This window comes from Argiope bruennichi, chromosome 8, assembly GCF_947563725.1.
Source record: "Argiope bruennichi chromosome 8, qqArgBrue1.1, whole genome shotgun sequence".
NCBI classification, from domain to species: domain Eukaryota; kingdom Metazoa; phylum Arthropoda; class Arachnida; order Araneae; family Araneidae; genus Argiope; species Argiope bruennichi.
Window position 1 is genome coordinate 125,260,041 of NC_079158.1, and position 144,179 is coordinate 125,404,219.

A 144,179-nucleotide genomic window follows, 5' to 3' on the forward strand; every position below is an offset into this window, starting at 1 on the left:
GTTTTCATTTTTGTGGTGATTTCTTGAGCTTGTGCCTTGTTTAGTCTTCTTTCTGCAGTTTTCGGTTACTGTTCAGTTTCTATAGTGTTTCCTTTTCGTAATCACCAAGGAAATCAAATTGCATTTGTATTTATTTGAAAATGACTCACTTTAGGATTTTGCGAAACTTCTGTTCAATTGCATACAAGAACTGCTGTTTTCACATAGTAACCAAACACATAGTTGCTAATATGCTTTATTAATCAAAAAGATAATTCTTTACCACCTGGAGCGTTTTCATTGTATTTATAACAATATTTGCCCTTTTGCTTCGAAGTCTTCGACAGTAGACACCGATGTTACCTTAAATACGATAATAAATAACATTGAAATTTCAATGCAAAAAAAAACAAAAAAACCCTCATTTAAAAAAAAGTTTATTTCAGTTTTATGCAAATAATTATATGTCTCGACTATAAAATGAGGCATATCAGTCATTAACCAATACATGAGACTGGCAACGCTGTATTTTTTTTACACTGCATAATCAGTCATCTTCTTTATATCATCATAAATACATCTGTGTATTTCTGACTAACTGGTTCATCGGGAATATTGGTTATATTTAATTTCAGACAAATCTTTAAGTTCATGCCGATGATTAAACCTAATTATCTGACATTAAAAGCAATGTAATGTCGAATCTGTTTATTATGTACATGCACATTTCTAATGGAAACAAGTTCCATGACGTCATAACGTGATTTAAAAGTAAATACATCGTTCATTTGTCTTCTGAGTTTCACTGCAACAAAATGCTTTTTTTATTCGTTTTGTAAACTATTCAGATATTAAACGAAATCGGTCTTTTTTATGCCTTTAAATATTTGCCGTCAAGCTAAAATGACTGCATTAAATATTTGATGAAATGATAAAAACGGTTTGGATTTCAGAGCAATAATGTAATCTATTGTTAAAATAATAGACCAAAAATAATATTTGTGCAATAATTTTTTTCGTAAGCGATCGCAAAAAGGCGATAAGATTCAACTGAATTTTTAAATAATTAAAATTATTATTAAAATTTGATTCCTTTTCATTTTATCTTTGAAAGATATTTTCGATCCTCCAAGAATTTTTTTAAACCTGGCCTCATTTTCCTGAAGAAAATTATTTTTAAAATCTTAATCTTTAAATCTTATAATAAAAAATCTTAAATATTTAAAAAAAGGGGGGGCCTATACAGAGTAAACATGTCTGATGAAATAGATTAAGGCATAATTTCTAGAGGAACATGATTGTGCTTCAATCTGTATACCATTATCTAAATAATTTCCTTACTTACACTTCAGTAAAAAAGTTAAAATTTGCATTACAAATTTGAAATACAACTTTTTTTGTGTAATGCAGAAAGAGCGCAATCTACCTCTAGCATGATAAGAAACTAGTAGCAAAACTAGAAACCAAATTACAAGAACCAAACGTATAAATGAGAAAATGCAAATAATTACTGTTCAACAATCTATTTTGCTTTTTATTGACGCAACACAACACTAAATTTATGACTTACGAGTATTTATTTTTATCGAATCACCCATGCAGTTAAACAATTTCATTTGAAAAATAATAAAGAAAAGGGGAGGAAATGGCAGAAATAATATTATACACTGTGAAAACTTTTGCCATGTTGAAGAATAAAGATTTAATTATACTTCACGAGTCATTATGTTTCTAAGGAGAAACATAACGTCTGAGATGTAAAGTACTATCTGTAGATGGATCGATCGTTTTCCTTAAATTATTAATGCTGTTGTATTTCAAACAAAAGGGACTTCTTTAGAATAGCAGAATTTTTGAAAAATGCCACCGAAATCTTTGTATGCATACTGTTAGACTTGTGTAAGACAGAAACTGGCACGCAACTTAAACTGGGAAACAATGTATGAAAACCATTCTTGAGAAAATTATGTGGTAGTTGTTCATAAATTGTATATACAGCTAAGATTTAAATCACAATAAAAATGTTTGAGGCAGAAAGAACATGAATCATTAAAGTTTTCATGACGAAATGAAAAATAAATAATAAAAATCAGAAAATCCGCCATTTGCAGTAAAGGAAGAAAACGAATAAATCATTTTAAATAACTTGTGGTGGATGAGCTGAAAGTGATTTGCATTCTTTTTCTTTTACTTGGATGTTTTGGATCATTCTAAAATTATTTTTTTAAAACGCAGTCGTGAGAAAATAAAAAAACAGAGAATAATAACTAGTTTGAGAAGTTGCCCAAAATATTTCGTTCTGGTTGTGTTCATTTCGAAAATTTCTGCTACGCTGATGGGATTCAAATTCGAAAAAGAAAAAAAGAGTGCTGTAGCTCGCTCCTTACTGGCGATGGTAATAATAACGCTTTATATTGCAGTGTACAGAAACAGACGAGTGATCCTCCAGATGAAGAAGAAACTCAAAGAAACAACGACCAATGAATTATCCATTTATTGCATTCGTTGTTTTTATAAAATTAGTAAATTTCTACCAAGGCAGCGACAATTATTTGAAAGAAATCGTGGATAGGAAGAAAGAAATGAGAATTTCCTCGAAAATAAATGCAACCTACTTGTTCTTCATCTCTTCAGGATTAGTACTACTTCTTGGCTTTTAAATCTATTGGATTTCTATTCCACATCACAGCGTGTTTCTTTCTTGCTATTTTCGCTGCTTTTTACTGTCTGGTTTGCCTATTTCTTCGAAATTTACCTTTACCTTTTCCGAGTACCTTTCTAGAGTAATGTATGACATGGAAAATTTCTTCTCATTTTCTGTCTTTCTCATGCTCCTGATCACCATGATTAGATTGTTACAGACTAGCATTAGAGCCAAAGAAATTTCACAACCATTTCTTAGCTCTACTCTTTTCTGCAATTTTCAACTTGTTATTACGATTGATGATAATGATATCAGTTTTAATCGCAAATGAAGAAGCTTTCAAAGTTGAGAAGTTTTTGCCTTATTGGATACCGAGAATGGAGACGAACTTAAAGTGGAATTTGAAAACGAATTCCGACTGCACAAAAACCTGAGTTTGTGAAAGATTTACATTTTTGACAGGTCACTTCTTGTAACAAGCCTTGGAACTTTACTTACTTACGGAGTTTTAATCGGAACTGTTGGGTAATTGAGGCCATAAAGAAAAACCTGTGAATATTACAACTTGGGAATATATAATATGACTTTTATCACATAATTTTTGAACGATTGTGTCGTTATTTAATATTATGAAAAAAATTTAAGTAATTGAACTATTTCCTATATAGGTTATAGTTTTATCTTTTTGTAATCAATATAGTATAATCTGAATCAAAATGTAAATAAATTATCAAAATTTTAAAAAAAATATTTCCTTACATTTTTATATTTTTTTTCAGTTCAATTTAACATAATGACACTGTAAATGTTCGTTCTATTTTTAAAAACTGTTTTATGAGAAAATTGGTTAAGGCAAAAGTAAATGAATTTATATTTGAGATTTGGTGAAAAAAATTTTAAACAACTCATATGATATGATAATCAAAATCATATTTATCTGTTATGATAATCTAAAACCTTCTTTATTTCTTTTTTTTAAATTTGCCGTTCAATAGAGAAAATGAGGCTTTACATATCAAAATATATTATAACATAGTTTTCCGAATATTTATCAATGATCAATAACATCATAATAAGATAAATAATCATTTCCTTATTTTAAACAGTTCTTTTTAATTTAAATATTTTATTTTATTATTAAAATTTAACTTACTATAAGAAAATCTTCATCATAAAATGATTAAACCATGCATTACTTCATTCACTTCTTTTCTCATATTCAAATCTCAAAATCAATCTTCAAAATCAAAATTCATTTTCGAAGGACAGAAAAATAAATGCATCATAATAAAAAAATGAAAAATCATCGAAAAATATTTTTTCAAAGCTGAATTTGAAATAAATAAATGTTCTCTTCTTAAATTAGAGTACAATGATTAGAAAAGTATTCAATACAGAACAACAACAACAACAAAAAAAGCCTTATAGAAGAAGATATAGTTGAAAAAATACTTTATTTATTATTTACTAGCCACCTTTGACGACCAGCCGGTTCGCCAATCTTAATGTTCATTAAAATTTTATAATTAAATGTTTCATACAATTCCCATTTTAATAGCTTCTTCATCAAAATATTTTAAAACTTCAAATTTTAATAGTCACATAATTCACTCATAATATTATAAAGGCCTTCAGCCATAAAGTAATATATATCTCTCTAATTTTCTGATAGCTCCCGTAGAATCCATGCCTTAAATTAAAGTGGAAATGATTAAACTGCAATAAATATAATTTTTTTTTTTTTTTTTTTTTTTTTTTTTACTGAAACGAAGCATTTTTTTTAAATATGAGTGCTGAAAACAGAGTCGCTGAGTATTTAAACCTTATGGGCACTAAAGAATATTTTTCTTAATTTATATAATATCTCAAGAAGTTTTCAACAAAATTTCCTCTGATTCATCATGAACAGATCGATTAATTAACAATGTTTAGTTTTAAATGCATCAAACATTAAAAAAATAAACAGAATCGTCTGAAATAATCTGTCGAAAACAAACTAAACCTTCAATATCCGTTGAAAATAGTTGTCAACAATCAGAACACAATGCGCATGCGCGAATTTTCAACGCTAATTATGGTAACGCAAATGCGTGAATTTTCTGCTCCAGTTGGGGTAGCGCTATGCAGATTAGAAATTTTTAATTTCCTTTATTCTGTTTTATTTTAATCCAAAAGTACTTCAGAATGAATCTGAAAGATCGATTAATTAACAATGTTTAATTTAAATGCATCAAACAGTAAGAAAATAATCAGAATCTTTTAAAATAATCGGCCGAAAATTTCTTAAGCCTATCCTCTTTAGCGTGGGAAAAAACTGAAGCTTTACTCATTTGGCGGTGGGGAAATGAAACGATTTTTTGCCGGGAAAGTTAGCTTTTAATTAATAATTAAAATTCTAATTAAAAATTAAAAAAAAGGAACCCTAATGTGCACATTTCCGGCCTCGCAGGTATGCATGTGCCAAATTTGGTAGCTGTAGGTTGAACGGTCTGGGCTGCTGAGCGCCAACACACACACACACACACATTGAGCTTTATATAAGTATAGATTATTTTTTCCTGATCGTTCAAATCTCAGTATCCTAACAACAATATTTACTTCAATTTCTGTCATTATTTTCTTATAACAAATACATCTTTATAAAAAAAGAAACTCTTAAAGACAATTGGGAGACAATAAGTAGAATTTTTTTCCGAAACCCTGTAATGTGGAATAAATAAGTTTTTCACTAATTTTCATTAAAGTGCAATTATTTGATATGTGTTCGTTTCCTTATACTTCAGATAACATAAAAGCCAACAAAATGTTGAAAAACATGATTTTATATTAGTAAGATACATCAGTTTACACTCTACGTATCATTGTTTATTACGTGTAGACGATAAAATAAAAAAATCTGAAACTTTTTTGGGAGGGGGGGAGAAATTATATTCTCACTTTAAAGTTTCTCTATTGCTTTCGAAGTAAAGTAATAATTATTATAAATAAAAATATTTCAGTTAAACATTTTAGTTTAGTTATTATTTAGTACTGTTGCAAAATTACATCAAAATGAAATAATAATAATAATTAAAAATTATGAACTATTAAGTCTTACATGATTAATTTATGATATGATATACTCTGAGAATTTAGTGCAATCCATCATTCAAATGATGGAAATCCAAGGACAAAATATTTTGTAACTCTTATTTAACTTTATTTATTTAACTTTAGCTATTTCACTTTAAATTCATCTTAAAAAAAAAATTGAAAGAAATATTTCAATAAGAAAACAAATGATTTTTTTTTTGATCGATGAGCAGCATCTGACAAATAAATCAACTACAAAAAGAAAAAGGATGATTTTGGATGAAGAATAAGACCAAACCAACTCACTAATCCGAACAGAATGATTTTTAATTCATTTTATTTCTTTGTCATTTATTTTGAAAAGTAGGATTCCACCATTCTAAAGGAACCGTTCTGAAAAGTAAGCAAGAAAAAATATAAAAAGCAGAAAATATTAACTTCCTCCCAAAGTTTTCACAAATACATTGCTTTCATTATTTTCTCTTTTGACGTTTCAGCTGCATTATTACAATTGATAATATTACAAGACAAAATGAATGCGGTGGCTCGCACTTTTTGAGCATCTTAATAGTGACTCTTTAAACATCAGTTTACAGAAAACGACGAGCGATGTCGAGAATTGCAAAGAAACTGGCCAAAGCTCATAAATATTGCTCAGATTTTAATTTAGATCGAATGAAATACTCATCCAGTGCACTCTTTATTTTCGTAATGTTACTAACAGCCTACAAAGTCCAAGTGATGGTCTCCTGGATATAAACAATCGGAACAAAAGTTTCTGGAAAGCCACGCCTAATCACCAGTTCATATATCTTGAATATAATTATTTCTTTCTGGCTTTCAAATGCATTTCGTTTGTTTCTTTTTTATTACAGCAAATTTGTTTCTTTGGAATATCTTATTGCTTGATTGCATATTCTTCAGACATATTTTCACTCATTTGCTTCGCCAGATTAAGATAGATCATAGGTTCCCAAAGTGGTCCAGGTGGACCCCCAGGGGTCCATAGGAGACCACACGGGGGTCCACGTAGACGTGAAAAGAAAACGGGCGTTCACAAGTTGTAAGTGGGAGTCCACGAAAAATTTTCTGGTTTTCATAATAAAGAACAAAAATTTTGGCTTGGATTTACCTATCAACGTAGGCAGGTAGCATCATTCACTAGGTAGGTACAGTACACTCCCGATTATCCGCGGAATTGGGTGGCGCGGCCGCCGCGGATAATCCGAAAAAAGCTAAAAACGGGTATAGCAAAAGAGAAAACAGTCATTCCAACTTTGAAAAATCGTTTTATGTACAATAAAACGTAAAATAAACAGCAGGAAATGTTTCACTAACGCTTAATATTTTAGTATATCACTCAAAACTAACCCAAAATACATTTTGTTAATGAAAACAGAAAAGTGCTTTGTACTTACGAGAGGCGTCAAGGATACACTAAAAAATTAATACATATGTACTGTTTTAATACTATAATGTATTATGTAATTACAAAAGCATAACTGTAAAACTACACCTTTTTGAAGAAATCAGTCATTTGTGTTTGCTTCTTGCTTTGGAAGCATTTTCTCTTTGCTTGGAAGCAAAAAAAAACAACAACAACAAAAAAAAAAACTTAGTGCTGCAGGCGCGGATAACCCGCCCGCGGATAATCGGGAGTCTACTGTACTCAAAAATATTCGGGACTCAGTTCAAACACAGAATTGAATAGAACAATAGATAATAGTACAAGTGTACACCACATGTCGAGACTTGCAAAGTGCCGCCTGTGCGCCCGCTCGTTCGGGATGCTTGTTTAGACCTGCAAAGGGATGAAATGCGACTTGCGCTATGTTTGCAATCTACATTAGTATAAATACGAATGCCAAGAACAAAACGTTACTCATTTGTTTCCGGGATTTTGAACATAAAAGTGTGACTGTGAGTGAATCGATGTCAGTGTTTGCAGTGCCGGAAAAAGTAAGTATCTGTCTATTTGTTATACATATTTTTATTGTATATTGTAATTTATCAATTATATTTGTTTTACTATTTGAGTGTAGGAGGTAGTTATGTAGTAAAAATTAAGTACTGGAGATTATTCAAAACTTTTATAAAAGAACAAAAAGCCAGGGAAGATTAAACTTTAGGTACCTAAGTACTTTTTTATTTCAAAATATTTATTTACGCGACGACGGCGATTAATTAAAAGAGCGGTGTTTCCGCGGGCATTTTTTATTGCAATAATTCTATTCTGTTGTGTTATAATAGCCATATTCTGGTAAAATCGCCTCAAAAACAAACATTTTTTTACAGTTCACACCTGATACTGAAAATGGCTGAATCTAAGAAGAAATGTCGACAGTACAGTGTTGATTATTTGAAATTAGGTTTTCTTCCATCAACGGCAGACAAACGATTGCCCATGTGTCTTTTATGCAACAAAGTTCCGTGCAATGACTCTATGAAACCATCGAAGCTCGAAGACCATCTAAGAAGGTGCCATCCTGAAAAAATAGGTAAATATCTAAAATACTTTCAAACATTGAAAGAAAAATATGATAGAGACCTACCGTAAATAGTATGTTTGCTTCAACGTCTCAAAGTAACAATGATGGCTTGCGGGCATCTTACAATATTTCGTTGCTTATAGCGAAATCTGGAAAACCGCACACGATCGGAGAAGAGTTAATTTTACCCGCTATTGAAGAGGTTTTAAAAACTGTTCTGCACAAACCTCCATTTGACGTACTCAAAAGAATTGCTTTAAGTAACAACACTGTACAAAGACGTATTGATGAAATGAGTTCTGATATAGAAAGCTTCTTGTGTAATTATCTGCAAATCACTCATTTTTCTATTCAATTGGATGAGTCTTCTTTGCCTGGTAATGAAGCATTATTATTGGTATATGTTTGATTTGTTATGGATGAAGAAATCCACGAAGAGCAACTTTGAAGTCGGACACTAAAGGCGAATCGATATTTAATGTCCTGAGTGATTTTTTTACAGAAAAATCTATTCCATTTATAAACATTATTACGGTGGCAGCAGATGGAGCTCCTGCCATGTTCGGGCGATATCGTGGGTTTATAAGCCATCTTAAAAGAATAATACCAGTACTAATTGCAATTCACTGTGTCATCCACCGACAACACCTTGTAGCGAAAAATTTGAGTGATAGATTGCACCAATCGCTTCAATTTGTGATTAACGCAGTTAATAAAATAAGAAGCAATGCTTTGAATACCAGTTTATTTGCACTATTGTGCGATGAAAATAATGAAGTTTTCCAACGACTGCTCTTACATACTGAAGTACGCTGGTTGTCGAAAGGCGCATGCTTATCGAGATTTTACTCACTTTTCGAATCAGTGATAGAGTGCCTGGAAACTAAAGCGCCAGATTTAAAAGAAAATCTGATAAAATATAAAGCGGACATTGCGTACTTAACAGATTTGTTCATAAAATTCAATGACGTTAACTTGCAGTTACAAGGGGATAGCCTTAATTTAATAAAAACAAAGGGTGTAATATCGGCTTTTCTTGGTAAATTGAAATTAATGAAGCAAAATATTAGTCGGCGCGAATTCTCCCAGATTCCGCACTTCTCACAGATAGAATGTCTTGATGAGGATATTCAGACATACGCTCAATATTTAAATACCCTGCATGATGACTTCAAAAATAGATTTGAAGATATTCTGACGATGAAAATACCATCATGGATCATAACCCCATTTGATGAAACGGAAGAGGCGAATGTGGTATTACAAGATGAGCTACTTGAGCTCAGCACCAACGAGGAACTGAAGGTGAAATTTAAAAAAGGCTATCAAACATTTTGGCTGCAGGCAGAAATCCCCGAAAAATATCCTGGGCTGTGGGAAATTGCGAGAAAATTTTTGATAGCGTTTCCTCGTCTTATCCCGTCAAATGAAATTTTAGTGCCATTACCAAACTGTTAACAAAAAAAAGGAGCAGATTGAATATCACAGAACGGGGAGATTTGAGATTACTTTTTACAAAACTGAAGCCAAATACTGATAATTTGCTGTCAATTCATCAAGTAAATCCGTCTCATTAAAAGTATGACTATTTTTTTATTGTTGATTTACATTTCAGAGTTCATTGTTGATTTTTTTGTCAATTGTTGATTGTTTGTAAAAATAAATGTTTATAATTTTTGTATAACCACAAGTATTATTTTAATAAATAGAACACAAGAAAATGTGCTATATTTTTTTTCTTCTTAACATCCCCAATTTAGGGTGATATTTTTTAGGAGTTTTGAGAATACAGTAGAAATGTAGCAGCAGGGGTCTACCGAAAATAGTAAAACTTTGAAAGTGGTCTACGAGAAAAAAAAAAGTTTGGGAACCTCTGAGATAGATGTTCCAGTACGCAATTTTTGGAAATATCTTCACTTTCATAGATATATTTGTGAAACAAGGAGTGGAGTGGAAAATTCCATTTAATTGAATATTTTTTTTGTTTTTTTGTTTTTTTTGCGCTGTTTTATAGAATGATTGGATTATTCAAGAATGGATACAGATTGGCATTTGAACGCAGTATATCCCAAGAGTATTTCGTAACCTTGCTCATTTCTTCAATCTTTTGTCTTTTACTTCAGATACTGATCATGATCCCAACCTGTATTGCAAACGAAAAGGCCAAGCATGTTGTACAAATTTCGTCTTTTTGGAAACACGATTCACGATTTGAAGACAGAATTCAAAAAAGTGTTTCGGCAACAAAAATATTTAAGCTTGTAGTACATTTACTTTTTTTTATAGATCATCCGTGATAACAAACTTTGGAACTTTGCTAACATATGCAATTTTAATCGCGAGTATTGGAAAAGTCAACTGACGGCATATCGAAATTCCGATTTATCTTATTTTACGATTATTAAATCTGTTTTTGTAACGATTGTATAGAAGAGTAGTGTTATGAATCAGTGAAATAGCAATTGAATCATTGATCGTAAATGCTGGTTATTTGTTTTATTATCTTCAGAATAATAAAAATAAGAGCTTTTGAAACATTTGCAAGAATTTTTATTGGTTATAGTCCGATAGTGGACAAGTTTCGCTTGTTGGTGACACAAATATAAAAAAATCGAGTTCGAAAGTGTATTTTGTTTTTGTTTGTTTGTTTCTTTTTCCCCTGAAAATTTGTTAAAAAAACCTTTAACAGGTCAAAAAGACATAATATATATTGTATAAATATTCAGTCTAAGACCATACATCCAATTTGTGTCGAATAAATTGGACCCATTCTGTTCTTTTCATTATGCATCTCTCTAATTTCCTATCAGTTTATTTGCCTTACGTTGAAACGGAAATGATTAAATGTCATTTAAAACAAAAATATATTTGTTAAAATCAACCATGTTATTTTTTAAAACTGAATATAGAATAGAAGATCTATTTGTTCAGATTCGTAGTTTTATGCGCAATACAGAATATTATTATTTTTTAATATAATTTGCACAATACCTTAAATAATTATTTGATGAAAATTTCTCTGATTCATCATAAAATCCAGTTTTAAATGTTACTTTCAAAAGGATTTAAATAATGTAAATAACAACATTTTTTGTTTCAGTCAACAAATTTTTCTTTCGAAAAAATTATGAAGTCTAAATTTTATACAGTCTATGGAGTCTAAGAAATTATAATCAGTGACATATTACTGACATTCCAATTTTTAAATAAATATTAATAAACTTTTTGCTCTTCTGTGATGAAATCTGACCGAGTTACGGAGTTTTGATCTCTATTTTAGGACAATTAACATATTTATAATTTTAGGTTAAACAGCCCGTGGGAAACTCCTGCCGCTAATTGGCTCATTTTCTTCCATCTTTGGATTGAAGATGATCATTGGAGTGATCTAAAATGGCGCGTTTTTATAAGAAAGTAAAATTCAAATTTTTCATAACTCGCTCAATTTTAATTTCAAAAGAATGAACCATTATTTTATTTAAAATGTTAGTATCTGAAAAATATTTTATTAAATATTTTTAATGTGACTCATAATACCGCAAATCTGTATAAAAATAAAAGATTCGTAATTCATAATAACAATTATTGACTCAAACTGTATTAAATAATATTCTTTACAATAATTAGGCCATTTTTCTTACAAGATATATGTGCTTAACAATACTAAGTGTTTAGAAATCAAGTGCTCCTTTATATAATATAATTTGCCTTAAATATTGCAGAATTATTGAATTAATAATAATATAGATATTTTAATAGTTCACGGAAACCGGGTTATTTTTTCGCATTCATATTTTTAGGAAATATCATATTTATTTCATTTCTTAAAGACACTTGTTGTTGAAAATTATACTTTACTTCGCAGTGAGACTTAACTTAATCTTTTAATTTGAGCTTTTGCCCCCAATAAGACAGATAACACGTTTATAAGAGATAGTATTTTCTTGTGAACGCTTAACATGCTTGAGCAGTTTTTTTTTAATTATTATCTGAGAAAAAAACTGTCAAAAAAAAAAAAGCTTAAAATATTTTTTTAAATAAAATAAAAATTCAAACTTAGTTTAAATATGAACTCAATAATATCAGCAAAAAGATAATTTTTTGAATTTGAAGATCATTTTAAAATAATTTTTGTACTGTAATGTTTACGAAAGTTGTCTCTGAAAAAATCTAAAATTTTGCTTCATTTGGAACTAAATGCATTTCGAATTATTATTTCAAATAAATAAATAAAATAAAAGTCCTCCTAGTAACAAATTCCCACCTTCCAAAGTATATATGTAAGAAGTTTGGCAACTCTAAGTAAAATGGTCTAGTTAACGTGTAGAACACACACAAGCTCACATTCATCTTTATGATAAGTGAAGATAAAGATATTTTTTATTCTTGTATCTTAACACACACACACACACACACACACACACACACACACACACACACACACACACACACACACACACACACACACACACACACACACACACACACACACACACAAGCGCACATTCATCTTTATGATAAGTGAAGATAAAGATATTTATTATTCTTGTATCTTAACACACACACACACACACACACACACACACACACACACACAAGCTCACATTCATCTTTATGATAAGTGAAGATAAAGATATTTATTATTCTTGTATCTTAACACACACACACACACACACACACACACACACACACACACACACACACACACACACACACACACACACACACACACACACACACACACACACAAGCTTACATTCCTCTTTATAATAATTGAAGCTAGACATATTTAGTATTCTTGTAACATTTTGATATCTGAAATTTCTATTTTCCTTATGCGAATAATCGTTACTCAAGGATATGGATGTATCATAAATTTTAGTTCAGTTGATTTTACACTCTGACCATCAGACTTTTCAGACGTTATTACTCGCAAGAGGGTCTTTCTTGCCCACTCTCTTTTGTTTAGAAATTCTAGGAATTTATAAAAGTTTTTACCTGTTGCCTTCTATACTCTCATGGAGCAGCTAGAAGAATAAGAAGATAAATCAATGAAACAATTTATATCATTTTTTACTGAAGGCTGGGGATCAAACTGACTTTTGCGTGCACTAGCGATTCAGATTCTTTGATTTGATTTGATTTAGTGGAGTTTTATGGCGCAAAAACCATTATTGATTATGCTGCGCCAAACGTATGGTATTGATTAAAACATTGTTTATAAACTGAAATATAATCATAAGCTAATCATAATAATAATATATAATCATAAACAACTTAGTATTTTTCATAATTTGTCAATGTTTATGTGATTAAAAAAAAACCTTATAATTGAACTATTTGTAATTAGATCAAATGGTAAAAACCGATCATTCAGATTCTTTGAATAATACGGCTAAAGTAGGGTATGAACGCAGGAGGCAGAGATTCAGAAATCTCCAGCAAAGTGTTTTTACAATAATGAATATGATAGCCCAGATTCGTCAGATGTTAAGAAATTTCGGAAAATTGTCATCAGACAGAATCGGAACAAAACGCAAACTGTAAATACTCTAGAATATTTGATCGAAAATCATCTCCTGATCTCGAAAAAGCAGTAAACTCGAATGAAGATGCATTCTCTAATGATATAAATAATTTATCTTGAAATTTGCGTGAAAGATTCATTTTATTTTGAATGAGGAATGATGAAAATGTTTTTTGAGTATTATATAAAAAATATAAAAATTAGAACAAAAAATAAGAATTTTCAAATTTGTATGTTCAAGCTTTTTTTTTTTTTTTTTTTTTTTCTTCCCTTTTTGTAGAAAACTTCGATTGTAAACTATATGTAAAATATAAATTTTCTTTTTCTCTTGTTATTTTTATGCAGAAAAAAAACTATTTATTTTAAAAATAGTAAATATATTATGAATGGAATGAAAAAAAAGGAAATGAATATAAAAAAGGTGTGGAAAAAAGAATTTAAACTCAATTTTGATTCTCTCCTTAAAAATCCACTTTTGCTTTAAATGGAACATATTTGCCGGAAAAAAATATTCATGTACTCTGACCATGTTTTATTTTTATACAAATAGCTAATAAGGTAAAAAATAAGTCCCAGACAATTTTGAGTCAAAATGATTTAAAGTTCAAAAAATAAAAAAGTGCATATACTGAAGGGTTAAGTTCTTTTCTTCAAAATCAGCTGCACAAGTATTTGGCTGCTTTTGGCTCGCATATTTTGTAACAAACCAACAAAAGCCAGCCAAATCATCCCTTTACTGTTTTGACCCAGCAACCCTGTTCTCTACCTCCCCCTAAATCTGTCTACTCACTTCGAACAATGTTAGTGCCAACACCCAAAGGCATACCAAGACCCTCCAGAAATTCGCGCAGAAGATTATTGATTTGCTTTCGTAAGTATTTTTGTCTGTCTCTACTTTGATGCTTGAAACCATTGTTATAAATTAAAACATTAATGTTTTTATTTATGTAACCTGTGCAGCATTATTCATTCTTGATCGTTTATTGCTTTTGACGATAGCAAATATCGTCAAATTCTGCTAACAGGAATAGAAACAGATGGGTTGCAAAATGTTCCCAACATGGAGAATTTCTTATCGCTGTATTTTCTTGCTTATCTATTTGTGAACTATTATTTCATTTACAAAATCCAAATACTAAAGAACTAGGAAGAGTACCTTATAAAAGTAACAATAAAACAGTATTCAAATTTTTTTTTCTTACATTCAAATCCGATAACTGATCAATGTAGCCCAATTATTTTCGGAACTGCTTGACAACTCACTAGTCAAGAGCTCTAGTAAATTCTGCATTGATTTCGGTTTTGTTCAGCTTCATTCTTTGAAGAAACAGACGTCGTAGCAAAAATATCGCCAAGTCTGCACTATTTGACTTTAAAGATGACTCAAGAACTGAAAAAATGTCAACATGATAAATATTTTGTAAAATTTTTTTATTCACAATTTCACTCGTTCATTCACAATGTTAGAGTGGCAAAACTAAACATATATATATATATATATATATATATATATATATATATATATATTAACCTTGAGAATATATTTAATAATAAATGTAATAAAATTTGCATTTTAAATGTTTATCCATTGCAATCTTTTTACTATTCCGCAGTTCGGAATTTTCTATTTACTGTATGAAGTTGAAAATGAAAAAGCATTGCTTTATTTGTATTTGTCAAGACATTTGCCTGTTCTTTAAAATGTATAGATCAGAAAGATAATTATATATGCATTCATTTTCAAATATGGTCCTTTTCTTATAAATAGAATGTTAAATTTGCACAATAAATTCTTGTTCCTTCTATGAAAATTGTTAAAGTTAGCTATTTGCCAGCATATAACCCACAAATATATTCAGTATCTATAAATGAACGCATAAATTGTTTATCGTGTTCTATAAAATGAGTGTTTATATTTAATACCATTCTTGTTTGAATCTTTTTAAAGTGTCAGTTAAATTATTATTCCTTATACTTCCAAGTAAAAGGATGTTACTTCAAAGACTTTTCAGATAAATACCGTCAAATTGAATGAAATATTTACAATCAATTAAATACAGATATATTTGTAGTCCATAAATTCATTGAGTTCTATCAATATCTAAATATTATTGCGTAAATCATTTCTATATTTAATGATTTAACAATTTTGTACCATACCTATTATTCGTAGTTTGTGTTAAGATAAATAGTATTTTTTTACTGCCAATTGTTATGTAAATTAAATAGAAAACCTTTTCATGTTATATTCTTAAAAATTCTAACTTGTTTAATGTAAAACTTTTCCAGCAATTCTTTATGAACTACCTAACAAAGAAAAAAAAATTATCATTTTTATAAAATAATGTATATTTACTGCTTGAGCTCTACATAGTAACATCGATGTATTTTCATATATTGGTGTGGTGAAAATAATTAATGATTTCTCCTATTGAACATTGTTCTTGTCTAATGCATCTGATTTTTTTCGGGAACTTGATTATTCTCCAATTTTGGTGCTTGTTAGTAACATCGATAACTCTAAATTCTGTTTCTTCTCCAGGCGGATGACCACTAGCAAAAACTTTTGCTAATTTTTCAATTATTTAATTTTTTTAAACTATTAAATTAATTGCCTTCCATATGCATGGATGCTTTGGATATTTACTCATTCTTTTCTTCCGGGTTGAATTTATTTAGATAGTGCACTTATTTGCATTTACGATATTCATTACTTAAGTTTCGTCCACTCTTAGATTATTACTTCTTATCTGCTTCTAGAAATAGGATGATTATGCGAAGACATCCGAGTCGTTTCAAATGCAGGATTTCATGTCACACTACATTGATTAACTACAATGAAGACTCAATTCTATTCAAATACATCATTTACTTTCAAAACAACTTGAGATCAAATTGAATACTGTTTAAACTGGCGTATTTTTTAATGAACATAATTCATGTACTGTCATTTTAACTTATCACTAAAATTAAATTTTTCAATTTTATTTTAGTAAATGAATTTTTATTATTTACTAAAATATTATTTTAGTAAATAAATTTTTCAATTTTTTTTCTTTAAATTTGGAGAAATATTTGGGGGAGGGAGAAGCGGTATATAGTTTGCTTCCTTGTAAATTGTTTTGAATTAATACTTGCGCATTTATTCTTCTGACAATTAACCTTATATGAAAATGCTGATGCTTCCAAAATTTGTTTCTTTTTAAGAGAGCTCGGTACCTTGAGAATTTCAGAAAATCGACAAATATATCGACTTTCCAATTTTGAGTGAAAAATGATCCTTGAATCTTTGACTTATTAAACTGAAAATTTCAAAACAATTGGACAAGTATTCAGTGTGATATGGAATTATTTTGTCTAACGTGATATCAGGTGCCAAGCCCACTTCCAGTATTTACATCGAGGATATTTCATGTGCAAGTGGCCAAGCCGTTTAATTTTTTCTCCATGAAATAAAAAGCAGGACCGTTGGTGATACTGTAATGGTTAAAACATTGTTTATTTATAGTTTTATGGTTTTTGCTTTTCTTTTCGATTGAATTTCTCATTTATTATAATCATCTTCAAAATGACTCATTTCATTTGAATTTAAATCGAATGGTCTAGAATTTCCGCAGTGTATTAATAGATATTTGATAAAACAGCAGATCTTTTAAAAATTATTTTGACGAAAAAAAAATTATTGAATAAAGAAGGTAAAACTTTTCTAATAATACCTATGTATGATAATGGTCATTAAAAAATAGGATAATAATATATATTAATAAAATATATGTTATTATCATATCTTCAGATTTACGAATGCCACATTATTGCTCTGAGGAAAACAAGCTTGATATGAACTGTTTTTATTACAGTTTTATTGTGTTGAAAATTTTAAAGGTGTTTCTCTCAGTTTGCTTTTTTCCAAAATTCTGTCTGCTGCAAGATATTAAAAGTCAATCACATTTTATTGTATTGCATGACATTTTTTCTGCTCATTCTTAAATGCATGTTTAATAGAATTAGAGATGGATTGGTAAAAATTTTGATTAGAATTTTTTCTAAAAATAGTTCAAAGTGAAAAATCTTATATTTCCTATGCAATTTCAAAAAAATTCGAACAACTTTTTTTGGCCTAACCAATACCTAATTCTTTTAAATACATCGTAAGATCCCTTTGAAAAAAATTTGAGGAAAAAATATTGAAAATATTTCAAAAAGAATCATTAAAAATAAAGGTTAATATTTTTTAAAAATTTAAATTTATAACTTTTTAATTAAAAAATCCTTTAGAAATTTAAGTTTCTGCACAATTCACATGTATCTATCCCAAATTTTGAAAAATGAGTCGGAAACTGTGGGAAAAAATTTGGGGGTATCGAATCTCTTTAAATTAGAAAAAATGCGAAAAGGGTATATTTAATAAAGTGCCACGTAACTGCATTTGCAACTTAATGAAATAATAGTGACCTATATTTCTATACAGTGTAGCGAAATGCAGCAGTTGGCAAAGTTTTCCCAATACTGGGGGGAAAAAATGACAAAATTCCTTTTAGTTCAGCATAAATAATTCGTTATAAATGTATTCATTGTTTTTAAAATGAATCTTCATTTGCCCGGTTAAGTTAGTGTGACAACATTAAATTAAAAAAATCCCTAAAGTTTGTTAATTTTGTATTTCTCAAAATCTTTAAAAATGTTTTAAAAATTACCTAATGTTGCAAATTTTTTTCTTTAAAGTAGTAATTACTATCTAATTTATCATAGACAATACAATTAAATTAATGTATATAAAATATGTATAAGGTCACCCTACGTTAATAGTGGTAGATCATTTTATATAACAATGTCAAGCCTTTTTGAAATTAAGTTTAATAAAAGAATAACTTTTGCTTCATGTTACAATTTTCTGCAAAAATAACTTTTTAAAAATGAAATTAAAAAAAAACAACTCAAATTGAACATATTATACTTTTGACTGCTGGGATATAATTCTTATAATAGGGCGTTGTTCTTTTGCAGAAATGCGTTTCAAATGTTTTGATTTTGTGTCCGTTCAATTATCAAAGGAGGATAAGATTCTTGAAAACCGAAGAGGGTTTTTTTTTTTTTTTCGAATTTTAAGTATATTTGCTAATCTTTTATTTTCATTCCGTCAGGCTGATAACCCATTTCCTAAATAATACTTCTGTAAACTAAATTTATTAGACTTGAGTTAGTTATGCTCATTTCAAGTTCAAAATCAAGTGCACATTTAAAAAAAAAAAAACTTTCGAAATGAAAATCGTTATAATAATAGCAAACAGGTATAGTAGGATGGTTTGAAATAAAAATAAAATAAAAAAATGCAATTTTTTTTTTTTTTTTTTTTTTTTGAACGATGCTTCCAAATGGAGCCTGAGTTTACCCCCCAAAAACGGAACCAGATAAATAAATAACGACTAATTAGAAACGAGTAACACGCGCCTGTTTTGTTTAGGCTGGGTCCAGTTTAAAACGAACATTCCTCCATTTTTTTATACTCAATACATATTCACATTGTTTCAAAGGAATCGTTCTTCTGCAAACATCTCCTAATAAATAAATAACTGGTTATTCAACTATAGGAGATGTTCAAGTAATTCTCACACAATCGTTACAAACGTATCAACTGAAGATTCGATTTTAACTTAAAATGGTTATGTGGCCAGAGCGGACACGTGAGAGGAGCTGGGTGGGTAGAGCGGACATTTTTTCACCTATTGTGTTGTTTCCCTAATCAGTCATATGTCATCTATTGTGTAGTTTTGAGCTTTGCACCTGCTGTAGAGATAAGCCGATATTTTTGAGAGAGAAGGCCTTTCTCCAAGTATGCCATTAAAGTATGGAATGTACATGGACAGCGTCATAGGACAAATAATTCTGTTGAAGGGTGGAATTCCATATTAAATGCAATCACTAGCAGAAACCAGCCTAATGTCCACTTATTAGTTAAAATACTAAAAGAAGAAACACAAAAAGTGTCTTTTAATTTGAAATCCAGAGAGTTAGGCGACCCTGGAATAAAAAAGAAAAAAGCATATGTAAAATTGGATGAAAGAATTGAAAACATCCTAAAAGAATTCGAAACATCAAACAGTTTAGAAAAATGTCTAAAATCTTTAAGTTTTGTAATTAGGTTGGACTAAATTCTATGGTAAATGATATTTATGCCTTTATAATAAAGGTTAGTTAATATTTATTTACTTGTGTTTATTTTTCTTTTATTTACTTGTATCTGTTTTATATATTTTACTTCTAGTATTTATTTTTACTTACATTAATGAAACTAATTAATTTTATGGCAATTGCACCTGTTCTAATATTTATTTGACTCTAAAATATAGTTTTCCGCAAAATCCCTGAAATTCGTTCATACCCTTCATTATACTGTTACTATTAATTTTTAAATATTTCTATGAAAGTTTTTATTTTTATTACATTTCGCTATGTTTAAAATGCATTAGCACTTTAATATAATATAAATAATTAAATTTGATTGGCAAAAATGTATTTATGTTTGTAATTCGATAATCGAGTGCAAAAACAGAAAATTTCGGTAAACGAAAAAAAAAAAAAAAAAAAAAAAAAAAACCGTTATTCCACGTGAAAGAGATTTGCCACTTAAAATACTGTTTTAAATTATATTTGTGATTTTTAAAAGTATTTATTTACTTATTTATCTGTTCTAAGATGGAGCGAAAATGTGTCCGCTCTAACCACGATGAGTTTCGGAGTGTCCACGAAATCTTATGTGTCCGCTATAGCCACGTCCGCTGTAGCCACACCACCCTTAAAATTACGAAACAGCCAATGAGCCAGTTCAAAAATAGGATGATAATCTGCTGAATCAATTCAGTGTTGAAGGAATGTATTGAGATTTTGCTTTTAAAAAGTATACATTTCCTTATTTTAAACTTTGCACTTTTTTTTTTTTTTTTGCTTTTATATCTTTAAGCTAGTCATTCAAATTAATGTAACAATTTTAATGCATAAAAACCCGTTCTAACGACGATTCATTATTGTGGTAAAACAACCATTATAACGAACTTCTCATTAAAAGTCAATAACAAGGTAGTAAACTAGAATTAAAATTTTTAGAAATAATATAAACGGTCTTAGTTCTGTGCTTTTTTTTTTTAACTAACAACTGTCTATATGAAAAAGTTCATCAAAATGCATTATAATACATTTTGCTTTCAATTTATTGGTTGGATAATCTCTCAGTTTTATGGAACGCAACAATATCTACCACTGAAGAGTATGTAGAAAAATATGCATGTTAATTTATTGCTCTTTTTCAGTTAAAAATGATATCGGGTATTCTAAACACCACCAAGTGAGAGATATCTCGCCAATTCTGAAGAGATGTCCTTATTTAGAGAATTCCAAGGTCGGATATCGTCCCCAATGGCGGCGCATAGGAGGGGGCAAGAGGGGAAACGAGTAGCGTTCAGAAAGACGACATTTTTCGGGGAGCGGGGAGTCGCTATGAGCTAAACACTGGTATTTTTAATTTTACGACTACGACACCCCACTTTTGTTTCTTCTTTTTATTACAGCGATTCATCTACGCATATTTTGCGCATGCAAGTTTATTTTTAGCACAGTAGTCTAGACAATAATTGAAGTTTTTATTAAATAAGATGAAGACGCATTATGCTTACGTCGGAAAAATGAGAAAAATGTGCGCATGCTCCATATTTCAAAAATAAATTCTAAACTCAAAACCTGGATTACAAAGAGGAAAATATAAATTGTTGTCAACAAAACCGACGTGATCATATTCTCCTGTGCTTCCAAAAATTGCCACGAATTTAAAGTTTTTGATACCCCCATTCCCTGGAAAAAAGAAATAAAATACTTTCAATCGTCTTCAATAAAAGATTTACACTCAGCCCCTCATACAAATAATATTTGTAAAAAAATCAATAAGGCTTGCCGACGGAAATATCCATTCATTTAACGAAGTTCCAAACTTTCCATGAATAATAAAGAGCTTATTTGTCTATTTTATCCTAATCCAGGCTGAACTTACGCTTGTCTATTCTGGGGTCGTATAGCAAGCAACACGCAACTTTAAAAAGATTGAAGTTACAGAAAATAAAACAGTAAAATTATTTAAAAGTTCCCTGCATCATAGACCGTATTATGAACTATCCAAAAAATTTTATGATAACGTGCATAATATTAGAAACCCCTCTCTTTCGAATCTCCCTCAATACGATGGCTCCTTCTCTGGAAATAAAAAGTTTTGTTCTTTTCAAATGAAATCTCTCCTCTGAAATAAAATCTCGCCGATATCCAACTGCAAACTCACGCCTACCCGACCTCCGTGGCGTGGGCAGCTTTTTCGCGACATTCTCCGAATGCTTCTTCCCGGATTCAATCCTAGCTGGTTTTTTTGCTTTCGCCAATCTCAAGAGATTTCCTTCACTTTTGAAGTAAACATTCAATTCTTAAATACGTCTCTTAAAAGGTGTCACTTTATGTAATTTTTTATTTATAGTCAAATCTTTTTGTGTGTGTGTGTTTATGTGTGTGTGCGCGCGCTATTATTATCAATGGTCTTTCTAAATAATTTTTAAGATCCTTCACACGGCACATTTTTTTTCTCTGTGCAATAAATTAACATTCACCATAAAACTAAATTATCTTCAGGCAAGCATGGATCCTCCCCCCCCCCCAATGTACTAGTATACACCTATCAATATGAATGTTTAGTACTGGAATTCTAGCGGCTAAGGCAGCGTTTCTCAACCTTTCAGTATTTGCGGCCCAGTTTTTAATCATAATTTTCATCGCGCCCCCCGTTTACAATAAAATGTATACAACAATAATGTATATTGAGTATTTTGGATTTTGTTTTTAAATTATTTTTAATAACTGCCAAAACAAGAGTAAAAGCGAGCCAACGTTGGCGAGAAACCACATCTTGCATTTTGGACAAGCCGGCGGTAAACAGATGAAGCGAGTGAAAGCGGGGAAGATTTAAATTTTATATTTGAAATGAAAGCCAGACAGGGAGATAACGTTAAAAGAACATGAATGTAAAAAAAATTCGTTAATGGAAGTTAATCTAGACGGGGTGAGCTAAATTTAGAAACTGGGAATACATTTTTTCGAATAATAAAAGAAATAAAAAAGAAGCATGACTAAACAAAAGTGAAAAAAATAAGCAATGTTTGTGGAAGGGAATCCACGCGACCTATGCCGTCTCGAGCATGCGCGATGCAAATGTTTTCTCATAGGAAGAAGGAAAATGTTCGATAATGCATGTTTCAATTCCAGCCAGTCTCATTCGAGTCGATCCTTTTATCGCTATCGAATCTATAGTGAATATGTGTGTAATATATGTTTTCGTGTTAATTGCAATTCACCATATTAAATATTCATGGCAGTAGATTTATGCAGACTCATGGATAAATTTTTAAGCGGAAGTAAGAAAGCATTAGACGATAGTCAAGCATCAACAAGTACACAGACGAGTGTGGTTCCGAAAATAAAACCAAGAAAATATTCTCAAGAATTCTTAAAGTTTCGGTTTACCAGTGCTGAAGTAAATGAAGAAGAAAGACCCCTGTGTATCATTTGCTCAAAAATGTTGGTCGCAGACAGAATGAAACGTAATAAACTTAAACGATATTTGGAAACGCTTCATAGTGAGTACGTCAACAAACCCATAGAATTCTTCGAATTAAAATTAAAATCATAGAAAAAGCAAAAATAATTTTTAAAGAAACTTTGTCTGTGAATAAAAAAGCTTTAATTGCATCTTACAGAGTTCATATAAAATAGCCAGATGTAAAAAACCTCACACCATTGGTGAAGAGCTTATTTTGCCAGCAGCAATTGAGATTGTAGAAACTATGTTTGGAGATAGTTTTTCAAAACTATTGTTTACTAAACTATTCAAAACTATTGTTATTACTGTTCAAAACTACTGTAGTTTTCAAAACTATTTCTAATATTATTCCTTCGAAAAACTTTGCTTTGCGAGACAGGCTCAAGAAAGTCACTAATAATTATTAAATTTGTTTTTAATTTAGTATGTTTTGATTAAGTAAGCAATATGAACAAAATTCGAATAGCAATTAGATGCATTCCGTTGTGATAATTAGAAACTGCTTTTAAAGCACTCATGCTATCAGAATAAAAAATGATATTATGCTGAGTAGCAGGCGAAATTTTCTGAAGAGCACAGAAAATTGCCATTAACTCAGCAGTATAAACGGTACAACAATTATGAAGACGTTGACTCAATGTCTCAGATGGAAACACGATGCCACATCCAACATGTCCATCTAATTTTGAGCCATCCTTGAAAGTAGGCACAAAAGATGAGTACTGATGGCGGTGATATAAAAACAGCTGCTGGAAAACAACATGTGCAGTTAAGGATTTATCGAATCCTGTAAAGGGATTCAAAAAGGAAAAATGCGGAATATCCAAGGGAGGAAAGCAAAAAGAATTAACTGCTTTAATATGAACGTCTTTGAGATCTGAGTTATGCAGGAGCAATTTGACTCATAAAATGGAAGTATGTGCGAAGGGCGGGCATTATACAATCGGCGCAGACCTACTGGCAGTGACATATGGCTTAAAGGGCGACCATTGTTATTGCACAATGCTACCAATTTATTTACCGCGTTTTGTAATTGTCGCTCTATTAAATTCATATTGCTCCCTTGGTATGAGATCTCCAGATCATTCACATTAATTTTGAAACCTCGGGGAGTCCCGAATCATGAAGGAAAATTTTAACCCTCTCATTAAATGGAAGAACGGGAGAGGGGCAAGCATCATAAAGTCTCCAACACCAACCGGGAGAGACAGATTACTAACAGGGTGCTTCGGAACTGATAGCATTAATTAATATCGGAAGCTCCTGACTTTGCCTTTCCGAAGTATTATATCACAAACCTCAAAATGACGACAAAGAACATCTTTTACTAAAGATTTTAATGCTCTGGTGAATTTCAAATTGATCCTTCAAAAGTTTAAATAGCGTGCCTTTTCCACTGTTAAGATAATTGGAAAATATTTGCTTTCTTTGGGCATTAACTCCGAAATTGTATTTGGACCTCAATTTTATTCCGTAATAAATAAACTTTTCAATTTACATCCACAGTAATGAATAGAACTTTAATTCAAATACATCCATTGCTTTTTTTTTCTGTTGTTTCAAATAAATAATGCACTTAATTTTGTTTTTAAAAAAGACTGAAATATCATATTCGTGGTTTAACAGCTTATAAAGTCAATAATTTAGGCGAAATGCTGATAACCAAAGCGACTATTATTATATTGAAAATTAAAAATGCAATTATTTGCGACTGCCGTAGGATTACATAGAGTGCTAATATATTTTTCTCTCTCATAAAAAGTGCATAGCATTGCAGATTGCAAGCGTATTAATACTTTAACATTTGGTATTAATAAATTTTAATTCAATAAGTACTCCAGCTGTTTTCCCTAAAATTAAAGTATATAAAAAGATTTTAATGAAGATTTTAAGGTCATCAATTAATGAGTTTATTTCTCATTGGGAAAAACCTTAAAATTAATTTCTTCCTGATGAAGTTAAGATATTTCTATTGGTGTAAATGTATTAATATAGAAAAAAAAGCCATGTTACTCAAAATAGAATTATTATTACAATAATAGATTGCCAACACTCAGTGGGTATTTTTTCTTATAACTATTTTTATTAAGAAGATCTGTTTGCCTTTAATGTCTACTGCAGCATGTCTTTTTAATACCACCATCAAAGTATCATTTAATCTTTCGGGACAATTTCATTAAATATTAAAATTTAAAAAAATATATCAAAATTGAGCTCCAAAAAACATACAAAGGGAGGATTTATAAAAGTTACATTAAAACCAAAATAGATTCTGTATAAATTAAGAAAATACTCGTCGAATTTAAATACAGGGTACAATCACAAAAAGAATCTGGAGAAGGGCCTCACTGACATGGTTCGGAATCCCGACTTCGAGACCCAAAGGTTCTGCATCAATCATCGGTCACATTCACGTTAAATCAATTGCACTAATGGGTCAATTGTGCAGGTTTGGGGTCGTCCTCATGATTTGTTCATAATAACTAGGTTCATCATCAAAAATACCCATCGTGTAATTTTAATAACTTTAAAACTAATTTGGAACTTTGATATTTTGTTTTCAAAATGCTACTTTTACTGTATTTTATGAAAGAACTTCATCATTAAATTAAAATTTATTTAAAATTAAACACTTCGACAACTGAAATAAATCGGATTCTATACTCACTGGATCTAACACTCTCTAACTATTTCTTGTGGGGCGCGTTGAAAGATTTTGATTTTAGGAACAATTCTTCTACACTGGAAGAACTTTATGTATATGGGTCCACATCCGTTGGCATCCTATAGCATTATATTTCATTCTTTGTATGCCTCATCTCCAAGCCCAAAAAGTTGAGCAATTTTAATCAATTTAAATATGATTGCAATGATTGATTCTAAAGCTCAGTTTATAGCCTTTTTTCCGTACTTAGCAATTTGAATATAGCGTATAGATTCCAGGATTCAAAGCCAGATTCCAGGATTCAAAGTTTTTAACATTTGAAAGTCACAGTTGTAGGATATGAAACGGCTTGACAATATATTTCTCACCAAGTATTTTTTTTGAATAAAATGTTCTTACGTGCTTTGCATTTATTAAGTTAATTTATAAAAAGGAAAAATGGAAAAAAAAAAAAAAAAAGATTAGCAGAGAGCGAAATTTACATGAAAATTTTATCGGAATCATTCGGTACAAAGTCAAGTTCATGTGGAATATCTGATTGTAGTGTTAATCATTTATGAATCGGTGAGGTCTCTTGAAGTTGTAAACTTCAATTTCTTTTATTGCAGTGTTATCTAGTTTACAAAGAATCTAGAGGACAGCTTCTAGTGAAATTCGTGAAGTGTTAATACCGTCGTTACGTAATAACCGTGACTTGTAAATGATTTGCCTAACAGTCATATTTTGTAGCATTTCCAGCACAGCTACGTCAGGTTTTGCGGCAATCGCTCAAATGGGGACTGAGTTTCATATTAACTGATATAGAATGGTTTTGTATAAAGTAGTTTATTATACTTTCAAACTTTATATTTGGAGTTAAGGATTGGATAAAAGCGTGCTTTTTCGTCTTTGCAGTTGTTTCCAATTTTTATTTATTTATTTATTTTGCCAAAAATTTTTAAAAGTAAGTTGATTGTCCAGTGATATACCTGTATACACAATGACTTAATTCCATGTTGTGTGTTTTCAGAATAGTTTGGTTGAAGAGGCAAGCCCATTTTTTTTTTTTACGAGAGAGATATTTGTATTTGCTAATGTTTATATAAATCTTCCTTTCAATGAGCTTATTTTTCTGCTAAAGTGTTTGTAGATATTCTCTATAATAAAGTTGTGATCTTTATGACTATGGAGCATGGCTGTATCTCCAGCAAAGACAATACTTTTGGTATTTTTAAAAGGACATTGAAATTTTAGAATATCTTAAGATATTGAAATGTTAAGACATATTGTAGAAAATAAGAACGAATTTGGAACTCTGTATTGAGCTTCTCTGTTGCCAATTATGAGTTTCTGACTCGTGCCATGAAATGCTTGTCGGTGTGGTAGCTGGGAAAGATGATAATTTCATAAAGGATTTTCATATGGATCGATTTGAACATAAATCGATGAATTTAAATTCGGTGAAATGCTTTGGCGATATAAAGGAAAACATATACAGTGACTTGAAAATGGCTAAAGCAATGTCGGACAATTCCAGTTAATCTGTGAACTTGCATGGCAATTCTTTGTCTAAGGCCATACTGCAGAAAAGAAATCTAGCTTTCAAAGTTGTCCTTAAGACCATTTAAAAATATTTTTTCGGTAATTTTGACGAGGTAGGGGATGAAATTTATTATCAATAATAGGTGCTGCAGGGTGTTTGCCTGGATTGAAGAAAAAAATCATCTGAGTCGAGGAGACAGACTTGCTCGAAAATGGGATGAGAGGCAATCTGATTTCTTTTTCGTGCATTGTATAGTAATATTTTTCAGTTTTGTTTTATAATTAGCTGCCTTTCGCCACCAGCTGGTTCTCTAAAAATATTGCACTGTTTCTTTCAACTTAATATTATAAGCATAATTTGATGCTGAATCCCAAATTATATATTTCAATGTATAAAATCATGGTAGATATTCAAGCCCTGTTACTTCATCAGCCGTACGCATCATTTATTTATTATGTGCATGAAGTCACATTTCCACAATCATTGTTGTTCAAAAGTTAAAATCAACAGTGCTGCAGAAAGTGTCTGTCGAAAGCTTGAAATATATATATATATATATATATATATATATATATATATATATATATATATTACTCATAAATAGTCTCAGGGTTTTAATTTCTGAACGAGATAGTGAATTCTTACGAGATAGTGAAGTATTTCATCAGTATTAAATAACCAGAGTAAAATACAAATTCATAAAAGTTTTTTCAAAAAAAATTATATGAATGGGGAAGTTATGATTCATTATATAAAAGATTCATAATCTCCCATACATCTTACAGTTTTACCTTTCCCACTCGACTCAATAATATTTATTCAGAAATGAACATCAAATACGATGTTTAATTCATGGTCTTCGAAGTTCTTCATCTTTCGCTTGTAATAATCAGTAATAATTTAAGCAAACTACAAAAAGGATTATTTAAGTAAAATTTTAGAAATTATCTATGTTTTTTTTTCTTTCCGAAGAATGACTACTAACAAAGGAAAGTAAAGGATACATGACCAAATATTAAATTTTAGAAATTTAGAAATTATGTACCTTTATTCTTTCCGAAGAATGACTGCTAACAAAAGAAAATAAAGGGCAGAATTTCCAAATATTATTTTAGAGATCCTTATTTATAGAATGGTATGGTATGGTATGGTATTTTGAGATTTAGTGGCTCAAGAGACAAATATGGCTATACTGCGCCAAACAAATGGTAAAAATATGTCAAGTACAATCTAGTCATACAATTTAAAAATAAAAATTCTTGTGATAAAATGAAAGACAAATAATGGATAGTAACAGTATTCTTAAAAATGCAAATTACATTCCAGAAAGGGAATCTTTCCAAAAATGTTAAAAGATAAAAATATCAATGAAATTTAAAAGGTGAAAATGCAACTCTCATAATATAAAAACCGGTAATATAAATCACAAAAACAAGTGAAAAAAATCATTGTAACCTTTTTATACGATGTTTTTTCAAGTATTTGTTATGAATAGGTATACTTGAAGGTTCACTGTAAAATTTTTTAGGATCAACCCATTGAATCATACATTTTTGGGGACTTTGTCTAAAAACAGTTTTATCAATTGTGAAGAAATCGGTACAAGGTTCCGGAGCAGATGGGGTTTCATCAATTGTTTCGTGAGGGTTGTATTCAATAGCATTATCCGATTCTATTTCGGTGTCAGAGTTTTGGTTGAGCTTATCTGTGGACATGGTTTCAAGCTCAGAGTTGGTTTCATCCATTTTATCAGCTGATTTGGAATTTATGGTCTGCGAAGAGCTAAAATTACAGACTGGCATAGATTTTGAGACATGTCGAGGTGAAGTCTTCCAGAATTTAGAATTCGATATATTTTCAGAATTTTGATCTTTTTTATATTTTTTCTTATATGTAACAGTTTTAAATTTATGCAGGTCCTGTGGCATTTCACTGGATGGGACATCAGTAGTTTCATGTTCATGACCAGTTGGCTGAGGAACATCAGTTTCACCAAATGCTGGATCAAATGTAAGTTTCGAAAAGTTCGTTTCTTTACAAACTGAAGACATTTTACTTTCCGTTTTTTTAGTTCTCTCTTTATATTTTAATTTTTCTTTTTTCTTAAGATCCTTTGCACTTCGTGACGAAAGGTTTTGAATAATAACGGGAGTACATAGATTAGTACCTGGCTGTGATTTATTAGTTGTTAAAGATTGTAACTTTGTAAGTGGATGACAAACATCTCGAGTTAATTTTTCATCTGTCTGGGTACAACCAGAAATAGTATTTTTGACTATTTCTGAGTATGGTAACGAAGCTGATGTATTAGAAGGTTGAGGATGCACAAGTTTCCTTGCCTCAGAATATGATAAATTTTTAGTTACTTTGAACTCTTGGATTTTCTTTCCATTTTCCACTTATTGCACTCCTTGGAATCTGAGGTGGGTGGTTTGTCACAATTAACACATCTGGGATCTGCATTGCATTCTGTACTCGAATGTCCGGCTGATGCACAGCGGGAACAAGTCTGTTTACCTCGACAAGCGTTTTTCGAAGGACCTCACTTCAGACAGTTAAAACATCGTAAAGGAGTAGGAATATAAGGGCGAACCTTATATCGTGCATAACCAGCAAGAATAGTCTTCGGAAGCTGAGGAGTACAAAAAGTTAAGATTATATGCTTCGTTGGAATGAGTTGATCGTTACGTTTTATTTTTATTCGGCGGGCTTCTTAAACTTTTTGGCTTTTTAGCTCATTTACAAGTTCAGAATCTGAAACAGATTCGAGGTCAAGTTCGGAAATAACCCCACGGCAATAGTTTAATGATTTATGAGCATATGTTTCCACAGGAAATTCTCCTAAATATTTTAAATTTTTAAGAACAGATATTTGTGATTTTGTGGCTGCTTCAATCAATAAATCTCCAGATTTAAGTTTCTTAATATCTTTGACTTCTCCAATGGTTAAGGCAATGTTTCTGAATCAGAAAAGGCGAGACTATATGGAAGGTTTTGTCAGTGTGTAAGATGATAAAAGGAGTTTTTTCAGTAATGGAATATCCGGACAAAGACGTTTCGAAAAGACCCATGCAAAGTACAATTCATATTCGGGTTTCGACGGCACCGCCCACCACGGAGCCCAACAAGGGAAGGCAGCCACCGGATATAGGCACCCCCAGCCTCGGCGCTTATCTTGATGCTAATCGAAACCTATACGCTAAGAGCCACTTCCAGGAACGTCTACCACCCTTAAAGCAGAGACCTAGAAGGTAACCCTTTCGCTTGATCCCAAGCAGACTAACCATTCAGGTGTCTAGCTACCGACCAATTGATACACCGGGGACCACAGTGCACCACCCGTCTAATAGGTCGCCAAGCACGGCGAACACTTGGGGTTTTGGGCTGTCCATGAGAAGCAAGAAGCAAACAGAGGGGGGCAGCTTCTCATGGAGAGCTCCCTCGCTTTGTCGTCGAGGGATGGAAGGATCAAGCAGACAGTAAAAGGGCGCAGGGGAGAGTAAATATGAAGGGAGTAAAGATCCCTGGGTACCTCGGGGTTGGGATACTCGTACCCACCTAGAGAAGGTGGCTCCTGAAGGGGGGGGGGGTCCTTATTTACAGATTCCATAAAAAGAATGCATCAAATAAAAATAAAAAGTAAAATTCAGTATTATATTTCCGATAATGAAAAATATCCATCAAATATTAATAGAAAAAAAAGGACTGAAATTGAACACAAATATGAAACGTTTTGCTACATTTATGCATAGTTGCATTTAGAAAATGTCGTTAATTTAAAGACGAGAGCTAAATTGGCACTGTTTCAATTATTATTATTATTTGCATTTCAAAGATGTCTAAAAATAATATTTAGGTGGTAGTATTTTCGATAAATATTTTCAAAAAATGGCGATATTTATATCATTTTTTTTATTTAATGAGATGCTAATTGAGATATTTCGAACAATAATCCAAGACTCACCTTTTCATAATCCATTGCTTAATTAATTGCTGAATTATACATCTGCCTCTCCAGAATGGTCGATTCCAATAGAGAATTGACATTTTCTTTTATTGCAGTAAAGAAAGCATATATATATATATATATATATATATATATATATATATATATATATATATATATATATATATATATATATATATATATATATATATATATATTCTTTTTTCTTTTCGGACTGATTGAAAGCATTCAACCAATAGTTGCTGAAGTTCAGTTTTGGGTTAGAGACCATTATCACATCATTAAACGCGTTCAGAGGAGTCACATCAAGCATAATTTATGCTGGAAATCGGAAGGAATAATTGACAGAACGAAAACTTCGAAGCAACTCATTCAAGACGAAAGCATTGATGGGAGAATGCATTTTGCTTTAGCCTCTGCTTACTTTTCTGAGCAAGATGTTTTGCCATTATGGCAAAGTATGACAGCGGAAGAAAGGCAGAACAATTCTCGCACCGATTCTGTTCTTGATGTCAGAATTTGGTTGAAATGGTTCAGAGAACTGTGATATGAAAAAAAAAGTCGAGCCATTTTTCAGATTCCGTAATCACTTGAAAATTGTAGGCATTTGACAATAGCAGACTTCGAAATTTTACATTGACTTTGCCTACTGAAACTATATTTTGATTTACAAAATATCCATTATATGTATATATGTCAGCTTATTAATCTGTCTATTTATCTACATCTGTCTATATGTCCATGTATGCATGTATGTATTATTTCATGGCAAATCAGAATTCGCACTGAGGTTTATTATTTCTTGAAAAATAATTCTTATGTGCTTGAAAAGAAGAAAATACTTACACATCTCTTTTTCTTTTAATGCGATTGATTTTATTTGTGATTATTAAATATTATAAATACGAAGCGAAATTTGGAAAGCTAAGGATTCATTACCTTCATTTAAAATGTCAGAAAGTCAATAAGTCGGATATTAAATGTATATTCTTCCAATTACAAGTATAAAATTATAGGAAATATGAAAACTCAGTATAAGTAAAATTTAAGCTGACAATTATTTCAGGAATAGCAATTGAAATACGGAATCGGCGTAGCTTATTTTTAAATATAAAATCATAATAATATTCAAAAGATTAGAATTAATAAAATTTGTTTCCATGTTTGTTATTTTAATTAAAATTGTAAATCTTCATAGAAAAGGTTCAATAGAGAAAAAAAATTCTTTAAAAATGTAGCTTTCTATTTTCATTATTTGAGGATATATGCGTATCTTTCTGCCAATGAAGTTCATTTATTTAATTATCCAACGTTACACGGTTGGTGGACGCGAAGAGAGGCGTTTCCAGCCAGGCTTATAAATGTATGGAAATAATAAGTTTTGGTTTGGTTTGTTTGTATTTTCTTTGGCACAAGAGCCATCTTTAGCTAAACTACGCCATTCATTAGAAATATTAAGTATTCATAAACCAAGAATTATACAACACATACTTGGAAGAAAACTTTGAACTAAAGACTTTCATACATTTTGATACCAAATAGTAAAGATCTAACATTAAAATCCTCTCGAGCCTTTTCTTGCACTTTCCTTTGATCTTCTAACTGATATTTGGTGGATAATTGAAGAATTTTTAGATTTTTTAGAAATTCTTTGTAACCACTGGTGAACATGGCACCGCAGAATTTCGGTACGAAATCAAATTCTGTCGGTTTGTTTAGTTTAATTATATTAATGTACCGTTTTAAAGCAACGCTAGGGCTATGTTGGGACGAACCTGGTAATTTTGAACCGCAGTCAGATGACGAGGACGACACCTGAGCTGGCATCCATCTCTTCACACCACACCAGCGGGATTAAATTCTATCGGAGAATCGCCATGTAGTTTATTTCCCTTTAATTCCGTTGAGTTAATTGTTCTCACGCTAGTGCGGTGCAGAAATTTGGACAGGGGATAGTATAACGTATTTGATTCTTATCAATGATTGAAAGATTGTATATTAACTACATGAGTTAATGAGTTTAAAAATTTAACTACATTTGGCCTGTGTACACATCAATCCTACCCTCCAGTTTTCGTGTACTCGACTTGTATAATAGACTGCTTAAAATGATAAAATTACCATTCCATATGAAAATTGAGAATTTTAATGAGATGTAAATCAAATGTCATTTATTGATATGTTTTCATCATGATACAAGTAAGTCTACTATAAATTAAAAAGCAATGTCTACATTCTTTGGAATACAAGTTATCCCATGTATAATGTATTGCTTTTTAGAAAATGAGTTGATTGTTTTCCCCAAACCATTAGGTATTCATTATAATTCTATTCTATCTCGAGATTTCCTGATACTTTTTATTGGTATTCTCCGTTAACGACTGCAATAAATAAAATGATTGAGCAATGAAGGCAGTTAGTCATTTCTAGTTCGTGGGAAATCGTGTTGTTTATACATTAAGAAAAATCCGTGACTGGATTTTTAAAAAATTATTTTCTGCGTTAACGTTAGTCGATCAAGTAATTCAAAACCTACACGTTTCACCCCGAAACATTTCCCCGAATTATAACCAGCTCCAATACCAATATTTACATTTGCTTCATTTGCAATACTGATTTTATAATTTTTAAGTTTTCAATTGTTAATTTTTTTTATTTAATAAAGAAAGAAATCGCATTTGTTTTAATATAATTTTTTCACAAAATTTATTATACCACCATTTGAATTGCATTCGACTTGTATGCACATAGTCATTTCACTTCACGCACCTCATAGGGGGTTTTTAAAAATGTATTACGCAAATAACAGGTAAATTCAAAATAGCATTCGTATTGCTTAAGAAACGAACATAAATATAACTTAACTAAACTCACACTATTTTGGTAAAATTAAAAAACAAGCAAACATTATATTTGATTCTTTGATTTAACTGTCAGTTCATTGATTCAAATTTGTACATTCAGTGAAAGCTTCGCCGTAATATTAAGATGAAAAATATGACGCATAGGTCAACTTACCATTGAAACACTATTTGGCATTGTCGATTTGTCACATTCGAGCATTGTTTGGTTCGTATATATTTTGCTTTTAGCCATTTTTGTATCAATTGTTGGAGAGATTATTTCAATTTGAAATGAAGTTTGACACCGTGGTAGGAGAGACATCTAACAGTCAGATTAAGAAATAAAACTTGATATTGAAATTTCATAACTTTGATTTTATAATTCCATCCATAGTAATGAATTTTAATGGATAAAAAACCAAACAGAAAAGACTAAAAAATAATTAATAAAATAAGAGTTTAAATTATTTAATCAAATTTATTTTCTTTTATTTCCATTTATTTTCTTTAATTTTTCTTACGGCAGTTATACCATCATAATTTTTTTTTTGTCTCTTCTTAATCGAATGATATTCAGAATATCAATGAAACCAGGAGAGAGACTTTTCTTAGTTTGTTTTTTACTTCTTTTCGTGCTTCTTGTTTTTTTCCATCATGAAAGATTTTAGCCCTTTCAGATGAAATCCAACAGATTTAAAAAAATTGAATCAAAGAGGTCTTTGTATTAGCAATGGATTTTTTTGAACAACAGTATTAAAAACATGAATTTAAAAAAATATTTTTTTTATCCGTAATATTTTAATTTGTATAGAATAATACAAGCTATTGATCAGGACAATGAAATATTTTTTTCATTATTTTCTTCTACATAAGTGGTGAAAGTACAGAATCGAAAATCCCATTATTCCCTGAATAACGGTGAAATCCGTATATCTTTCTATAATAAAAGTAACTAAACGTTTGCCCCTTTTGCAATTCGTTGTTTATATTGTTTATTTTTACATTATGAATCTTTATTTTAGTAGGAAAAAAATTAAAAATATCTCATTTTGTACATATGTTTTAATTTTAGAAACGAAATAAGTACTCACGACAATCGACAAAATAAAAAGCAAGTGAAAATAAAATTTGCTTGAAAATCAATATCATATATTTTTTAACATTTTAGTTTTGCGAAATATTTCTCTTTTTAAATACATATTTAAAAATATAGTATGTTTTTAAATAAGACGACGTGAAGTTGGATTTAAAAAAGCAATTTTGTTTATTTCAAAAAACTGCAAAAACATTTCTTACAAAAGAAATAGAGAAACAAAATTTAAAGGAAAGGCAACTAAAACATCTAACTCGCCATCCTATTGCTTTAGTACATTTTCGTCTGCTCTGATGCGACATCCGTTAAAAACTGAACTAATTACTAATAATTAGTTTACAGATTCCTTAGCGAACTAAAAATTTTATTCTATAAAAATCATTCATTGATTGAATATCGTTGATTGATTTTTATATTATTAATCATAATAAAAAGGAATCTAAATACTAATAGTTCCTAACTTATTATTCTTGATATAAAATTTATTTCACGTCAGTGTACATAAATTAAATCTTAGAATAAAAACAACTACTTAGTTTTATTAATAAATAAAGGAATATTAAATCCCCATGATAATATCTGAAGTATTCATTTTTTCTTATTATTGAAGTTCATGATAAGTTTTTAAAATGCATTATTGAATTTTCAGTTTTTAAAAATTCATTATTAGAAATGAAGTCTTTGCTTTCAAGTACAAAAATTTGACTTTGAGAATGTTAATTAATGGCGAAGTTCTTTTTAGTTTGTATCATGCAAAATTCTGGCATACAGAATTAGTAGCAAAATTAAGGATTCCTCTCAAAATGAATGATTGATTCAGTTGCTTATAGTCTACTTTTTGCCAACAGATAGCTTCTGTCCATACAAATAATCTGCCTTACAAAAAAAAAAAAAAAAAAAAAAATTTATTAGACCCATATTACTTTTTTCTTATCAACCTAAGCCTTTTCTCTGTGTGAATGAAATGAAAATTAAAAAAGGAAAGAAAAAAAAACTTATTAGAATAATATTAAAGATACATGAAGCTTACATAATGAAATAAATATCATATATCATGCATAATCCATGACAAACAGAGACACATAATGATTTGTCAGGTTCAAAAACATATATAAAAAATAAGATGTAAAATGAAAAAGAAATTTATTGTGAAATATTACATACATGAATCATACATAATGAAATTTTAACTTTAAAATTGAAAAAATAAGCATAAAATTAAAAATAAAATCGTTAAAAAATATTAAATATATAATTCCTATATAATTAAATAGAAAGATAACAATGCATAGAGCATGACTATTCAAATCGAAAATTATATTAAAAATAAAATATAAAAATACAAAAATTCTTTGAAAAAAAGATTGCATATATTAATCACCTATAAGGAAATAAAAGCATACGCAATGATGGTTATGCAATGAAATAGGAAAATTCATCATGGAATTTCAAGTTGAAAAAATATAGAACTTGGGATGTTAATTAACATTAAAAATAGTGTATCTATAATTTAACATTTAGATCTCCCGGATTTAAAAAAATTTCCAACATAACATATATATTAATATCAATTCTTATATTAATTTTTTTATCGAATGTCAGCTTTTCGTCATAGGCAAAACGTTTGTTATGCGATGTCGAATAACTAAACTTAGATTTAAATCGTATCGATTTCCCACCTTCTTGCAAACAAGTGTCAGAAAATCTATCCAATTTTTCATCAATCAATGAAAGGAGCGCCATTTCCAGTATAAATGATCTCATTCAGGAAGTTCTGTTCCGCAGGATTTACATATTAAAACTTACGACAATGAAGTAATGGTAATAGATAAATAATTTTGCTAAAGGACGAAATAATACCAAGCTATTAATTCAACTATTTCCTCAGAAATAATAATTTTACGTTACTTATGTAAAGAGAAGCATTGTCCATTGACCCTTATTATCCGCTGACCCTTGATAACTGGTGGAACATACCCCGTGCCGCACATTCTAAGAAAACTAAAGACAAGAAAAATTTTTAATGTATAAAATATTTTACTATTAGAGAATGCAAATACGTCCATTCGTTTTTAAGGGAAACATATTTAATATAGTGCACCTCGAAAGGAAACGAGTTCATATAAGCTGTTGTAAAATCAAAAAAATCTGGAAGTCTATCTACCTGGCTATTCGGTTATAAGAGAACTCAAGAATTACAAAAATATAAAGAACAACATGGATAAAATTTGACACACATGTTTAGCAATTTTAATGTAAATTATTCTCAAACTTCGAACCAAATTCGCACAAGTATTCTACGTTTCTCGGTCTCTGAATACATGAATACATCAATAGTAGCTCAATGCTATACAATACGTTTGTGGCTACAACTGAAATTCCGTGTAAAATTTTGGTTCCAAATTGTGGGGAAAAAATATCCAAAATACCCGCACAATAAATTCAGTAAAAATGCTATATTGAAGCTCAAGGTCTCAATTTCGTAACTATTTTTTGCCGGAGCCATACGAAGCATTCGCAGCCTTGCCTGCGGTTCACAATTTTATGCAGGGGCAGGGTTGGTTGGTTGGTTGGTTAGGGTTTTTTGGCGTAAGAATCATACTTGATCATGCTGCGCCAAACAAATGGTAAAATCATAAACCAAGCTATAAAACCACACGTGATAAAATATAAAAGAAAAAGTTATCAACATACAAATTCCAAAAATAAAAGTTCAATTACGTACAAGGTTAATAAATCTAAATGAAACAGTGGTGCAAAAAACGCATTACAATGAAGCGATGTAAAAGGCAAGCGTGAACAAAAGTTGAAAGTATTAAATACAGGCGTAAAAGTCAATGGATTTAAAAAATTTTAAAACGTTTGGGAGGAATTTTTCACCCACCAGGTCTTGTAAAGTTAATGACGATGACTTAAAAAAGTATAAACGAGAGGAATTAAAGGATGGGCATTCGATTAAAATATGATTAATGGTAAAATCCACACAACATGTGGGGCACTTAGGTGCCGCCTCGCCAAAAATGAGATGTTTATGCGTATAGCGAGTATGTCCTATGCGGAGGCATGTCAATTTGACATCAACCTCTCGTGTAGGGTGAACAGGCCCCAAATCAGTCCTGGATTTTATTGAATGCAATTTGTTGTGGATCTGTAGATCCCATGATTCTTGCCAAGTAGCAAAAGTCGGCATACAAATGATCTTTTGGCATCACAATATGGAAGAGACTGCGATAGAAATTTTGATGCAGATTTAGCTGCAAAATCAGCCGTTTCATTTCCCGAAATACCCGCATGACCCGGAACCCAGCAGAAAAGAATATTAAAGCCCCTGTTTTGTAATAGCTGCCAGTTAGATAAAATTTGGATAGCCACTGGATGCATCTGGTTGTGAAAATGAGCAAGTGCCTCCAAAGCACTCATACTGTCGGTGTATATGATAAAATTACGCTAAGCAGAAGGCGGAATTTCCTGTAGAGCGCAAAAAATTGCCACCAACTCAGCAGTAAAAACAGAACAACAGTTGTTTAGACGATAGCTGTGTGTATCAGATGGAGTCACTATGGCGCAACCAACATGTTCATTTTATTTTGAGCCATCTGTATATACTGGGATAAAAGAAGAATACTGACAGCGGTGCTGATGAAAAATCTGTTGGAAAATAACAGGACAAGTCGAAAATTTATCAAATCACAAGAATGGGTTCAGAAAAGAAAAATGGGGAATATCCCAAGGGGGAAAGGAATAAAAATCAAGAGATTTAATGGTAACATTATAAAGATTCGAGTCATTCAGGGAAGTTTTAATTCTCTCTAAAAATGGAAGAATATTTGACGGTCGGGAATTATAAATTCTTCTTAGACTAACAGGTATAACCGTGCTACATATGGGATGATTTGAGACGGACTTTGCACGAAAATAATATAAAGTAGACAATTTTTTACATCGCAAATAAAGTGGCAATTGGTGGCAAATAATATATAAGCTCTCAACTGAAGAAGTGCGAAAAGCTCCCGAGTAGATCCTGAGAGCAGAATGGTGTACAGTATCAAGACGCCGCAAAACAGAAGGGCGTGCAGAACCATATACCATACGGCCATAATCTATGAGTGAAAGAATGACGGCTTGGTAGACACGGAGAAGGGAGGTTCGATCGGCACCCCAAGAGGTTTTAGAGAGTATTTTTAAGATATTCAAATTTTTCTCACACCTCTTCCTAAGTTGTAAGATATGAGGAAGGAAAGTAAGTTTACGATCGAAAACTACACCCAAAAAGCGCACATTCATTACAGGAATCAGAGCATCTTTAATTTGAATTTTGGAATCCTGATGAATGCTTCTTTTCCGACAGAAGTGCTTCCAGCTACTCTTCTCGGGAGAGTTAGTGTGGCACCAATTTACCACTCTATTAACTGCATTTTGCAATTGTCGATCAATTAAATTCATGTTGCTTGCTACCCTGGCATGAGATCTGCAGATCATCAACATATAGTGTTCCATGAACAGATGAAGGTAAAACAGATAAAATTTGACTGAGGTGAACTATAAAAAGTGTTAAACTAAGGACACTACCCTGAGGAACACCCTCAGTTTGTATAAAATGATTTGAATAAAAATTACCAAACCGAATACGAAACGTACGAAGTGATAGAAAGTTTTGTATAAATACGGGCATGTTTCCTCTAAAACCAAATTCAAAAAGTGTGGATAACATACCATAGTGCCATGCACGGTCGTAGGCTTTCTCAATGTCAACGAATATGGAGACCAGGTGATTCCTCCTAACAAAAGCATTGCGTATTTCTGTTTCAAGCAAAATTAGATTATCAAAGGTCGATCTGCCTCTGCGGAAACCGCATTGCATAGGGGAGATGCAACCCTGTCTCTCTAGTTCATAAATTAAACAAGCATTCACCATACGTTCTAATGTTTTGCACAGGCAGCTCGTAAGAGCGATTGGTCGATAGTTCAGAGGGTTCGATGGATCTTGATCGGCTTTTAAGATTGGAATCACAATTGCTTCCTACCATTGTGAAGGATATTTCTGCTCATTCCAAATTCTGTTGAATAAAAGTAACAGATTGGAAAGTGAAGTGGTGTTCAAATGGCGAAGCATATTATAGGTGATTCCATCTGGCCCTGGGCTGGTATCATGGGCTTGATACAAAGCCATTTCCAATTCTGACATCTTGAATTCACAGTTATATGGAAAGTTTCTTCTAGTATTAAAATGCAAATACAACCGCTCCGCGCGATTCCTAATTGCCAGGAAATCAGGATTATAGGAATCTATTGCGGAGACTTGTGCGAATGCTTGGCCGAGAATGTTGGCAACCTCTAATAGGTCGGAATGCATCACAGTTCCCGTTTTTAAAACAGGGAGGGATGACTCATTATAGATCCCATTAGCAGCCTTTACCTTTCTCCATAGGGTTCTGCTGGAAATATATGACGAGACAAATGATATCCAGGAATTCCTCTGACTTTGACGACGAATGCGACGAGATAGTGCTTTAGCTCTTTTGAAGGCAACAAGATTTTCAGATGTTGGGTACCTTCTAAATTTATTCCACAGTTTTTTATGTTGCTTATGACTGTCACGACAGGCTCCATTCCCCCACGGTCTTCGAAATTTTCGTAGACGTGGGGATGATTTTGGAATGGTGTTGTTAGCGGCACGTTCATAATGGTGCTAATGACATTTTGTACTGCATCCGAGATGTTTGATGTATTGACCATATCCTGAGTGATATCTGCTAACTGTGAAAAACCTTTCCATTCTGCCCGTTGGAATATGACACACGGAGGACAGTTAGTCGCACCTCCGCTATCAGCATGGGAGACAATAATAGGAAAGTGATCGCTCTTATACAAATATTTGCTAACCGCAAATGTCAGTAATGGCAAGAGTTCAGGTGAGCATATGGCCAGATCAAGAGTATGAAAATTACGTGTGGGTTCGTGGAAGTAGGTTTTCTCATCGTTGTTCAATAAACAGAGACAGTTATTGGCAATAAAATGCTCAATATGTCTCTCACGATAGTTTATATTATCCGAATCCAACAAAGTATCATGTCTATGGAAGTCGCCGAGTATAATAAATGGCTTAGGAAGCAGGTCCACTAAGTTGTCAAGATCTTGTTGACGTATTATATCATGAGGTGGCAAATAAATACAGAGCAGACTGTGACCAATTTTCTAGTGTGAACTTTCACAGCCACAGCCTGAAGTGTGTAAAGTTAGTGGTGTGCTTGGATATAAATTCAAAGTAAAAATACAGACGCCGTCTGAACCATGATGCTCATTTTCTGTATCCTTTCAAACACAGTTAAAGCCACGCAATTTTATGGGAAAACTAGGTGTCAAGAAAGTTTCTTGAACACCGAAAACAACTGGATAAAACTTATTAAAAATGGGCTTGATATCATGAAGCTTGGACCTAATACCGCGACAATTACATGAAAGGAAGGTACCCATTAAGAAAGTTTTTTTGAATTTAGATAAATTTGGATCAGTGATCTGAGTAGGCGTGACTTCGCAAGTTATTGCAAAGTCATCATCATCCTCATCAGATGGATGTAGGGTGATGTGATCAGGACTTTTGGGTTTGCTACCGAAGATGGTAGTTAAATCCTTATGGACAATACCATGGTTTGCAAGTCCTAAAGCAACAGAGTTACGTAAAGCTGATTTTTTCAATTTAGGTGCAATATCTTTTCCAGAAAGACCACGTTTAGATAATTTTAATTTCAGAGATTTATTTGATTTTTGTTTTAGTGTATGCGGTTTCTTTTTACTATTTTCAGGGGTGCTGGTTAACGAAGTTTCGGTATCAGAATCAGATGCTTTTTCTACGGATTTTGGTACTTGGATATTTTTTGCACAATTTGGACAAAAACAGTTGACACACAATTGTTTTTGAACAACAGATGCGTAACTTTGGCCAGGTGTGGGGGTTAGGGCTAGAATTCTTCGTCTAACTTCTGGATATGAAATTCCTTCTTTTATTTTGATTGTAGTAATTTTCTTTTCAAGTGAAGTGCGCAGCGTTCGCATGATTGAGAAAAAGATGCATGGTCGCCACCGCAATTGATTCATTTTTCGCGTGCGGCACATTCCTGACTTTCATGGCCTTTTTCAGCACGGCAGGCGCAAGTAAGTGTCCCGCGGCAATTGGCTTTCGAGTGCCCAAAACGCTGACATTGAAAACAACGAAGTGGATTTGGAATATATGCTCTTACTGGTAGTTTCACATAACCCACAAAGACGGAATCTGGTAATTTTGGGGAATGAAAAGTAAATATCAAGTGCTTTGTATCAACGAGCTGTCCATCTCGCTCGATAGTAATGCGGCGTACGTGTGTGTGATTCCTTAACTTCGTAATTCATGAGTTATTTCCTCAATAGGGACATTAAAAAGTTCCCCACAGGTTATCACGCCCTTTGAATAATTTAAGGCCGAATGAGGACTAATGGTAACTGGTATTGTAGTCAGAGTTTTTAATTTTATTATCTCCTGAGCTTGCTTTTTAGAGTTCACTTTTACCAACAAGTCACCAGCACGCATTTTCCGTATTCCATTGATATTACCCACGGTTGCTGAGATTGCCTTTTGCACCAGAAAAGGGGAAACTGAATGAAAGTTTTCTTTATTGTCAGATACTCTTCTAATTGTAAAAAAAGTGTTTCGAGAATTGGTTCAGTATTTGATAGTTTAAAGTCACGATGATGCCCACTGAAGGGAGATTTTTTAGAAGCGCCCATACGACATTAAAAAGGATTCGGGCCCGACAGCACCGCCCACCACGGAGCCCAACAAGGGAAGGCAGCCACCAGCTCTGGACAGTTCCAACCTCGGCGCTTACCTTAGTGCTAATTGGTACCTATTCGCTGGGAGTTACTCCCGGGGACAGTGACCACCCTTAACGCCAAGCCTAAGGAGTGACCCCTTCGCTTGATCCCTAGCAGACTAGCCACTCAGGTGACTAGGTACTAGCCGATTGATACACCGGGGCCACAGTGCACCACCCGTCTAATGGGTCGCCATGCACGGCGAACACGTGGGGTTTTGGGCTGTCCATGAGAAGCAAGAAGCAAACAGAGGGCGGCAGCTTCTCATGGAAAGCTCCCTCGCCTACCCTCGAGGGGGAAAAAACGGAGACAGTAGAAGGCGTAGTGGAGAGTAAACATAAAGGCAGTAAAGATCCCTGGTTACCTCGGGATTGGGACACCCGTACTCACCTATAGTAGGTGTGCCCATGAGGGGGCAGGGGAAAATGGCCTTTAATGGAGAGATACGAGAAAGTTTCGGGAGGCCAATCCTGTTGGTTAAAATATCCTTTAAAAGCTATTATTTATTTTAATTTCACTTTAGGATATGTTTTGGCATGTAAATAAACGTTTTAATATTTTAAAAGTTTAGCAGATTTTATACTTAAAATTCTTTTCTTTTCTTTTTTCAGGTTGTTTCACAATCAAGTCTAAGAATTCCAGTAACTACGATATTATCCCTACAGAGATTCAAAAAGGAAGGAATTTCATAACATTCCCTTTTCTGTAATATATTCTATTTCATTTAAAATCTTCACACACACACACAAAAAAAAAATTATACAGGAAATTTCTCACCTCGATAAAGAGAAGAATTCATCGAATCTTGCTCCTTGAAAACAAAACAAACATTCTGCCATGGAATTGGTGTTTATGCCATCTCTACAGCACTCAGCTACCATAAAGTTTGCACTGAAAATAATCATAGACCACATTTCCGAAGTGTTTCAAGAATTAACTCAAAAAACTTATCTCATTGAAAAAACGTCTTTTGATTTCAGTGGAGAGCAAGAAAGATGGATGATAACACAAAAAATAACAAGAAGTTTAACCAATTTCGTCCCCGACTCATTACTAGAGCCAACTACACATTGCATTTACTTAATGATTTCAGAAATTCACTACTGGATTAGAGATCACTATAGTATTATAACATATATTGAAAAAAGATATTTCAGGAATCATTTTAGTTGGGGTCCAGAGGGCACAATTGACAGAGAAAAGACAGCAAAGGCACTGATTCAGAACAAAAGCATCGACATTACTGTTCGCTTCGTCATAGCCTGCATTTACTTCTTCGAGTATGACATTCTGATCCTATGGTCATTGATGACGGAGCTGCAAAAAGGGGAAATTCTCCATATAGACTCTAATCCATCGGTCCAATTTTGGATGAAATGGTTGAGAATAAATACGAAGCCCACTCGGGCCCAATGGATAAGAAAATATTTAAGTCCTCGCGGCATACTTCAAATAATAATAAGAAAAGTTCATCGTAAGCCTAAGAGATGCGGTCGCATAAGACTGAGCGCCATTTTCATGCATCTGCATGAGCAAAGTAGACTTTTCGACTTTAAACTGTGGTCACAGCATGTGCATTTCGATGACTTCAGTTTCTACCTTTGTTACCAGTTTGAACAACAAATGAGCTTGAATGCTTATCGTGCCAAAATATTGAGCAAGAAACTAAGTCCTATAGATGTGCTCAAATGCTATATGACTTCTCAATTTAAATTCTTTTTACTCTCTTCAGATAATCATCCGAACATTTTTGAAACTTTCTTGCATGACGTCTTATGCGTGAAAATTCTGCATGGTGTGCATGATTTTGATTATTTGCAAGTTTTTAACTTCCTGCGGCTTACGTTTCCGCATAATGGTCTTAAACTTATTCAAAAGAGAAGCTATTTTCCTCTAATGCATACTGTAATGAAATGCGATTTCTTTTATGAGAGGACTTGAAGTCAAATGTCTGCGCCGCCAAGCACACGTGCACTGAGGACGAATTCCCATCTCCATCCATGAAATCCGCCCACTTGTATTCAAAGGTTATGGAAAATTTCGACGAGAGAGTGCGATGAGCCGGCAAATACGTGGAGGCCCTGTGCATTATTATATTTTTAATCAATCCAAATCTTGTCTGTATTTGTTAATCAATTCAAATCTTACGTAAACACGTTGTTCTATCGTGTAACGCTCTAAATGGTCGTCAAATGTTTTTTTGTTTTTTTTTCATAGGGTTGCCAGCACTTTACTGCACGACTGGACACGAATTCAAATCTTGTTTATATTTTGGGACACCTTTTATAAAACTTAGTGGCATGACAGTGAGGTCTTATCGCTTCTTAAATTTTTATTTCAATGATTTTAACTTGGGACAGGAAAACATCCGTTGAAGTTTTCGTAGAGGATTTCTTCTTCTAATAGGCAATCACGATAAAGAAAAAAAGGTGTTATACATTGCTTATAACATATTTGAAAACATCCTGAAATTTTCCGACTGTGCAAGCTCAGGTGAAATTACTAGCAAAATGTAATATAAATTATTAAATTCGATGTTCCAGAAATCAGCACTGGACACGTTTGACATTATTAACTGCTCAATTATTATCCTATCAAACAGGTCTGCTGATAACGTCTCTAAGCTTAACATGAGCGTTGATTTTAGCTGTAGCTTGTTTCAGATTATTGAAGTTCCCATCAAAAATATAAGGTTGATTCAATTCCGGACGCAGTCTGTCTCTCTATCTTTGAATGATGTTGGAAGGTTCTGTATTGGAATGTAAGCAGGAAAGTTATCTGTCTGGTCGCCAGCCCTCCACAGTCTAGCATCAATGCGCAATAGCTCTCAGAAATTTTATTTCTTTATTTATTCTTGCTGTGATCCAAGAATGACATTGAACGTGTGATTGAATAATTCCATGCGGTGTATGTAGTTTGCTTTTGAGTGAGATTCTGAAAGCAGATAAAAATGATCTAGGAATAATCAGTGCAAGAGACTGGTTTATGGTTTAAAAGAACAGAATGAACTGCATTGCCAACGCACTCTATTTATGATACATATTTTTACATCATAAAAAGGCAAAATTGTGTTCCTATTTTAGGCAAATATTGAAACAGATTAGCCTATTTCCTATTAGCCTATTTAGCATGATAGCAATAGACGTAAATGTTTAATCCATGAGAGTGACTCGCAACTGCTTAACGTTGGGAGTGATTAATGACTCTGAAAGTGATTTAGTTGGTTTGGAAATAGGCTAATCTGTTTCAATATTTGCCTAAAATAGGAACACAAATTTTAAGCTATTTTTCATTTTTAAACTGCAAAAATATCTATCTTCAATACTAAAAAAGTATCTGTCTTGCATTGAAGTCATTGTAAATATTCCAAATTGCTAAATAAATCCTAATTGTCAGAGCAGCGAAGTAATAAAAAATAGAATTTGGTTTTCAAGAGGAAATAATATTTCACATGACACTAATACCTTGTCCGTAAAAATTCGCAAATTTTACCGATGTTTTTGTGAATTGGTGCTAATTTTGTGAATTGTGATAACAGACTTTTCAAATAAGTTAAAGTGAGAAAAGCGGGATATGAGAATCGTTCGTTAAAGTTGGTCATATTTTTCAAAACCTGTTCATGAAAACTGATTCTTTCTATGAAATCTCCTGTTGATTGAGTTCTGTTCAATTTTTTCTGGAAATTTCGGAACAGGATTCGAATAATTTTACAAACATGTGCATAGTGAGAAACAAAAATGCACAGAGTCGAGTCTGCTACAAAGCTGAAAAAGAACTCTGTGGCTTGAATTATGTGAAGAATACACGGTAGAAGACTGGAAGTGACCTGACTAAAATATATATTCAATGCTTTCAATCTGCTGAAGCTAAAATATAGGTCCGTTATTCCCCCAAATAATCGGAATTGTAAGAGCACCGATGAGAAACAAAATGAAGTTCCACGTCATCTTACTTAAATTGCGGCGATTTGTCATTACGAATAACTCGTTGAGATCATAAGCCAAACAGAAACTTTGCTGTCGCTCTTTATATATTGACGCATCTAACAAAACTTTCAGTTACAAGATCAAAAACAGTGAATTCCCTTCTTTTGTCTTTGACATATATCATATACGATGCGTCCATTAATGTTTTGACAAAGAAAATAATATAAATCACACCTTTCATGTTTAGAATTATATCATATTTGCATCTTGCTGTATTGCGATTGTGGACCTTTACCCGCTCGTTTAGGTCGATTCCAAGTGCGGGGAACAAAGTGAATAGGCGAGACAAGTTACTGAATGATCGTTAACATATGCCATTGTTTAGGCGAACAAGAATTTTGTATGACTTTAAACAGAAAAATTATCAAAAGTTTTGAAAATATTTGTCAAATTAAATTAATTTATATTCCAATTTTTATTGCTAAATATTAACTGAGATAATTCACATTTAGATGGAGAAAGCCTCACGAAAAAATCTTTTTTTGATGCAGTCAAAGTTAATATTTTCAGTAAATTGGAAAATGGTATTTTCTTACACCATAGGAATATATATTTATTTATCGACTACTTTTTTAAAATTCTTATAAAGCTTTTTGGTGAAGGAAGTATAACTTAAATTTATAAATTTCTTGAATGGACCATTGAAAGAATTTTAAACAATTCCTTTCTACACGACCTCAACCAACCATCTGGTAGAATAGAAGATCTATTTTTCCTTTCCCAATATTTGTAAATGTATTACGAATACCTTAATAAAATATATATTTTAGAACTATATACGAGTTAGTTTTTTTTTTTTTTTTTTTTCTTAAAAGTTTCTAAGAAAAAAGACGAAATTTTATAAAGAGAATTATGCAATTAGTTTAACATTTATCAAAAGAAGGTGCGATATTTTTGAAAACCATAATTGTCGTTTACTAACAGCATTTTTATTAAAAATGCTTAATCAGTTTGTATATTATTGATTCTTTAATGAACTACAAGGTATATTTTTATTTTGAGGATCATTCAGCAAATATTTGATCTTTTTCAGCATTCGAATTATTATTCACTTTCGCATTTTCATGAAGTCAGTCTCTAAGCAATAACAAGACAAATGCAATTTTAAAACCAACAATGATCAATATTTGAATGAATAAGGGTTTGAAGTCATATTCTTCTTATTTCATTACTTTAGATTCAAAAGCATAATTCTTGTATTAAGATCGTTCAAAAGAAATTACTTTCTGTCTACGAGCATTTTGGTAGAAAACAAGATACACACACATGGGGAAAAAATTGGTTGTTTTTTTTATTCATACAATTTTTTTTTAGAATCTTTTATTTATTTTTATTATTTTTTATAGCTTTACTAATAAATTCATTAAGCTCGTTAAATTTGAATTGCGTTATTATAATTTGTGATGGTTACTTTCTTATCTCTTAATTTGCAAAGCAGTTAAAACCAAAATGCTTTTACTTTAAAATGATAAATTTTGAAACAGATTTTGCTAACTAGTGGACTCACCAGGATTGAAAATTGCTAAAAAGTGAATTTTAATATTTTATTTAATTTGCTTGGGATGGCTTTTTTCAAAAAAGTTTACGAACTTGAAATGGTTGTATGTTTACTCATACTAATTTAGAATCCTTACATATTTATGTTCATATTTTATGCATTTCTCTAATTTTATGTTGTCTCATCGAAAATTAAGTAATTGAAATTCAATTAATACAATAATTTTTTTTCACCGAAACAAATCATGTTCATGAAATATGTAAGAATAGAAAGTAGAATATTAAACAATAAATTTTTATATTGGTTTGAGAATATGTTTCATAATTTATGTAATATAACAGGAAATAATTCAATTAAAATATCTCTGATTCAACGAATAAATTCAATCTCCTACAGTATGAAAGTAACATATCAATCTAAAAGAGCGATAGAATATTTTTATACATTCAATTAAATTAATGAGAAAAGCAGAAGTGTTTAAAATTGGACGCATATTAATTTTTCATCATTGCATTCTTGTGAAGTTAAACCTTAATTATAAATACAGCAAAAATTGAAAAAAACTATCACAAGTGCCTTTAAACAGAAACCATCTTAACGTGGACAATTAACACTATCTTCTTGACTTCATCCTTGACAATTAAAGAAAAGTAGAAAATGAAACGCTTGTAACAACAATGGAAATTATTGGTGTTTCATTGCAGTACTGTAATCTATAAAAATCTCATGTCACGGCGTTTGTGTTCGTACTCCTCCGAAACGGCTTGACCCATTTTTATGAAATTTTTTATGTGTATTTGGTAGGTATGAGAATAGGTCGTAAAGTATATTTCATGACGCTAGATAATTAGGGTGTTCCTATCCACGTTCACCGTACTCTAATGAGATCAACGCTTGCTGGAAATCATCGCCACTGTGGCGTAATGTTAAAAAAGTCCAGTTAAAAATAAACACGAGCGTCCAAATGCTGCAAGATTCATCTGCTGACACATTCTCGGACCAATTGTTAGATATCGGCGATGGAAAAGTTGCTGTCTATGAAAATACTGGATGCATAAAATTGCCCACAAATTTCTGCACTGTCGTTGATTCGCAAAATGGTCTCATTGACCGCATATTTCCCGATGTACGCACACAATACATAAATCATGCGTGGCTGGCAGAAAGAGCCATTTTGGGAGCAAAAAATGTGGACGTCCACGATTTGAACTTCAAGATACAGCAGTCGTTGCAAGGCGATTTGGTATCATAAACTCGATCGATACAGTTTGCGGTGCTAACGAAGCTGTAAATTATCCAACAGAGTTTTTGAACACACTGGATTTGCTAGGCATGTCACCACACCTTCTACGACTGCAACTTGGATCTCTTGCTATTTGACTTCGAAATTTGAACCCACCATGGCTATGTAATGACACGCGATTGGTCATTAAAAAATGATGAAAAACGTTATCGAAGTCACCATTTTGAATGGTAAATTTCGAGCTGAAAATGTTTTGCTGCCACGAATTCCAATGATTCTCACAGACGTGCCAATCGAATTCAAACGCGTTCAATTTCCTATTAGATTCGCATTCGCAGTGACAATCAATAAGTCGCAAGGCCAAACGATGTCTGTTTGCGACTTAGATGTGGACACACCATGTTTTTCACACGTGTCATGTTCTCGCGAGGGCAAACCATCGAGCTTATTTGTGTTGGCTAAAGACGGACTGACAAAAAATATCGTACACTCAATTGCGCTTCGAAATGAATATTGATTTTCTTTATTTCATTTTTATACTTTAGGACAAAAAATAATTACTTTTGTCACTTTACGTTTAACTTTCAAGAGATCAAACAATGTCTATGTTTCGTTATGTTAATGAAATACATTGTATTGAGAAATTGAATGGTTGGTGTTTTTTTGTTTTTATCGGCGATCATCGTCTACAGAGCTCCATTCCTCTTTCTGTCATAGATCCCATCCCCAGACATTTACAATGCATTCGTATCAACCAAAATATTCAACCGAAATAATTTATAAGACAGAACAACGTTTGCCGGGTCAGCTAGTATATTATAAAATATAATGTTATATATTGTTAGGCAAACATTACATATGCAACAATATACTATATGTTACAATATTATTACTAATAATTCAATCTGCAAAAATTGGGATATGTATATAGACCAAAGCCCGAAGTTCGGCCAGTGATAATCTGTACTTATAAATAAAGCTCAATCTGTGTGTGTGTTGGCGCTTTACAGTCCAAACCGTTTGACATACAGTTATCAAATTTGGCATATATATATCTTGGGGATTGGAAATGTGCACCTTGAAGCTATTTTTTTAAATTTTTAATTAGAATTTTAATTAATTAAAAATTAAGTGTAATTTCGGCGTTTTGTCTTTATAACTTCAGAAAATTTTACAGAACAAAATCGATTTTTGCATCAAATTAAAGCTCAAAAAATTATCTTTTTAATGATACCAATGTTTTAATTTATAAATTATGTTTAGATTTTTTAACGAATTTTTAAAGAAATATTTAATTATATTTTTCAATAATATGTTTCGCTCAAAATAAAAATAAAATTTAATCTGCACGAGCACGTCAAATTATAAAAAAAGTAGCTTTTATCAACGTGTTGCCATCACATCAATAGAAGTTTAAATTAAAAGATAAATTAACTATTATTGCAAATTTAAGAAATAAAATTGTAATTTTCGGTAGGTGTCTGTATAAAATGAAAAAAAAAAAAAAAAAAAAAAAATGAAATAAGATATTTTCTGAAAAGTAAAAGGAGGAAAAGTTTTCTATGAGCTTTGACACTATTTACATTACTAATTCAATAAAACAATTTCATCTAAGTCAAACATGGTTTAATATACTTAGGATAATCATTCTAATCAGCTACCATCAGCTAATTTGGGACATACATTTGTTAATAAAATGGTCTAAAGGAACTGAATAATTATATTTAATGTAACTTTAGTCAATAAATGCTCCGATGAAATAGGAATTTTAAATTTTTGCATAGGTCCTCTGCCCTTTGAATCATACTTAACAAAATATTCTTGAGACACCAATATTTTAAATAAAAATTGTTGAACTCCAATCATCAAAATCATTCATTGAGACTGAATAATTTATTAAATTTGAATATCGCTCTTCTATAAAAACTGGAGATTTTAGACTACTTCACCGACTGCCTCAATGAAGATACGCTAATCTTCTGCAAGGGTCTCTCGACAGTGATTGACCTGTGATTATAAAAATGTTGATTGCTCTAAAACTGATACATAAAAACTTCATAAATCGGTCAGATTTATCACAGAAGATAGGGACGTTTATTTATTTATTTAAAAGTTGAAGTGTCAAGAGTATTTCGCAGAATAGGATTGGGACCAAAAGACTGTGTAAAATTTAAAATTCGTAATTTTTTCATAAGTTCATTTATTGACTGAAATAAAATAAAATATTTTTATTTGCATCATTTAAGTCTTTTGAAAGTAAAAAATTAATTTTACGATGAATCAGAAAAATTTTTGTTGAACAATTCTTTTAGATATATAAATTATTCTGCAGTGAACATATAAATTCACTGCCGGAGGACTCTGATTTCAATTTTCATATTTAAAAAAAGACATGGTTAGCTTCAGTATAAAAAGCTTTTATATTGATTGCAGTTTAACAATTCTACTTTAAATTAAAGTAGAAATTATATGGATGCCGACAGAACATTAGAGAAAGTGATAAGTAGTATAATGAGCAGAAATGTTTAAGGCCTACATAAAAGTATGACTAAATCAAGTAAGTACCAAAATATGAAGCTCAAAAATCTTTTGCAGAAAAAAACTACTAAGAGAACAAGTTACATTAATTAAAAATTTTAGCGATAATTAATACTGCGAACTGGCTGGTCGCCAAAAGCGACTAGTGGTAAATAAATATAATGACATTTATGTATAAAATGTAAATAAGGACATGTTGTAGGTGAAATTCGGCAGATGGCGTCAATAAAGAAATGTCTTTAAATGGTATTAACAACAAAACTATTTTTCCTTATATTTGTTTTAATTAGCCCTTATATTTGCCTTTGCAAACAAATTTCATATTTTTTGAAGCGATATTTCGGGAAACAATGTGATCTGGGATCTTTAACATTTGGTACATGGAGCAGAAAAACTTGCCTTTGTATTCATACACGATACACAACGCTTTTCCTCAAGATATAATTCGTTCATTTTGAAGGGCGCAAATCTAATCTTCACGCTATCACGTTGTTACAGCATATACGTTCACTGAATAATTTCTATTATGGTTTAAATATGAGAACAGAATAACACGAGATCATATTTTTATATATTACAAGCTTATTTTTAACTCAGAGGTGTCATTTATATTTGAACTCGTTTCTGAAACAATGTACTTAAAAAAAAAAAAGCAGTACACAGATGTACTCATTTTTAAATACTTCATTTTTAATAGTGTGTAAAATAATAGTGTGCTCTTTATGATAATAATTTTTAATAGTGTGCTTTTGATTCCTTTCTTCCTACTTTGGCCGATCGTCCCAAGCCACTTCGCGAATTGGCCGGCCTAAGCCCGAAATCAAGAAAAGATCGGGCATTGGCTGGTAAGTTTACAGCAACGTTGGCCAGTTCGCGAACTGGCCGATTTCGGGCTTTGGCCGGAACATATACAATGCACTCCCAAATATCCGGCTTAATGTGGCGAAATGGCAGGCCGGATATCAAAAAAGCCGGTATTCTACGAGCTAATTTCTTTGTCAACCAGCAACAGAAGATAAAGTTTTTTATGCTAAAACTCACTGTTATAATACGTATTTTCTTACTTCTTGTTGAGTACTAAGCCTTCCATTTATCTCAAGCCTCGTAGAATGTGAACGCGGCCGCGACCTGTTGAATCATAGAAGTAGTTGCCGATAACGTGTTGAGATAAAATAGAAGGCTCTGTATTGATAGTTTATACGTTTCAAAAGGTAGTTACTGCACGTTTCAAAAATTTGTTAGAGAAAAATTAAGTTAAAGGTTATAAACTTTTCTCATTGTAATACAAATTCTGTAATGCCTAACTTAGGTGTAGGAAATATAAACAAAACGTTAAAATAAATCGTTGGCCTATTCTTAATAAAATTGACCCAAATTGATTTTATTTTCCACTGATAAATGATTACACATATATGAAAAGGTAACCCTAAAATTTGAGTCAAAACTTAGTTTTTGAACAAAGTCCTTAATAGATGACTGCTTTTGCATTTTAGCTCGCTTCCAATGTTTTGACAATGTTGTTAATGCATCGCCTTGAATTTTTCATTTAATTAGGATAAAAGAACGAGGCTGGATAGTACGAAAGCCGGATAATTGCGAACCGGAGACTCGAGAACAGACACCCTTATTCGGAAAAATTACGATCTTGTAAATTTTTATATGAAGACAACCACTTTCGTAAAATATAGTTTAGACATTTTAAGAAAACATATTTCTAAAACCGCAGGTATTTATAGCTTTATTGCGTAATCAGCCGCTTTTGGTTATCAACTTGTTCGCTCAAATTAATAGAGGCTAAAATTTATATTTCATTATTTTAAGTAACTTTGTCTCTTAATAACATTTTAAGCAATATATTTTCAAGCTACAAATTTTAATAGAACATAATTCATATTATTACAGAAGCATTACTCCCAAAAAAATTTGAACTTTAAATTGAAGTTATTAACTTTAAATTAACATAAAAACTTTTTGCTGAAACCAAGTATATTATTTTCAAAATATCAGTACATGAAATGTAATCGTTCAGCAATGAATTCTTATGTGCACTACAGAATAAATTTTAGAATTTATATAATATCTCAAAGATGGTTGGTTGTGTGGGGTTTATTGGCGCAAGAGCCATATCTGGCCACACTGCGCCAATCAAATGGTAAAAGTATAAAAGATATTAAAAAAACACTCGTTTGTTAAATTAGCACAGATGTACGGAGATAAAATTGTATATGATGTAAACAATGATTTTAGCATCTTAAAATTTAAAACTATGAGTCATGAAAATTTTAAATAATGATATAATGTATAAGAACTTAAAAGGAATGTTCAACATATACAGAGCAATAAAAAAGTTTGCTATATGCAAGTAAAACTCCCAATAGCTCTTAAGAATTTAAAAATATTTGGGTGGTATTTTTCACCCACTAAGTCTTGCAATATTGAAGATGAGGTAAAAAAACGAGTACGATATAAATTAAAAACAGGACATTTAATTAAGATATGAAGAACAATAAATTGAACTTGGCAGTTGTTGGACATAGGTGCATTTTCCCCAAATAAGAGATGTTTGTGAGTGAAGTGCGTATGCCCTATACGGAGACGAATTAATTCAACATCCATCTCACGTATAGAATGAACAGGCCGAAAAACAATGTCCCTTTTAATAAAATGTAATTTATTTTGGATCGGCAGATCCCATGACATTTGCCAGTTAGAACAGATGTGATGATAGATAGTCCTTTTAATGTCGCAAAAGGGAATTCCCATGCTTAAAAAGGTCGTTGTAGATTTTGCCACCAAGTCCGTCTTCTCATTCTCCAAAATGCCGACATGACTCAGTGCCCAACAGAAAATAATGTTAAAGCCATCATTTTTTAAAAGTCGGAAGGTGAATGAAATTTTAAGGGCAATCGGATGCATTCGATTTTGACAGTGAGAAAGCGTCTCCAAAACACTCATGCTGTCGGTACAGACAATAAATTTATACTGAGTAGAGGTTGAAATTTTCTGAAGATCACAGAAAATTGCCACGACTCAGCAGTAAAAACTGAGCAGCAATTCTGAAGACGGTTGCTTTGTGTGTCATATGTAAGAATGATTCCACAACCAACATGGCCAGCTGATTTCGAACCATCCGTAAAAATTGGCACAAAAGAAGAATACCGATAGCGATGATATATAAAGAACTGTTGGAAAATAAAAGGAGCAGTTAATAATTTGTTGAATTCAGTGAAAGGATTCAAGAACGGAAACTGTGGGATATCCCAAGGTGGAAAATTAAAAAAGTCAACAGCTTTAATACGAACAATATTAAGCTTTATAAATCCAATAAATTTTATAAAGACAGTTTTTAAAACATGTTTTTTGTTGAACATCAGAATTTTTATCCAGTATAGTTTTTTTTTGTCCCTTCATTAATGACTAATAAATATAAACATCATGAAATATATTTTCCTTCAAATTCACTGCTAGATGGAGCTATATTACGAAATCAAAATGAATTCATTTGCTTTAAATATTATAAAATTCTAAAAAAAATGTTAAAATAGTGCAATGTCTTTGTGAAGACAGGAACTTGTAAAATTTCTATATTCTATAAGGAAACGAGAGTAAGATTGATTACAAAATACCATTTTCACAAGTTGCTCTTCAAAGCTTCTGCGAAAGTAATTACTATATTCACAGCCATAATACGAGGTTTACTAGCCATTTACCAATATATGAGATGTGACAACGCTGAGTAGTCTATTTCTTTACACCATCTACAGTCAAACCTGGCTTACAGAGCAAAATGTAAAATATGAACGCTCGCTAAGTAACAAAACAAAAAAGAAACTTTCACAAAACGAGTGGCTAAGAGATGCCACATGCTGTTTTGATCTATATCAGTCTGTGTTAAATGATCGTATAAAAAGAATCATTATGCCTAAATGTTTCGGTCGTTTAGAGTTGCCGAATGCGACTCCTACAACTCAGATCATTGTGTTGTTTTTTGTTATTGTTTTATTACGTAATTGTGGGGGGAACGGTTTTACAGAATGTTATATGTTTAGTATCAATTTTACAAAATTAAAATCAATGAAATCAATTCTCATTCATATTGTTTGGATACAGAACATAAATAATTGTATAAAATATATGAATTTGTGAAAAAAATTTGTAGTGATTGGATTTTGAAGCATTAGGAAATAAACGTTCATAGATAGCGCTAGACAACTAGCGCGAGTGTAATTAAAAGAGTGATGTCATTTGAGGGTTGGCTTTGAGAGGAGAAGGAGTTACTGAGCAGAATAACTCGAACGAATCTGAAATAAATTTGTTAAGTTTTCTATTTGCCTATTTATTGAAAGCACTCACGAACCAGCCACGACATTTGGCGCAGTAGACCAGATTGAGAATCGAGTGCTATTTTTGAAGAACTTGAAATCGAACTTTATTCGATAAAGGTGTGTGCTTTCGGTATCGATATGGCCTTCCTAGGCAGTGCGAAAAAGGAAGATTTGAAGTTGTTGGCGGAAGAGCTGGGTGAAACTGTTTCATTAGAGATGAAAATTGTGGACTTAAACAAATTAATTACTGGAAGTGAAAATTACGAGCAAGAGTTTGTGAAGAAACAAATGATAGTTATCATAGAGGATAGAAAAGAGAGAGAAGATCAAAAACGAAAGCAAGAAGAACGAGAATTGGAAGAAAGAAAAATTAAAGAAGAGTGGGAATTGCAAGAGAAAAAGGCACAAGAAGAACGAGAATTCGAACTTGAGAAACTGAAGCTGCAATATTCCAGTGTACCCGTGGATGTCGAATTACCAACTCCCAAGATAGAACTCAGTCACGTGATGCAAAAATTCGATGAAAAGAACAGTGATATCAGTATATATTTGCTGTTGTTCGAGAGACAAGCCGATTGGGCTCAAATAAAACGAGAAGATTACGTGTCGCATCTATTAGGATTATTTCCAGCGGATATAACCCAACTCATCGCTCGAGAGCCAATCGAGAAAGTTAAGGACTATGACCACATCAAGAGTTTATTAGTGAAACGATTTAAACTCAGCCCGGAAAAATTCAGGCAAAAGTTTATGACTCATTTTAAAAGACCGGAGACTACCTGGTGCGATTTTACTTACGAACTTAAAAATTATTTTAAGCAATGGATTCAAGGATTGGAAATAACTACTTTTGAAGGTTTGTCGGGTTTAATCATAACAGAACAGATAAAGCGAAAAGTACCTGCGAATATTAAAGAACATTTTATTGATGTTTGGTCACAATTCACAAATCCAAACGAAACTGCAAGCAAATTAGATGATTATGAAAATGTGCGATCAAACAATATGAGGAAAAAGAAAGAACTATATCTAGAGAATAACTTTTCTAAACATCAAACCTACGACGAAAGAGAAGAGAGACATTTTTCGGAACGGAAATATGTACCCCCGCATCAACGAGAATTCAGAAACAAAAACTTTCATAAAAACGAAACTACAAATTCAAGAAAAGTAATAAGAGACTGTTACGTTTGTGGATTGTCGCATTTTGCTAGAGACTGCCCAAATAGACATAAAAAATCGCAGTTGAGAGAATCTGCGGCAGAAAAGAAACGGGAAGACATTTTAACCGCGGAAATTCAGTCGGAATTAATTAATGGTGAAAAAAGCTTAAATATCAACCCTTTACAATACGTTGATATTTGTGTCGACAATAGAGAACTGAAAACCCTATTTGACTCAGGTGCTATGATACCAGTTTTAAATTCTAAATATGTGTCAAGTGAACAAAAAGAAAAAGGAAAGATCATTTTAAAAAGTGCATTTGGAGAAAGGATTAACGCTATTCTTTCGAGTTTTCAAATATCATTAAAAAATAAAAACAACGAAGGATTTTCCAGGCCTATTGAGATAGTTGCAGCTATCACGGATAGAATTCAAGAGCAATTCATCATCCCCCCCTCTGTATTAAACGTATTGGGAGAAAGCATAAACCACAGCCGCACCCAAAACTTGTCTGGATTAGAGGCGCCGATGGAAGAGAGCTTTGATGAATTTATGATTTGTTGTGGAGTTAGTCAGACCGAAGAACAACAGAGCGGAAATGAAAGCGATTCTTTGGATAAGAAAAACAAAATTAATGCGTTGAAAGAAGAACAAAGAAAATGTGATACTTTGCAGTCAGTAAGAAAAAATGTATCGCTTGGAAAAGGAAACTTTTTTATGAATGATGAATTAATATTCCACCGGGATAAAATATTAGGCGAAAAAGTGAGTTAGTTGGTTTTGCCCAAAAATAAGAGACAGCAAGTTCTTAAATTAGCACATGAATCAATTTTCGGTTGCCATATGGGATTAAAAAAGACTAGTGAAAGAATTAAATACAGTTTTTATTGGCCAAATATGACAGATGATATTAAAAACTTTTGTAAATCCTATAAAGAATGCCAGTTGAGGAGTCCGTAAAAAATGATTGATAAAATTCCTATTACTCCTGTTCTCCGTCCGGAATTGCCATTTGAGATAGTAAATATAGACCTAATAGGACCCATTGAACCCCCTTCTGCTCGTCGGCATAAGTATGTATTATGTCTAATGGACCAGCATTCTCGATGGCCGGAGGCTATCCCTCTTCGTTCGTTAACGGCTAAAGCTACGTGTGATGCTTTATTGGAGATATTCATGCGGACTGGAATACCCAATGTTATTGCAAGTGATAATGGAATGAACTTTATTTCTAAGTTAACCCAGGAATTCATGAAAAGATTAGGTTGTGCTCCCAGATTTACGACGCCTAACCATCCAGCTGGGAATGGTCTTATAGAAAGATATAATAGGGTGTTCAAAAATTCACTCCATCACATTATCAGAACTGATCCGAGTAATTGGGATAAATACATTCCGTATATGCTCTTTGCGTACAGGGAAGTTCCTAACTGTACGACGGGTGTTTCGCCATTCAAGTTGATGTATGGACGTGAAGCATCAGGACCTCTCAGTGTTCTAAAATCGAGCTGGTGTGGTGATATTGCCATTCCGTTAAACATGGAGAAATCAGTTGTGGATTATTTACAGGAGCAAAAAATAAACTTAGAAAGATCTGCAGAGGAAGCATCTCTCATCGCTTCTGGTAAACAGCAGGCATATGCAGAATATTTTAACCGCCGAACCGCTTCTAAGGAATTTAAGCCAGGTGACCAAGTTTATTTATTAATACCTGATTCATCGAACAAATTGTATGCCCGTTGGACTGGTTCTGGAGAAGTTATCGAGCATTGCCCTCCACATTCATATAAAGTAAAACTTAGCGATGGAAAAATTGGGCATTGTCATGCAAATAAAATGCGAAAATACTATCCAAGAATTAATGCTGTAGGCATGATCTTTGAAAATGATGCAGACTTTGGAGAAGTTTATTCATCCCCCAGTTATAAAAATGTATGTTACTGGAAAGAGATATTTGATCAAGTGGATTTGCGACATCTTTCTGAGGAAGTGAAATGTCAAATCTTGAACTTATTGTGGAATCATCATTCAATATTTACCGGACAAGTTAGAGTTGCAAAGGTTGGTCATCACAAGATAAAATTAGAGGACGATAAAGAAAGGAAAAAACCTTACGTGTACAGGATTCCTGAAGCGCTAAAACCTCAAATAGACTCCCAAATCGAAGAACTCCTAAAACTAGATATAATCGAAGAGAGCTCAGCTGACATTGCTTATCCTATAGTCTGTGTAAACAAGAAGGATGGATCTATCAGGATGTGCGTGGATTATCGAGCTTTGAATGCAGTGACTAAAACCGACGATTTCCCCATGGAAGACGCAACGGAATTAATATATTCCATAGGACAGGCAAATGTGATTAGTGTGTTAGATCTTTTGAAGGGGTACTATTCGCTTCCCATGGAAGAAGATTCGCGGGATTATACATCTTTTAAGACCCATAGAGCACAATATCGTTTTAAGGTAATGCCTTTTGGGCTGAAAAATGCAGCTGCAACTTTTCAAAGGGAAATGAACAAAGCATTGGGGCCATACAGAGAATTTTGCCGTGCTTATATTGATGACATTGCTATATTCTCCAATGATATTCCCTCTCACTTAAAACATCTTCATTTGGTGCTGGATAGATTGGAAGAGTTGGAATTCACTGTTAATCTTTCAAAGTGTGCTTTCGCGAAATCTGAAATTTCATACCTGGGACATATAATTGGCTCAGGAAAGCATCAAGCTGATCCAGCTAAGTTAGAAACGATCTCTCGTTTGCCCGTACCTGAAACCAAGAAACAACTACGTAGTGCTCTTGTCCTGTTCAACTATTATCGTGATTATGTTGCGAATTTCGCCGAGATTGCCTTTCCATTAACGGAACTAACAAAGAAAAGAAGCCCTGATGTGTTGCCGTGGTGTGAAATGCATAGTGTTGCTTTTGAAAAATTAAAATCAGCATTGTTACACGCTCCTACTCTACACACCCCAAATATGAGCAAACCCTTTGTGATTCATTGTGATGCCTCGTCAATCGGGATTGGCTCGTGTTTATCACAGACTGTTGATGGAAAAATGTGCCCTATCGCTTATGCAAGTCAAAAATTAAACAAAAGCCAACAATCTTGGTCGACAATCGAACGGGAAACATTTGCTATAGTTTGGAGCTTGAAAAAGTTTGAAACCCTTGTGTTTGGATCCGAGACCCACATTTTTACCGATCATAACACCCTTCCTTATCTGAGCAAGTGCGCTCCTCAGTCATCTCGACTACAAAGGTGGGTATTTGCCTTGCAGAGATTCAACATAACATTAAAACATTGCCCTGGTTCTAAAATGCCGCATGCTGATGCTCTGTCACGTTTATTACCAAAATAGAATGAAAAACATTTTTTTTTAGTACTAATATCCTTTTTCTGTTTTATATATCAATATGGGATTAGTGACTATAAAATAATAATAATTTATGCTTGATATTATGTATATTTGTTTTAATGTTTTTTTGTTTTGTTTATCATTTTCTTAATATGTTGAATAATTGGTATTCGCAAGTTTGGTTAAGAGTATAATGTGCAAAACTATTTGAAATAGGATTAGTTATAGGAATATGACTTTTTCTAGTGTTATAAATTTTCATTCAGCAGTTTTGGTTATATTTGAAATATCATTTGAGTAATGTTCATCAAGTGAAATCCTTTCTTATTTATGTATTAATGTTTACTAAGTGATTATATTTATCATAAATTTGTGTTTATTAGTTGATAAGTGATAAACACATGTATATATTAATGTATATTAACTGATAAGTGAGTTTCTTATTATCAAGATGGTATTTATATTCAATTGTGCATTTCTTATTTTACCTCATTGCTTTCTTAAATGTTGTTAGTAATTAGTTATTCATTCGAGTTAACTTTGCATTTGTGTTTGTTTTTATTTGGATAATTTGATGTTATTAGATACGTTTTAAAATCCAATTCATAATTTTAATTCAGAGGTATGTTTATGTTTTCATATAAACATTTCTCTTGCGTTGGGGGTGTAGTGATTGGATTTTGAAGCATTAGGAAATAAACGTTCATAGATGGCGCTAGACAACTAGCGCGAGTGTAATTAAAAGAGTGATGTCATTCGAGGGTTGGCTCTGAGAGGAGGAGTTACTGAGCAGGAGAACTCGAACGAATCTGAAATAAATCTGTTAAGTTTTCTATTTGCCTATTTATTGAAAGCACTCACGAACCAGCCACGACAAAATTCATATGAAAATCATACGAGAGTATAATAAATTAACATGAGAATATATATGAATTTATTCAAAGTTACCAATGGAAATCATTATTATAATTAACAAAATAGTAAAGATAGTCACTAAATATAATTTTTTAAATGTTATTCCATAAAACATGTTTCATATCCTCTCAAAAACATTTTCCCAAGGCAGTTTAAGGATTGTACTGAAAAATTTTTCAAGAAGGGTTAGTTCAATCCTTTCTAGAGATTTGTACTTATCATTACGTTCAAATTTTTCCATCTCCCACATTAAAGAAAAGTACTAGGAAAGATCCTAGTATTTTATATGCTGCGTTATCTGCATTCATAATAATTTTAGACATATGTCTGTATTCTGAGATAAAACCATTACCATTGCCGTGTTTATGTACTTTGATGTTCATGTAAAGCATTTTCTACTCATCTCGACTGTCTCGTTTTTCATTCTCATTGGAACAATTGCTCATACTAAATGTTTTGGCAAGAAGGTATTATTAAATTGAAGGAGAAATTTTAATATCAAAAATGTTAATAATCATTTTATTTTAATCTTGAAAATGACACGACTGAGGGAAAAAACATTAAAAATGCATTTTGAATATTAAATTATTTTCTTTTCTTGCTGTATTATATCTTTTATTACTTCTCCTTTATTTTTTCATTGCTCATTTTTGATTTTGTATTTAAATAGCTTTCATTTCTTTTTACTGCTTATTGTAATTGCATTACAGACAAATTTACAAATACAAAACAATTTGATTATTCAATCGGAAGTGAATAGAGATGAAATAATATATTATAAAAAACGAAAATATATATTTTAGGAAAATATGGAAATCTTGAATAATGAAACAGCCATTAATCATTCTTTCCTTCATCTACATTACCGTCAAGAAAATCAAATAAATATATTTATATACGAACTTCATATTCCATCTATTGCCCATTTTTTTCTCTGTTATATAATAAACGTAGTTTATTTTAATTAAAAAAAAAACTCGTATAATCAGTTGATTGAAACAGACATTAAACATTAAAATATTAGATACATATTAAAAGTTGGGAAAGTTACAATGACTTCAATAGCATTTTTGCAAATAGAGAGGGTTCATTCCTTCTATTCATTAACATGATTTAATTTTTAAATAAGAGATTTGTGATGTTTTCAAAAAGCATGCATAGTGGATTCTGAATTAAAAAGCTCATTTACTATTGAAAATTACAATAAAAAATTCTATAGGTACTATTAATATAGACCACTATCTAAATATTTTCTTCACTTGCAGTTTCGTAAGATGGTGAAAATTTGCTTTTCCATTTGAAATACAAATTTTTTGTGTAAAGCAAAATGGGTGCGATCTGACGTTAACACGATGAGAAGTGAGTGACAGAAATAGAAACCACTTATTACAAAAGTCAAACATCGTATAAATGGGAAAATGCAAATCAATACTGTGACTTTTTACTCATGCAACAGTACCCGAATCTAAGGATTAATTAGTATATCTTTTTATTGTACCAACCAGACGGTTAAACAATTTCGGTTGAAACGTAATAGAGAAAAGGACAAGAAATATCAAATAGAATATAATATTATGTGATAGCTATCACCTTGATGAAGAATAAAGATTTAATCATACTTTACGAGTCATTCTAGGAAGAAACGCATTACTGTGATGCAAAGCATCATCTGTAGATGGATCGATCGTTTGCCGTAAATTATTAATGCTGTTGTATTTTAAACAAAAGGAGCTTCTCTACTCTAGCAGAATGTGTGAAAAATCCAACCGAATTCTTTGCATACATAATGTTAGGTTTGTGTAAAACAGAAATTGGCACGCAGTTGATACTGGGAAACAATGTAGGAAAATCATTCTTAAGAAAATTATGTGGTATTTTTTTCACAAACTGATAGCAGCTAATGTCTAAAACTCAATAAAAGTTTTGATACAAAAAAGAGCATGAATCACCTTTTCATGACAAATTAAAAATAAATTAGAAAATCCGCCATTTGCCGTAGAACAAGAAGACGAATAAGTCATTTTGAATAGCTTGTGATGGATGAACTGAAAGTGACTTGCATTCTTTTTCTTTTACTTGGAATAGACTCTTTGGATCGTTCTAAAATTAATTTTTCAAAACACAATCGAGAGGAAATGAAAAATCAGAGAATTGTAAAATTTTTGAGAAGTTGTCCAAAATATTTCATTCTGGTTGTGTTCATTTCGAAAATTTCTGCTACGCTGGTGGGATTCAAATCTGAAAAAGACAAAAAGAGTGCTGTAGCTCGCTCCTTACTGGCGATGTTAATAATGACTCTTTACATTGCAGTGTACAGAAACAGACGAGTGATCCTCCAGATGAAGAAGAAACTCAACGAAACAGTTAAATTATTCCCAGCTTTTAGACATCGGCCAATGAAATATGTTTTTATTGTCTACTTCCTTTTTATAGTATCAATAACTTTCTACCAAGGCAGCGACAATCATTTGAAAGAAATCGTGGATATGAAGAAAGAGATGGAAATTTCCTCGAAAATAAATGAAACAAGGAGTTCCTCAACTCTTCAGGATTATTATTATTTCCTGGTTTTTAAATCTGTTGCATTTTTATTCCACATCACAGCGTGTTTTTTTCTTGCTGTTTTCGCTGCTTTTTACAGCCTGGTTTGCCTATTTCTCCGAAATCTATTCATTCAGTTGCTTCACCAGATTAAAACGAATTGTTCAATGAATGATTTCAGGAGGTGCCTTTACCTTTTCAGACTTACTTCCAGAGTAATGAATGATCTGGAAAATGTCTTCTCGTTTTCTGTCTTTCTCATGCTCCTGATCACCATGATTGGGTTGTTCCGTGCGGGATACAGACTAGCATTCGAGCCAAAGAAATTTCACGACCATTTCTTAGCTTTACTCTTTTCTGCCACCTTCAATTTGTTATTGCAAGTGATGATAATGATATCGGCTACCATCGCAAATGAAGAAGCCGATAAAGTTGAAAAATTATTGCCTTGTTGGATTCCAAAGCATGGAGATGATCTTAAATTGGAATTTGAGACTGAATTCCGACTTCACAAAAACCTGAGTTTGTGGAAGGTTTATATTTTTGACAGGTCACTTCTTGTAACAAGCCTTGGAACTTTGCTAACATATGGAGTTCTAATCGGAACTGTTGGACGGGGTAATTAACGTCATACAGAAAAGCTTCTGAATATTATCACTGGTGAATATATAACATGACAGTTAACAGTAAATTTTCTAACGATTGTAATTTTGTGTGATAATGTAAAAAATTTCTTAGAATAATTAAATTTTTCCTCAATATTTTTGGAATTAACTTAATATAATCTGAATCGGAATGTGAATGATTAAATGACTTAAATTCAAAAAATTTGAAAAAAAAAATATTTTGCTTTCTTTATGCTTTATGCTTTTTTCACCTATATTATGGAGTATGCGAGAAAGTTTCGGTTAGAACAAAGCCACTGGTTTAATATTCTGTTTTTTAGATATTTATGCTAACATCATTGTTAGATCAATTAACAAAATTATTAACATTAATTAATTTAAATAAATGTTTGATTAATTCCTCAGAAGGAAACTGATTGATTGCGTCGCCGGTTAGTGTATATTCACGCGGACGGTTGCGGTTGTTCGGTTGATAGTTGAAAGCAAGTTGATCTGTTTTCATGGGTCATTTACTTGTCTAACAGACGCTGACGGGAACTACACACATTCGGCTGAATTTTGGTTTTTCTCAACTTCATTCTCTGACGAAACAAAAATATGGAGGGACTTTAAAGATGACTCTATAGCTGAAAGAATGTCAAAATTTTGAATATAAGAAATAAATTTGAAAAATGTTTTTATTCAGAACCATTAGAGTGGCAAAATTAAACAAATTTTTAGTATATATATATATGTATGTGTGTGTGTGTGTGTGTGTGTGTTAGTTAGTTTGCTCATATATGTATATTAACCTTGAAAATATATCTAGTAATAATAAAGGTAATAAAATTTGCGTTGTGAAAAGTTTATCCATCGCAATCTTTTCTATCCCTGTGTTCAAAATTTATTTTTCACTACACGAAATTAGATAGGGAATAAAGCATTTCTTTATTTGTATTTGTCAAGACTTGTACTTGACTTGAATTCTTTTTCTTTTTTGTACATACAATGTTAAATTTAGACAATAATTTCCTGTTCCTTCTATGAAAATTGTTATAATTAGCTAGATGCCAGCATATAACTAACAACCTTTGATATAACCTGAACAAATATACCCAGTATCTATAAATGAATGCATAAATTGTTTATCGTGTTCTATAAAATGAGTGTTTATATTTAATACCATTCTTGTATGAGTCTATTTCAAGTGTTAGTTAAATTATTATTTCTTATACTTCTAATTAAAAGGATGTTATTTCAAAGATTTTTAAGATAAATACCATCAAATTGAATGAAATATTTATAATCAATTAAATACAGATATATTTGTAGTCCACAACTTCATTGAGTTCTATCAATACCTAATTATTATTGCGTATTAGTATGTTTCTATAATTAATGATTTAACAATTTTGTACCATACCTATTATTTGTAGTTTGTGTTAAGATAAATAGTATTTTTTTACTGCCAATTGTTATGTAAATTAAATGGAAAACCTTTTCATGTTACATTCTTAAAAATTCTAACTCGTTTAATGTAAAACTTTTCCAGCAATTCTTTATGAACTACCTAACAAAGATCAAAAATTTATGCAAAGTTATTGTCAATTTTATAAAATAATGTATATTTACTTTTTCAGCTATACATAGTAACATCGATTATTTTCATATATTGATTTGATGAAAATGATTAATGATTTCTAGTATTGAATGTTATTCTAGTTTGATGCATCTGATTTTTTCTGAAGGTCGATAAGCTCTCTAATTTCGATATTTGTTAGTATAGACTAAATTCCTTTTCTTCTCCAGGTGGATGACCAAAAACTAGCAAAAACGTTTGCTAGTTTTTGAATTATTTTTTTTAACTTTTTAAATTAACTGCCTTCTATATGCATTGATGCTTTGGATATTTACTCATTCCTTTACAATGCATTTCTTCCGGGTTGAGTTTATTTTGATTGTGCACTTATTTATGTTGTTATTACGTTGCATACATGATCTCTTTCTCTGAAACTGCATTGATCTTTGATCAGTACTTCTCATCTATTTCTAGAATATAAGAGAATTTTGTGCAAAGATATCCAAGTCTTTTTGAATGGCGGATTTTATTTCGCGCTATATTGATTAATTGCAATAAAGACTGTTTAAATGAGCATATTTATTAATGAACATAATCCTTCCTGTAGTGTCATTTTAACTTGTCACTGGAAATAAAGCTTTCGAATTTTTCTCTTTAAATTTGGAGGCATATTTAGGGAGGGGGGGAGAGGTAGATAGTTTTTGAATTAATCTTTGTAAGTTCATTCTTCTGACAATCAACCTTTTAATGAAAATGCTGATGCTTTCAAAATTTGTTTCTTTTTAAGGGAGCTCGGTACCCTGAGAATTTCAGAAAATCGACAAATATATTGATTTTCCAATTTTGAGCGAAAAATGATTCGAGAATCTTTGACACACTAATTTGAAAATTTCAAAACAATCGGACAAGTATTTAGTGAGATATGGAATTATTTTGTCTAACGTGATATCAGGTGCTACGCCCACTTCCAGTTTTTACATCAAAATATTTCATGTTCAAGTAGCAAAGCCGCTAAGTTTCTTCCATGAAATAAAAAGCAGGACCGTTAGTTGATACTGTAATGGTTAAAGCATGATTTATAGTTTTACTGCTTTTGCTTTTCTTTTTTTTTTCGATTGAATTTTTCACTTTTTATTATAATCATCTTCAAAATCACTCATTTCATTTGAGTTTCAATAAAATGGTCTAGAATTTTCGCAGTGTATTAATAGATATTTGATAAAACAGAACTGCAGATCATTTAATAAATATTTTGACGAAAAAAATTTTATCGAATAAAAACGGTACAACTTTTTAAAATTTTTTCTGATAATACTTGTGTATGATAATGGTTATTAAGAAATATGATAATAATATATATTAATAAAATTGATATCTTAAGACTTACGTTATATTATTGCTCTGAGGAAAACTGAACTGTTTTTATTACAGTTTTATTGTGTTGAGAACTTTAAAGCAGTTTATCTCAGTTTGCGTTTTTCCCAAAATTCTGTCTGCTGCAAAATGTTAAAAGTCAATCATATTTTATTGTAATTGCATGAAATTTCTTCTGCTCACTCTTAAGTACATGTTTAATAGAATTATAAATGGATTTGTAAAAATTTTTTTTAGAATTTTTTCTAAAAATAGTTCAAAGTGAAAAAATCTTATATTTCCTGAACAATTTCAAAAAACTTCGAGCAACTTTTTTATTTATTTCAGAAACTAATATAGATATCAAAAATCCGATTCTTAATTCTGTTAAATACATATTAAGATCCCTTTGAAAAAAAATTGGTTAAAAAAAAATGTTTAAGCATCGTTAAAAAAAGGAGTTAATATTTTTTAAGATTTAAAATATTGCAATTTGTAACTTTTGAATCTGAAAAATCCCTTAGAAATTTAAGCTTTTGCACAATTTGCATCTATTTATCCCAAATTTTGAAAAATTAGTTGGAAACTGTGGAAAAACTTTTTTTGGGAATCGAGTCCCCTTAAATTAGAAAAAATGTGAAAAAAATGTATTTAATAAAGTGCTACTGCGTTTGTGAATTAACTGCGTTTGCAAATTAATGAAATAATTGTGACCTATGTTTTTGCACAATGTGGCGAAATACAGCATTTGGCATAGTTTTCCCAATACTGGGAAAAAAACTGACAAAATTCCTTTTACTTCGGCATAAATAATTCGTTATAAATGTATTCATTTTTTTTAAATGAATCGTCATTTGCCCGGTTAAGTTAGTGTGAGAACATTAAATTAAAAAATCCCTAAAGTTTGTTAATTTTGTATTTCTCAAAATCTTTAAAAATGTTTTAAAAATTTCCTAATGTTGCTAATTTTTTTCTTTAAAGTAATTACTATCTAATTTATCATAGACAATACAATTAAATTAATGTATATAAAATATGCATAAGCTCACACTACGTTAATAGTGGTAGATCATTTTATATAACAATGTCAAGCCTTTTTGAAATTAAGTTTAATAAAAGAATAACTTTTGCTTCATGTTACAATTTTCTGCAAAACTAACTTTTTAAAAATAAAATTTAAAAAAAAAACTCAAATTGAACATATTATACTTTTGACTGCAGGGATATAATTCTTCTTCTAATAGAGCGTTGTTCTTTTGCAGAAATGCGTTTCAAATGTTTTGATTTTGTGTCCGTTCAATTATCAAAGGAGGATAAGATTCTTGAAAACCGAAGAGTTTTTTTTTTTCTCCCGAATTTTAAGTATATTTGCTAATCTTTTATTTTCATTCCGACAGGCTGATAACCCATTTCGTAAATAATACTTCTGTAAACTAAATTTATTAAACTTCAGTTAGTTATGCCCATTTTAAGTTCAAAATCAAGTGCACATTTAAATAAAACTTTCTAAATGAAAATCGTTATAATAATAGCAAACAGGCATAGTAGGATGGATTGAAATAAAATAAAAAATAAAGTAGATATTTTATTTATTTATTTATTTTTGAACGATGCTTCGAAATGGAGCCTGAGTTTACTCCCCAAACAGAACCAGATAAATAAATAATAAAAAAGGACTAATTAGAAATGAGTTAAATGTGCCTTTTTGTTTAGGTTGGGTTCAGTTTAAAACGAACATTCCTTCATATCTTTTATACTCAATTCATATTCACACTGTTTCAAAAGAATCGTTCTTCTGCAAACGCCTCATCATAAATAGTTAGTGATTCAATTTCAGGAGCTCTTCAAGCAATTGTCACATAATCGCTACAAATATATCAACTAACGATGCGATTTTAACTTAAAATTACGAAACCGCCAATGGCCCACTTCAAAAATAGGATGATAATCTGCTGAATTAATTCAGCGTTGAAGGAATTTATTGAGATTTTGCTTTTAAAAAGTATACATTTCCTTATTTTAAATTTTTATATTATTACTCTAGTCATTCAAATTAATCGAACAATTTTACCACATAAAAGCCCGTTCAAACGACGATTCATTATTGTGGTAAAACAAATCATGATAACGGACTTCTCATTAAAAGTGAATAACAGGGTAGTAAACTAGAATTAAAATTTTTAGAAATAAAATGAACGGTCTTAGTTTTGTGCTTTTTTTTTTAAACTAACAACTGTCTATATGAAAAAGTTCATTAAATTTCATTATAATACATTTTGCTTTCAATTTATTGGTTGGATAATCTCTCTGTTTTATGGAACGCAACAATATCTACCACTGAAGAGTATGTAGAAAAATATGCATGTTAATTTATTGCTCTTTTTCAGTTAAAAATGATGATATCGGATATTCTAAATACCACCAAGTGAGAGATATCTCGCCAATTCTGAAGAGATGTCCTTATTTGGAGAATTCCAAGGTCAGATATTGTCCTCAGTGGCCGCGCATACGAGGGGGCAACAGGGGAAACGAGTAGCGTTCAGAAAGACGACATTGTTCGGGGAGCGGGGAATCGCTATGAACTAAATACTAGTATTTTTAATTTTACGACTACGACACCCCACTTCTTTTTCTTCTTTTTGTTACAGCGATTCATCTATACATATTTTGAGGATGCAAGTTTATTTTTAGCACAGCAGTCTAGACAAGAATTGAAGTTTTTATTAAATAAAATGAAGACGCATTATGTTTACGTCGGAAAAATGAGAGAAATGTGCGCATGCTCCATACTTCAAAAATACATTCTAAAGTCAATATCTGGATTACAAAAAGGAAAATATAAATTGTTGTCCGCAAAACCGACATGATCATATTCTCCGGTGCTTCCAAAAATTGCCTCGAATTTAAATTGTTTGATAATCCCATTCCCTGTAAAAAAGAAATAAAATATTTTGGAATCATCTTCAACAAATCTTAAACAATTTATAAATGTTATGTATTCATGTTTTATCTCCATGTTTTACGAAACTTTTATCATGTGCTTTAAGTATTTTTAATGATTAATAAAGCCTACTTTACATTTTGCTTGGCCCAGTATGGCCAGATATGGCTCTTGCGCCATAAAACTCCAAGCAACCAACAAACCAACCCAAAAGCGAAAAATTGATACCACAAAATTGATAAATTGCTAATTTTCTGCCCGTGCATTTTGTGGCTACAAATATCTCAAGTCAAAACAACGTCATGTTCTCACTTGATAATATATTTTAAACGACAAAATGATCTATGATTGATGTTATGTTACATTTATTATGCTCTATGATTGTAAATGTTATGATACATTTACAATATCTACATTATTAATTCAATAAATCAGATTAATTTAAGAAAAACATGTTTCAATGTATATCCTTTCAATTCAGGCTAATTTGTAAAATTCTAATAATAGAATTGTAATGTAAATTGAATAATGTAACTTTAGTCAATAAATGTTCTAATAAATTAAGACTGTTTAGCTTTTAGCTAGGTCCTCTACTCTGTGAATTATTTTTAACAAAATATTCTTGTGACACCGATATTTTAAACAAAAAGAGTTCCACTCTAATCAACTCACTCAGTCACTAACACTGATTTATTTATGGAAATGTAAAGACCACTGTTCAATAAAAACGGGCGATTTAAGATCACTTCATGGACCGTCTCAAAGATGATACCCAAAGCAGCGCCCAAGGGTTTCTCAATACTGATTGGCCTAAGATTACAAAAGTGTTGATTGCACTAAACTATTCTATTCAAAAATTCATAAAGTGACCAGATTTGATACCAGAATATAGAAACGTTCGTATGTTTATTTAAAAGTTGAAGTGTCAAAAATATTTCGCAGAATATGATACCTTGGGACCAAAGATTTGTTTAAAATTTAGATTTCATAGTTTTTTGAAGTATATTTATAGACCGAAACAAAATAAAATGTTGTTATTCTAGGTATTTAAATCTTTTTGAAAATAAAACTAAATTTCATGATGAATCTGAAAAAATTCTGTTGAAAAATTGAGATATTACATAAATTTTGAAAGACATTCTTTATAAGGTTTAACTGCTCAGTGACTCTGTTTTCAGTGCTCATTTTTTTTTAAACGCTCTGTTTCAGTAAAAAATGTTTTTAGATTAATTGCCGTTTAATCATTTCCACTTTAATTTAAAGTATAAATTCTACGGGAGTTAATAGAAAATTAGAAAGATACATATTACGTTATGACTGAAGGCCTTTATAATATTATGAGTGAATTATGACTATCAAAATTTGAAGCTTTAAAATATTTTGAAGAAGAACCTATTAAAATAGGAATTACATAAAATATTTAATTAATAAAATTTTAACGAACATTAAGATTGGCGAATCGGTTGGTCACCAAAAACGGCTAGTAAGTTAATAAAATAGCTATATTATCCATCACAAGAGATCTATCCAGTTCATAAATCTTTTCTAATGTCAAGAGTAACATTGGTTTTCAAACTTTCAAATTTGAAATGATCGTTTAAGCTTGAATTTGATGTTTATGGCGCAAGTGCCATGTTTGGCTATACTGCGCCAAACATATGGTAAAACGAGATAAAAAGTTAAAAATTTTCATCTAAATGATCGTTTGAATTTATAGAATAATTTTTGTACTGCGCATTACGTGAGTGCTTCGTTTGTCAGAAAGGCCGATATAATTAACTAAATAAACCGAAAAAAAAAGCAACCGAATTCAGCCATGTGGCACTGTTCAACGAAACACAATAAAATGCTAACTTATATCCAACGCGAAACATCTAAATCATTGGGACGACTATCGCAAGAAAAGCGGGATATGAGGATCGTTCATTGAAGTTGCTCCTATTTTTCAAAATATGTTCATAAGCACTGATTCTTCCCATGAAATCTCCTGCCGATTGAGTTCTACTCAATTGTTTCCGGAAATTTTGAAATAGTGTTCGAATAATTTTACAAATAGGCTCAAACTAAGAAACAAAACATGCTCAGAGAGGCGTCTGCTTCAAGGCTGAAAGAAAATTCTGTGACTTGAACTATGTAAAGGATTATTGGTAGAAGACAAGTATCGATCTGATTAAAATACATATACATAACTTTCAATCTGCTGTAGCCAAAATAAAGGCCCATTATTCCCCATATAAGCGGTATTGTAAGAGCGCCGATGCAAGACAAAATAATGTTCGCGTTATCTTGCTTAAATTTGATGTTATCGATAATTCGTTGAGATTAGGGATTGCAATATTGGACCAAAAGTTCAATACCGGTATTCGGTATTTTTTGGATCTTAATACTGGGATACCGGTTTTAATACCGGTATTAGAAATTTCAGAAAAAGAAAGAAAACACAGGGGTTTCTTTGTTTTATTTGCCAGTTTTATTAGAGAGTGTAAATATCACAAAAAATAATTTTTAACTTATAAATTATAACAGTATATAAATAATCACAAAAAAGTAAAGGAACATCTTATTTAAATAATAAAAAAGTGTAAATATCACTATTCAGTCTATGGTACTATTACAAATTTTTGAAATGTCATCTTAAAAAACATAATGCATCGATTGTACTGTCATTAAGACTGGAACGTAATTTTATGCAAAAATGACCAGCTGTCGAAAACGCTCTTTCGGCATCTACGGTAGTTGGTGATACTGTTAGCAATGCGCGATATATTTTTTCCAAGTATTTACCTCTAAACCCCTCATCTTCAAATAAATCGATTTCTCGTCGGATGGTTTTGGATATAGATGATTTCTGTATTGTATTTTGGTTTGTTGAACTTTTTTTATTTATCGCTAATTCTAATTTTTGTTCAAGAGACAATTCCTTTTCACTATCGACATTAGTGTCATCATAATCTTCTATAAATGTACCGAATTCTTCTGAATGTGGATAAAAAATTTTAAGAAAATTTATTACAAACTTGATCAGATTTAAATTAGTTAGTCCTTTTTCATTTTCATTTTTAAAATCATTATAACTATGTAAATACCGTAAAACACTCTATATTACTAATTAATTGTAATGTTTACGTCTCATAAAACCGCGAGTCTTCATTGTTAAATGTAAACATCTCCTCCTTTCATTTTTCCACTCACCCCTATTTTGTCGAATTAAACCCATCCTAACGCATGCTCAAAAGCACGGAGGGTTTTACAATCCGTTGTCAAATAATATTTTGTCACTTCTATTGATTGTACGATGCAACTTTGCATTCACAGTCTAATTAATTTCGCCCATCGGAAAGGCATAAAAACAAAAACGAATACTATTTCGCTATGTTGGCGATCCCTGAACATAGTGAAGACAATTTAAAAAATTTCCAATCATACCGAAATAACGGTATTTTAACTTGTGAATATCGGTATCACAAAATTGTACAAATGGCTCAAAATACCGCTATTCGATATACCGGTATTGCAATCCCTAGTTGAGATCATAAGCTGAAAAGATTATTTTCTGTCCCTTTTTATAGACTGAAGCATATAATTTTTTTTTTTTTTAAGTTACAAGACCAAAATCAGCGAGCTCACTTCTTTTGTCCTTAAATACATCATATATGATGCGTTGATCAATGCTTTGACAAGGAAAATAATATAAATCACAACTTTTAAATCATTTCCAATGCAGGTTTTCATATTTTGAATTCTAATTCTTTCACAGTTGCGTCTTGCTGTATTGCGATTGCAAAACTTTACCCGCTTTGTACATTCCTTCTGAGCGCGGTAAACATAGTGAATTTTATTTTAAATAGATTGAGGATAAAATTCACGGAATGGTCTCTGACATAAGCCATTAAAGAAGAATTTCTTTCTGACATTAATTAGAAAAATTTTCAAATTTTATTTCGAAAATATTTTTCAAACGAAATTTATTTATATTCCGAATTTTATTGCTAATTCACATTCAGAGGGGGAAAACCAACTCAGCTTCTTTTTTTACTGGTCATGATGTTTTCTGGTGATGGGAGTATAACATAGATTTAAAAAATTTCTTTGAAAATACCAAATAATGAATACTCCATATGAATACTTCGAATGAATCATAAGTCTCTCCTTTCTCATCTAGTGGTTTCTCTACCAGTACTTGCTGTTCTCCTCACAACCCCCCACCCTCCGCTGCTTTATCGTCGTTTATGAATTATTTGGTTCTCTTCTTTTTCGTAATACGATACGGCGGAATCAATTTACGTTTTTATTTACCATTTTATTAATAATTATTGAAAAACTAAAGTATACAATTATACATTAAAATTTAATGGAGATATTATAGCATAGTATACAGTAATATGCAAATTTGATTATGCGTTATTTTTAATTTTATCACTGTGTCTAGTAGAATATCATCAACAAATCAATTGATGAATTCCTTACTTATGACAAGAGTGTTGGAAAACATTAAGGTATTAAAATGCACAATTATCACACAATAATGAAAAAAAAAATGTGTAGTTTGAAAACACAAAAATTATGTGATCAAACCTATGTAGACACTTTCGGATTTGTGTATTTTCTGATATATATTTTACAAGAAGAACCCTACGAAATGTGTTTGTAGTTCAATCACTTAAAAAAAGGCTCTAGAACTATATATAAAATATACTAATCTAACTATTCGACTATGGGATCGTTCAAGAATCTCATCAGAAATTGATCAGAAAATAAAAAAAAATGATTTGGTCTCACCCAATTTTACAAAAAGCAGATAATAATTTGAAATCTTCAAAAATGGTTTTATTTGCTTTATGTATTTCTTATATGCATTTTTGTAAAATCGGCATTCAAATGTGAGAAGATATAAAATCTTATTGAAGAAGAAGTTCTCCGAAATATTAATTGCAGCGAATCAATCAAATTTTAAAGTGATAAATAGGATTAAAATGGATCCTTCTCGGTAAATATGTTGTTAATGAATATGATTGAATAATAGCCATTTTCTTTTCATCATTTCAAAGCCAGATATATAGAGCATATGTAATAATACTTATATAAAAATTACAAAAATCAAGTGATTAAGATTTAAAATGATATCAGTATCGCTGAATTTCTGTCGCTCTTTCAAAAAGCGGTCAAAATGGTAAAGAATGGGTCTACTACAAATGATATTCCTTGAACTTGAGATACCGAGTTTTTATCTTGATCTTTATAAAATGTTGAAATTGTACAAAATTGACTTTTTATGTTTATAAATTTAATATAGTAGTTTAGACATCATAAATTAGAAAAAAAATCTTTATGGGATTTTATTATCATTTGCATGTATATAAGACTCTTAACATTATGTAGCGTTAATTACAATGGAATTAAAAGCATTTGGGTTTTTTTTTAATCTCTTAAAATCCTGCAGATGTTTCAATTTCGAATATCAGATGGCGCCCCGTTTTGGTGCGATAACAGTACCTACCTACCTGATCCACCATGTTTAGAATCCGAGGGTGATCGATTTCCCTGGGCACGTTTGTCTCCCTCGCCGTATCATAGGAGTTTTAAAATTATTCCGGTGAGATCAGGCATACAAGTGTTTCTATTAGCGCATTTGTCTGTGTTGTTTCGCATTTTTTTGACTTCATTTCTTGACATTTTCAATATATTTGGTTTTTTGATTCCGCAGTCTTGTTCTCCGGCGAAATTTTCTTCCCCAGCTCCCTGCCATTTCCTGTTGCCCACAGCAGCGGAGACGGAAGACGCCATTGATCGGCCTCCTTACTGCGCACCACTTATAGTAAGTATTTCTGATTTAATTTCTGGCTCTAGAATAGATTGTTGTAAACTGTAATAAGTATGCTGTATAATACTTTTGGGCGATCATTTCCTTGGTTTCCTTAATATAATGTCAAAAATAATAAAAAACTGAAGCGTACGTCGCTATTCCAGTAATGGAGCATCAAGTAACGCAAGTAAAGCAACAAGTTATAAACTGGATTTACATTGTAAAAATAATCATGCCAACGTTTCCAACATGAAATTTAAAACATTTTGATTATAAAAAACAAATGAAAAAGTCTGCATTAGCTGACATATTCAAACTGTTTTATTTTTATTATCAAATAAATTTATGAATGAATGCTAATAGTTCCTTGGCTTTATTGTGCTCATTTTGTTTCCTCAATAACTATATATTTATCATTGGTAGAATTTATCTTTGTACATTTGCATTCATTCTTTTAAGAAACTAATTTTTTCATAAAAATTAATTATATTAAACAATTAAAAAAAATTCCAGTTTGACTTCTTTATTATGATAGAAAATATTGTTCTTTCTTCTTTCAATATTATGGTCCTGGTTTAAATTCTAAATATTTTTATTGCCTTAAAAATTTCAAACTCTCAAGCGAAATTAGATCTTATATTTTGTCCGTTAATTTGTTTTAAAATAATAAATTGTATTTTTAATTTCAAAAACAAAGCGAAATTATTATTAATTTGGCTTTATTCGAGTAACATTTATTAAAATCATACATTTACAATCTTTGGATAATTCTGTAGTTAATTTACTAGGCTTCAGAAATTAAAATTATTTAACTACAGTTATTAAATTATCAGAAATTAAAATTATTTAACTACAGTTATTAAATTATCAGAAATTAAAATGATTTAACTACAGTTATTAAATTATCAGAAATTAAAATGATTTAACTACAGTTATTAAATTATCAGAAATTAAAATGATTTAAATTAAGTGATTAAATGAAATCTTAGTTTTCTGAAAAATGAAATAGAGAAAATGAAAAAAAGCATAAAAATAAAATTAATTGCATGGTTTTATTACTTTTATTTATATATTAACAAGAAAAGCTTTTTTATTTAATTATAAATACATTTTAATGTATTTTAATTTTAAATTCATGTTCATAATTCCTTATTTTCTTTTATACAGCTAAAATACTGCAGTGTCTTTTATTATAGCACCTTTTAATCTTTTTGTTTTGCTATCGGGTCAAAACCTTTTTGTGGCCAATTAATTTGAAGTTTACATCTTTAATAACAACTTATTTTTGATTTGTTGATAGTGACGGATTTTGACAACATGCGGCCACATTCACTAAATTATTTTGAGTTTGAGTTTGATGGAGTTTACTGGCTTTAAAACCATTTCTGATACTAAATTATTTTGGTAAATTCTATCTATAACAAGAAAGTAATATTAATTAAACTTATTTTAGCTTTTAATTTTAACTTTGCGCTTACTTTTTAGCAATTCCTACATTATACGTATATATTAAATAGATGAAAAAAGTTGCACCTTTTTTTATATAAAAAAATGTATCATAAAAGGATAAAATGACAGTTCTATTCAGTAACTATTAGGAGAAAATATTCTTATTTACATTCCTTCCAAACTTTGATATAAACAGTGCCAACATCCTTTGACCGAAGGATTGAGTGGTATTTTCTATTAACAATGCAGATAATAAAAAAATATATAAAATTATATCTTTAATTTTTTTAAATGATAGAGAAATTTTAAAATAGTTTTTAAAATTATTATCTAGTTGAAACTCTACGAAACGGATCATTAAAAACATTTTCACCGTTTCTTCTAAAATGTCCTGTTCTTAAAAAGTTATGATATAAATTATAAAAAAAAGGCATTGTGCTCCAAAATAATATAACGAAACAAAAATATATCCCAAAATGCACTGATATCTCAAATTTAGTTTATTCACATATTTTCTGATATAGAAAGTAAAATTAGGTTTATATTTTTGGACGATGATGATAAAAATTATAATGCTAATTATTTCTAATAACAAGAAATTATATTTTTCTAGGAAGAAAAAAATGTATATTAAGTAGTATTAAAGTGAATGATAATGAAGGAAACAGACGAACAAAAATAATGGGAATAAAATTTTTACAAAAACGGAAACAAGTATTGAAATGTGTAAAAAATTCGAAATATCACTTTTCTTGCTTTTAATTTGGAGAATGTGTTGATCCGTGTTTCATAATCTAATTCCTGCACTACCTTATTTTAAATGAATAATAGTGAAAGCTCATTTAAATGCGGTTGACTCATTATATTTCTTAATAGTTCTTGAAGCGTTTTAAAACTGAAAATGATCTCTCTACGCTTGCATTACCAATTGGCATGGTGAGGAAAATGATTAAAATTGTTTTCACGTTAGGAAATGTTGATTGTAGGCCATCCGCAATACATTTATACATATCAGTCGGGTTTGAAATGTTTTCGTTTTTTGCATATTTAATAAAAGGCTGTACTTCATCTTTGAAATAATGTATTTCAATATCATCACCATATTTTGTCATTAAGTTCGTTATGCAAATGTTCTTCTAAGGTGTTTTCTTCTATGCTGCTAAAAAAAAAAAAGATTTGAAAATCATTTAAAATACTGTTATATATAGTGCTGCTTTGAGAAATTACTGAAATAAGAGTACCACATATTACATTATGAATATAAATTATGAATGGTTGTTTTTCGTCGAAGCAAGCTTCTTCTTTCTTTTCATCCAAGTGGTACTTTCTCTTCCTTTTTCTACTTTCTTTCTATTTCCTATTGTCAGTAATCTAAATTCGCATCAGCTTCTACATCTTCGAAGTTTTTCTTAACTACCAATATAAAATCTAATAACGATTTATGAAGAGATGAGCACCGTACACCTATCGATTCAGGAAGATTAAAAATAAAATGTTGCTGTTGTTTCTAATGGCACTTGTCGTAGACAAGCTCACTGACTTTAGAAGTCAGGGATTTTAAACCAAGGATGTGTCCCATGTTGTTTTTTCAGTAGCGCCATCTAAGGACAAGAGTAAGACTTAGCAACACACACGTCACAACCCTTTTTATGGGGCGGACTTCATTCATGCATTTCATTCACTCATCCATAGATCGTAATTTAGACCTGAATCAGAGAACTATCACCCGTGGTCCAGTATCCCTAGTGGTATTACTCTCGATATGGAGGACTTTGAAACCACGACAGATTTACACACACACGGTGTCGAAAACACCACACACAAGGAGGGTCTTCGACCAGCGGGGTTCGAATTCGCAACCCAAGGGACGCGAATTCAACACCCTACCAACCAGGCTATCCCGGCCCTTAAAAATAAAATGTAATGTTTAAAATAAACTACCGTCATAATTACCAGAAAAAATTAAATAAAAAGCATTGACTTGTAATTTTGGTGATAGTTTTAAAACCAATAAATTTAACAAATGGAAACATAATTTTAAAATTTAAAATTAGACAAAATTTAAGATAAGCTAATAAAGCTTTCACTTATAAAGTTTTAAATGATATAATTGCAAAACATGTCAATGTAAGTTCTTTATTGTCATATTAACAATCTGTTCTGCTCTGGTTATTAGACTTATAACTAAAATAGTCGTTTTAAAAGATTCATGGAATTTAACTAATTAAAAAGAGAAGTTAATATGTATCAAATGTGCGATTAATGAACAAATATTTCACCGATTTGTACCAAAATCGCAAATATTGTTTTAATGATAGTGCGGGAAAGAGTAAAATCATGTTATTTCCGACAGTTAAAATTGTTATATTAGACAAGAAATTATCACGACATATATTTTTATAACTGTTTCAATATCCAATTCAAATTGAATTAGTGTTCAGAATTAAAATGTTCAAGATATTAAAATACATTGAATACACTTTTCTATTTTATCATGAACATTTATTATTAATTTATGTTTGCAGATTTTTCTTAGAAATAGTTAAAAAAATCATGCTTTTATAAGAAAATAATACAACAAATCTGTGTAAAATAATAAAATTTCTTACCTCTTTCAAAAAGGTTTCAGGTTTAGCCATTTTTCAACGATTCGCATCGCTTTTGTTCTTATCGTTTAAATTTTTGCTCTCAATCTTTGTTCTTAAATTTTTGTTCTTAATCTTTGTTCCTATCCCTATCTTGAATAGTTGGCAACGGTTAGAGATATTTGTCGAATGAGAACTGAAACCTGATTTCCCTCGGGTATAAATTTAGGAGAGTCAGCCTAAAAACCCCTTTTTCATTGATGTGCTGACATCATCAAATTACAAGACCCTTCCAACTCGTAAATGTGACCCTGTGTAAAAAGAAGAAATGCTCACGTTGCCTTTGCTTCGTTTACTGTCAATGCTTCTGAACATTATTAAAAAGATTTTATTCGCCGAGTGCACAAGGAGGAACACACAAGAGAGTCAGAACTATATATTTTTTCTAGCGTTTTATGGCATTGAATTAAAATTTAAAAAATAATTAAAATAAAGTATTAAATTTATATATATATATAATACTTACCCTTCCGATTTAAAGATGCAGTTTTTCTGAAACATTCGGCATGCTTTCAAAATATTTAATGCCGGCAAAAATAAAAAGTATATTCTCAACATAAAAAAAAATAATTAAAAAATTCCCAAGGGTTTTTTTTTTTTTTTTTTTTTTTTTTTTTAGGAAGGAAGAGTTTGCTTTAAATCATAAGACGGACAGTTCTTAAATTTCCTGAAACAATCTATGATTTGAATATTGTAAATATTAACGCATCATATATAACATAAACTTGTTATACACAACACGCATTTAAAGAGACCAATACTTCAAAATTTCTAGAATGAATAGGTAATTCGCTATATTTAAATACATGTGAAGTCCCCCCTCCCCTTCCTCCGAATCTAAGTAGTATTTGCGGGGGGAAAAAAAAAGAAAAAAAAAATAGGAAGTAAAAAATTTTATAATCTAGTATGAAAAAAAAATAATAACAAAAAAAAAGCACAGCAGAGAAAAGGTTAAATCAGAGACTTTAACTGTCAACTCTTTGGCTTTAATAAATGTTAGCATTCGCATAACTGAGTTCACTTTAATAAAAACTCCACCATTTAGCTAAAATTAATTCTTCTTCTAATGATTAATAAATACCATTCGCGTGATTTTTCCAACCTTTTTTTATAAATATATATTTTGATGAAAGCTAATGCATAAAGCGTATTTTTTTAATTGCTTTTTTTTTGTCTATATTGGAAATAAATCCTAAAAAAATAATGTCTCAAGTTTTTTTTGTTTTGTTTTTTTGGCAAGTGTGTTTTCAGAAAATTTCAACTTAGAGAATTCAAATAGTTATATATTTCTTATTTATTATGGAAATTTTTTTAAATAAGAATTCATAAATGTTTTCTTTTATTTAAAAATATTAAATGAATAAAAAAAAATGGCAAACCACAAAATTAAACTATTATTTCATTTTTTGTTATCAAATATGTTCAATTTTTAAAAAAAATTAACGCATATAGAAAACTGCAGAATGAATTCTCATTAAATAATTAAAAAAAATAGCACTGAATAAATCATTTATGATAGCTGAGAAAAATTATATTTTTAATTCTAAAAAAACGGCATTTGTTTGTCTCGATACTTGAAAAATGTGTATAGAAGTTGGCATCTTCAAAATTTCAGCAAAAAGAAAATCTCGTGAGAATAAAATACTTTAATGGAAATGTAGACGACAAGAAATGAAAATCTCTACGAAACAATATCATCCCCTCTGCCCAAGGTCAAGAGTGGTGTCAATGTTACACCCTTTTGTCGGTGCATGGAATGGATTGACATTTCTTGTTCAAAGGAGCTTTTTTTTTTTTTTTTTTTTTTCCTCCCTTTATCTTATGTTAGCTGAGAATTATTGACTTATGAGTCGGTTAGCCAACGAAAGGAAAATTGTATCTCACGAATCTGCAAACAAATTTGAAATCAATCATCAGAGAAATTTTCTGAAGTTTGACAAAAAGTTCATTTTAATTATCATGCATTTTAGTGAACTATCCTTGTAAATTAAATAAATAAAACACAGTTGCTCATTTGTTCTCGAAAAAAAGGAAAGCATTTAGATCTCGGTATATCATATCTCCCTCAGTTAAAAAGAATATTCAAATCATATGATTTTGCTAATCATATTGCAATTTACTTGGAACAAATGGTTTTAATATTTCGGGTTTTTTCCCCAAGGTTTTATATTTTTTTATATCTTAGAAATTTCTAGAATATCACAACTTTTGAAATTATTTATATTTAGTTTTTCCATTCATAGTTATTTTCCCCCTATGTTTGTTTACTCTTTTCATTTAGTTTCTTTCTTTTCTTTTCTTTTTTTTTTTCTGAGTAAAAGGGGAAAATATTCTAAGCAAATCTGCAATGAAAATAAAATTGCTGCACTGCGATATAGGTTTTGAGGCCCCCCATGTCTCAAGTCACGAAGCGACCACCTCCAACGCCTGTGCGGAAATCCGTCACTGCTTGTTGATATAATAAGTAATCTGTGTTTTTAAATTTTTTTATTATTTTCTACTTTCTAGTCTCGAATACGTTTTTCCATTCCTCTTTATAATTGTTTTTAAGTATGGAATTATGGAATTAAGAAACAGGTGAATTAACCCTTAATGAATGGAAATTTAATTCAGATTAACCTTAAAATTATATTTTATTTCTAAAATTATTAAAATATTGTATTGCAATTAAAAGTACAATATTACGACAATTTTGCCATTTATGGTGATTTCTTGGAATTTTAGAATTTTCATAACATTAATCTATTGTTAACGATAGATGAATTGGATAATCTCAACTATTGTATTTTTATTATATCAAGACAAATGAATAAACAAACTTTAACTAAGAGCTATTTATGTTTTATTTCAAAAATTCACTGATTATTTCCCTTCGGCAATTCTTCCTTGACAATTCACTTATACATTATTCGTACTTGTAATGTGTTCCAAAATTTTTCGAACGATGTCGGTTTCAAAATATCACGAGCATTTCGGCATCCACTGGAATCATTTCTCACAGAATATTTCCACATCGTTAGAATCTTCAAAATTTCTTGACTGATCCCATTTACAAAAAGTTAATAGATTTTTTTTTTTCAAAATTTTGAAAAGAAGAACCCGCGACATTTTGAATTGCACTTCAACGTTATGTTGGCTCATTTTGGGTAAACTTTCAGACCCGTCACCTGAATTATTTTAATGTTCAAATAATTTCGCTTTTTTATCCATTTTACTGTTGCATTTTCTCACAGTTAGCAAAGTTTTATTACTGTTCAGATTTCAATCCTTTCCTCTCCTTTTAAATTAATGTAGAATTCTCAAGTCCAAATAATAAAAAAACATTGAACCATCGTTCCATGAGGAAATGACTGCCAGTTGTTTTCTCATAAGTGATGTCAATCTTTAGTTATTTGTTGTTAAGTCTACAGAGTACCCTAAAAATTACATTTCATTTTTGATAGCTCATATAATTAAGAAATTTGGTTAAAAATTTTAGATCTGTCGTCCAAAAAGTTTTGAAGATATTCCATTTTCGAACTGCTTTTTGTCTTAAAATGTGATCTCTAAAGGGGCGGGGTTAGTTACGTTTTCATTTCGAAGCATTTCTCCTTTATTAAAATTTATTTCATAATTTTTTTTACTCACAAAGAGAGGGCACGAGGTTGAAAATTCAGTTCAGGATGAGATTTAGTATAATAATTGTATACATTTAGAATACTCACTCACAAAAATATTCAAGTTCAATAGCCAGTCAATTTTCAAAAAATAGCCCTCAAACTTTCTGCAGTTTATGTATTAATAACGATTCTCCGTTGCCGATGCTGGAATAGTATAGTGTGGTTAAGGCACTGACATAGCAAGCAGGAAACCCGAGTTCGATTCTAGGCTAGCATTATTTAATTTTTTTCTTATTTATTTCAAATTAATTTAATAATTTATAAACACTTTTAATTCATCTATTTTTAATACAAAAATAAATATTTATTCGCCTAATTCTTGGATTATAATTTAATCTTTAGAAAAAATATATTTATAAATATGAATGAATCTTTTTAAATATTCAGAATAACTTACATTAAATTAAGATTTTAATCGATTAACAGATGTCAGAAAGAACATTTAACTCTAGAACGTCCGTCGGTATCGATTGGACGCTGGAGTCTCTAGTTTGTTCTCCTTTCCGTATTTTGGAAGGGAATTTGAAAATTTTTTGTTATTCCATGATGATTACACAGAAAAAGTTTTGTGGTTCTAGGTTAGTTAGGAGAGATTTTAGAACTAAATTTACCTAGAACGTCCTCTGGTGTCGTTTCGACACCAAAGCAATTTATCATTATAAATCGCTGTCGTTTAACAAACGATAGTTCGCTAAGTAAAACAAAATTCCCAAAGTACGTTTGTTTGGCCCTGAATGCAGTGTTATTGGGTTCATAGCGGAAATGAATCAATTATGCTAAAATTGTTGTGTTTTCGTTACATAGCGTTTACTTCTCTGCTCATAAAAAAAGATTTCATTCAATTTTCGAACCTGGTGCAGAGCAGACACCCTGAAATGATGGCTCTTAGAGAAGGTCTAAACCCTGATGAAATTGCTAATTTGTTGCGAAAGCTTTCTGAGAATGAATCGGATGGTGGTGAACTGTTTTGTTCTAATTTAGATTCCGACGAAGACGTAAGATTGTGTGAAAGTGACTGCGAAGAATCTGAAGAAAATGCAGATAAAATTGATAATAATCCAGTAATAAATACTGAATTTAAAGGAATTACAAATTTGCTAAAACGCAGAAAGTACGAAATTAAAGAGCATAATGGAAATGTAATTTTAAAAATGTGTGCCTCTGTCATAAAAATGGTGTACCGACAACGCACAGGAAAAATTGAAAATCACTATATCCGTTGCAAATGAGGTATGTACAAAACATTCTGAATAGAAACCATAAATAATGATTAAAAAAACTTGCAGTCTTTCAAAAATCACGATTTTGTTGACTATACTAATATTCATAAATATAATTGTTTTATTTCATTTTACAAGATTAAGTTATTAGTTTTGTATGATATAATGAGCCATATGATAATTACATGAAATAATATTAAAAAAAAAGGTTTTAAACTAAACCCTACTAACCCTACTAAACCGGCGGACGTTAAAGGGTAATCAAAATCCCGGACATTCTCGTGTTAATCCAATATAAAAATAGGCTTAACCGTCATATAAAATGGGAAGCTCATGACCTGGCCTTTCCAAGTATTATATCACACACATCAAAATGACGGCCAAGAACATCTTTTACTAAAGTTTTTAATGCTCTGATGAAATTCAAATTGATTCATCATAACTTTAAATAGCGTGCCTTTTCCACTGTTAAGATAATTGGAAAATAATTGCTTTCTTTGGGCTTTAACTCCGAAATTGTATTTGGACCTCGGTTTTATTTCGTAATAAATAAATTTTCCATTTACATCCACAGTAATGAATAGCACTTTAATTCAAATACATTCATTGCTTTTTTTCTGTTGTTTCAAATAAATAATGCACTTTTTTTTAAAAAAAGAATGACATATTATATTTGTGATTTAACAACTTAAAAAATCAATAATTTAGGCGAAATGTTTGTAGTCAAAGCGACTAGTATTATATTTAAAATTTAAAATGCGATTATTTAAGACTACCGCAGGATTACATTTAATGCTAATATTATATATATTTTTTCCTCGCATAAAAAGTGCATAGCATTGCAGATTGCAAGCGTATTAATACTTTAACATTTGGAATTAATAAATTTTAATCCAATAAATAATCCAGCTGTTTTTCCTGATATTAAAATATAAAAGATTTTAATGAGGATTTTGAGGCCGTTAGTTAATGAGTATATTTTTCAACCTTAAAATTAATTTCTTCTTGATGAATGTAGGATATTTCTATTGATAAAAATGTATTAATATAGAAAAAAAAGCTTCCATATGTTACTCAAATTAGAATTATTATTACAAATATAGATTGCCAACACTCTGTCGGTATTTTTTCTTATAACTATTTTTATTAAGAAGATCTGTTTGCCTTTAATGTCTATTGCAGCGTGTCTTTTTAATACCACCATCAAAGTATCACTTAATCTTTCGGGAAAATTTGATTAAATATTAAAATAAAAAAAAAATCAAAATTGAGCTCTAAGAAACAAACAAAGGGAGGATTTATAAAAGTTACATTAAAACAAAAATAGATTCTGTATAAATTAAGAAAATACTCGTCGAATTTAAATACAGGGTACAATCACAAAAAGAATCTGGAGAAGGGCCGCACTGACATGGTTCGGAATCCCGACTTCGAGACCCAAAGGTTCTGCATCAAGCATCGGCCACATTCACGTTAAATCAATTGCACCAATGGGTCAATTCTCGCCTCAGTAGTACAGGTTTGGGGTCGTCCTCATCATCTGCTCACAGTTCATTCATAATTACCAGGTTCAGCATCAAAAATATCCATCGTGTAATTTTAATTACTTTAAAACTAAATTGGAACTTTTACATTACTTTTGTTATTTTATGCATTTTCGAAATGTTACTTTTATTGTATTTTATGAAAGGACTTCATCATTAAATTAAAATTCATTTAAAATTAAACACTTCGACCACTGAAATAAATCGGTTTCTATACTCACTGGATCTAACACTCTCTAACTATTTCTTGTGGGGCGCGTTGAAAGATTTTGATTTTAGGAACAATTCTTCTACACTGGAAGAACTTTATGTATGTATGTCCACATCCGTTGGCATCCTATAGCATTATATTTCATTCTTTGTATGCCTCATCTCCAAGCGCAAAAAGATGAGCAATTTTAATCAATTTAAATATGATTGCAATGATTGATTCTAAAGCTCAGTTTATAGCTTTTTTTAGTACTTAACGATTTGAATATAGCGTATAGTGCCATCTAGTGGTAACATAATTAGTCATTTTGAAATTTTTGAATCATTCTTTTATGGCTTTAAAAAAATAATGTACTGATAGTTCGAAGTCCATCGATTGAATTGCAATTTTATTTTAAAATGAGTTGTTTTTGATAACCACCTATTAGCCGGGCCCAATGTTTACCAAATATTTTAATTAAATATTTCAGGTGACTTGCTGTTAATGGCTAACTTGATAAAGATATTTTTTTAAGTGTTTTGAAACATATGTTAATTTTTTGTATTTTAAATATCCTTACAACTCTCTGTGCAAGCATCTTTCTAATTTTCTGTGATCGCACCTAAAAAGTAAAAGTGCTGAAAATAAAAATGTTTCGGTGCAAATATGAGATTAGAAGAATCATTCAATTTTAAGTTCATTGTGTCATACTGAATATGTTCCATAAAACGTGATATCTAAGAGGATGGAACCATAAGAATTTCATTGATTGAGCGAAAACTTTTGATGTGCTCTATTAAAGAAAGCAATTTCCAGACAAGAACAATTACAGTGTGTGTTCATATATCAAATTAAATTACGGAAAAGAACAACGTTATTTAAAACTTTTGTATTTAAAATTACATTTAAATAAAAAAAAATTAAATTAAAAATTTGAAAAATCTTTTATAATTATCTTTAAGCAGAATATTCTCAGCATAGAAAAACAAGCCTTATCTTTGTGATATCAACATCAAAAATAGAAGAAAGTTTGTGCATACAATATTAATTGCAACAATAGAGACTATCTCAGTTTCATTAAAAGATTCTGTATATTAGTATATATTAGTATTATATTCTGTATATTCCTTTTACCTTAGTCTTATTTTGTTGAATTAGATTAGGAAAATCTTGTAGAATCTCAAATTTCTCTTAAAGCTGCAATCGATTCTTTCGCATCTCTTATATCTTAGGGACTTAGTGTTGAATGTTCTTCTGGAAGTCGAATGGCAATAGGTGCGCTGGCTGATATTTTACGGCAGAGACTTAGACGTTGGCTTCCGAAAGGAGATTAAGTTGATCTGTCGAAGGCTTTATAACCTTTCTAAGATCCCACAAAACCAGTTTTGTTGCAGTTTATACAATCAGGATTTTGTATTTTTTTTTTATATTGTAATCCCTGGTGTTGACCATCGGATTTAATATGCATGTACGTTTGCAAAAACAATTTTTGAAGAATAATCATAATTGAAGTTGAAGGAAATTGTGGCAATATTCGATCTTCTGTAACTTTCTACTTAGATTTTCAGATAAAAGAGATATTTCAGGTTATGGGAACTTTGGTGATTTGCTCTCTTCTTTATATCGATGAGAAAATGGGGAGGGAACATTTTTTCGGTAAGTTTCCGTCTGATTAATTCTGACAAAGTTGAAATTTTGTTTTCTAAATTTGTTAGGAATTCTTCTGTTTCAGAGATTCAGAAGTTCTTTACTGACTATTTTTGGTTGTCCTATGGACAATTTTGAAATGGTATTCACTTAAGTTTTCATGTCTCAGAAGTCTTCACTGCGTTCGTTTTATAATCGAAAATGGTTTTGAAAAGTTCTTTTTAATGTTTTCCATTTGAACTTTCCTGAGCATTCCTTCTCTAACGTGTAAATATACTGTAGCTGTAGAATTCGATACTAATACATTTTATCATGATAATATCTGCATCTGTTGGATTGTGGGACGTTTTTATCTTATAATGAATGAAATGATGATGATGATGATTTGAATATTATTCTAACGCATAATTTTGTAGGATATACTGCACCTGTTAAATGTGAAATAAGGGTCTGTCAGATCCAACATCTGTTTCTTGTTGCTGTGGTTTTAGATAATTTCACTGTCAAAGTAAAAGATATCTTTTCACTTCAAGAAGCAGCAACGTCTGTAAATTTCAGGTTTGCCGTCACTCTAGTGCTGCAAAACCTTTAATAAGGCAATTTGTCGATTTGCGGAAGAATGAGGGAAATTCCAAAATTCAAAGTCTTTAACATTTGAAAGTCGCAGTTGAAGGGTATGAAACGGTTTGGCAATATATTTCTCACCAAGTAGTTTTTGCATAAAATGTTCTTACGTGTTTTGCATTTATTAAGCTAATTTATAAAATTGAAAAAAATGAAGAAAAAAAAAAGATTAGCAGAGAGTGAAACTTACATGAAAATTTTATCGGAATCGTTCCGTACAAAATCAAGTTGATTTGGAATATCTGATGTAGTGTAAATTATGAACAAGTCGAACTAAAAATATTGTACTGTTTATTTCAATTAAATGCTTTAAGCATAATTTGATGCTGAATCCTAAATTAAATATTTTAATTTATAAAATAAGTTTTGTCAAAAAAAATTATATGAATGAGGAAGTTATGATTCATTATATAAAAGATTCATAATCTCCCATATATCTTACAGTTTTACCTTTCCCTCTCGACTCAATAATATTTATTCAGAAATGAACATCATATACGATGTTTAATTCATGGTCTTCGGAGTTCTTCATCTTTCGCTTGTAATAATCAGTAATAATTTAAACAAACTACAAAAATGCTTATTTAAGTAAAATTTTAGAAATTATCTATGTTTTTTTTTCTTTCCGAAGAATGACTAATAACAAAGGAAAGTAAAGGATACATGTCCAAATATTAAATTTTAGAAATTATGTACCTTTATTCTTTCCGAAGAATGACTGCTAACAAAAGAAAATAAAGGGCAGATTTCCAAATATTATTTTAGAGGTCCTCATTTACAGATTCCATAAAAAGAATGCATCACATACAAATAGAAAGTAAAATTCAGTATTATATTTCCGATTATGAAAAATATCCATCGAATATTAATAGAAAAAAAGGGATGAATTTGAACACAAATATAAAACGTTTTGCTGCATTTATGCATAGCTGCATTTAGAAAATGTCGTTAATTTAAAGACGAGAGCTAAATTGGCACTGTTTCAATTATTATTATTATTATTTTGCATTTCAAAGATATCTAAAAATAATATTTAGGTGGTAGTATTTTCGAAGGATATTTTAAAAAAATGACGACATTTAGATCATTTTATTTTATTTAATGATATGCTAATTGAGATATTTGGAACGATAATCCATTGCTTAATTAAACTGAATTATACATCTGCCTCTCCAAAATAGTCGATTCCAATAGAGAATTGGCATTTTCTTTCATTTGCTGTAAAGATTGATTTGGCATCAAAGAAGAAAAATTATTACTTTTTTTATCGATTTCAGTATTTGTTACAATTTCTATTAATGCATATATATATATATACATATATATATATATACATACATATATATATATATATATATATATATATATATATATATATATATATATATATATATATATATATATATATATATATATATATATATATATATATATATATATATATATATATATATATTCTTTTTTCTTTTCGGACTGAGTGATAGCTTTCACTATTCAAATCAGGCTGATTGAAAGACTTAAATTCACTACTTATGCGAAGGAAAACATATCATGGCTTTGATTTTCGTACCATCTCTTCAACATGTTACTGCTGTTAGAGTGGCATTAGCTGTCTATATTGACGACATTAACCATTTCTTTGACGAATTTATTAAGACGCAGGATATATTCACTTATGATAATTCATTTCATATCACTTGGAGTCAAAAGGAAAATATAAGAGCAAGAAAAAAAAAAGGAAATTAATAAGAAATTATCCACGCTTCTCCCAAAATTACTCGTACACCGATTCGTGCATATCCTTCAACCAATAGTTGCTGAAGTTCAGTTTTGGGTTAGAGAACATTATCTCATCATTAAACGCGTTCAGAGGAGTCACATCACGCATAATTTATGTTGGAAATCGGAAAGAACAATTGACAGAACGAAAACTTCGAAGCAACTCATTTAAAACGAAAGCATTGATGGGAGAATGCATTTTGCTTTAGCCTCTGCGTACTTTCCTGAGCAAGATGTTTTGCAATTATGGCAAAGTATGACAACGGAAGAAAGGCAGAACAATTCTCGCATCAATTCTGATCTTAATGCCAGAATTTAGTTGAAATGGTTCAGAGAAAATGCTGCTTCCGATTTGACACAAATGATTCCAGAATACTTGAGTTTCATCCGCCAGGAAGTAAAACGTTCTGGACGTACAAGTAGAAACAGACGCATAAGAATAAGTTCATTTTACAGTGAGTTGAACAGATTAAATAAAATAAGATTCTTACATAGTTTGTGGCCATGCATCTCAAATACTGATGATTTACGTGTATGCTACTATTTAACTGCTGAGACTGAACGTGACGAGATCTTTCACAATCCAGGCTTATCCTTTGAATCTGAAACAAAACATCTGTTCTGTTTTGATATTGATTGGCCTTTGCAGACCCTTTTCCTAGAAGTGATAAACCAGATGTGGGACCATTTTACTTCTGAATGTTTTGAACATTGCTTGCATTATATAGAGCATCAAAAAATGTTGAAGTCAATGGAAGATTTCAATTACTTGGGATTTTATAAGGATTTGTGGAATTGGATTCCCGATAATTACAAAGAACAATTCCACAAGGAAAACTGTGATTTTAGCTTATGCATTACTGTTATATAAAAAAAAGTCGAGCCATTTTTGAGATTCCGTAATCACTTGAAAATTGTAGGCATTTGACTATAGCAGACTTCGAAATTTTACATTGACTTTGCCTACTGAAACTATATTTTGATTTACAAAATATCCATTATATGCATATATGTCAGCTTATTAATCTGTCTATTTATCTACATCTGTCTATATGTCCATGTATGAATGTATGTAATAATTCATGGCAAATCGGAATTCGCTCTGAGGTTGATTATTTCTTGAAAAAGAATTCTTATGTGCTTGAAAAGAAGAAAATATTTATACATCTCTCTTTTTTTTTGTTTTTGTTTTAATGCGATTGACTGTATTTGTGATTATTAAATATTATAAATACTAAGCGAAATTTTGAAAGCTAAGGAATCATTACCTTCATTTAAAATGTCAGAAACTCAATAAACCGGATATTCAATGTACATTCTTCCAATTACAAGTATAAAATTGTAGGAAATATGAAAACTCAATATAAGCAAAATTTAAACTGACAATTATTTTAGAAATAGCAATTGAAATACGGAATTACCGTAGCTTATTTTTAAATATAAAAACATAATAATATTCAAAAGATTAGAATTAATAAAATTTGTTCCCATGTTTGTTATTTTAACTAAAATTGTAAATCTTCATATAAAAGGTCCAATAGAGAAAAAGTTCTTTAAAAATGCAGCTTTTTGTTTTCATTATTTGAGGAAATATATGTATTTTTCTGCCAATGTTAGAGTAATTCAAAGTTCATTTGTTTAATTCTCCAACGATACACGGTTGGTGGACGTGAAGAGAGGTGCATCCAGCCAGTCGTATAAATGTATGGAGTTTGAGTTTAGTGTTTATGGCACAAGAGCCAGGTTTGGCTATACTGCGCGAAACATATGGTAAAATGAGATAATAAGTTAAAAAAGTTTAATCTAAGTGTTTCTAATAATTTAATAACTATATTATTTAATATAGTTATTAAATTATTAGAAATATCAAGTATTATAAAAATACAAATTTTCAAAAAGTATACTAAAGAAATATAAAATTAGAAAAGATGTAAAAATCCAATTTCTTTTAAAAATTTAAAAATGTTCGTGTTAGGATTTTCTTCTGCCAAGTCACGGATGTTCAAGTACAATGTTCCGAAATGATGAACGATGGTAAAATCGACTTGACATGATGTGCAAGTTGGACACCGTTCACCAAACAAAAGGTGTTTATGAGTAAAACGGGTGTGCCCAATGCGAAGTCGTGTCAGCTTGACGTCAAGTTCTCTCACTGGGATAACTGGCCATAATGTAATGTGTGATATAATGAAATGCAATTTATTAGATATTTGGAGGTCCCACGATTCTTGCCATAATGAATGAATATGATGAGAAAGATACTTCTTCGTATCAAGATAGGGAAGCGGTCGTTGTAGATATAATGATGCTTCCTTAGCTGCAACATCTGCTTTCTCATTTCCATTTATGCCAACGTGGCTAGGTAGCCAGCAAAATATTATGTCAAAGCTTTTAGATTGTAGAGTTCGTAGAAGACATAAACTATTAATAACTGTTGGATGCGTCATATTATGATGATTACCAAGAGCTTGAAGAGCGCTTATACTGTCCGAATAAATACAAAATTTTTGTTCCTGGAGAGTGGAAATTTTTTCTAGTGCAAACAAAATTGCCATCAATTTGGCCGTTAAAACAGAGTGAGTGTTGTCCAATCGCTTACTTAAAGTATTTTCAGAAAAGACGATACCACATCCCACATGATGAGCTGTTTTTGATCCATCCGTGAAGACAGCGGTGTAATCTGAAAACTTATATCGGTGATAGTTAAAAATCTGTCGGAAAATGGAAGGTGAAACTGTAGATTTATCAAAAGTAGAAAATGAATTATGAAATGAAATTTGTGGAACATCCCAAGGTGGAAGGGATATAAAATTTATCGGATGGATTTTCGCATTCAAAAGATCTGAATTGGCAAGTAATTGTTTCATCCTCTCGCAAAAAGGAGGGATATTAGAGGGTTTGGTTTGGGTTTTTGGCCATGCTGCGCCAAACATAAGATTTATTCCAACATTCATTTTATTACAAAAAAAAACAATGCACAAAAACGATATAAAATATTAAAATTATAAAAAGATATAAAAAATTAAAATTTAAAACTCAATTTTGCTTTTCGATTCCAATATCTTGCAAGAATAAAAAAATATTTTGGTTGAGTTTCTCACCCAACAAGTCTTTTAAAGTCACATTTTTGCTACCAAATTGGATCCGTCTAAATTAGTTAAAACTGGGACATTCCATGAGTATATGCTTTATGGGTAAAGAGCAATGATAATGTGAACATATAGGTTGGGGTTCTGAGTTGAGTAAATATTCATGAGTCAGTCGGGTGTATCAAGTTCTAAGTCGATTTAACATAAAGGATTTTTTTTCCGGTTTATGTTATAATATTTAAAGCACTTTAACGAAGAATAAATTTCAAACAACGTATTATGAGTTTGTTCGTTCCATATACTCTGCCATTTTTTTTTCAAACTATTTTTTTACCGTTTGAAGAGCACCACTTAGAGGAACAAAATTTTCGTGAGTCAGTCTTGTAGTTTTGCCCCTTTATCAGCCCTCTCATTACCCCCAATTCCTGAATGTCCAGGAATCCAACAAAATAAATTATCTATTCCTTTTCCCATTAAAAAACAGTAAAATTCCACGCATTTGACAACTAAGGGATGGCTTGATGGCGAAATATTCCTTAGTGCCACAATGACGCTTTTTGAGTCTGTGTATAAAATAATTTTCTTATAGTTACTAACTGGTCATTTCGTTAAGGCCAGATATATTTCAGATGTAAAAACGGAACAAAACTCATGCAACCTCTCAGAAATTATCTTATTTCTGTTAACTACCACTGTTCCCACTCATTTACCAGCTTTTGATCCTTCAGTAAAAACTGATTCATAGCTAGAATACTGTTGTCGATGGTCATAAAACATATACCGATACCCTAGATTTAGAGTTGTTGCCTTCTGCCATTTTCCGAAGTCATCAATAAATTTAAATTAGTATTTTTCCATGGAGGGAATTCGTCGGTTTTGGGATATTAGAGGGACGAGCAATGTATAGTCGGCCAATGCCAACAGGAATATTCATGTCCGGTATAGGGTGAGTAGTATGACATTGCAGTCTCAAAAAAATATTGGACGCACAACTTTCTGCGACGTAGATTTAGCGGCAGTTGGTGACAAACGACATAAAAGCTGTGCACAAGCGAAGTTCGAAATGCTCCAGAACAGATCCTGTGAGCAATATGATGCACAGTATCTAATTGCTTTAGAACACTAGTACGTGCAGAACCATACACTTCGCATCCATAATAAATACGTGAGTGTACCACAGATTGATAGATGCGAAGTAAAGATGATGTAGTTGAAAGAAACTTCAAAATATTAAGCGATTTCTCACACTTCTTCCGCAGATAAAGGATATGAGGAAGAAAAGTGAATTTACAATCAAATATCAATCTTAAAAAGTGAACCTCATCAACAACTGCTATTCAAATTCCCCGGGTATTAATTACAGGGCCTAGGTGGAGGCTTCGTTTTCTACAGAAATGAACACAGCAGCTCTTTTCAGGGGAGAGTGTGTGTCCATTCTCATCACACCAGTCTATGAGCTTGTCAACAGCTTTCTGAAGTTGTCGTTCTATTAAGGCATACTAGATCCTTGACAAGAGATTTGTAGGTTATCAACATACAATATGGCAGAGACAGATAATGGCATGACTTGGAGGATTTGACTCAAATGAAGGATTAAAAGGGTGACACTAAACACACTTTTTTGAGGAACACCCTCCTGTTGGATAAAAGTATTAGATAACGTTTGGTTAATGCGATCACGAAAATTACGAATTTGTAAGAAATTTTGAATAGAAAGAGGCAGGTTACCCCTAATAAAATTTTAAGAATACCATAGCACCACGTACGGTCATAAGCCTTTTTAATGTCAAAAAATATCGAAACAAGATGGTTTCGGCGGACAAACGCATTGCGTATTTGAGATTCAAGGTGAATAAGATTATCAACTGTGGATCGACCTCGACGAAATCCGCTTTGAAAGGGGGAAATACAACAGCTTTTCTCTATTTCATACATGAGACGTGAATTGACCATACGCTCGAATGTTTTGCATAAGCAACTAGTCAAAGCGATCGGTCTAAAGTTCAGAAGATCTACAGGATCTTTCCCGGGCTTCAGGATAGGAATCACAATCGCCTCTCGCCACTTCTCTGGAAACACTTGCTCACTCCAGATTCGGTTAAAGTGGTGAAGAAGATGAAAGAGAGAGGAATCATCCAGATGGCGGAGCATGCTGTATGTTATTCCATCCTGGGCTAGTATCATGTGTCTGAGAGAGAGCCTTCTTTAATTCATGTATCCGGAATTTGCAGTTGTATGAAAAGCAACTGCGAGTTTCGAATTTTAATTTTAATTGTTTTGTCTGTCTCTTTTTCGTGAGAAAAACTGGATTACAGGAAGTAGATCTGGAGATATCAGCAAACGTTTGACCCATGATATTCGCAATGTTCAATGGGGAAGAGTAAGAAGACGACCCAACGCTTAATACAGAAAAAGTAAACTCCGTATATGTGTCATTGGCCGCCCGGACTTTCCACCACACTTGGGCGTGGATATAGTAGAGGTGATTGAGGAAACGTATATTATCCATGGAGCTCTCTGGCTGCGACGTCGAATGCGACGCGCATTTGCTCTTGCCTTTTTTAATGCAATGAGGTTTTTCATTTGTAGGGTATCTACGAAAGATCCCCCATAATCTTTTTCGGTCCCTATAAACTTCACGACAAGCGTCGTTCCACCACGGTTTGTGATATTTTCGTGGAAAAGACGAGCGCCTAGGAATTGTAGCATTCGCAGCACCAATGATACAGTCGATAACCTTTTGAACCTCATTAGTAATACTAGTAGAAGTAACCCTTTCCTCGGTAATCACCGATTTCCCGGTAAATGTACCCCAGTCTGCCCTCTGGAATATATAAGTCTGTGGATATTGTGTCGCATTTTTCTCATCAGCGTGGGAAACGATCAAGGGAAAGTGATCGCTATTATACAGATCACTTGCTACTATAACGTTCAGCAAAGGAAAAAAGTGCTGGAGTGCAAAGAGCTAAATCAACAGAATGAAATGTAACTGTGGGTTCATAGAAATAGGTCATCTCGTTATTATTGAGCTTGGACAGTTATCAGAAATTAATTGTTTTATCTGTCGCCCACGAGAATTCGTTCTATCAGAACCCCACAAGGAACTGTGGCTATTGAAGTCGCCTAGCAGTATGAAAGGCACTGGAAGTTGATCTAACTGAACATTAATTTCGTTTTGAGAGATGATATCGTTTGGTGGTAGATAAATACAGCAGACTGTAACTAAGGTTTTGACGTGCACCTGTACAGCCACAGCCCGCATGGAAGTGTGTAGATTTAGAATGGTACTGGGATAACTGTTGTAGGTCAAAATGCATACTCCGCCAGAAGATAAGCCAGTAACGTTATCCTTTAGGACACAATTATATCCACGTATCTTCAATTGAACATTTGACTTCAAGAACGTTTCTTGAAGCGCTATACAAACAGGGTGTATGGAATTCAAGAGAGCTTTGAGGTCTTCAAGTTTTGTTCTAATTCCACGACAATTCCAGGAAATACAAGGGGCCATTAAGTTGTGGGAGGAAGACTGTTGTCAACGCCAGTGAGTCGAGTTACTGACTGTTCGCAACCCATCTGGAAATCCTCATCATCCTCTGAAGGATGAATTTTAAACAGCTCAAAATTAGATGGTTTCCCAAATAAAGAAGGCAAATCCTTGGTGGCAAGACCAGCTTTGCCTATCTCAAGAGCAATTGATCTTCGAGATTTTAAATCTTTTTGGGAATTACCTGTCCTTGAAAATATCAAAGCCAAGGACTTTTGGGCTTTTGATATGCCTTTCTTTTTCTTAAAGTTAGACTGTTTTTCTTTTATTGTATTTAATTTCAAGTCTGAATCGGAATCAGTTGATAAAATGGTGACAGGTTTTATTTGCACCTCACAATTTTTGAGAGAGTTTGTTACAGAGGCGTAGCTACGATCTTCTGTTAGAGTCTGCGCTAACACCAGTCTTCTGGCTTCCTGAAATGATATATAATTTTTTACTTTCGTGATTACAATTTCTTTCTCGAGCTTCCATTTGGTACAGGCTCGTGAGAAAGAGCTATGCTCTCCCTTGCAATTTGTGCATTTTTCTTTTGATGTGCCCTCGTGACTAGCTTGTGTACAACGAGCACATGTAAGCGTGCCGCGACAATTAGCCTTTGAATGGCCAAAATGCTAGCACTTAAAGCATCTCAAGGGATTGGGAATAAATGCCTTCACAGATAATTTGATATATCCTGCTTTTATCGATTCCGGTGCTTTAGGGGAATTAAATGTGAGAATTAGATGCTTCGTTTGAAGGAGTTTTCTGTCACGTCGAATAGTAATACGACGGACATGCGTTACTCCTTGAGATTTTAATTTCTCAGATATTTCTTCCAATGAAACATTAAATAATTCACCGCAGGTTATAACACCTTTGGATGAATTGAGCGTTCGATGCGCACTCGCATTTACTGGTATAGTAGCTGGCGCTTTTAATTTCAGCAGTTGTTGAGCTTCCTTGAAGGAATTCACTTCCACAAGCTCCAGAACGTAATTTTCGAATTGAAGAAACTTATCCAACAGTGCTTAATATAGCTTTTCCCACTAAGAATGGTGAAACTGTATGAAACTTTTCCTCATCTTTGATTCTTTTAATGACAAAAAATGATTCCAAGTGTTTTTCAAATGAATTTGATACAATTGGTTGCCCGCTGAAGAGAGCACGTTTCGATTTCCCCATACGATATTAAAAGTGTTTCAGGCCCGACGGCACCACCCACCACGGAGCCCAACAAGGGATGGCAGCCACCGGCTCTAGACGTCTCCAGCCACGGCACTTACCATAGTGCTAATTGGTAACCATACACTGCGAGTCACCCCCGGGGACAGTGACCACCCTTAACGCCAAGCCCAAGAAGTGACCCCTTCGCTTGATGCCTAGCAGACTAACCACTCAGGTGGTTAGGTACCAGCCGATTGATACACCGGGGACCACAGTGCACCAATCGTCTAATGGGTCACCAAGCACGGCCAACACATGGAGTTTTTGGCTGTCCATGAGAAGCAAGAAGCAAACAGAGCGGCGACAGCTTCTCATGGTGAGCTCCCTCGCTTACCGTCGAGGGAAGGAAAATATATAGCAGACAGCAGCAGGTTTAGGGGAGAATAAACATAACGGGAGTGAAGGTCCTTGGGTACCTCGGGATTGGGACACCCGTACTCACCTAAAGAAGGTGAGACTCTGAGGGGGTACAAAGGTATGGAAAATATTAAGTATTCATAAACAAAGAATTATACAGCAGATACTTGGAAGAAAACTTTAAACTAAATACTATAATTTGGACAGGGGATAGTATAACGTATTTGATTCTTATCAATGATTGAAAGTTTGTATATTAACTACATGAGTTAATGAGTTTAAATATTTAACTACATTTGGAATGTGTACACGTCAATCCTACCCTCCATTTTTCGTACGCTCGATTTGTAAATAGACTGCTTAAAATAATAAAATTACCATTTCATATAAAAATTGAGAATTTTAATGAGATGTAAATCAAATGTCATTCACTGATATATTTTCATCATGATACAAGTAAGTCTACTATAAATTAAAAAGCAATGTCTACATTCTTTGGAATAAAAGTTATCCCATGTATAATGTATTGCTTTTTAGAAAATGAGTTGATTGTTTTCCCCAAACCATTAGGTATTCATTATAATTCTATTCTATCTCGAGATTTCCTGATACTTTTTATTGGTATTCTCCGTTAACGACTGCAATAAATAAAATGATTGAGCTATGAAGGCAGTTAGTCATTTCCAGTTCGTGGAAAAACGTGTTGTTTATACGTTTAAAAAAACCAGTTAATGGATTTTTTTAAAAATTATTTTCTGTGTTAACGTTAGCCGATCAAGTAATTCAAAACCTACTCTTTTCACCCAGAAACATTTCCACGAATTATAACCAGCTCCAATACCAATATTTAGATTTGCTTCATTTGCAATACTTATTTTATAATTTTTAAAGTTTTAAATTGTTAATTTTTTATTTAATAAAAAAGAAATCGCATTTGTTTTAATATAATTTTTTCACAAAATTTATTATGCCACCATTTGTATTACATTCGACTTGTATGCACATTATCACTTCACTTCACGCACCTCATAGGGGATTTTTAAAAAGGAATTCCGCAAATAGCAGGTTAATTCAAAATAGCATTCGTATTGCTTAGAAAACGAACATAAATATAACTTAAGTAAACTCACACTATTTTGATAAAATTTAAAAAAAACAACAACAGTATATTTGATTTTTTGATTTAACTGTCAGTTGATGGATTCAAATTTGTGTATTCAGTGAAAGCTTCGCCGTAATATTAAGATGGCAAATATGACACATAGGTCAAGTGACCATTGAAGCATTGTTTGGCGTTGTGGATTTGTCAAATTCGCGCATTGTTTGGTTCGTATATAATTTTGCTTTTAGCCATTTTTGTATCAGTTGTTGGAGAGATGATTTCAATTTGAAATGAAGTTTGACACCGTGGTAGGAGAGACATCTAACAGTCAGATTAAGAAATAAAACTTGATATTGAAATTTCATAACTTTGATTTTATAATTCCATCCATATTAATAAATTTTAATTGAAAAAAAATGAAACAGAAAAGACTAAAAAAATAACAAATAAAATAAGAATTTAAATTATTTTATGAAATTTATTTATTTTCTTTCATTTCCATTTTCTTTAAATTTTTATAAGTGTATTCTATTTTCTTTAAATTTTTATAAGTGTAACCGCCATGATTTTTTTTTTTTGTCTTTTCTTAATCGAATGATATTCAGAATATCAATGAAACCAGGAGACTAATTTTAGTGTGTTTTTTACTTCTTTCGTGCGGTTTTTTTTTTTTTTTTCATCGTGAAAGATTTTAGCCCTTTCAAACGAAATTCAATGGATTTAAACCAACTGAGTCAAAGAGGACTTTGTATTCCTAATGGGTTTTTTTTGAACAACAGTTTTAAAAACATGAATTTAAAATACAATTTTTTTCCGTAATATTTTAATTTTTATAGAATAATACAAGCTATCGATCAGGACATGGAAATATTTTTTTTTTCGTTATTTTCTCCTGTATAAGTGGTAAAAGTAACCTGAAAGTCCAGAGTTAAAAATTCCATTATTCCCTGAATAAAGGGGAAATTCGTATACCTTACTATAATAAAAGTAACTAAACGTTTGTCCCTTTTACAATTTCTTGTTTATATTGTTTATTTTTACATTATGAATCTTTATTTTAGTAGGAAAAAAATTTAAAAATATCTCATTTTGTACATATGTTTTAATTTTAGAAACGAAATAAGTACTCACGACAGTCGACAAAATAAAAAGCAACTGAAAATAAAATTTGCTTGAAAATCAATATCATACATTTTTTAACTTTTTAATTTTACGAAATATTTCTCTTTTTAAATGCATATTTAAAAATATAGTATGTTTTTAAATAAGACGACGTGAAGTTGGATTTAAAAAAGCATTTTTGTTTATTTCAAAAAACTGCAAAAACATTTCTTACAAAAGAAATAGAGAAACAAAATTTAAAGGAAAGGCAACTAAAACATCTAACTAGCCATCCTATTGCTTTAGTACATTTTCGCCTGCTCTGATGCGACATCCGTTACAAACTGAACTAATTACTGATAATTCGCTTAGTTTACAGATTCATTGGCGAACTAAAAATTTTATTCTATAAAAATCATTCACTGATTGATTTTTGTATTAGTAATCATAATAAAAAGGAATCAAAATACTAATAGTTCCTAACTTATTATTCTTGATATAAAATTTATTCCATGTCAGTGTACATAAATTAAATCTTAGAATAAAAACGACTCCTTAGTTTTATTAATAAATAAAGGAATATTAAATCCCCTTGAAAATATCTGAAGTATTCATTTTTTCTTATTATTGAAGTTCATGATAAGTTTTTAAAATGCACTATTGAATTTTCTGGCCAATGGCCGTGTGAAATTTCGATTCCAATTTGTGGGGAAAAATATATCTAAAATATTCGCACAATAAATTCATTAAAATTGCTATATTGAAGCTCAAGGTCTAAATTTCGTGACTTTTCAAAGCAGTCGCTGCCTTGCCTGCGGTTCACCATTTTATGCAGGGTAAGGGAGAAATGACTCGAATGGAGAGTCAGTTTCGGAGATGCCACTCCCGCTGATTAAAATATCAGTTAAAAGCTATAATTTACTTTACCTTCATTTTATATATATATTGGCATCTGAATGACTGATTTAATATTTTAATATGTTTTTCAGATTCTAGATGTATATTCTTTTCCTTTTTTCTTTCAGGTTGTTTTCACGTTGAAGTCACAGAATTCCTGTCATTGCAATACCATCTTTACACAGATTCTGAAAGGAATGAATTTCATCACATTCTGTTTTCTATAAAATATTCTATTTCATTTAATATCCTCACACGAGTAAAATTTCTCACCTCGGTAAAAAGAGAAGGATTCATCAAATCTTGCTGCTTGAAAACAAAACAAACATTCTGCCATGGAATTGGTGATTAGGCCATCTCTACAGTACTCAGCTGCCATGACGTTTGCACTGAAAATCCTCAACGACCACATTTTCGAAGTGTTTGAAGAATTAACTCCAGAAACTTATCTCATGAAAACGCCTTTTGATTTCAGTGGCGAACAAGGAAGGTGGATAATAACACAAAAAATAACAAGAAGTTTAACCAATGTCGTCCCCAACTCACTACTAGAGCCAATGAGATATCGCATCTACTTATTGGTTTCAGAAATTCATTTCTGGGTGAGAGATCACTATAGTGTTTTTACACACATTGAAAAAAGATATTTCAGAAATCATTTTAGTTGGGGTCTAGAGGGCAAAATCGGCAGAGTAAAGACAGCAAAGGCACTGATTCAAGACAAAAACCTCGACGTTACTGTTCGCTTCGTCATAGCCTGCATTTACGACATCGAGTATGAGATTCAGCTCCTGTGGTCAATGATGACGGAGCTGCAAAAAGGGGAAATTCTCCATATAGACTCTCGTCCAGCGGTTCAAAGTTGTATGGAACAGTTGAGAATAGAGAAGAAACCCACTTGGGCCCAGTGGATAAGAAAATATTTAAATCCTCTAATAATAAGTAGAAAAGGTAGCTGTGAACCACCGCAGTCGAGCTGCAGTCGAATACCCGTTTTAATGCATGCTGAAGAACAATATCAGCTAGCTTCCTCCTTCGATTTTTTGATAGGGTCTATGGATTTGGATGACTTCAGTTTACCCGTTTACCAAAGGGACGGAGCCGAATTATTGAGTGAGAAACCGAAACCTATACAATTCTGCAAAAGCTATGCTGATTGGTTATTTACAATAGTTTTCAGGTATGCAGCATATCGGTCTGACGTTTTTGAAATTGTCTTGCAAGACATGTTGCGCATGAAAATTCTGTACGGTGTGCATGGTTTTGATTATGCGCAACTTCTTCAGTCCCTGTGGCGTAAGATTCCATCTAATCTTAAGAAACTTATTAAAAAGAGAGAACATTTTCCTCTACTGCATACTGTAATGAATTGCGATTTCTTTTATGAGGTGATTTGAAATGGAGTGATCGCACTCTTTTTACAATAGATATTTTTACATCATAAAAATGCAAAATAGCTTAACATTTGTGATCCTATTTTAGAAAAATATTGTGACAGAAAAGTGTATTTCCAAATCAACTAAATCACCTTTAGAGTCATTAATTACTCCCGACGTTAAGCAGAAGTGGGTGACTCCCATTGATTAAACATTTACGTGTATTACTATCATCCGACTGATACACGATGCAGGAACCGTGTACTACGAGATTTTGACACACGCCAACCGATGGCTTATATCGCTATAGCAATATAAGCCAACAGAAAGGCTCCACGTTGTTTTGGAGGACCTTCTTGTTTGTCTTCAAAAGAAATATGAAGTGCACAAAGTAGAAGTTTGAGGGTAAAGAAAGCTCGCAAAAAGTGAAGATAGCCAATGTACTTTATAGGCAAGATGTTCGTCACTTCAAAAGAAGATGCTCTGTTTCAGTCAATGACGCAGCACAGACTTTGGAATCTGTCGTGAATTTTCTTTTTACTGTAAATTATTGTCTATTATAATTTATTGTACCGTCTTTAGACAACCTGGTACCAGTAGATAGGAAAAGTATCTTTACTGATTTTCCAAATGAGGTCAAAATGTGCAGGGATCTGGTAGTCAAATGAACAGATGTAATTGATGATAAATTCTGAAAGTGCGTGGGAATTCAGGAATTGTTCTAAATTTTTTTTAAATAACTGTCATTGCAAATCGGCACATCATATGAATCTAGGAGAAATTCTAAATAACCATTTCCCCATTAGAAAAGACGGCAAAATCTATATAATTTAAACCTTTGCATATTATGAAACCTCTTTTAGGGTATGTAAATTATGCCTCTGTCATTTTAAACAATGGAATATTTACCATGTATTTCTAATTTTATACAATGATTCAATAGCTAAGCATGATCAGTGACTTCTACACTACATGATTACTCTACAATACCATTACTTTACAGCGGTTCATAACACAATATGTTGACAGATTGCATGCTAACAGATGTCTATTTTTTGATATCAAGTGAAATGATTCCCAAGAGGTCAAAAGAGAAGAAATTCACGAATAAACAAAAGCGAGTAACTGTCGCAGGAGAAAAAAACTGTCATTACTATCCAATTTCCAACAGTGCCGGTTAATGTACAATATATAAATCGATCAGAAATTTCCTGCACTTTGCGAAGAATCAACTTTAAACTGTCCCACTTGAGACGATCATTGGCATCTTCATAAAACAACATATTCAAGCAGCTCAGAGCTTTAATTTTTTCTTCGTTTTCCAGAAAAGCTGATAGCAAAACAGTAACATGCAGTGAAAAAACAAGTTTAAATCAAAATGTTCACGCAGATCTCTTGAAAAAGCGATCTTATATCCTTAACACAATATGTACGGGTGCATATTGTGTAATCGAAATAAACACAGTCTTGTACTGATAACTGCAAGAATTGAGAACTATTATCTGAATATGTGCATATTATGAAGAATTGCGAAGAAAGAGTAAAAAGAGCTCCGAATGATTTTAAAAACAGGAATATGATAAATATGAAAAAAATAGCAATTGCTATAGAATGAAACGGTGTTTGAAAAAATTCAACAAAGCAAACAATATGTACGGGTGCATGTAATGTTAAAAAAAAAACGCATCTTGTAATAAATTATGCTATATGAGGTTATTTTAAGTCAAACAGCCTTGCCTTTAAGCCTTTCTGTTTGCTTTTAGTCTCTCATTGATAGCAATGTAATACATCTGTTGGCCGTATGTCAAAATCTAATTGGAATGAAGTACACGGTCGGTTACTGCTTCGTGTATCAGTTGGATGATAGTAATACACGTAAATGATTAATCCATGAGAGCCGCTCACAACTGCTTATTGTTGGGAGTAATTGATGACTCTAAAAGTAATTTAGTTGATTTCGTAATAGGCGATTCTGTCTCAATATTTGCCTGAAATTTGACAACAAATTTTAAGCTATTTTGAATTTTTCAGATGTAAAAATATCTATCGTAAATACTAAAAAAGTATCTGCCTTGCATTGAAGTCATTGTAAAAATTCAAAATTGCTGAATAAATCCACATTGTCAGAGCAGCGAAGCAATGAAAGTAGAATTTGGTCTTGAAGATGAAATAAGACTGCACATGACACTAATACCTAGTTGCGATCGTAAAAATTCACGAATTGTACCGATGTTTTTGAGAATTGATGCCGATTTTGTAAATTGATTGTGATAACAGCAACCCCCAAAATAATCAAGTTAAAGTGAGAAAATTAATTTCTTATCTCTTTGACGAATGTCATAGAGATTAAACTGAATATTATTTTTACTAAGAAATTAATAAAATTCGAAAGTTTTCCGAAAAAGAATTTCAGAAAAGACTAGCTCTTTTGATTTCGCACTTCATTGGACAGCGATAGGCATTCCTCAACTTCCATTCCATGCAAAAAGTAAAATAAATAAATAAAATGAAAATATTCCACGAGAAAAGTATTCGGAATCATTTTAACAACTGAGGCAGCCATAAGTTATGTTTCATTCTAACTCTTTTTTTTCCCTTACAAGTTTGTAGATTTAATGAAATAGAATCCTAATTTTACCGGTAAGCCTTATAAGAAAACAAAATTTGTTAGTTTTCAAAATTAACATTACAGTTTTTATCAAATTCACCATTAAATTATCAAAAGCTTGATTTTGTTTCAATATATCATAATGCCTTCTGTATGAATCACGTATTGATTTCATTTATTATATAAAAATAAAATCTTTATTTAATTGTTCACTGTGTCATTTTCTTTGATTCACAAAATGGGTTGACGTTATCTTTAATATCTTAGAGATAATTTTCACTTTAACAATTGTTTGTATGATGATTGCGATCTGAAGAAGGGAGGAAAGCAAACATTAGACAATGAAACAGATGTATTTTATTTATTTGTGAAAAAAACACCAATAAACATTTTACCTGTGATTAAGCATTTGATATTTCTTTGGTTGTTTAATATTTTGTATTCTGGCAATCACTGTATTTGGAATAATGGCACAAATTCCAACGAGCACTGAAGTCATTTATTTTGATAATAACTTAAAAATTAAAGTTAATAGAATATTTTTTATTGATTTTTGTCTTAATAAAATATTCAAGAAGTAAAGAAAGGTTTCTAATGAGCTTTGATATGTAGTGTCTGTATTATATAAAACATTTTATTTCAGAATTTTTGGAAGAAAATTATATTTTACTTTCTGTTTGAAAAGCAATAAGTTAATTAATATAAAGGATATTGTCATTCAATTATAAATATACCAATGTTCGAATTCAACGAAGTCCAGATTTTATATTGGTAATTATTAATATTACATCTCCTGGAATGAAAAAAAATCGCTGAAGCATATAATTAAATACTCTTCTGATGACGCTTAATGTGATGTAACGATTACTGAGTATAATTCTCAGAGAGTTTATAAATATGAAAAAAAGCATATTTTTAATTTTGATCGTCTATTTTGAAAACGAACAATTATGTTGTTATATTTCTTTTTACTTGCTTTCAAACAGCATGAGTGATTAAAGGAGTTATTGTTTGTAAAAACTGAATTTTAATGTTATTCAAGAATATAATACTCAATGTAACAATAAACTGAGTTCTATTCGATAAATAATAAAAAGCTAATAATATATGCCCTTCAGAACACAAACCATATAAAACGGAAATAGAAGACCTTAAATACTTTAATGAGATAAATTTCACTCATTTTTCTTCTTCTTTCTTGTGAGATATACAGGTCAAAGTAAATCCTAAAAATGCTAAAATCCTCATAACTGGAGCTTAAAATCAAATGTTGCCTTCTCAAATGATGTTTAACAGAGCAATCAAAGACACAATTTCATCAAGATAACATTTATAATTAGAAACAGCTTTTCATAAAAGAATGAAAATGCAAATCAGGGATTCTTGGGGGAATCTATGATTTATTTCATACTCGGAAAAAGTATTTTAATAAGAATAATTGAATATAATGCGTTAAAACGAGCATTAAAAAATCTTGTGTATTTATGTAACTATAAGAAATCGTGTGTAGCAAATTTTCTAAACATGTTGAAATCAGATGATTCGATGAGTTTTTCAAATGTAAAAGGATGTGCTTTATTACTAAATTAAAAGCAAATTTTGTTAACAAGATTTATTTCAGATTAATTTTTAAAATAAAAAGATTCTTAGATCGGGAAATTTGCTATAATGTTCATATAATTTGCTGTAATGTTCATATAAAAATATTTATTGTAAATCTATTTTCCTAAATTACCGAGCAAAATGTTACAAATTAATGAAGTAGCGATTATAAGAGATCTATTTAGCTCATAAATATTCCTTAATGTCAAATTGCATTGAGTATCGCCGGGGTTTAAACTTTCAAATTTGAAAAGATCCTTACAGAATTTATAGAATAATCTTTGTGCAGTGCACTCCATAATAGGGCTGTGCCAATTTTTGATTTATCGAGGAAAAAAAAATCGATTTTTTGATGTCAGTTTTCGAAAAATGTAGATATATCGAAATCATGATCATGAATAATAATTCCCGATGAATCGCGATACAATAAATCGATATTCACAATTAATTTTCCGATTTTGTTTTGGTTATCGGTGAGTGTTTATTCTTGTTGCTCTTCATTCTTTTTCACCTTCATGCAGAATTTTGTTAATATTTCTATAAATACTGTCATGTTCTAATATATAAAAGTACTTTTTTTCAGCATGTCATTTTGGAATAAACTGCTTTCTATTCCCTAACTGAATGATACCATTACGGATAAACAATTGCTCTTATCTGAAGGTCGTTGACTATCCTTTGTTTAATCACTAAATATTCATCTTCAGAAATAAAAGCAAAAATCATTCATTCAGATTAAATTCCCAATTTTATGCGCAGCTCGCATTTTCACACTTAAGCGTACTCGAATAAAAAAAAAATACTTCCGCTTTCGCTTCGCGGCTCACGATAAATCGCGATACAATAAATCGATATTCACAACCCATTCATGTTTTCTATTTCATTTTGGTTGCTCATTTGGTTTGGATGTTTTTGTCCTTCATACAGAATTTTTGTTAGTATTTCTACAAATACTGTCATATACTAATATATAAAAATACTTGTTTTAAATGCAGATTTTTGCTGGAGATGCACAAATAATTACTCGGTACAGGGACCGACGTCTCGTACGAGTTAGAATTTAGAACTGAATACAGAATAACCTACAGGCATCAACGATACGAAGATGGCAGGCGCTGATTTATTGTTGAGGACTGGATGTCTGGAACACAATGATGAACCATTCCCTGGATGGGAGAACTTATGGTATGTGTCAGGACGACACGTTTGGCTTTCGTTTCATAATTTGCTGCCGGCACTAAAATTTTCTTGCGATCGTCTGGACGACTTCATTTTCGTTTCATCATTTGCATCGGAATTCTTTTTAGTTGGACGCTAATGTGGTGGAATGACGATCATTCTGATCCTTGCATTGGAAGCAAGAGGACGTATGTTTTCGGGAACATTTCTTTAATGATCCCATTTCACACAAAACACGAAAAGACAAGACATTAACGCGCGCACCTCATCTCATTATAATAACAATCGCAATGCACTGTGGGATGTGTGCCTAATCAGGCATCGCAATCTATTGTCCAAAAGAAAAGATAGAGTAATGCAACTGCTACAAAGCTATAAAAGCGAAATAAAACCAATTGAAGTGGTATACTTAAAAGTTTCCCGCCTACTTTCAAATTTATCCTCCACAATTTTTTTTCCCTCTTAAAATTGTGTACATCGGCAAGGCCGTGTATGCCACGAGTGCTCAGATTTCTGTTTTCAGAGTCATATACATGAGAGTTTTGTTCTTTGTAGTAAGTAAGGAAAACTGGTGAACTATAGTTTCGAAATATCGGTCTTTGACTTGAACCTATTGTTTTACTGAATCTAACGTGAGATTATTAAAAAAAATTTTGGCGATTCATCGCTGAGCTGAAATACTAGTATTAGAAAATCGAAAATGTATTTTAGATGCGCTTTTTCAAAACGATTGGAACTAAAATTTGAAATAGAACTGCAATGTTACAGCAATCGCATGATCACATGTCGAATTTCCTTTATTTCAATCATTGCATTTTTGAATTATTAAGTTTGAATGCGTGCAAAAGTTCAGACCGACAGACAGTTAATCATTTCACACATATGGTAGGGAAGTTAATATTAATCTGCACTTCAGATGCTAAAATTACGAATCAATTTTTTTTAACCGACATTTTATGTTTTTTTAACTATCCTTTTTACATGCATTTAAAAGCAGACCAATAGACGATTCAACCCTCGACGGACTTTATTCCAAATTTACTACGAATCTATATTTGAGGGGCTTAATCTATGCCCCAAATTTTGTCTATCTACATTATTTTAGTGTTCTAGTTATTGTGTTCGCTTGCACTCGAACAAACGGGCCTCCTTCCTATCTATTTGTTCGAAATTTGATAGAAATCTACAAATTTGATGTAAAGATCACATTCTGAATTTCATCCATCTAGCTCAAAGCATATTTAAGATATTGTGTTCACATCTAACCATAATCCCAAAAATGCGTTTTTTGGACTGAGGAAGTTATGAAACGTGGACATTCATCAAAATCTGGAGTTCGAATTTCTGAGGGTTTAACTCCAATATTATATAGCTCCTTGTCAAATCAAAAAGAAGTCATCAGAAAAGAAAATCTTGTCTCCTTGCCAAGCAGTTAAGAAGTAACATAAGTTCAAGCGGATAATCCTCGGATCGTCTAAGAACATGTTTAAATTCATCAGGACAACAATTATTCAAAAATCAATGAACACAGATTATTTGTTCAAATTTGAGATAAATGCTTGAACCTCAAAATTTTTTTTTAACATAGAGCAAATAAAATATAAGATGCAGATATTTTAATTTCAATTCTTGATGTTTTTCCGAGTGATATTATCTATTTTAAAATTTCTTTCAAATTCAATAAATTAAGTCAGAATTATTTAACAATTTTTTTTTTCGAACGATGCAATTGTTTATTTTCTTCGATGACTGTCAGATTTTTTTTTTCTTGCGGTTATTAAAAGTGATACTCATTTCAGATAGAGCTAAAACGGTACGAAACATTAAAATTCAGGTTGTGACGGTATATTCAATCATTCACCCACATCACTACTTGTGCTAATGTGTCACTCGCCACTGACGACCTCCCCACCCCCATCTTTTTTTTTTTTTTTTTTTTTTTTTTTTTGTATACTTTCTTATACACGAAGTGAATTTCATACGTAAAGTACTATAATCGTCCGAAAATTCGAACTCGAGATTTTGAAAATTCTTTACGTTTCAGATCTCCCTGAATTCGAAAAACACATTTTTGGCATCGTGTCTCTCAATGAACAAAACAACTCAAAAACGTCCCATGAAGTCTGTGCATTTGGTTGTCCAAAAAAAGGAAGCACGATCAATACAAAACGTAAAGAGCTAGATTGATAAAATTTAGTACACCGATTTAGCCTCTAAATTGTAGATCCATATCAAATTTTGTACAAAATCAGTCAAGGGGGGGGGATTTATCGTCTGTTTGTATTTTCGTATGCATGCAAACATGATAATTCAAAAACCCGAGTTGAGGTTATGAAATCTGATACACAGATTTAGAACTTAAACGATGGATTCTTATTATTTTTTTAGTTAAATATGTGAAAGGGATGATCTCTTCCTGTCTGTACTTTCATATGCATATTCACACGATAATTCAAAAATGCAATAAATTACATGCGTGAAATTTGGCATGTAATCTTGCTGTTAAAATTGTTATTGTGTGTCGAATTTTGTTTTCATTAAGTTGAAAAAAAAAAGACATCCACAATTCAGCCTCGGTTTCTCAAGCGTGACTCTGAAAATAAAAATCTGAGTATTCATTGCATTTACGGCTCATGACGAAACTTCTTTGCGGGTTTATTGTATCTTTAACAGAGAGTATACGAGAAGGTTTCGGGGAGACCCCTCCTGATAATTTAAATATATTATTGGATTGCAATTTTGGCTACGATTATGCTTATATCTCAATCAAAATTATTTGAAATTTATTTATTTAAAGACTTGGATGATATCAAAATGATTTATTTAAATTTTATTAACAAATTTTTATTTATTAACTTCAAATACTCGTACGATTAATACGGATAGGAAAAGATGGCTCAAAATTATTAGGAGGCTGAGGATATGCTCCCACAGGATTTATCTCAATCGGCACTAATAATAAAGAAAAATGTGTGTTTGTTGACACTCTACAGGCCAGACCGTTTGGGCTAGGACTACCGAATTTGGTACATGTATATCTTAGAAATTGCACCTCGGAGCTATTTTTTTTTTTTTTTTTGAATTTCTGGATTAGAATTTTAATTAATCAAAAGCTAAGCTGAATTTTGGTGTTTTTCTGCAATAAGTTCTAAAATTATTATGGAGCAAAACAATTGGCACCCTTTCAAAATTTTAAAAATCGTCTTTCTTACTGTACCAAATTAATAACCGTGAAACTTTTTACTAAATTTTGACAATTTTTAACCAAATTTTCAACAATAGATTCTATAACTACCTTCAATTTTAAATCGAGCTCATAGTTCTACCAACTATTTGATCGCGTAATTTTTTTTTCCGTTGTTGAAAGCTAAGGTAGAGAGATTTTGTTTAATATCTCTATAGTTTACGAGACGGATAAGAATTTGAAATTTATAGGATAGATGAACAACTATTCATGTTTTTAATAGCACTATGATGCCATGGGATCGATATCCATTAGAAAGGAGTACACAATATATAGAAATTAAGCAAGGCAATCAAAATAAGGCGGTTTTATGTCAGACAATTTGTAAGAATCATGGCATTAAATTACATCTAAAAGATTTATCTGAAATCAAATATAACCAATACACCTGGCGAACCAGTTGATTGCCTTTGGCGACTAATCTATGCTAATAATAAAGATGAATGTATGTGTTGTATTGGCGCTCTATATACCAGACCACTTACCTACAGCGACCTAACGTTTCACGTATATACTTTGGAAGGTGGAAATTTACCCTTTGGTGATTTTATTGAAATTTTAATCAACTGAAGAATGCAATTTCATATCGATTTAGATTCTGCTACTCTTTACTCTGATAGTTGTAAGGATAACGATGAAATGTCACTCCATGTTGGCGGAGACATCCTAAGGACCATCACCGGCCATGACACAACCCATCCCGTTATCATTAATGTGTAGCCAACTGCACACTATTTCTGTAATCACCAGGACGGTGGTTCGCGTCACCATTTTTTAGATACCCTGGGTCGAATGTGGAATAAATATACTTTGGAGAATAGAAATGCACTCTCAGAGTTAATTTTTAAAAGTTTCAATTCGCTTGATTTTTAATTCATTAAAAATTAAGCGAATTTTGTCATTTCCACAATATAACTCAAGGAAATATAACTATAGAAAACCTTATGCCTTTTAAAATTCCAAAATGTGTCCTTTTAATGATTTCCTTTGTCCTTGTAACAATTTTTGCGCATTTTTCATCGTTACGACGATATTCAAACAAAATATTTAATTGCATGAATTTATTCCATAGCTGAAAGCTAATTCTATTCATTATACGCCGTTTACATAAAAAAAATTGGGAAAATGGAGTTTACTGGATCATGATTTTAAACGTGCAGATATTTCCTGAATAATTACGTTTTTAATAGACTAATGGTATCATAAGATTCAATCCACAAAAAAGTTCGTGTATCCAATAAATAAAACTTAAATAATTTCGTATTTAAGACTGTTGATATAGCTGAACTTAAATGCAATGGATATTCCGGGTCAATCAGATGGTCATTAAAAGCGGCTAGTATTATTCATAAGATCTCCATTAAGTAAGAACTGAAATCTGTTTCAGCTGCGAAAGAATGATGGCCTTATTAGATAAAAAATATGAAACTCGATAGAAAGACTAATAATTTAAAACTATCATTTTTTAATCATATTTTTTTTCTTGCCTATATCTCATTAGCATAGCAACACAATTCATTTAAATTTCTATGCAATTTCTTTTATAGAAACAGGAGAAACGTATTACATAAATACGAAAATTGAAAGAGAGTTGCCAAAAGTACTAGTTTTTTAGTAACTGTTATTGCGTAAATCGAATTTCAACAAAATTATATAATAGCTGATTTACATTAAAATAAAATCATTTGCAATATATGATTTGATAGTTAAAACCTTCAACTGTTCTTTATTATACATATCAGTAATCAAAAACTTGATTGATTATGTATAGTTTTGACTACGCAAAAAATAACCAAAACTTTAAAAACACGTTCGCTTTTGTTGAAGATAATATATGCTCATGCAACAGTCGCTTCATCTTTATGCAAATGAAAACGTTCTTAAAAGATTCATTTTGGCTAGTATTTTTCTTTCATTAATGAGTTCATAATTATTCATACGGTTGTTTTTTTTTAATATGGAGATCGATATGCTGCAGTGATTGGGAAATTATCCCAATAAATAATGGCGTGAAACATTATAACTGTATAATATCGTTAAATTTGAAAAATTCAAGTGAATTCGTGGTATAAGCGGCAGAAGAAAAAGCTGAAGGCAGTTGAAGGCACATATTTCATGAACATTTTAAATGAAAACTTGATATTTTGTTATCGAACTTAATTTCGAAAATCAAGAAAAATAACAGTTAAAAATCAAATGAATTTTCAGTACCTTTATAAAAATGTATGGCCACTAAAAAGAAAAGTTGTTAATAAAAAATAGTGTAAAAATATCAATTATTTCAAATTGATATTAAATACTCCAAATTAATTTTTTTTTCTTTCATCGATTTTTTTTAAAGAGAAGACATTAAAAGAAAAGAAAATCGAAAAGAAATGCAAAATCGGAAAGGAAACTCTTGCTATGGAACTTGCTTCGAATGCATTGTGTTTATGATTTTTGTTTTCGATGTTTTAGTGGCATTGTTACAGCTTATAATCCTGCAAGACAAAAGGAACGCAACAGCTCGTTTTATTTTGGGCTTCTTAGCAATTACCTTTTACATATCAGATCACAGAAACCAAAAAGAAATGCTCCGAATTGCAAAGAAACTCGATGGAGCAGTTAAAATATTTTCTGATTTTAACTCAAGACGAATGGGATTTTTTTTTCATCGCATTCTTTATTTCCATACTAATAATCACTGTTTATAAAGGAACTGTGAATCACTTAAAAGTTGTCTTAAGAGTAATCATGAGAACGGATTATGAAAAAACAGTTCCATGAACCAGTTTGTAAATCTTCATCATCATTATTTCCTTTTCACTTTCAAATGTGTCGCCTTTCTATTCCATATTACAGCAAACGTGTTTTTTACTGCTTTCGCCATATTTTACTGTTGGATTTGCCTTCATCTTCGAAGTCTTTTCGTTCAACTACTTCACAAGATTGAACTAGAAGTTTCAATACATGATTTTTGGAGATATCTTAACTTTTATAGATATATATCGAAATTAATGAAAGATGTGGAGAATTCTTTTTCGTTTCCAGTCTTTATTATACTTCTTTTTGATATGATTGGACTATTTAGAGCGGGATACAGATTGGCGTTTGACCCCAGCATATCGCAAGAATATGGCTTGTCTTTGTTTTTTTCCGCTGTCTGCCACTTTTTGCTACAAATGATGACAATGATCTCTGCGAGCATAGTGAATGAAAAATCTAAGAATGTTGCGCAGATTTTGCCGGATCGGATCCCGAAGTATGAAAGTAATCTGAAGTTGGAATTTGAAAAAGAGTTCCGGCAGCAAAAATATCTAAGTGTGTGGAACATTTACTTTTTTGATAAGTCACTTATTATAACAAGCATTGGCAGTTTGCTAACGTATGGAATTTTACTTGGTACAATTGGTAGAAGAAGTTGAGCGTACGCAGAAATCCTGGCGAATTTCGTTTAACTCATTCTTGGCCTTTGTAATCAATTGACAATAATAACTAAATCAGATAACGTAATCATTGTTAATATTAACTTAAGAATAATTAATGATTTGACTGTTAATTGGTATCAGAATAAACTTTAATCCCCCAACTGTAATTATCACTTCGATATTCTATATAATTTGAATTGTTGAATAATCGTCATAAAATCTTGAGTGGATACTATTGGAGCTGCTTCTTTAAACCGCGAATGGTACATTTGCATTGCAAATTTTGAAATCTTTGGAAATGGAAAATTTATTGCATAAGAAACACATAAATTCTAATTATAGTTTTAATGAAAATATAAATATATTTTAATATAGGAATTCGAAAAAATCATTTAGTTTCATGTTAGTTTTAGTTAGTTATATTTTATTTTGATATTCGCTAAATGTCCGAAATTAAGCTTTGAAATTTTTTTAATATATTTAATCATAGACGGAAATAATTTAAAATGTAATAACAACCAATTATTCTGAATCTGAACCGAATATAGTTGACAATCTGATATATTAATTTTCAACTTTTCTTAAATTTCTAACCATTCATTCCTTTTTCTTTTTGAAAATTAAAATTTCCTGTTCCCATATTAATTTTCGCAATTTAAAGTATTGTTCCGCTCAAATACTGTACGCTTAAACTTTGCATTGAACTTTCAGTACAATTAAAATTTAAATTGTTCTAATTTGGGCTTTTTCTTCATCACAAATCCTAGTTTGAAATAATTAAATGATATGCTAATGATTATTCTAGCATATACTTTTTTAAGTCTTGTTTAAGATCTAGGTCTAGCTTTAGGGTAAAAAAGTGCACGTCTAAACTATGTCAGCAGTAACGGCTCGTGAACTCAAAATTTAACACTGCTTCAAAAGATAATTCTCAAGGACTGAAATTCATTATCTATCCTGCCTAATGGAAGTATTTTCCCTCTGATTCTTTCAATGCTTTTAATATCCGATGTCTTGTATTTAATCTTATGTAGTGCAGATAATGAAGTATACATTTTGGAATTCTTTTCATCGTCCCATTCGGTCAAAAATATAAAGTTTTGACTTCAAAATTATCTATTAAGATTCATTTACCATGCTTAATGCGTTTTGAAACTAATATATTTATATACACAAGTAATTTCCCCGATTGATGGAAATGGTAAGAAATGGGAAATTTATCTTTAGTTATGGAATAAATATCATACACTAAAATTTATTCATCTAATTTATTGCGATTATGAGTCATTATATTCATAGATGGAAGAATAATTAGATTGGTAGATAATCAATCCTTCAACGGACTTAGTCCGAAATTTGATACAGATTTAGAATTCTGGTAATAAAACCAAACACCGAATTTCATGCATTTAGCTCGCTGATTTTTTGAGTTATCGTACTCATATACATGCCAACAAACGCACAGATATTTTTTTTTAATTTCAATTTTCTGGAAATGTACGGTTTGGGTTTCAGACTGTATACTAAATTTTATATGCACTGCTGGTCATTAAAATTGCAACACTATGAAAGAAAACAAATATAAAAAAGATATTTATTATACGTAAACGGTATGGCATAAAGACAAAACGATTAAATTTATAATCAGTTAGGGAATTTACAGGGGTGCGAAATTAGTAAAAACAGCTACCACCCCTGGCAGCTAAAATAGCGTTTATCCGCTTAGGCACTGAATGGATCTGGGCTTAGATGACAGAAACGGGCAAAACATTCCATGCTACTTCAAGTCTACGCCACATTTCATCAACCGTATTAGCTGGAAAGGTATGACAGGACCGTCTCTCAGTAACTCATGACCAGATGTTTCAGTGGGTGATAGATCTAGCAACCACACAGGCCAGAGCAACAATAGAATGCCCTGTGTATCGAGGAAGGACAGAACATGACGTGCAAAATGTGGTTTTGCATTATCTTGTTGGAACATGGTATTTAGCAGACCTCAAAGATAGGGCACAACCACAGGACGTAAGATGCCAGAAATGTACCGATTTGCATTAAAATTACTGTTGGAAACAAGGATTTAACTGGAACCAGTTTTGACTGAAAACAACTTTCCCTTCCCGCCAACAGAAGTTTATTTACGTCTTCTCGTTTTGGCAGCAAACCAACGAACGCGTTTCTGTATTCTCTTCTAATTTGTAAATATATTCTTAATCACGTAACATGTATTCAAGTAGTTATTAAATAATCTTCTTCTTAAAGATAAATTCTCCGTATCAATGAAGTCATAATCACTGAACCTGACACTCATCAGAAATTTGAGATTTTCAGCTGTAACCAGATGGAGACAACAACATCAATATGTAATCAAAGAGATTCCAGCAAAACAATAAAGGTAAGCGATTTTACTTACCTATTATTTAGAGATTGTTCGTGTTGGAATAATTACCATCGATCCGAACTAGAGATGTTCATGCCGTGTACCCAATGTCTGCGCAAACCATCCTATCAGGTGCAGGACCCCTATGTCGATATCGAATGCAAGCAGGGTACTAGCGATCTCCTCGGAGCCTATACGCTACGCAGAACAAGGACTCGTTTGCAAAGACGACATTGTGCCACTCCTGTATCCAACTTTGTTGTTCGGCGCACCAGAATCGCTGTCTCTCTCTCTGCTGCATTGTCAAGGGAAGTGAAAGTAGTGGTCGCTGTGCTGACAGCCCATGCCGCTGCAAATGCCGTCACAACTTTCGAGCGGATACTGGGCGAGTTGCAAACATGTCCATTTCCTGACTAATGGTCCTTGATGTGATTGTACTGTTTTGAAGGGTCTACCACTCAATATGTCTGTCCTCTCGGGCTTTGAAATCCTGTATGCCGTTCAGTATGACCCTCAGGCAACCCACTGACTCCATTTTTGCATGACAGTGATTGGATTTCGATCAGTGTGACGGGCGATATCACGGAACGATAATCCACACTCTCGATAGGCAACGATCTTGCCTCTATCAAATTCCGACACTTGCTCGTAAGCATTTCTTCTTATTATTCGACACATAGCAAGATATTCCAATCTTAAAAAGCGCTTTCCGAATGAGAAATAAAAAACACAATTTTCTCTTTATGCACTGCTTTAGATGTCGTTTCTCCCCCTCGCATCGTCTAAATGCGCTGAAATACTAATCGTTTGCATATATCGACCTCTTCTTCCTTTCTTGTGATTTTGATGTTCGTCAGATCATTCCTTCCTGGTGTTGCGATTTTAATGGCCAGCAGTGTATCTATTTTGTGGCATTTCTGTATTATCATATTCACAGACGTTTTTCCTTTATTATCAATATTTAGGAAAATCTATAAAGCACGCAGATTCATAAAAATTCTGAAGTCAAAGTTTTAGATGAATACAATTCTCTCTTTTACCGAGAAAACTGAAAATCGCTATTACTTTTACTAGATCAAAAATTTTTAATTCATTATAGATTTTTTTTTTGCACTTTATTGAAATAAATTAGAAGCATTAAATGATTTTTTTCAATTAATTTACATTAAATACTATATCTAAGCGAGTGAATCGCCAAAACAATGTAATGAGGGTATACATAAATCTCTATTCTACCTCCTACTCCATTAAGAAAACAAAAAAAATCTTTCCAAATATATTTATTTTCATCCATTATGTTCTGTAAATGAATGATTATAAGAGAAATAAATGAAAACATTTTAGAACTGAAGGATCTAAACTGGAAATATTTTTCATTAGTATATTTAAATATATATATATTTACCATCAGATATAGTAGTCTCCTAGAAGCTTCCTCGCATAGTCTGTAGTAAATGTACTTGTTATTATTAAACGTAATCCACTGAAGAAAGATCGTTATGAAAGAGCCAATTAAAGTATGATCTTTTTCGACAATTATAATATAATCTATACTTATATAAAGCTCTTACTTCTTATACTTCTTATTAATATAATCTATACTTATGTTAAGGCCAAAGCCCGAAGTACGGCCAGTTCGTGAATTGGCTGGCCAATTCGCGAACTGGCCAAGAGATTTGGCCAAAGTCCGAAATACTTGCAATTAATATTGTATTTTCTACTTTGGCTGGCCATTTCGCGAAGTGGCCGGGAATCCTTGGCCAAAGCCCGATGTGATAATCTATACTTATAAGTAAAGTTCAATGTGTGTATGTTGGCGCTCTACAGTCCAAACCGTTTGACATACAGTTATCAAATTTGGCATATATATACTTTGGAGGTCGGGAATGTGCACCGTGGAGCGATTTTTTTTAAATTTTTAATTAGAATTTTAATTAAAAATTAAGCGTAATTTCGGCGTTTTGTCGCTATAACCAGAAAATATTACAGCACAAAATCGATTTTTGCATCAAATTAAAGCTTTTTTTAATTAAAGCTTAAAATTTAATTTATAAATTATGCTTAGATTAAATTATGCTAAAATTTAATCTGCACGAGCACGTCAAGTTTTAAAAAAATAGCTTTCATCATTGTGTTGCCATCACATTGATAGAAGTTTAAATTAAAAAATAAACTATTATTGCAAATTTAATAAACAAAATTGTAATTTTCGGCAGGTGTCTGTATAAAAAGATATTTTCTGATAAGTAAAAGGAGGAAAAATTTTCTATGAGCTTTGACAATACCGATATTATTAATTCAATAAAACAATTTAACTTAAGGCAAACATAGTTTAATATACTTAGGATAATCATTCTAATCAGTGACCATCAGCTAATTTGGGGCATACATTTGCTAACAAAATGGTCTAAAGGAACTAAATAATTATATTTAATATAACTTTAGTCAATAAATGCTCCGATGAATCAGGAATTTTAAATTTTTACATAGGTCCTCTGCCCTTTGAATCATATTTAACAAAATATTCTTGAAACACCAATATTTTTAATAAAAAAAATCAACCAACTAAATCAATCACTAAAACTGACTGATTTATGAATTTTCAATATCACTCTTCTATAAAAACTGGCAGTTTTAGACTACTTCACCGACTGTCCCAATGAAGATACGCTAATCCTTTGCAGGGTTTCTCGACAGTGATTGGCCTGTGATTATAAAAATATTGATTGTTCTAAAACTGATGCATAAAAACTTCATAAATCGGTGAGATTCATCGCAAAAGATATGGACGTTTATTTATTTATTTAAAAGTTGGTGTCAAAAGTATTTCGCAGAATATGATTCCTTGGGACCAAAGGATTGTGTAAAATTTAAAATTCGTAATTTATTGACTGAAATAAAATATTTTTATTTGCATCGTCCTTTTGAAAGTAAAAAATTAATTTTACGATGAATCAGAGAAATTTTTGTTGAATAATTCTTTAAGATATTATATAAATTATTCTGCAATGCACATATAATTTCACTGCCGAATGACTCTGATTTCAATTTTCATATTTAAAAAAAGACATGGTTAGCTTAAATATAAAAAGCTTTTATATTGATTGCAATTTAACATTTCCACTTTAATTTAAAGTAGAAATTTTATGGATACTGACAGAACATTAGGGAAAGTAGTACAATGAAACAGAACTGTTTAAGGCCTACATAAAAGTACGACTGAATCATATAACTACCTAAATATGAAGCTCAAACATATTTTGCAGAAAAAGTTACTAAGAGAACAAGTTACATTAATTGAAAATTTTAGCGATCATTAATACTGGTGAACCGGCTGGTCGCGAAAAGCGACTAGTGGTAAATAAATATAATGACATTCATATATAAAATATAAATAAGGACATGTTGTATGTGAAATTCGACGGATGGTGCCAACAAAGAAATGTCCTTAAATGATATTAATAACAAAACTATTTGTCCTTCATATTTGTTTTAATTAGCCCTTATTTTTGCTATTTGCCTTTGCAAAAAATTTCATATTTTTTTAAGCAATATTTCGGGAGACAATGTGATGTGGGATCTTTAACATTAGGTTCATGGAGTAGAAAAAGACTAAGGATCACCCTTAAAGGTAATTGAAAACTGAATATTCAATTTGCCTTTGTATTCATACACGATACGCAACGCCTTTGCTCAAGATATAATTCGTTCATTTTGAAGGGCGCAAATCTAAACTTCACGCTATCACGTTGTTACAGTATATACGTTCACTGAATAATTTCTATTATGGCTTTAATATGAGAACAAAATAACAAGAGATCATATTTTTATATATTACAAGCTTATTTTTAACTGAGAGGTGTCACTTATATTTGAACTCGTTTCTGAAACAATTGTACTTAAAAAAAAACAGTAGACAGAAGTACTCATTTTTCAATACTTCATTTTTAACAGGGTGTAAAACAATCTGCTCTTGATTCCTTTCTTCCTACTTTGGCCGATCTTCCCCAGCCATTTCGCGAATTGGCCGGCCAAAGCCCGAAATCAAGAAAAGATCGGACATTGGCCGGTAAGTTTGCAGCAACGTTGGCCAGATAGCGAACTGGCCGATTTCGGGCTTTGGCCGTAACACTTATATAAAGCTCAATGTGTGTGTGTGTGTGTTGGCACTCTACAGGCCAAATCGTTCGACCTACAGCTGCCAAATTTGGCACATGCATACCTTGGAGGTCGGGAATGTCCACCTGGGGTCCCTTTTTTTGAATTTTTAACTAGAATTTTAATTATTCATCAAAAACTAACTTTCCCGCCAAAAAAAGAATTTTTCATTTCCCCCACCGCCAAATGAGTAAGGCTTCATTTTTTTTCCCACGCCAATGAGGTTAGGGTTAAGATTTTTCACGCGATTATTTCAAACGATTATGTTTATTTTCTTTATGTTTGATGCATTTAAAATTAAAAATTGTTAATGAATCTATCTTTTAGAATCTATCTTTTAGATTCATTCTGTGGTACTTTTGAATTAAAATAAAACAGAATAAAGGAAATTAAAAATTTCTAATCTGCATAGCGTTACCCCAACTGGCGTAGAAAAATTCACACATTCGCGTTACCGTAACTGGCGATGAAAATTCACGCATGCGCATTGTGTTCTGATTGTTGACAACTATTTTCAACGGATGCGGACTGATTGAAATTAATTTTAGGTTAGTTGTATGCTTTTGCAATTAAATTGTATTTTGTAATTAAATTGTAATTTATGTTAGTTACATATTTTTTGTATATGCTTATAGTTTTAAGTAGTGTTTTTAACCTGTTTTCGACCGATTATTTTAACCGATTCTGTTTATTTTCTTAGTGTTTGATGCATTTAAAATTAAACATTGTTAATTAATCGATCTGCTCATGATGAATCTGAGAAAATTTTGTTGACAAATTATTGAGATATATTTCATAAATTAAGAAAGATATTCTTTAGCGCTCATAAGGTTTAAATGCTCAATGACTCTGTTTTCAGTAATCATATTATTAAAAAAAATGCTTTGTTTCAGTAAAAAATATGATTATATCAATTGCAGATTAATCATTTCCACTTTAATTTAAAGCATAAATTCTACGGGTGCTAACAGAAAATTAGAGAGATGCATATTACGTTATGACTGAAGGCCTTTATAATATTATGAGTGAATTATATGACTATCAAAATTTGAAGCTTTAAAATATTTTAATGAAGAAGCTATTAAAGTAGGAATTATATAAAATATTTAATTATTAAAATTTTAATGAGCATTAAGATTAGCGAACCGGCTGGTCTCCAAAGGCGGCTAGTACTAAATAAACCAACCGTGCATTTTGGACATCTTTTTCCTGATGGATTGAAACCAAAATTTGATGGAGTATTAAAGTTATAGTCACAAAATCACATACAAAATTTAATTCTTTGCTGGTTTGAGCCACCATGTTGAAATGCTAAATTTATCATGTACAGCCCGACAAGATGGCCAACATTTGAAAAAGAATTGGTTCAAAATTCGAAAAGAATCTAAGCTTTGGACGTTGAATTTGTATAACATATTTTTTTCTGGTTTATGGTTATCATGTTAACTTATATTTAGGTAGACAGATTTCCTCTGAGTGGATTTCATGCAAAATTTGAAAGAAATTTACAGCTCAGAATAGACATCACTTACAAAATTTTATCCCTCTAGCTCAAAGAGTTTTTCTTTTATCGTATTCATAAAAAGACCAGACAGAATTTCGAAAATGTGTTTTTTAGATCTCAGGGAGGTCTGAAATGTGGAGACTCATCAAAATGACTTGCACACTTCTTATTTAACACAAACTCTTGCATATTTCGAATATAAGAAAGTTAGAATAAAGAGAAACAAGAGAGGTAGGGGGGAAAGGAAAAATGAGGTATGCCAGTATGGAATTTTCCCTATTTTTAGGGATAAAATGTTCTCATTGCAACTCAAGGAAGCCATTTTTCCTTAGTTCAGCGGTGCTCCGCGATGTGAAATGAACACAGATACTATTATGCCGTGGAATCATGCAGTATTTGCAACATTGTATGCTTTATATACACTGGCAATGTATAAGAATTGGCTGTTCAAAACTGTGAAATAAAAAAGAACACTCAGTGCTCCCAAAACACAACAAATCTTCATCAGCGCCATAAATAGGAAGCCGTCTGAATGATACAAACGTTTGGGATATTTATTATGCATTATACTTTTAATGCCCAGCAAATTTCACTGAATTTTTTTTACAGACCTGGAGACCATTTCGGTTTATTATGCAGGGCAGTGCATCCGAAGCGTGAAGAAAACCGAATTATAAAATTGGAAATTAGAATATTAAGAAGTGTTATATAAAAAAACGAAACAATGGTGGACTGAAAAACTACCAATAAATATAATCTTTATTATGAAAATATGATAAAATATGTCAACAAAAATTCCTTAAATACAGTCAAATTTCTCTTATCTAGCGATGCTTCGCATAACGATTATTGAAAAGACACTTTGGCGTCAATGCTTGATTGACTTGTATCAGTCTGTGTTGAGCGTTTGTTTGAAGAAAGCCCTTATCATCTGATTAAAGAAGCTTTGGCTTATAGCTTTGTCGAACTCCATTCCAAGGGATCTGAGAAATCCTATGAACTTTCATCGACAAGACTTTGTGTTTAGCCAAGATTATGAGGTTAGTGGTGGATAGCGCCGAAATCTATGAGCTGGTGGAAGAACATAACCAGAATTACCAAAGAGCTTAATCAGCTGCATTCTATTGTGTCACAGCAAAAAGCTGAGGAGGAGATTTGGATAGGGAAGGGGGAAAAAATAGAAGAAACAGAAGCACCTTCCAGTGAAAGAAAGGAAGAGGCTAAAAGCGTGGAAAATTATTGCATTGTATGTTGAGAAATATTACACTGATAAAACCAATAGACCCACTACAAATACTATATCTCATTTTCATCAAATTTTAAAGCATAGCCGAAAATAAATATTTTTGGATATTTCTAGTATGAAAAAGTATGCATTATAAATAATAAATAACATTATTATAAATTTGTTTGAATATTTTCTTTTCGGATTGGAAAGCTTTGCTCTATTTCACATAGAAACCACATGGAAAACAAAAGTTTCACTTAACGAGGTTGGTTGATTGATTTTAATGGCGCAAAAGCCTGGTTAGACTACGATGCGCCAAAGATACGGTAAAAATGGGTGGCAATGATAAAAATTACATAATAAAAGCCGGCGTCCTGGCATAGGGGTAGCGCGTCTTCCCCGTGATCTGGGCGTCCCGGGTTCGAGTCCCGGATTGGGCATGGTTGTTCTTCTGTTGTTCTATCTGTGAGATGTGTGAATGTGCCCTCCTGTAAAAAGGGGTTGTGCAAGCGAATGAGTGATGCGTGAGTAGCAAAGTCGTACTCTTGGCCCTAGTTGGCGCTGCTATAAAAAATAAGAGACGTCCCCCTCAGGCTTAAATTGCTGTCTTCGTAACAGCGGGCTTGTCAGTGGCAAGTGCCATAAGAAACAAACAACAACATAATAAAATTTCAAATATAATCAAATATTTAAAAGCTAAATGTTATACAAAGAATAAAAGTGGCAAATTCTTTGATTAAATTTTAGTATAGGAAAAATAAAATGACAGTGTAAGATGGGAAAATAAATTTGTAAGAAAAACATTCATAAATAAGAATGCCTTTAAAATTAAGATACAAGGGGAAAAAACATGCTAAATGGTGAGTCAATGAAGGAAAAGAAGTTAATGCTATTTTTTTTTTTGTACTTTGTTGGGTAAATTTATTTCAGATTTGGCCTCCGTATATCCTTAGAAGGTGAGGAGGAGTCAATTTGGCTGTCACCAGACGTGTCTTCTATATAGTTCTTCACTCATATTATACATCTAAAGCACTTGAAGCCCTCGTATCTACTCCAGGATCAGATTGTAATATTGAGATGTTTTCTAATGTATTAACTCCAGAACTGTCAAAAAAAAAAAAAAAAAAAGAGGTAGATTTGTTGCCACTTTCTCTATTTGCATTTTTCTTTTTTGCTGTTTTTATCACAAAAGTTTTGTTACCCTTCTTTGTAGCAGAATCGGATAGTTGTAGCGGTAAAGTTTTATAAATATGAAATAGTTTTTCCGGATATTTTTCATTTTTAAACTTGGAATCTTTTTTAAAATTTTTTCCCTATTCTGAACAAGTTGGAAGCTTGTAAAGTAGGAGTGATTTCACTTTATGAAAGAAGATTTTCTGTACTTTTATGGATTGAAGATGCATTTATAAACGCTTCAGCTGATTTGGGACAGATTTCGGACTGTGTGTGAAATTTTTGAAATAGCTGTAAATCAAAAGCTAAGATTATGGGAATGAGTTGGGTACTTTGGTTTCTACAGTATCTTTAGTGGCCGCTACGCATGCCCATCCACTGGTTGGTAGCCGAGCTTTGACCGCCTTTTTGACTTCAGTACAGTCAACCCTCCTATAACGCGGTGAGTGCGTACCGCGTTATATGGAAACCGCGCTATAAGAAACTCAGATTTAACCGTACAAACCAGGCTAATTCGTAGCGCGTTCTATGGAAACCGTCTACCGCGTTCTATGGAAACCGCGCTATAAGAAACTCAGAATTAGTACAAATCACATCATTCGTACCGCGTTATATGGAGACCAATAAATACAAAAGACAAGCGATATAAACTTTCTTTTTAATCCTTTCCTTGTTTCTTTTGTGTTTGACATGATGCAAATCTAGGGTTAATAATTACTTTATTATTATTATATTAGAACAATTGAAGAATATTATTTACAGTATTGTGTAATGTTGTCTAATTATAAACCACAAATTAAGCAGCAAAAAGCTAAACGAATGGACGGTGCAGACAAAATTTTGGAAAGAATGGGTCACCAACGAGATGTACTGTGAAAGAGCTCTGAGACGACTAAAACTGATGCCGTAAACGGCTAAGAGATAAGCTTGAATGTTTATATAAACATATCCAGTTAAAACCATTCATTGGGTGCACGGAAAAAAACTGATGGGACGTTGTTGAACGGAAACCGCGCTGCAAGAGTACCGCGTTATAGGAGGGCTGTCGCAATTTCAGCTCCGCGTTATATGGAAACCGCTTTCTGAGAGTACCGCGTTCTAGAAGGGATGACTGTATACGATATTCCTTTGATCATTTTTTCCTTCACAACTTCACTTAACTGGAGTGCCGCATTATATGTAAAATTCCTGAACGAATAATGCTTGTTAAGCAACATTTCACTGTAATTTAAATTGGAGACATTTATAGGCAGTTAAAAAGACTGCTGAGCATTTTTCACTTCGGAAGGAGTGTAAAAGAAGTGCACCGTATTATTCAACCATATTATCTATGTTATAATAAGTCCAGAAAAAAGCATTTATCATTTCAACACCGCATAGTCCTATTAAAACTGCCGATTTAATCAGCACACAACCATTTTTATTGCCATACCACCGACACGAAAAAACATATATTGTACATACCCATTTTCTTTGCTCTCGAAAGTTCAATCAGCATTGAACGTTCGATCAAATTCGATAAGCATTAAAATAATTAGGAAATGATGGGTGAAATAATCCATCATTAAAAATAATCTTTATCATAAATGTAAAGTAAAATAAATTAATAAGCAATACGTTATAAAATAGAAATAAAGTAATAATTTTAGAAGCATAAAACGCTGACAAATTGTATATATTTGAAATTACATAGAGCCACGTGAAATAAAAAGTAGAAAAAGATAAAGACGATAAACATCCCAACACATATTTCAATCGCATATGACGCGAAATAAATCCGAATAATAAGCGTCTATCAGTCCAACCATACATATATGCCCGTTTCCGAAGTGTTTCGAAAGTACTGTCTCCAAATCCAATCGCGAGATATTAATGCACTAATTCTCGATGGCATGAATATTTGATCACAATCAAAAGTTCGATCAATATCGAAAATTCGATGACGAACTATCGAAAATTCGATAAATACTGAAATTTCGATAAGTCTTGAAAGTTTGATCAAACTTGATCATCGAACGTTTCATCAAGATTGACGAAAATCAAAATTTAGATAGTGATTAAATTACAGATGAATCACTCTGCCACTAAAATTAATCTTTATCATAAGTATGAAACATAATTTAATGACCGTTATGGTATAAACAGTATTTTTCAGTTCAAAACAATATTTTTAGAGGTAAAAAGTTTATAAAAAACGAAAGTATTTTTGAAAATTTAAAAGCACATACTATTGTCACGTAGAATTAAAGTAAAGAACTCAATGGCACACAAGAGGTAAAGCTAAACTAATTTATTAACTGGACTCTGAACTCAGAACCCAGTAACTGACTAATCTTCTGCTTTTATACTAGCAGAGAAAGTTCCAGAATACTCTTCTGGAGACAGTAAGAAAAGTCCTGAACACTTGTCTGGTAAACTAAAGAAATGTCCAGTATCTTCTGGAACATGAAATAAAGGAAAACATAAAATCAAGTATTTATATATACTATTAATAGCATTGTCTCTAGCGGGATTCGAACCCAGGCCTCTTGATCATGAGACCAGTGCCATGACCATTCGGCCATGGAGATTCGACAATCTTTCTTCAATGCGGCACTATTAAAAAAGAAAATTTGAAGCATTTAAAGTTAATTTCAAATGTCAGAGTTAATTTTTTTTAAAAATGAAAATTTTGAAATTTCGTTATGTATTAAAAGTTTGATCAGAAATAAAAATTTATAAAATACGGAGTAAACTTGCAACTTCAATTTTTCAGAATTTTATACTTTAATAACATTTTCAATTTTTGTCGCCATCATGGTTTCATCATTGTTAATCAATGACTGAAAAGTTTCGTAAATTATCTCAAACAAGAATTCTTATAACACGTGAGCGTTATTAATAATAAATACTTAAAAAACGAATAATGACGAGAATTTAGAGTATATATCCATAGCATAAAAAAAGAGAAATGAAATTTATTTATATGTTTTAATCATAATAAATACAATTATATGCATAAAATTTTAATTTTTTTTTTCAATGAACAAGAAATACTATAATCAGAAACAATTTTTATCGACTCAAATAATATTACAAACCTAAAATTAAACATGAATTTCGTATAAATATCAGCTTTAAATACTCGATATAAAGTGGACAGAGCTTTACGAAAAGGAACCAACCATCAATTTATAGAAATTTGTTTCATTAGTGAGAAATATGCGTTGGCGTAGTGTGCCAAATGAGGCTATTTCGTTACACAATACATAAAATGCAATAATTATATTTGAATAAAGAATATATATATTAATTTTTGGCCATGTTTCTTTTGTTTTATTTTCATTTCGAAACACAATTTCGAGTTGGTTCCTTACAGAATAATTAAATCAAAAGGGATTTCTATAGAGCTATACAAAAATAGACTATTCAATTGTAAACATTTGTGAAATGTACTAATTATAAAAGTTGGATTAAGTATCTGCTAAACATCTAATATTGAAATCATTTTTGAGCATTGACTCACTGGATAGCGTGGATTCATCGCGGGACATAATATAGATTAATCGATTTATTTTCATAAGCGAGTATGAAAAAAAAAAAAAGAAAATCGACATTTCTGGAATATCAATTCTTTTTTCGATATAGAAAACCGGCACAGCCCTTGGAGCAACTACATCTGCATGTAGCACATTAAGCATATTCCTAAGCCTGTTTAAGCAATATTTCTTTCTTAATATTTTTGATTGAATTACTTCCCAAAGACGCATTTTCATATAAAATTTTATTTAAAAAAAGTCTAGTTACAATAGATTTCACGGATATTTCCTTAATCAAACCATTCCAAAATTTTTTCCACTTAAAAACAATTCATATTTAATAAGGGATAAAAATTCTCCTTGCTATTGGAAAGGAGTCGTTAAATTTAACAACTGGCTGAAATTGCTCGGAAAAGTAGTAGAAGGCTCCGATGTTGGTATCGGATCCTCGGGATTATAAATTGCCATCAGAGTGACGGTTGTAACAAATCCAATGAGGAACAGGAAAAAGTGTATATAACATCCTATTCCACCCGCTCCAGCACTTTGGCAACATGCAAAGCAACTTCCAGCCTCGACGTCGCCGATTCCACTCTGGCAACAGGCAGCACACGATTCAGCCCTGACACCGTTGCACGTGAAGCCGAGGCAACACAAGCACAGGTAAGGAAAGATCACAGCTCCTATGCCACCACCCACACCAGCACCAATTATCTCTGGAAAAAAAAGCAAAAACTCTTGGTTTCTGAAGCAGGTTTGCGAAAGATGAAAGTCAGTAGATATCATTTTCTGACATAAAGAATGCAATGATGTGAAATCGTTTGAGAGGCATGTGGATGAATTTTATAGAATAGGCATTTGGAAGTAAACACTTACCCCATACAGTGTACATTTCGTTTACTACAAAACTTGAATCCGAAATGAATGATTCTGAAAAAAAAAAAAAAAAAGATATGTCACAGTGTATATAATAATTACAAAAAATGCAGTGGTACAACACTTTTAACATGCCATAGATTCTTCAGCATTGGTTATTGGTCAGTAAGCTCGTAGTATACATATATAGGTAAGTAAATCTATGGTGTGATAATTAAGGCAAAGTGGCTACTACGTATTCAGTTGAGAGAAAAGCCAAAAGATTAAACAACAGCAAGTTTATTAATAAAACTTTAAAAATTCACCTTAATATTTAAATTTAAAAAAAACAAACCAAGAAAGCTTTAGAAGATTGGCGCTGAGGAGGGTCATTAAATGTAGGCGCGAACTTTTATAACAAAAAAAAAAGTGGTGTTACCACTAGCTAAACAACCTCGAAACAATAAAAAAGACAGCCACCATTTGGCACCACAAGCTTAAATAAGAATCGCGGTGACCTGGTGGTAAAGTCTCGGCTTCAGAACCCGATTCGAACCCGATTCCACCGAAGAACCGTCGTGTAAGCGGATCTGGTGCACGTTCAACGAACTGCCCAAACGTCCTCCCACTGATGTGGCGTGGTAAGGAAAGAGGGTGCTAGCTCAAATGTCGCCCTCGTCATCTGACCGTGGTTCAAAATTACGAGGTCCATCCCATAATAGCACTCGTGTTGCTTTAAAAGGGACGTTAATATAACTAAACTATACAAGCCTAAAAAATGTCAGTACTGATTTTATTTTATAAACTAGAAGCATATTTAATCACAAATTTAGATATCATAAAAGTTTATATATATATATATATATATATATATATATATATATATATATATATATATATATATATATATTGTTACGAATCTGTAATGCTGCTTCCCAGTATAGTTGGTTCCATCATCAGAAAGAATGTTTTACAGTAATCTGTATTGGACGGAGTCTGGGTGTCGCGTCGAAGGTCCCAGAGCTTGGTTACAATCTTGGCGACTTTGGCGCCAAAATAGATTATACCCGAAACATCGAGAATTTTCCCAATGCGTCCATTAAGAACCGAGATACGCCTCCAACGTCCCTGATTGGTTGAGAGACTCCTAGCCCCGTCTCCGGAGACCTATAAAAGGAGGCGGTCTGCAGCTGCCGTATTGAGAGTAGTCGGAATCGACGGTGAAGAACTGGTCTTCCAGGGATTAGCGAAGCAGCGACGGAGTCAAGCTAGTGCTGAACTAAGCTGTGCACTACTGTCTGCAGTAGAGTCTTGTTGTGTGCTGCTGTTTGCACGTCTCGCGGCTGAAGATAATTGTCTTCTCTGTGCGTAACAATATATATAGATATATAATTAGGTTAATATAAACAAAAAAATCAAAAATTCGGAATGTTTTGATGAGTATAAGTTTTTTATACTGAATAAATCATCCCCCCTTTAATGCCGATGATTAATTATTTCAAAAGGGCACCAACTTGCAAAATCAAAACATTTTTTATGACAGAACAGGTATTTTTTTTCAATCACTCTATAAAGCGTAATATTAAAGAATATTAGAGGCTGTATTAAATTTCTTAAATGCAGAGCTGGCCTTCTCTATGAAGAAGCCCGGGTGCAAAAAGCCATTTGGAGCCCTAAATTTTTTGCAAAGTAAAGAAAAAAAAAACAAAAAACAAATATGAACAAATATTATTATTGCATGTTTATTTAATGCGTGATTTTGTTTTCTCCACTAATTGCTTCAGGAAAATTACAATTTTTTGCAATTTCATTTAGATGCTTAGTATAACGAGCGCATTTAAGCGTTATGGACACATACTGGACCGAAGAGGATTCTTTATTAATTTTAATTTACTGAAAGAGCGCTCAGCATTTATGATAGTAACTGGCAATATAAGAAAACTTTTTACCACAGTTAATACATTTATAATTATTAATTAGTATATATTGCAATATGTGTTCAGCGTTATTTACATCCCTTTTATTCAAAATCAAATCCCGTCGAAAAACAACTATTTGGATTAAATTTTCATCTTCATAGTTATTATAAATGTTAACAAGTTTTGGGTATATTTTTCTAAAGTTTTTATATCAGTAACGAATTTGAAATACTTCAATCTATAGAATAACAATATCAGTTGCAGAGTTAAAAGAAAAATAGCATTCAAATTCCTCAAACGGGTTTGGTATAATTTTATAATTTCATCTTCTGCTGTTTCGAAATATAATTTCTCTCACTCTCTCTCTCTCTTTTTTCCGAATTCGTTTTTCAGGAAAATGTTCTGAAAGATTCAAATTACATGCTATCGTGTTTGCTTCGATAAAAGTGAGTTAAATTTTGTTCCTAAATTTTGGATTTCAGTTTTAATTTTATTGATCAAATTAAAAGCCCAGAACAAATTAAAAGAGAACAATTGTTTTCTTTTGAAATAGTTTATTAATAGTGCTAATTTCTGACAGTATTGTATGTTTCACAGCATGGTTGTATACTACTAAACATAAAATACCTTTTCTTCAATTGAATCAGTTAGAATTTTAGTTTCAGATACCGCCATTATTTGCATCAATAAATTCTTCTAGGGTGACAAGTTTGTTTAAACTGTATATAAACTGCTTTAACCGTATCTATTTTAGCTTCACAACGAGTGTCGCATAATGATTTAAGAGTAACGTTTAAACGCTTTTGTAGAATTTCTGAACCTTTTTGTAGATACAGAAAATAAACGATATAAACTTTGAAATATCCAAACAAAATTATAGTACATACTGCTGGAAGCGGTGCCATAATAAATTAAAAGAGTGTCATAGACAAGGCACATAAATTGCATGAGGGTTTAGAGCAATTATTCTAGAGTCTTGAAACCCAGAGGGATATTTCCTTGGCATGAACATGATTAGATCTAACAATATTAAACATTTTATAGTATGAATTATCAAGGTAATGTATGCAATTTAATCTCGTAGGTGAGGTAAGTGATGGTATTTTATGTTTATAATATGTTACACACTTACACTAAATTATAATACATCTGTAAAATTCTTATATTTACAAACCCATCGATTGTTCCATTTAAATTTCTTTCTCTATTCTTTTCATAACGCTATTACTGTTCAGAGCATTATTTGGGTTCTTGATCATGCAGGGGGCTCCTTCAATCGCAGGCCCCTAAGCTCTGCATCCGCCGCACCCCCACCCCTGTTGGCCGGCCCTGCCTACGTTAGCTAATAAGGTCTTATTATTTTCTGAAATAAATAAACACACTTTTTATGGAAATCACACATGAAAGATCAAAATTTACAAGCAAAGACCTGCCATTTCGGCAATTATTTATTTTTCGTCAGCTATTATAACTCTGTACTTCTTGATTTATTTGAAGTTCAAAATAGTTTTCATTGAATGAATCGAAAAAGGCGTCTTCTTTTTAAACAATATTTTGAAACTCTGAATGGAAGCGTTTCAATATTTAGCAAATAATAATTCTCTAATATTTATTATTTGCTAAATCTTGAAAATCAAAACTTCTATTAGAGATTAACTATATTTCTCCGTCATTTCTTGCTAATAAGATGAAATTCTTGCACGGGAAAAAATATTTTGGGTCCTTGCAGTCAATTGGCTAAAATGAATCAAGAAATCCTTTACAAATACCTTTACAATTATCCTTTACAAATATATGCATTTACAATGTAATTATTAACAAGGAACAATAAAGGGGAAAAAATTATACCATGTTACATTGCTGTTAATCATTAAGCTTCGAGTGCATTCTGTTTGATTATATGTGGACCGATTAAATATCTATTTCTTTATATTGTCACATAGAAATAATAATCAAATTATCATGCATTTTTCATGCAAATCTATCGTTATTGCATATCCAGTTGACAATCTGACGCCCAGAAATGTGCATGCACATGCTTTTACACATGCTGGGGAATAATTAGCTAAATACACATTTCTGTTACACCATCGTGTATCATGTGACCAACCGAAATACTGACGCCAAAAAAATGTTCTGCATATATTCTTATATAAGGAGAAAAATCATCAGATAGGAAGTTTTATTTCTTTATGAGGCCACATTGGAATAGTTAAATGGAATTGGAAATATAGTTGGAATAGTTAATAGGAATTGGAAATACATGACATCAAGTTATCATGCATTTGTCATGTAACCCTATCGTTATCGCATGGCCAGTTGACAATCTGAAGCCAAGAAATATGCATGCATATGCTTTTACAATGGTGGAAAGTAATTGGCTAAATACAAACTTCTGTTACACCATCGTGTATCATATGATCAAACGAAATACTGACACACACACACACACAAAAATGTGCCTGCATAAACAGCCAAATACTTGCAAACAAGGCAAGTGGTTTTTAGAAAAGTACTTAAAGATCAGATGATTAGAATATGAAATGTGTGTGTGTTAGAAGTGTGTGAAATTTATTATACACCCATATCTTTGACTAATGAATATCCGCATAGACTTCAAAAACAAATTTTGTATTTCAAAATGAAACGGGATTTCAAGACATATATTTGTTTTGACAATGTGTACATTAAAAAATATATTATACATTTTTCACATTAATTATGAATACTTAAGCAGAAAGAATGTATAGTAATTTATGTTTCATAAACAACTTTTAAATTCCATTTAAAATATAAAAATTGCCAAAAAAAATCTGATTGCAGCCTATCAATTTAAAGAAAACTTCTTTGTGTCGTGGAAAATCAACAATTAGATTAATTATAATAAAAACAAAACGCAAATCCATAAAATAGAAACAGCTGAACAGCTTCATTTCAAATGAAACTGTTCAGATTTTATATAGTAAAATTTATGTTTGAATATGAGAGACAATAAATATATTTTTGAAGATGAATTTAAATATTAATGAATAAATTTAATTCAAATAATAAACATTTATTTGTAATTCAAATAAGTTATGACGCAATGTATCTTTACTTATAATAAAGATGAAAGTGTGTGTGTGTGTGTGTGTGTGCTGACTCTCTACAGACTAGACCCTTTGACTTAGAGCTACCAAATTTGGCATATATATACTTTGAAGGGTGGGAATGTGCGTTTTTCTGTGATAGAATCCGAAAATATTACAGTACAAAAACTATTTTGAAATCCTTTTAAAATTCAAACATCATCTTTTAAATAGTATTAATCATTTAATGTGCAAATTAAGTTTCCATTTTAATTAAATTTTTCAAAAAATATTTAAGCATACTTCCTGAAAGATTATTTCACACGTAATAAAAACAAAATAGAATCTGCACGAGCATGTTAAGCATCAGGGGAGAATGTTAGCTCTTATCAATGTATTACCATATCGTTGATAAAAGATCACATTTAAAGAATAAGGTAGCATTTGTTGCGAACATACATAGATTTATGTATGTTGTTGTTTCTAATGGCACTTTCCAAGGACAAGCCCGCTGCTGCGAAGACAGCGATTTAAGCCGAAGGGGGAGCATCTCTTGTTTTTATAATAGCGCCAACTAGGGCCAAGAGTACGACTTTGCTACTCACGCATCACTCATTCGCTTGCACAACCCTTTTTTACAGGAGGGCACATTCACACATCTCACAGATAGAACAACGGAAGAACAACCATGTCCAAACCGGGACTCGAACCCGGGACGCCCAGATGACGGGGAAGACGCGCTGCCCATATACCAGGACGCCGACAGATTTATATATTATACTAACTATAATAATATTATATTATATTCAGTGGTGGATTATGACAACATGAGGCCACAGGCGCTAAATTATTTTGAGGCCCCCTTCGAGGTAAATTCTATTTATAACAAGAATGTAATAAGAATTAAACTTATTTTAGATTTTAGTTTTAACTGTGCACTTACTTTTTAGTAATTTCTACATTATATGCATATAATGAAAGAAGTTGCACATTTTTTATAAAAAAATTTAATATAAAAGGATAAAATGATAGCTCTATTCAGTAACTATTAGGAGAAAATATTTTTATTTACATGCCTTCCAAACATTGAATTGGTATAAATAGTGTCAACATCCTTTGACGGAAGGATTGAGCGGCCTTTTCTATAACAATTCAGATTATATATATACAGTACACTCCCGATTATCCGCGGAATTGGGTGGCGCGGCCGCCGCGGATAACAAAAATCGCGGATAATCCGAAAAAAGCTAAAAACGGGTATAGCAAAAAGAAAAGTCATTCCAACTTTGATAAATCGTTTTATGTACAATAAAACGTAAAATAAACAGCAGGAAATGTTTAACTAACGCTTAATATTTTAGTATATCACTCAAAACTAACCTAAAATGCATTTTGTTAATGAAAACAGAAAAGTGCTTTGTATATTACGAGAGGCGTCAAGGATGCACAGAAAAATTAATACATATGTACTGTTTTAATACTGTGATGTATTATGTAATTACAAAAGCATAACTGTAAAACTGCCCCTTTTTGAAAAAATCAGTCAAAAAAAATCTTTGTGCGGCAAGCGAGGATAATATATATATATATATATATATATATATATATATATATATATATATATATATATATATATATATATATATATATATATATATATATATATATATATATATATATCTTTTTCTTCCAAGGTTTTTTGAAAATAATACTTAGAGAAATTTTAAAATATTTCTTAAAAATATTATCTATTTGAAGGAAAACTGCTTATTTAAATATTTTTCTTCTATTTGATGTTCCGGAAATTGCAGTTGCACCTTGTAAATTTTTAGTAAAAATGCATATTAAAAATAATTAAACTACTAGAACAAGTTAAAAAAAATACTTATTTTAAATATATTATTAAATTTATTTTTGCTAAAAATAAAATTATTTAATACCTTAAATTATTTATCTAAATATTATTGAGTAACTTAAATATTTTTCAATAAAAGAGTTTTTAAACAAAAAAAAGTGTTAAAATAAATTGAAATAAAAGAAATATTTCATTTCCCGATACTGACTCATTAAGAAACAAAATTTTAAAAAATGACGCAATTTCATGAAGATCCACGGGTGGAGCAATATTGAAATACTGTAATCATTACTTTAAAATTTGATTAATCTGTTACATATTTATGTAAAACCATACAGCTATAAATTCATGAAGATTAAAAAAAATAGAATGTTTTGAATAAACTAGCGGTATAATTACCAGAGGAAAACTAATAAAAAGCATTAACGTGTCATTTTGGTGATAGTTTTAACACCGAAAAATTTGTAAGTTATAGTTATTAATCTAACAAATAGCAAACATTTCAAGACTTAAAATTTAAGATAAGCTAATAAAGCTTTCACTTATGAAGTTTTAAATGATATAATTGCAAAATACAACATTTCATGTCAATGTAAGTTGTTTATTGTCATATTAGCAATCTGTTCTGCTCAGGTTATTAAATTTATATCTAAAATAATCGTTTTAAAAGATTCACGGAAGTTAACTAATTAAAAAGAGAAAAAGTTAACATGTATCAAATGTGCGATTAATGAATAAATATTTCACCGATTTGTACCCAAATCGCAAATATTGTTTTAATGATCGTGCGGGAAAGAGTAAAATCATGTTACTTTCGATAGTTAAAATTGTTATATTAGACAAGAAATTATCACAACATATATTTTTATAACTGTTTCGATATCCAATTCAAACTGAATTGATATTCAGAATGAAAATGTTCACCTTATTGAAATGCATCGAATACACTTTTCTACTTTATCATGAACTTTTATTATTAATTTATGTTTTCAGATCTTTCTTAGAAATAGTTTTTAAAAGAAAATAATTAATACAGTAAATCTGTGTAAAATAATAAGACTCCTTACCTCTTTCAAAGCAGTTTCAGTTTTAGCTATTTTGCAATGATTCGTATCGCCTTTGTATCGTTTAAATTTTTCTTCTTAATCTTTGTTCGTAGTCTTTACATTTTTGCTCGTAATCTTTGTTCCTAAATCTTTGTTTGTATTCTTTGAATATTTGTTCTTAATCTTTCTTCGTCTTGAACCGTTGGCAAAGGTTAGAGATATTTGTCAAATGGGAATTGAAGGGGCGGAGCGATACAAAGACACCTCATTCCCTCGGACATAAAGGGATCTTCCATATTGTGATGCAAAAATATATTTTGCACAATATATATACGTTCAGTATGGCAGGAAATTTTTAATCAACCAGCACTTAATAAATTACATTCGATTAAGCCATCCATTTCAGCTTGTTTCTAGAAAAATTCAATTGGGTGAATTCGAATAGTTATATATTCCTTATTTATCATGGAAGTTTATTGTTTTTTAAATAAGAAGTATTAAATGTTTTCTTTTATTTAAAAAATATTAAATTAATAAGAAAATGGCAAGTCACAAAATTAAAATTATCATTTCATTTGTTATTATTTTTTTGTTATCAAATACGTTCAATTTTTAAAAAAATAACACCTATAGAAAACTATAGAATGAATTTTCTTTAAATCATTAAAAAATGGCACTAAATAAATATTTATGATAGCTGAGAAAAACTATATTTTTAATTCTAAAAAAACGGCATTTGTTTGTCTCGGTACTTGAGAAATGTGTATAGAAGTTGGCATCTTCAAAAATTCAGCAAAAAGAAAATCTCGCGAGAATAAAATACTTTAATGGAAATACGAAAATGCACAGAAGTTTCTACAAAACAATTAACCTCACCCTTGACCTAAGGTCAAGAGTGAGGTTACTATCACACTTTTTTGTTGACGCAGGGAATGGTACTGACATTTCTTGTACAAGGGAGCTCTTTTTTTTTTTTTCTTCTCTTTTCCTTTATCTTATGTTAGCTGAGAATTATTGACTTATGAGTCCGTTAGCCAACGAAAGGAAAATTGTATCTCACGGATCTGCAAACAAATTTGAAATCAATCATCAGAGAAATTTTCTGAAGTTTGACAGAAAATTCATTTTAATTATAATGTATTTTAGTGCACTATCCTTGTAAATCAAATAAATAAAACACAGTTCCTCATTTTCTCCCGAAAAAAAAAGAAAAAAAATAAAGCATTTAGATCGTCACTCGTTCTCGTATGACATATCTCCCTCAGTTAATAAGAATATTGAAATCATATGATTTCTCTAATCATATTGCAATTTATTTGGAACAAATGATTTTAATCTCTCTTTTTTTTCAAGATTTTATAATTTTGTTTATCTTAGAAATTTCTTGAATATCATTACTTTCGCAATTAATTATTTTTAACTTTTCCATTCATAGTTATTTCCACCTATGTTTGGTTGACTCTTCTCCATTTCATTCCATTTGGTTCACTCTTTTCTTTCCCATTTAGTTTCTTTTTTTTAATTTCCTTTTCTTCTTTTTTTCTGAGTAAAAGGAGGAAAAATTCTGAACAAATCTGCAATGAAAAAAATTGATGCCGATGCAGCACTACGATATAGATTTTGAGCCCCCCACCCCTAGATCTCAAGTCACGAGGCGACCACCTCCAACGCCTGTGCGGAAATCCGCCACTGATTATATTATATGTATAATAATATAACTGACTGTATAATGTATTATACTAACTGTTAATATTAATAACTGTAATTTCTAAACAGTTAGTATTAGGCATATATATAATAAAAAAATTGGTTTAAGTGAAGTAAAGAACATTATTTTATGCAGTTTGAGTCAAATGTTCTAATGAATTAAGAATCTTATGTTTTCATACAGACTTTCGGTACTATGAGTCACATTTAATAAAATATTCCTGAGACATAAGCATTTTATGCGAAAAGAAAGTTCTATTCTACTGAGACTAAAACTGACAGAGTAATGAAAATTTGAATATTATTATCTTGTAAAACGAGGGTTTGAGACCAAACCAATGAGCTCAATCTAATGCTCAAAGAAGATACGCCAATCAGCGCCAGGAGCTTTCCCAAGAGTGATTAGCCTAAAATTACGAAATTGTTGGTTATTCTAAAATAGCGATATTCATGACACGGATATGTTTAGCAGCAAAAAATAGAAACTTTTCTTTTTCTTATTTAAAAACTGGAGTACCAATAGTATTTCATTGAATATGATTCCTTGGAACCAAAAGACTCTATAAAATTTATACTTGGGAATTTTTCAAAAGTTTATTTATTGACTGTCATTTCCTTTATTATATATTATTGTTATTTACTTTATTTAAATCCTTTTGAAAGTAAAACTAAAAATTGTATCTTATGATAAATCAGAGAAATTTTTATTGAATAATTATTTGAAATTTTATACGAATTATAAAACAGGACATATTGCATAATTAATAGTACGGCGTTATTCTTTTTTAATAGCATGAGTCATATGACTATCTAAATTTGAACCCTAAAAATATTTTTCCAAAGAAGATTTTAAGAGTTCAAATTACATAAAATATTGAACTGAAAATTTTAACGAACATTAATCCCATCGAACCAGCTGGTTGCTAAAGGCGGCTAGTATAGAAATAAATTGAAAATCTGGGATTAAAATTATGTTTAGAAATATAGGCGAATTGGTACTAAAATGATAATAATCACAAAACATTTTGAAGTTCCATATACAATTTTTAGTAATCATAATTTAGCCTAAATTTAATTTTTACCGCATTTAACTGAAATAAATATACAATGCAATTTTTTAATGGTAAATTATAAAATCAAAAAATCTATTTTCTCTCAAAGGTTTAAAAGGACCATAAAGTAAAAAAATAAAAAGATCTTCACCTGAAATCCAAAACATAGCTGCTTGTAAATGTTTTAGGCTTGATCGATCTGCCTTTATATTATCCTTTTTCTATATATTGCCTTAATTATAGCGACTGTAAAGGTAACACAAAAAAAATCATGTCACCATAAAGCATATATGTTTAAAATAGGAAACTAAAATAATCAAAAGAATTACTTTAAAATATTTTTTTATAATTTATAGAATTGGGAACATAATTGAAAAAGTTTTAAGAGTATATCAGAAATAATTTTTTTTTTTATTTGCAAAACACAAAACAAAGATGGAAGCGATTTTTATTTGCAAAACGCAAAACACAAAGGAAGTTAATGACAGAAAACCCAAAAATTTCATTTAATTTTTAATTAAAAAAGCTTTAATTTTGTCTGACTTTAGCACTTTAAATAACTAATTTAGCATTTAATACATCTAATTCTAACAGTATGATCTGCAGAGCATATTAAACGATTAGTGCATAGTACATATCGCATAACAGATCATATAACTTACAGATTGTGTATAACCTATGAATATCATGGAGATGAAATTAGATAAAATACCCCGGATTCCAATAGTTTTAAGAAATGTACAAAATTCTTTATTTTGTCTTTTGAATTTTACTCTTTTGTTGAATTTCTTTCTTTTATTAGTTATTTATAATAAATTATAAAATTCGTGCAAATTTCTTAAAGGAAGATTATGATTCAATACATGGAGCTATATGAAAATACATTTTCAAGCCAAAATACAGAATGCTAATGACATTAATAACAGACTTTGTGTGTGTTTGTGATTTTTTTTTCTAAATCGTTTTCTGTAAAATTAAATTAATTATCTTCTGGTTATTTTGTTAAAAAGAACTAGAGCAGGTGCAGAGATTCTATCCATATAAATTTCATAATTTGCAAGCATAAGAACAGGAAAATGCTGGAGAAATGACTGGTAAAATAGTGAAATGCATTCATATCTCCCATAGAGCTCATGTATAGCACAATTATTGGCAGCATTTGAACAACAGGTAGAAACTGGAGGTACGTGAACTCTATACAACTTACATCAACATGCTTATATTAATCCTAAAGCTAAGAACACGATTTGATTTATTTGATATAAATTGAATGTATGGTCATATTTGTATTGCCAAGAAGCAAAACGTGTCCACTATCGAACTACACCCAATAAATAATCTTGCAAATATTTCAAAAGTTTCAATTTATATTATTCTGATGATTATAAAACAAATAAACAACATTTACGATCAGTGATTTAATTGCTATTTCACTGATTCATAACACTATTCTTCTATACAATTAATACAAAAACAGATTTAGTAATCGTAAGATAAGATTCATCGGAATTTCCATAAGTCGTCAGTTCCCTTTTCCAATACTCCCGATTAAAATTCCATATGTTAGCAAAGTTCCAAAGCTTGTAATTACGAATGACCTGTCAAAAAAATAAATGTTCCACAAGCTTAAATATTTTTGTTGCCGAAATACTTTTTTGAATTCAGTCTTCAAATTTTTTTCATGTTTTGGGATCCAACAAGGCAAAATGTGTACGAAATGCTTGGCCTTTTCGTTTGCAATACAGGCTGGGATCATTATCAAGATCTGTAGTAAGAAGCAAAGAATCGAAGAAATCAGCAAGGTTATGAAATACTCTTGAGATATATCGCAGTCAAATGCCAATCTGTATCCCGCTCTGAATAATCCAATCATGCTATAAAGCAGCGCAAGAAAAAGATCAAACGAAAAGGAATTCTCCACTTCACTCATTGTTTCACAAACATATCTATAAAAGTGAAGATATTTCCAAAAATTTGGTACTGGAACATCTGTCTTAATCTGGCGAAGCAAATGTGTGAAAATATTTCTTAGCAATATGCAAATCAAACAATAAGATATTCCAAAGACGGCCAGAAAAGCATTTGCTGTTATAAAAAAAAGAAATGAAATGCAGTTGAA

At 31.3% G+C, this 144,179-nt stretch overlaps 1 protein-coding gene across 3 annotated transcripts; it reads left to right on the plus strand.

The window, feature by feature from the left end:
- Positions 1-14,491: 14,491 nt before the first annotated feature.
- On the plus strand, positions 14,492-105,970 carry LOC129981728 (uncharacterized). 3 transcript variants are annotated; one of them, XM_056092687.1, is made up of 4 exons: positions 14,492-14,582; positions 29,440-29,533; positions 77,027-77,137; positions 103,310-105,970. In XM_056092687.1, exon 4 carries the CDS (start codon positions 103,517-103,519, stop codon positions 104,576-104,578), a length of 1,062 nt encoding a protein of 353 aa, XP_055948662.1. In that variant the 5' UTR covers positions 14,492-14,582; positions 29,440-29,533; positions 77,027-77,137; positions 103,310-103,516; the 3' UTR covers positions 104,579-105,970. The 3 variants fall into 3 exon arrangements, with proteins under 3 accessions (XP_055948662.1, XP_055948661.1, XP_055948663.1); XM_056092686.1 differs by lacking the exons at positions 77,027-77,137; positions 103,310-105,970 and adding an exon at positions 43,886-46,671; XM_056092688.1 differs by lacking the exons at positions 14,492-14,582; positions 29,440-29,533 and adding an exon at positions 76,836-76,915.
- Positions 105,971-144,179: the final 38,209 nt, after the last annotated feature.

Coding starts and splice junctions, on each gene's coding strand:
- LOC129981728 (XM_056092686.1), top strand. CDS start 44,112: ATGGAATTGGTGTTTATGCCATCTCTACAGCACTCAGCTACCATAAAG.